The sequence below is a fragment of the Zalophus californianus genome, chromosome 3 (genome assembly GCF_009762305.2).
Source record: "Zalophus californianus isolate mZalCal1 chromosome 3, mZalCal1.pri.v2, whole genome shotgun sequence".
In the NCBI taxonomy this organism is placed as follows: Eukaryota; Metazoa; Chordata; class Mammalia; order Carnivora; family Otariidae; genus Zalophus; species Zalophus californianus.
Window position 1 is genome coordinate 78,918,306 of NC_045597.1, and position 144,179 is coordinate 79,062,484.

The window sequence follows — 144,179 nt, forward strand, 5'->3', positions numbered from 1 at the left end:
GCCCCCCTTCTCTGGTATCCAGATTACATTTATTTTATCTATTGAGTTTTTAATTTGAGAAGAATATTTTGTTATTTTGAAGATTCCTAGATGGGTATTTTTCAAATCCATCTGCTCTTTTTCCACTTTTGTTTATTATTTTGTGTATTTCACAATTTCTCATTTTATTTAGATAGAAGTTGGGCATGCCATATACTGTTTGAGAAGTTTTTTTAAGACCACTTCATAAAACTAATTTTATTTTGAGTGAATTCAAGTTGATTGTTTTTGTTTGTGTTCTTTCTAAGTATTAGATTTCTTTGTGTTTTGGCATTGTTGATTCTGAATTTGTGAGTTTACGTTTTTTTCTTCTTCACTCTTTCCATATCTACCTGGTTTCCATAAACTGTCCGATGGTTTCATAGATGCTTAAAGCTGCCTTTATTCTTCTCCAGCTTTTAGTTCAAAACTAAAATTTAAAATGACATTTTGCGGGGCACCTGGGTGGCTCAGTCATTAAGCACCTGCCTTCGGCTCAGGTCATGATCCCAGGGTCCTGGGATCAAGCCCTGCATCTGGCTCTTTGCTCAGCAGGGAGCCTGCTTCTCCCTCTGTTTACTGCTCCCCCTGCTTGTGCTCTCTTTCTCTCTCTCTCTGTTAAATAAACAAAATCTTTTTTTTAATTTTTTAAAGATTTTATTTATTTAAGAGAGAGGATGAGAGAGAGAGCATGGGAGGGGGAGGGTCAGAGGGAGAAGCAGACTCTCCGCTGAGCAGGGAGCCCAATGCGGGACTTGATCCCAGGACTCCAGGATCACAACCTGAGCCGAAGGCCGTTGCCTAACCAACTGAGCCACCCAGGCACCCCAAATAAATAAAATCTTAAAAAAATAAATAATTTAAAAATGAAAAATGAAATGGCATTTTGATGTTCCTGGCTGGTGGTAATAATAGAGACAGCATATATTGAGTCACAAGGCCAGTTGGCTGTTTGGTCTACTTTCTGGTCAGGGAGTGGCAGTGTGGCCTCCAGTCTCTGTTAAAAGCCATGATCCTAGGGGCTGAGCACTTTATTCTGCTTCCTTTGTTGAGGGCTAGGGAGGGTAGAAGTTGGGAATGGAGGTTTGAGTCTCAGTTTGTCTAATTGGTTTTCTATTTTTGGATTTATATCTCTTATTGCTCTGTTTCTGGAGCAGAGTTGGGTGTGTCAAAGTTGATCAGAAGACCTAAATAGCTTTTTTATCACTTTCTTCACTGCCACACCCAAGTTCAGGCCACCATACCTCTTGCTTGTATGACTGCAACAGCATCCTAATTGGTTTCTCTGCCTCTAGTCTTTCTTTCCTCCAATCCATTCTTCCCACTAAGGCCAGGGGGGTTGTTATAAAATGTAATTCCACTCACAACACTACCCTGCTTAAAGTCTTTAAATGATACTCCGTTGTCACAACCGGTAGTAGAGATGGTGTAAAATCACCAGCCCAACATGGACAAGGAAAGAAGGAATTTAAGTTGCTGCCTCTTATTGATTATAAGCAAAGGAACATTAACTCATGTCTAGTCATTTAAGATAGAATCATTCTCATAAATAAAAAATAAAAATAAAAAAGGACATTAAAAAAAAAGAAACATTCTCAAAAGAATGAAAATGTTACTACCTTCCTGAAAATGTGCATCCTTACTGGATTGATCTCAGGACAAGAAAATTGATCAGAAATATTCTCTAGATCTCATATAGAATTAATACCTTCTTAGAACATGTGACAAATTTTTAGAAATCAAAAACTAATGTGATCTGGTTGGTGACTTCAAAAGTTAGGAAGAATAGCTAGATCACAGCAGAATCCTTCAAATGTCCATTCAAGAAATAATTACTGAATATTTCCGATTTCAAGGCCCTGTAGAGAAAACAGGATGTGTAAAATACCTTCTACTTTCAAGGATCTCACAAGGTAGTAGGCAAGGTGACATTTACAAATACCATAAAAAAATATGTGTGTTGTGGACTGGATTGCATTCCCAAAAGACATGTTGAAGTCCTAACCCCCAGTGCTTTAGAATGGGACCTTATTTGCAAATAGGATGCTTGCAGATGCAATTAGTTTAAGATGAGGTGTATTAATTTCAGATACTGGCGTAGAGTGGACACTTAATCCAATAAAGAAAAGACATAGAGTTACAGACACAGGAAGAGAAAACATCATGTGACAATAGAGGCTGAGATTGGAAAGATCTAGCTGCAAGCCAAGGAATGCTGAGGACTGATGGCTACTACCTGAAGCTAGGAAATGGGCAAGAATTAGCCTCTATAGTTTTCAGAGGGAGTACAGCTCTGCTGTCACCTTAATTTAGGACTTCTAATCTTCGAAACCGTGAGACAATAAATTTCTCTTGTGTTAGCCATCAGTTTGTGGTACTTTGTTATGGCAGCCCTAGGAAACTTATACAGGTATTATAAGCAAAGTGGCACAACAGAAATGAATCATTTCCAGATTAAGAATGGCTTTTGGAAGACATGGCATTTGTGCTGAACTTTAGTAGGATGATTTTTATATACATAGATGGCAGGAAGGGAAAAGGCTTTAAGTTATGGTCTTCATGTCAATCCAAATTCCAGCCTGAAGCCTAACCCTCCTAAGAGCCTCTCTGGAAAACAAGCAGAAATTGATCCACCTTACTGCCTTTAACCTACTGTCAATTTTGCCACTAACATGACTTTGAAGATACAAAATCTGGGAGGACAAAATATTTCACACATCCTTTATTATTTCTAACACTAGTGTGCTGTGGTTAAATATTATTTGCTTTCACTACCTTTGTATCACACTATAAAAGGGGGAAATCTGCTTCATGGAGACCTTAGTGAGCAGTAGCTAACTAAAATCTTTTAGTCTAACCAGAATAGACATGATAGTAACTGGAAATGCGGCTTGGAATTACTTGAAATGCTTCTGATCTTGTATTATGATGTCTTCACAGTGATGCTTCTAGGTTGTTATGACTATGGGCATTATTTAGCAAGATTCCCCATTTGTAAATAAGCTCTCGAAATTTCAGTAGTCGTTTGGGGGACAGGGGGAGGGTTGTTGCTCCCCTTCTGGGTTTCAAATCAAACTGACACCACGTGGCTTCCATCCTAAATCACAGACATCTACTAGTTCCATCTTCAAAAAATGATAGCGTCCTGGGGTCCGCCAGGCGCCTCCTTCCCCTGGGGAGGAACGCTCAGAAAGGGGTTTTCATCTGTCAGTTCCACCTGAAACATGGAGCAAATTACTTCAAAGTACAGGGGTTCGTAACCTGAGATGCACATCGGAAGCACTGGAGGAGCTTATAACAATATACATTCCTTGCCCGCACGTTGGGTGGAGCACGGTCTGGTCCTGTTTGAAAATGGGCCCCAACTGGTTAGAAGCCGAAGGACCCCAGGAGAGCAAGTTCTGTACGGAGAGGCCAAGGCCCACGAATCAAAGAATCGTTTCCAGCAGCTGCCTCCTCTCCTCCCCCAACCTCCTCCTCCCGCTGGGCCATTCTGCCACGCCCCAAGGGCCGTCCCCAACGGAATCCCCGCCCCCACGCTCGGGCCCGGCCCCCGGAGGCGCGGGCGGAGGCGGGCGGAGGCGGGCGGAGGCGGGCGGAGGCGGGCGGAGGCGGGCGGAGGCGGGCGGAGGCGGGCCGGGCGTGGGCGCGGGGAGGGGGGCGAGGGGGGCGGTGGGATGCAGGGCCGGGGCGGGACCTGGCCGGGCGCGGCGAGGGGAGGAGTCGTGAAGGGGACTCCCATCTTCTCTTCGGCGGGCTCTGTCTCGGAGGCGGGGCACCTGGGCTAGGAGCGGCCCGGAGCGCCCGAGTCGCCGCCGCCGCCGCCGCCGCCGGGGGCTTGGCGCTCCGCTCTACAGTGTGGCGCTGGGTGCAGCAGCCGCCAGCGGAACATGGCGCCGTGGACGTTCTGGCGCTGCTGCCAGCGCAGCGTGGGCTGGGTGCCGGTGCTCTTCATCACCTTCGTGGTCGTCTGGTCCTACTACGCGTACGTGGTGGAGCTGTGCGTGTGTGAGTACCAGGCGGGGGCCGGGACCGGGCGGAAGGCCGGGCCTCTGCGCCCCGCGGGCCTGCGCCTGCCCTTGCGGGGCCGCGGGGGTCCGGCCCAGGCCCGGGGGGAAGCAGGCCGCCGCGCTCGTGGCTTTGTCACGGTGGTGCGGTGCGGCGCGGTGCGGCCTTTGGGCGTGCGCGACACTGCGCGCTGAGCCGCACTGCTCCGACCGAGGTCCGGGCAGAGCGAGGCGGTGATAGCGTCCTGGGGTCTGCGGTCCCCCGCGGGGGGTCTCGTTCTCCTGAGGTGGAATGCTCTGAGACGGGTTTTCCTCGAACGGTCGAGCCGAGCTTCGTAGAAGTTTTGTGTGTATGTGTGTGTGTGTGTGTGTGTGTGTGTGTGTGTTGCATTCTTTGCTTTTGTTAATGTTTTAAAATAAAGAAATCTGTTCCTCCTAGATTGCCTTAACAGCGCGAGAAGAAAAGCGTGTTACCTGAAGAGCTGGCTGGTGGGTGGGGGAAGGCAGGTGGTCTTTTCGTTAGCCATAGAAGACAGATGAGCGCCCGCTTCTGATTTTTGGTGGCACTGACCCATTTTCAAGTTTATTTCTTTTACGTCTGAATCCAGTAACTTATACAAAATGTTATGTTAAGGCCGAAAGAATGAGTGAGATGAGATATAGCTCGATTCTCTTTTTTTCTTCACTATTTATTATGGAGGTGTATATTTTTTTCATCCTCAGATTTTAAGGTATTGTTTTATTTTCGTTACTGCCCGTTCAGTTTCTCACCAGGTTCCCTGGGATAAGAAAGGAGTAACACCGCAGTACACTTCAAGGATTTATGACATTGATTTGAATAGGTGGCCGTTAAGACTGAAGGAAATTGGTTGTGTTCAAAACACTGTTTGAGGGCTCCTTCTGTGTTTGTGATAGTGATTGGTTCCTCTGCCTGAAGTTAATTGTTCATAGGCTTTGAGTGTGCAGCTATTTTAGGGTTATCCTAGCCTTCCGCTTCTGTGTGTGTCTGCTCTTTATACCAGTTCTTCGTGACAACTTAGGACCAAATGGTAAGTGGTGTTTGTAAAAGCAATCCCTTGGTATCCCGGAATGATCTAGTTCTAGTCTCCAGGCCACAGCTCTCTAAAGGACCCTTGTTATATACACTTTAAAAAAAGAGCCACATGAGGTAGATTGATACTAATAGTATGAAATGAAAAGAAGTTGTACCACCCACTCACTTGCAAGTGACACAATCCAGACTTCTCCAGTTGTGGGTGGCTCTGGATTTGTACAACTGTCAAATACTTGGTTAAAACCGAGTTCTGCACATGAAAGAGAATGCTTTGGCTCAGAAAGTTAGAAGTAGGTTTTTAAATGAAAATAACCACCTTCAAGAAAATTATATTGTACCTATAGATATTTAATTTTAAGGAAAACTATTCCTGCAAATAGGCCCAGAATAAATTAGTTGTTGAATACATTTCCACATTATAGTGGAGATAATCTGTTGAATATTATTAAATAATGATGTTTGAATCAATGAAAATTGACTAGATTTAGGTATTTCTTGAAGCTACTTCCAAAAAATGACAGTGATCATAGGATTCTCATCAGTTTATTATGGTACTTGATCTTATTTACTCTGAAGTGGGTATTTATTCCAAAAGTTGTACCAGTCTTATTTAATTCTGTCAGAAGATTATTCCTACCCTATCCTAATTACACAGTGGCTTTGAAGTAAAGCTTCTGAAGGAGCACTGAAAATGTGCATTTATGTTGAAATCGCACACCCTAACCTATAGATGGTTTTTGTCAAAAAAAAAAAAATCAAAAGGTGAAGTTAAACATAAGGAAAGGGAAATGAATATGAATTGGGAAGTGCTGTGTGCTAGTGGGGATGGAGGGGACATTTTATTTTTAAACATTTTATTTATTTATTTGAGAGAGAGAGAAGGAGAGACAGTGAGAGGGTACAAGGGGGGAGGAGAGGGAGAAGTGGGCTCCCTGCAGAGCCAGGAGCCCGATGTGGGGCTCAATGCGGGGCTCGATCCCAGGACCCTGGGATCATGACCTGAGCCGAAGGCAGACACTTAACAACTGAGCCACCCAGGCGCCCCTGGAAGGGACATTTTATTCGTTCTTTCCTTTAATCCTCAATATCTCCGATCATAGGTATCTTCTACAGATGTAGGAAATAAGACTCTGAGCAAATAGGTCTTTGGTTAGGTCACACGATTATTGAGTGGCTATTGCACTGTGATCCACATCTTTACACTATACATGTAACTTTTAGTGAGTCACTGGAACTGTAATTGTTCCATGATTGGGGGGGTAGTGGGTGGGGTTAAGTGGTTCCCCTTTTTGGAGGTCATGACTTCAGTTAGGCTTTAGGCCCATCCATTAGAGATCATACCCCAGGATTTCATTAAATTAAAACATTCTGCAACAATTAAGGCCCAAAGCTTGACAATATTTTAAAATATTCAGCAGAAATCGGAGGGGGAGACGAACCATGAGAGACTATGGACTCTGAGAAACAAACCGAGGGTTTTAGAGGCGGGGGGGTTGGGGGCATGAGTTAGCCTGGTGATGGGTATTAAAGAGGGCACGTACTGAATGGAGCACTGGGTGTTACACGCAAACAATGAATCATGGAACACTACATCAAAAACTAATGATGTAATGTATGGTGATTAACAAAACATAATAAAATAAAAAAAGTAAATAAAATATTCAGCAGTGAAAGGTCTTATAGGGCCTCTACTTAATATTTCTAAGTTATCTGAGGTTAACTAGGGAGAATTTGGGAGATCTGCAGTATCACTGGACTGTATGAATCAGCATAAAACCTCATTCACTTTCATAGTAAAACTGTCTTTTAAACTACTTTTATATACCTATGTTTTCATAACATGGCCCCTCCCACTGGAATATGTCAATATATAATTTTGCTGTAAATTGAGTGAAGTATGAGTTTAAGGTGCTGTTTTAGCATTATTTATAATAGCCAAACTATGGAAGTACCCCAAGTGTCCACTGATTGATGAATGGATAAAGAAGAGGTAGTATAGGGCGCCTGGGTGGCTCAGTTGGTTGAGCATCTGCCTTTGGCTCAGGTCATGATCTAGGGTTCTGGGATTGAGCCCCTCGTTGGCCTCTCTGCTGGGCAGGAAGTCTGCTTCTCCCCCCATGCATTCACCCTCCCTGCCACCCCCACCCCCAGCTTGTGCATGCACACATGTGCACATTCTCTCTCCCTCTCTCAAATAAATAACATCTTTAAAAAAAAAAAAGATGGGCGCCTGGGTGGCTCAGTTGGTTAAGCGACTGCCTTCGGCTCAGGTCATGATCCTGGAGTCCCGGGATCGAGTCCCGCATCGGGCTTCCTGCTCAGCAGGGAGTCTGCTTCTCCCTCTGACCCTCTTCCCTCTCGTGCTTTCTATCTCTCATTCTCTCTCTCTCTCAAATAAATAAATAAAATCTTTAAAAAAAAAAAATAAATAAAAAAAAATAAAAAAAGAGGTGGGGTGTGTGTGTGTGCACGCACAATGGAGTATTATTCAGCCATAAAAAGAATGAAATCTTGCCATTTGCAGCAACATGGATGGAGCCAGAGGGTATAAGAGTATAATGCTAAGTGAAATAAGTCAGAGAAAGACAAATACCATATGATTTCACTCATGTGGAATTTAAGAAGTAAAACAAATGGACAAAGTGGGGGGGCGGGAAAGGAGACAAACCAAAAAACTGACTCTTAATTACAGAGAACAGATAGTTACCAGAGGGGAGGTGGGTAGGAGGATGGGTAAAATAGGTGAAGGGGATTAAGAGTACACTTGCGGGGTGATGGGTATTAAGGAGGGCACATGTTGTGATGAGCATTGGGGGTTATATGCGACTAATGAATCGTTGAACACTACATCAAAAACTAATGTGTTGGCTAACAACATTTAAAAAATTTTTAAAAATAAATATACTTTCAATTCTTAAAAAAAAGTGTATACTTGTCTTGATGAGCACTGAGTAATATGTGGAATTAATTGGATCACTATATTTTACACCTGAAATTAATATAACACCAAATACACAAGTTGAAATAAAAAATATAAAGTGCTGTTTTAATAATTTTTATAGAATTTTCTTAGCTTCTGGTATTTTTTTTTTATCAAACTAGATAGGAGAGGATGATTATAATTACATCTTTATTGTGTTTATTTAATGTTCATATAAATGTCCAAAAAGTTAAATAATTTGTCCAAGGTAATACAACTAGTAAACGGCATAATCGTTATTAGAAGTCAAGTAGTTTGGCTCTAGAGCCCATGCTTTTAAAATTAATTACTATGCAAGACTAGTCTACTTGGTTATCCAGGTCTGTACACTCATGGCAGATTTCAGTCTTATCTATGATCTATTTATATAAGGTAATTTTCTCCTAAAAGGTAGCAGCAGAGTGTTCCTAAATAGCTCAGACAATAAAAATGCTGGCCCACAATAGGACATTTGAACAAATAAATTTATAAAAGGCCCTCATTCCTTTTCAGCCTCTATAACTTATATAACTTATGAGCACACACATGCATATAAAATGTGTACTTCTATTACTAGAAGGAGTAATATTGAAGACAAAATTGAGTAAGAAGTAATGAATCTAAGATGGCCATCTCACAGGGGAGAAGTAATGATTAAGTAATTAGTAATATTGGTGCTTGACATTAAATTAAACTGAAATCCTCTTTTGATTTTTCTCCTGAGGTTGATACTTAAACATATGAATTTATGGGTGGATTGACCAACTTTTACGCTTTGGTCAAGATGGTTATTTTCGAGGAAAGTACTAATTCAGGCTCCCAGGGTTTTATCAGGACATCCTGTTCAGGTCATTTAAAATTGTCAATAGTAGATGTGTACCTCTTATTTGACATGTAGAGGATTTTAAAGCCCAAAGAGATTTTAGAGATGATCTAATCCATTTATTTTACTTCTGAGAAAACTGTTGTGTGGAAGAGCTATGTGGTTTGCCCAAGGATGGATATGCCCCTTATTTCTTTTCAGAGAGACATATGTAGAAACGTGACCTCAGACTGTATAGCTAATATTCCTGTGTCTCCTTCATAATTTCTTCAAATTTAGAAAGAGACAAGATAAATAGCTTAAATATCAACATTGAGAACAGTGTCTTGCCAGAGTTAATTCCAGTGTTTTTTATTGGTTTCAAAACAACCAGCTTTTGATTTCATTGATTTTTCTCTATTATTTCATTTTCTTTTTCATTGATTTCTTGTCTGATATGTATTGTTTCTTTCCTTCTTTTACTTTGGATTTAATTTGCTCTTTTTCTAGTTTCTTAATATGGAAACTGAAGTCACTGATTTGAGTCCTTTCTTACGTATTTAGTTCTGTAAATTTACTCCTAAATAATGCTTTATTCACTTCCCATCAATGTTGATATGTTGTACTTTCATTTTCATTCAATTAAAATTATTTTCTAAATTCACTTTGGATTTCATCTTTGACCCATGGGTTATTTTAGGAGTATGCTAATTTGCAGTTATTTGAGGATTTTCCAGATACCTTTTTGTTACTGATTTTGAATTTAATTCCATGTGGTCAGATACCTTGCATGACTTGAGTCCTTTAAAATGTACTCAGGCTTGTTTCATGGCCCGAAATGTGGGCTGTAGTGGAAGCATTTCTTGTGCATTTGAGAAAAATGTATTCTGTTGTGTACAGCAGTGTATTTTGCTGTTTGTTGTTGGGTAAAGTTTTCTATTATGTCATAATGTGCCATAGATGTTAAGGCAAGTTGGTTGACAGTGTTGTTCAAGTTTCCTATGTTCTTGCTGATTTTCTTTTTAAGATTTTATTTATTTATTTATTTATTTATTTGAGAGAGTGACCATGAGCTGGGGGGTGGGTGGGACAGAGAGAGAGGGAGAAGCAGACTCCCCTTGAGCAGGGAGCCCGATGCAGGGCTCAATCCCAGGACTCCAGGATCATGACCTGAGCCAAAGGCAGACACTTAGCCAACTGAGCCACCCAGGCACCCCACTGATTTTCTCTTTGTTCTATCAATTAATTATTAAGAGAGGTATGACTATAATTATGGATTTGTGTCTTTGTCCTTGTAGTTCTGTCAGTTTTTGCTTCCTGCATTTGCAGCTCTGTAATTAGGTACATACAATGTTTAGGATTATAGTGTTCTCTTGATGAATTGACCCTTTGTCATTATGAAATGACTTTCTATCCCTGGTGATATTACTTGCTTTGAAATCTAGTTTGGCAGATATTAACATGTCCACTAATCTTCCTTTTGATTAGTTTTAGCATGGAAGGTCTTTCTCTGTCCTTTTATTTTAACTTGTTTATGTCTTTATATTTAAAATGCACTTCTTGGGCACCTGGGTGGCTCAGTTGGTTAAGCAACTGCCTTTGGCTCAGGTAATGATCCCGGGGTCCTGGGATTGAGTCCCACATCAGGCTTCCCTTGCTCTGCGGGGAGCCTGCTTCTCCCTCTCCCTCTGCCTGCCACTCCCTCTGCTGTGCTCTCTCTCTGTCAAATAAAATCTTAAAAAAAGTAAAATGCATTTCTTGGGGTGCCTGGGTGGCTCAGGTCAATTAAGCATCCAAATCTTGATCTCAGCTCAGGTCTTGATCTCAGGGCTATGAGTTCAAGCCCTGCATTGGGCTCCAAGCTGGGCGTGGAGCCTACTTTAAAAAAAAAATGCATTTCTCATAAGCAGCCTATAGTTAGGTCTTGCTTTTTAAAGTCAATCTGAAAATCTGTGGCTTTTTTTCCTTTTTTGTTGTTGTTTTTGTTTGTTTATTGAGTTATAGTTGATATATAACATTATACTAGTTCAAGTGTACAACACAATAAGTTAATATATAAATATACTTGGTATAATTAAATAAAATGATCACCATAATAAATCTGGTTAACATCCATTAACCACACATAGTTACATATTTTTTCTTCCCTTGTGTTGAGAACTTCTAAGATTTACTCTCAGCATCCTTCAAATATACAACAGTATTATCAATTATAGCACGATCTCTTTTGATTGGTGTGTTTTGACCATTTACATTTAATGTAATTATTAATATAGTCAGGTTTAAGCCTTACCATTTGCTGTTTTTTTCTTTTAATCTGTCCTATTTATGTTCCCTTTTCCTTCTCCTGCCTTCTTTCGAGTTATTTAATGATTTTTGACTTTTGAGTTATTTTTTATGATTCTATTTTCTCACCTTTGTTGGCTTACTAGTTGTAACTCTGTTATTTTAGTGATTTGTTTTAGGGTTTATAGATTACATCTTTAATTTATTATAATCTACCTTCTAGTGATATACTGCTTCACATTTAGTACCTTATAAAAGCACTCTTCCAATTCTTCCCTCTCAGCCTTACATGCCATTATTATGCATTTTTTATATTATAAAACTCACTGTATTGCTATTATTTTGTTTAAACCACTTATTATCTTTTTAAAAGATTTAAATAATATGAAAACAAATCTTATATATTTACCCATGTTGTTACCATTTCTGCTGGTATTTTCTTTTTTTATAGATCCAGATTTCCTTCTCATGTCGTTTCCCTCTCCTGAGGGCTTTCTTTAACATTTATTATAAGGCATGTCAGTTGGTGATGAATTATTTCGGCTTTTGTATGTCTATAAACATTTTTATTTTACCTTTTTTTAAAAAAAACTTTATAACGTATAATTTACATACCATAACATTCACTCATTTGAAATATAAAATGCAATGGTTTTCAGTAAATTTACCAAGTTGTGCTGTTATAAGACCATTCATTTTTAGAACACTGCAGTCACCTTTGTCAGATCCCTCATGCCTAATAATGGTTAATTCCTGTTCCCAGCCCCAGGCAACCTCTAATCTGTGTTCTGTATCTGTATGCCTTTCTTGGACATCTCATGTAAATGGAGTCATACAGTAAGTGGTCTTTTGTGTTTGGTGTCTTTTACATGTTTTTGAGGTTTCTCTGTGTTGTAGCATGCATTGGTATTTCTCCCCTTATTCTCTACTTCATGTCTAATTTGTATTTTTCTGTTTTTAAAATATATTTACAGCTTTATTTAAGAATATTATTTCTTGTAAGCCTCCACAAATCATTTGTGCGTTGAATTAGAATATAAATAAAAAATATATACTATTATATCACATTTAAGTATTTGAAAAATCCTGCTTACAAGATTTCAGTGTGTATGGGTCTTGCTCATCTTTGCATCTACTAGAGAGTCTAATTACTAATAAACATTCAATTAATATGTTTTGGATTGAATAGAATCATAGTCATAAACTCACTTGAGTCATGTTTGAATATATCAGAACAAACATCCACAATAACAATATTAATTAAATTATGATTACCATACATATATTTCAGTAGTCTTCAGGGTTAAAGCCTGGATGATCTTGCTTATTGGTTATGGAGTCTTTGTTTTGGATAATGAAACAATGATTCTTTGAAATTATACTGATATTATTTAGAAAAAAAACTAGCTCCCTATATCTCATCCCCAGTGGTTGACATAATTATAGGAAAAGTTAAGATGTGAATTAGGATATTTTTAAAAATCTTATTGGGGCGCCTGGGTGGCTCAGTCATTAAGCATCTGCCTTCAGCTCAGGTCATGATCTCAGGGTCCTGGGATCGAGCCCCGCATCGGGCTCCCTGCTCGGCGGGAGGCCTGCTTCTCCCTCTCCCACTCCCACTCCCCCTGCTTGTAGTCCCTCTCTGACTGTGTCTCTCTCTGTCAAATAAATAAAATCTTTAAATAAAAAAGAAATAAAAACCTTATTTTGTTATTTCCTATCTGCTTTCAGATGCTGGAGTATAGTAATTTTCTATATAACTTGCCTTTGAAAGCTATAGTGCCCTGTGAACCTTTTTATTTGCATTCTGTAATTATCCCAGTCTTCTTTCCGTCTTTTTTTTTTCTTTTTCTAAAGAACAGATTTTTTTCTTTTGACTGCTAGTGAATTAATTTGTTCTTATGTTATTTTCTGTTGATACCAGAAAGCAAACTGGTCTGAGAGAGCTCTATAAATACATATCCAAAAAACCCAACCCAAATGAACAAGAAGAGCTTTTATATTTTCTTCCATATTAACTGAACCTTCTTTGGGTCGTCCCTGTTTCTGATAAGACAAGATACATGAAGGAAAAGGTGCCGGACAACTTAGAAACCATGGCAGACTATTTGGAAGAAGACCATTATGCCCTAGTGATACAAATAAAACTTTCCTTCCCCCCTGGCCTCTTCTAGTTTGTGGCAAAGATATAGCATGCTAAACTCCAGACTAACCATCTACTTGATATCTCTACTTGGATATCTAATAGGCCTCTCAGACTTACCACATCTAAAACAAAAGCTCCTGAGTTATTTCTCTCCCCTCACCCCGCCCCAACTCCTCCTCCCCTAGTTCAGTAAATGAGTTTCATCCTTCCAGTTTCTTGGTTGAAAATCTTCCCATATCCAATTAATTAAGAAATCCTGGCATTAAATCCAGCTGCTTACCACCACCATGGAACTATATTCATTCAAGCCACTATAATCTCTGTCTTGTGGAGCAGATTGAATAACATGACCACAATAATTTGTACCTCCTCCCATCAAGACAGGGAGTCTTTTTGCCCACCCAGTGAATCTGGGTTGGCCTTGTACTTGCTTTGATCAGTAGAATGTGGTAGAAGTGATATGTGAGATCTAGAGCCTAGGCCTCAAGATAGCATGGATCTTCTGCCTTGACTCTTTTGAAACTAGCTGCCATGTAAGGGAGTCCAGGCTAGACTGTATGGAGAGAGAGGCCCAGCCAAGATGAGCTAAGTGCCAAAGCCCCTGATGTATGAATGAGGGCATCTTATAGTCTCCTGCCCCAGTTGAGCTGCCAGTTGACTATAACTGGTAGAAAAGCAGTCCGGCTGATCATAGCCTGAACTGCTGACCCACACAATTACAGGAAATAATACTTGGTGGTTGTTGAAGTCACTAAGTTGTGGGTGGTTATCACATTATCTATATCATTGTAGTACTATACTCTTATATTTTGTCTCTCCCTCCTCACTCCACCCCCATCCTCACCCTGTACTTTGTCCATTCTCCACAGAGCAGCCAGAATAGTCCCTTTAAAGTCAATACCAGATTGGTCACTCCTCTTCTGAAAACCTTGGCTGGTTCCTCTCTTGTTCAGTGGAACACCTAAAGTGCTTACCATGGCCTCCTCCCCTCATTACTTCTCTGACATAATTTCCTCTCTGCTCTTCCTTTGTTTCTACAGCTGTCACACTGGCCTCCTGGCTGTACTTTAATACTTGTTGAATGATCTTCATAAATCATTTAACCTCTCTGAACTTGTTCCTATGCTATAAAATGGAACTTACAAAATAACGTAAAGTTATTAGCAGAGTAGGCTTTCAGATATTACTGGAGATGGGGAGAAGATTTAAGTAGCCACTAGCATATTTTTTCTTGCCTTCCTTTTTTTGTCCTTTTTTGGTAGTTTTCTTTGTTTCTTTATTTTTAATTCTAGGTTTTTTTTAAAGATTTTTATTTATTTATTTGATAGAGACACAGCGAGAGAGGGAACACAAGCAGGGGGAGTGGGAGAGGGAGAAGCAGGCTTCCTGCGGAGCAGGGAGCCTGATGTGGGGCCCAGGACCCCGGGATCATGACCTGAGCCAAAGGCAGATGCTTAATGACTGAGCCACCCAGGTGCCCCTCTTAGTTTGTTTTTTAACCTCCTCTCCCCATCTTTAGTGAGTGAAAGCATATTCTCACAGTCTTTTTTTCAGTATTCTCTTCTTATTGGCTGTATTTGAAGATCATATTGCAAAAGCATGTACCCGTTTTGTATGAGCTGCTGGTTGTGTCCAGAGTATGTGTGTGGGAGAATATGTTGTTTAAGGGAGGAAGGCTTTCACATAATGTGGGACTTTAAGAAGATTAATACCTGACACTATTCTTATAAGCATATAAGCTACACAGATTTAGGTATTGCTGAAATATGCAGCGTATCTTAAGCAGATGGGCACCTACACTTAACTGAAATAGTAGGTCACAAATAATGGTTATGGTTTTATGGGGAATAGATTTCTCTAAAATAGAGATCCATATTCCTTGATGATAAAGATTGTTTAAAATTGTTTTTAAAACATTTCTATGTGTTTTCTCACTCTTTCCAATGTTTCATTATACTTATTAATGTGGACTTTGGCCCACCCAGTTGGAATCATAGGAGTAGTTTTTATTAACATACTAAGTGAACAACATAAAAATAAATATGAACTTATTAAATGTGAAGTCTTCAAGGAAGCTTTTTAAACTAATTGCATGAAAAGGATTCATCAGCACCTGATGGAAATAATAACACCAAAATGTTATTGTGTATGTTGATTGCATATATCACTAGTGTGAATTTATACTGGTTTTCTTCTTCTTGTGTGGTTCTTATTTTTCTGTGGATAACTGGTATACTTTTTACAAATATTTAAAAAGGAGAAGTGGGGGGTCGTGGCTATGGCAAATACCGTGTACACATATGCAGTAGCTTTCTAACGGTATATTGTGTTCCCCCAAAATGCCAGCATGAATCTTTTAAAATCCAAGGCAAGTTTATTACTCCTCTGTTCAGCGCCCTCCAGTGGCTTTCCTCTTTGCTCATAATGAAATCCAAAGTTCTTTCTCTAGTCTCTAAGGCCCTAAATGCTCTGATCTGCCACTAATTTTGACTCATCTCTTCCTTTGCCAACTCTGCTTCAGCGAAACAGGCCTCCTGACTTTTCGTCTATCAGGCCATGCATGGTCCCACTTGAGGACCTTTGTACTTCCTTCTCTTTCTGTTTGGGATGATTTCCCCCCAGATTCCATATGGCTAGTTCTCTCCATTTAGATTTCTTTTAAAATACTCAACTGTCAGGGAGGCTTTTCTGACTACGCCATGTAAAATAAGTACTTCCTCTTTCACTTTCTCCCTACCTTGCTTTGTGCTTACAGTATTCTAGGTGCTGTATTTGGCACTAGGAATACAAAAATGTATAAATGTCCATGGTCAAATGCATTTAGACTTCATATAGTAGCCCCTATCTTTAATATTATAATGCTCATTTGCATATTATGTTTTATTTTTAAATTCCAGTGTAACTAACATATAGTGTTATATTAGTTTCAGGTGTACGATATAGTGATTCAGCAGTTCCATTGCTCATCAAGATAAGTGTACTCTTAATCCCCTTTGCCAATTTCACCCATCCCTCCCACTCACCTCACCTCTGGTAACCATCAGTTTGTTCTCTGTAGTTAAGAGCCAGTTTTTTGGTTTGTGTCTCCCCCCGACTTTGTTCATTTGTTTTGTTTCTTAAATTCCACATGTGAGTGAAGCCATATGGTATTTGTCTTTCTCTGACTGGCTTATTTCACTTAGCATTATACTCTCTAGATCCATTCTTGTTGCAAATGGCAAGATTTCATTCTTCTTTATTGCTGAATAATATTCTGTTGTAAATATTTATCACATCTTCTTTATCCATTCATCTCTTGACACTTGGGCTGCTTCTATACTTAGGCTATTGTAAATAATGCTGCAGTAAACATAGGAGTGCATATATCCCTTCAAATTAGTGTTTTCATGTTCTTTGAGTAAATACCCAGCAATGTGATTCCTGGATCATAGAGTAGTTCTATTTTTAATTTTTTGAGGAACCTCCATAGTGTCTTCCATGGTGACTGCACCAGTTTGCATTCCCACCAACAGTGCACAAAGGTTCCTTTTTCTCCACATCCTCACCAACACTTGTTGTTTCTTATTTTATTTTAGCCACTCTGACAGGTGCAAGGTGATATCTCATTGTGGTTTTGATTTGCATTTCCTTGATGATGAATGATGTTGAGCATATTTTCATGTGTCTATTGGCCATCTGTATGTCTTCTTTGGAGAAATGTCTGTGTCTTCCCATTTTTAATTGCATTTTTTGTTGTTTTTTTTTTGGTGTTGTATAAGTTCTTTATATATTTTGGATACTAACTTGTTATTAGATATGTCATTTGCAAACATCTCCTCCCGTTCAGTAGGTTATCTTTTAGTTTTGTTGTTTCCTTTGCTGTGCAGAAGCTTTTTATTTTGATGAAGTCCAGTAGTTTATTTTTGCTTTTGTTTCCCTTGCCTCATGAGACATATCTAGTAAGAAGTTGCTATGGCCAATGTCAAAGAGGTTTACTGCCTGTGCTCTTTTCTAGGATTTCTATGGTTTCAGGTCTCAATATTTATGTCTTTAATCCAGTTTGAGTTTATTTCTGTGTATGGTGAAAGTAAGTGGTCCAGTTTCATTCTTTTGTATGTGGCTGTCCAGTTTTTCCAACACCATTTGTTGAATAGACTATTTCTCGTTGGATATTCTGTCCTGCTTTGTTGAAAATTAATTGGCCATAGAATTATGAATTTATTTCTGGGATCTCTATTCGTTTCCATTGATCTATGTGTCTATTTTTATGCCAGTACTATCCTGTTTTGATCACTGCAGCTTTATAATGTAACTTGAAGTCTGGAATTGTGATAATTCCAGACTTCAGTTTTGTTTTTCTTTTTCAAGATTGTTTTGGCTATTTGGGATCTTTGTGGTTCCATACAAATTTTAGGATTGTTTGTTCTAGTTGTGTGAAAAATGCCCTTGGTGTTTTGATAGGGATTGCATTAAATATGTAGATTGCTTTAGGTAATAAAGACATCTTAACAATATTTGTTCTTTTGACCCATGAGCATGGTATGTCTTTCCATTTCTCTGTGTTGTCTTCAATTTCTCTCATCAGTTTTATAGTTTTCAGAGTACAAGTCTATCACCTCTTTGGTTAAGTTTATTCCTAAGTATTTTATGCATATTACAAATTTTAAGAAGCCCTGCTATAATTATCTAAATCTGTTTAACCCAGTATTTTTCTAACTTTTTTTGCCATAATTTTTTTTTTCGTGAAACACCTACTTAAATCCTTTTAGACTTAGACAGTTGTTGATCTTGGGGAACAAAGCTCCGAATAGTGGTGTTGGGGGGAATGGGGAGCAGATCAGTACTGAAGGGACTGTGCCTCTGAAAAAAGTGGTATTACCAGTAGATATGAGGGGTAATAGCTAATTTCTTCTACTTACCTTTTGTTACTAAATTCATTATTTAGGAAGAAAAATCATTATTTCTATAGAGGACAAGAACGTACTTGAAAAATCCCAACATCTATGCCTAATTTTTAAAAAGGCTAAATAAAATTGGAATAAGTGGTTTTTGAACAAAATTGCACACACACAAAATACTTGATCAGTTTCCACTAAAACCAGAAACAAAAGATGCTTATTACCATGGCTGTTGCTGTGTAGCATTGTACTGTATTAACAAAATCAATTACCGTATTCAATCAAGAGAAAATAATTAGAAGCATAAGAAGGAAAGGAAGGGGGAAAGCTATTTCTGTGTATAGATGATGTGATAGTGTATGTTGAAAAGCCAAGAGGATCAATACAACAGCATACCCAAACAAAAAGAATTGAGTAAAATTACCAAACAAAAACCAGGTTACAAAATTAGCAAACAAAAACCAATACTTTCTGTATATACATAATAATTTGTTTGAAAACATAGTGGAAGAAAAGTCTCTGTTTCCACTAACATCAAAAAGATAAAATACTTAAGAATAAACTTAAGAAATATGCCAGATCTGGAAGAGGAAAACATTCTTGAAAAACAAAAACGTAGGCTTGAACAAGTGGAAAGACATTGCATATTTCATGTTCATGGATAGAATAACTCAACATTAGAAAGATTTCTGTTCTCCCCAAGTTCATGTGTAAATGAATTCTATTCCCAGTAAGTTTTCTTTTTTCTGGCACTAGACAAGCTGATCCTAAAAGTCATGGGGAAAAATAAACAGAAAAGAATCAGGAAACCTCTGAAAAAGAAGAGTTAAAAAGGGGGCAAACCCTACTCTACCACGTTTTAAACCACAAAGCCTGTATAATTAAAACTGTTGGGGTAGGGGGCTTATGAGAACTCTCTACTTCCTGTTCAGTTTTGCTCCAAACCTAAAACTGCTCTAAAAAATAAAGTCTTTTATAAGAACAATTGTATGTTGTGGTATATGGACAGACATATGGCCAATGGAACAGAACAGAATGTCCAGAAATAGTAACTATAGAAATTTAGAACGTGATAAAAGTAGCATCTCAAATCTCAGAGGAACAGATGGGACAACTGAATAGATACTTGGTGAGAGGTAAAATCAGGTCCATACCTCATACGATATTCCAAGATAAAATTCCAAGATTCCAAACTGATAAAATCTTATTTTTTCTTATATTTTAAACTTTTAATTTTAAAATAATTTCAGACTTGTGAAAAGTAGTACAAAGAATTTTCTTATACCCTTCACCCTGATTCCCTAAATGTTATTATTTGCTACACGTTCTTTGTTATTCATTCTCTGAAACAGAGAATGAATTGCAGATATAATGTCCCTTTACCAATAAATACCTCAGTAATATTTCCCGAGAACAAGAATGTCTGTCGGTTCAAGCTTCTATAACAGAATATCACAGACCAGGTGGCTTATAAGCACCAGAAATTTCTTTCTTCTCATCCTGGAATCTGGAAGTCCCACATGAGGGCAGCAGCATATTTGTTGTGTGGCACGGGCCTACTCCTAGTTCCTAGATGGCCGTCTGCTCACTGAGTCATCACATGGCAGAAGGGACTTGGGAGCTCTCTGAGGTCTCCTAAAAGGGCACTAATCCCATTCATGAAGGCTTCACCTTCATGATCTAATCACCACCCAAGGGCCCCGTCTTCAATACCATCACATTGGGCATTAGGATTTAACACAGGAATTTGTGGGGGGTAGCACAAACATTCAGTCTAAAACAAAGAACATTTTCTTATATAATCAGAGTACAATTATCAAAATCAGGAAATTAGCATTGATAAAATACTGAATAAGGCTTATAGATTACAGTAGCATTTTATCAATGCTTTTGGAAGAACTATTAGTTGCCCCACTAATCCCTTCTGCTCCACAGTCCAGCCTATGCTCACACACTGCAGTTAGTTATCATGCTCTTTAGTGTCCTTTAATCTGGAAGAGTTCCTCAGTGTTGCCTTCTCTTTCATGACCATAACAATTTTGAAGAGTACAGGCTTCTTTTGTAGAATGTCCCTCAAATTAGGTTCGTCTGATGTTTCCTTGTGATTAGATTCTCAAAGTAACATTTTTAGCAAGAATACCACAAAAGTGATGTTCCATCATTGAATGTACCATTTCTAGGACTGTTAACTTTAGTCACCACTTCAGGTGGTATCTGTCAAGTTTCTCCATTCTGTAAGGGTAAAGTTTTTCTTTGTAATTAATAAGTATTTTGGTAGACTCAGATGCACCACACAGATCCTTCGAGGAAGGACTTTGCTGCTCAGTTGTGAAAGGTGTGGTCTGCGGACAGCTTCTAGCTGTTAGCTCTTTCTTGACTAACTTCACCCAAGGTCACACCCTTCCTGTGCCAGCCTGCATTCAGTGCCTGAGTGAGAAGGGGCCTGGCTGCTTTAGAGCTCTCTGCTAGTTGGCCAAGATTTTGATAAGCCTGCACTGCAGTTAGATTTCTCCTTAGAACATAGCCTGTACCCCAAACTCTCTCTCAGCATCTGATTCCAGAGAACACAACCTGAGACAAGTATCTTTGTGGGGAAATACCTTGAGACTCTGTAAATCTGTTCCTGATTATTTGCATTACTCTTTTTAGCATCTGTTGAGGATTCTTGCTTGAAACGGTTATTATTATGTTGGTTGCCAAATGGTGATTTTTCTAATTCTATGATTTCGTCTACATTTTCTAGTTAGAATTCTGTAAGAAAGAGCTTTCCCTCCTCCCCAGTTAATTCATTTACATCTGCACGCTGTCGTGGATTCTTTTTTTATGGATTATGATCTATCATTTATTTTATTGCTCAAATTGTCCCAGATTTGGCCAGTAGGTACTTCAATTCGGTTTCTCTATCCTTTTGACATGTCCCCATCATTTGTTCCTTCCTTACTTTCTGGTACCACAAGATTTCTCAGGCTTATCTGACACTTTTCCCATGCTGGAATCTGCCATTTCAAAATGGACCACATTTGAATGTAAAAAATAAAAGCATTCAAATACTAGAAAGAAACATGGGTGGATGATCTTATAACCAGGGAGTGAGGAAAGCCCAACAGAAAAAAATGGATAAGTGTCATAAACAGTTCACAACAACAGCAAAAAAGAATGGCTCGTAAAACACATGAAAATATACTTATTCTCTTGTATAAGAAAATGCAAAGTAAAATTACCCTGTGATACAAAATGTTTGGAAACACTTTATTGGGTACACGATGGAGAAACAGGCAGTCTGATGCAATGCCTGTAGGAGTATAAAATGGTACAACTTCTATAAACAAGGGATTTGGGAAAACCAGGCAGATTAACTTTTGGTCCAGTAATTTCAAATTAGGAATCTACACTGAGAGTAAACTTCCACAAATAAACAACACATGCATAAGGTTATTCATTGCCACATTGTTTGTAGCAGTAGAGATTGGAGACAACCCAAATGTCTATCAATAGAGGCCTGATTATATAACTGGAACACCCACACAATGGAGTACTGTTGCAGTGCTTTAAAACACAATGATTGTCTCTATGTACTGATGTGCAGTGATTTCTAGGGTGTGGTAAGAAAAGCAAGGTGCGGAATAGGTATATAAAGGAAGAAATTAGAAATATTTAATTTAATACATTTATTTACTTCTCAGAAAGAAATAGGATAAAGCAAACTAATAAAAATGATTATCTGGGGTGAGAAGATAAGAAAGGAAAGCCAGGCCTTTCTGAGTATGTTTTTATATAGTTTTAACTTTTAAACCATTTATATTTTTTACATATCCAAAAAAATTAAACAGGAGGAAAAGCAAATTGTAAAATTTGGAATCATGAAACAAATGAACTTAATTTTATGTGAAGTTGGTACCATACACAAGAGGAAAGAATGATTTCAAGTGGCTTTTGAATATCATACTCCTTAGTGGGATACAGTTTAAAGCCAAAACGAAACAGAATTTTAAAACTGCAAAGAAAACTTAAACTAGTATGTAGTGTTTAAACTATTTTAGATATACTTTAGGATGAACTGAATCAGTAAATCAATTAGGAGCTAAGATTTTCATAGTATATAAACATAAAAAGATACAAATATAATGCCTAAGAAATTAAGGAGAAACTTTGTAATGTTCTATTTGAATTGGAAGTATCAATGTGAATATAATTAGGTATATAATACTACTTCTGTCATCCCAAAGGGCCTTAAAAGCAGTGAAACTCCGGTAGCTATGAGCACCCCTGGTATTCAAAGGTTGGTTTCTAAATATCATTAAAAGGAATCAGATGCAGGGCACCTGGTTGGCTCAGCCCATAGAGTATGTGACTTGATTTTGGGGTCATGAGTTCAAGCCCCACACTGGGGGTAGAGCCTACTTAAAACAAACAAACAAACAAACAAACAAACAAACAAACAAAACCAATGCCCCTTGGAGAAATGGCTAATTTCAGGGCTGGAGGTGGGAAAAAATATAAAGTGAGCCTGGGATATCTTGTGCTAGACAGCAAGGAAGTGCTCCAAGACTAATGGGGATGATTCAAGAGGATACAGGAGTCAGTTGGAAGAGCAGTGGCCGAAGATGAGACAATTTGAACATAAGAAAGAATGAGTGTAGTTGATAATGGCACATTAGATAAAGAAAAATCCATGTTTCCCTATTGATATTCAAAACAAGAACATTAAAATTTATTTGCTAACAGTGGAGTTGAATGTCATACCAGCATCCTATTCTGAAAATGGGTAATTAAAGGGAAATAATTAAGTTTTTGTGCTGCCTTTTTAGGAAGCTCTAGTTCATCCCCAGTTGAAAGCTCTTTACAGAAGAATGCCAGCTTGAAACTATGGAAATAAATAATAGAGGGTTTTTCATGGTGATTTTCAAATTCTACAAAATAATTGATTTAGGCAGATTATCGGTGGATGCTAACACCATTGGGTGAAAAGTTTTGGGGGAAGAAGATATTCACATACTGCTAACATTTTAGCCCACAAAAACCTCCATGATTGTTAAAGTGGGAAATGTACTTTTACAAAGGAGAGACCTGGTGGTCACCACCATGTTAAGTGACCCAAACATAGCATCACTGATAGTGACAAACCTAAGTAATGTACCTGATGTGCTGAACACAGTACCCAGAATACTTCATACCTGAGTGTTCTTGTCCCTTCTCCCCCTCCCACCCTCAGATTACATTCACACCTTCAGACTTGGAGTGGAATATTAGGAAGCGGAGTTTGGGGTAGGGGTCGGAGGATGAAATCAGCCACCAAAAAGAAACAGACAAATCCAGAATGTGGTACATTTCACAAGACATCTGGCCTGTTCTTTTCAAAAAGTGACTGTCATATGAGATTCTAGGAAGGTGATGGTAATGGTGCATTATTTTTGAGTCTCCCCAAATTACTGCATAAAAATGTTCAACAACTTGAATATCTACAACAAAACCAGTTTGCTAGAGAATGGGAATGAGTTTTAGACAACCGGAATGACTACTGGATATTAACTCTGATATGAACATTAAATATGTATTTATTACCTTATTACCTATGAGCAAAAGTAATAAGGAAGAGAGGCTATAGTTTGTAATGGATATATGATCTAACAGAGTAGATATAGTACAGCTATTAGAAAATGGACAACAGTGTAAAAAACTAATATTTTCAGTAATCATATTGGTCTCATTATCGAGGCTGTTGGGTGGGCAATATGGGATAAAGAAAATGAATAAAATCTGTTACATTTATATACACCAGTAATGAAGCAGTAAAAACAAAACAAAAAAAATGAATGTGACATTCTAATTCTTCATCCTTTCTGTCCTTGAGAACCAGGATTCTCAGTGGTTAAAAAAAGAAAAAAAGGAGATACAATTAAAAGATGAATGATAAAAACTTTACAAACTTGAATTTGAATTATTAGGATGAACTCATAAGGTGTTTTATCTTTAAAAAAAAGTATGTGTATGGACATACATAGATATAGTAATGGAGGTAAAACTGTTTATTAACAGACAAATCATTTATGTAGAAAATCCCAAAGAATATATAAAAACACTACTAAAAACTAGTAAGTCAATTTATTAGCAAGTTCACAGGATACAGGATCAATAAAACTGGGTTATATTTCTACCAAGAATTACAAATTGAAATTTTTAAAACACTATAATCACATGAAAAACATGAAATACGGGGTGCCTGGGTGGCTCAGTTAAGCATCTGCCTTCAGCTCAGGTTATGGGTTATGATCCCAGGGTTCTGGGATCGAGCCCTGCATCAGGTTCCCTGCCCAGTAGGGAGTCTGCTTCTCCCTCTTCCTCTGCCCCTCCCTCTGCTTGTGTTCTCTCTCTCGCTGTCTCTCTCTCTCTGTCAAATAAATAAATAAAATCTTAAAAAAAATTAAATACTTTAGGATAAATCTAACAAAAGACCTACAAGTTTTAGTGTGTTGATGAGATAAAATCTAAAGTGAAGAGATACACACTGTGTTCATAGAATGGAAGGCTGATTATTGTTAAGATGTCAGTTCTTTCCATACTGATCTAGGGAGTCAACACAATGCCAAACAGAATCCCGGCAGGCATTTTTTTTTTTTTTTAAGAAATCAGTAAGATAAGCTTAGGATTTATATGGAAATGTAAAGGACCTAAAATAGCCAAAACACTTTTGAAAAAGAACAAGTTGGAGGACTCACACTATCTTGTTTCAAGATTTACTATGAGCTACATGTAATCAAGTCATGTGGTATTGGGCTAAGAATGGACATATACAGCAATAGGACAGAATAGAGTTCAGAAATAAACCCTTACACATATAAGTTTAATTTTTAATCAATTTTTGTCAAAAATTCCGAGGCAATTCAGTAGAGAAAGGAGTTTCAGCTAACAATATTGGAACTACTGGCCATCTATGTACAATAAAATTAATCCCAACCCTTACTTTATACCATATTTTTAAAAATCAGCTTTTAAAATAGATCACAGACCTCAATGTGAAACCTCCAAAACTTCTAGAAGGAAACTTATGAGCAAATCTTTGTGTCTTTTGGTTGCCAAAGATTTCTTAAGGACACGAAGCATGAACCATAACAGAAAAAATTGATAAATTGGACTTCATTAAAATTAAATTTTTTTGTTCTTCAAAGAAAACAAAATATGGACTAGAAGGAAATATTTGCAGAATATATTTGTTAAAGGACTATATCCAGAGTATATAAAGAACCCACAGTTCAATAATAAGGGAGATAATGATCAAAAAGTAGCCAACAATTTCAACACACAACTTCACAAAGAAGAGGTGTAGGGATGGCCAGTAAGCATGTGAAACGATACTCAACATTGTTAGTCATTAAGGAAATACAAAATCGCAATGAGATATCACTATATATTTTTTAGAATAGCTAAAAATTTTTAAAGATTAACCATTCCAAATGTTGATGGAACAACTTGTAACTCATACATTTTTCGTGGGGAATGTAAAACAATACAACCACTTTTGAAAACAGTTTGGCTGTTTCTGATAAAGTTAAACATAGATCCAGCAATCTTATATCTAGATATTTACCCCAATAATGAAAATATATGTCCACCCACGGCTTGCACAGGAGTATTCATAATAGCCAAAAACCGAAAGCAAATGCCATATCAGTTGGTGAATGGATAAGCAAGTTGTGCTGCCTCCATACAGTAGAATACTACTCAGCAGTAAAAAGAAACAATTTGTTAATTAGAATTTCCGGTTCCAGAACAAGTGAATACATACTCTTCCTATTTTTCCTGCTAAGTACAACTAAAACCCCTAGATACTATGCATAAAGCAAACATAAGACAATTCTGAAACATGGATAGAGGAAGGCAGATCAGCTGGGGACCTTGGTACCTGAGAAATGATATGGTGGTAAATTCCCTGGGTTTTCTTTTTGCCTCATATATCCTATCCTGTGTGCTAGAGAAGCTGGCAACCTGGAAACACCAATGAGCACCGATGAAAAGCCCCAAGAAAAGCTGGTTTTTTTTTTTTAGTCAAACAGAAAAGGGGCAACCTATAGCAAGACAAAACTAGGCAGTAACTGTCCTACTTCAGCCGAAAATGATGGGAAAACTGCACTCTGTCCCCACTTTCTCCAGCAGAGGCTGAGTATGAGCTTATACTTCCCCCTTGCTCAGCTATAACAAGGCACACCTCTTGTATCTCCCCACTTTCCTACTGGGGTGGCGTCAGAGAAGGTGAAGGCCTGGGCAGTCGGTAGACAGACTTCCATCCTCCCTGGGCAGTGATAATGCACCTCTCCCCATATGGTATCAGTGGAGGCCTTGGGTGGAGCACTTGTGTAGATCTTGCTCAATTATGTCTGTCCCTGGAATTGTATCTTTTTAGGTGGCTTTATAAATAAAACTTTTCTTTAGTTATAATTTCGATATAGTGATTGCATGTTTACTGGATTGGAGATTGAAGTAGATAGATATATTTTAGTTTATTAAGGAAGAGTCCAGGTACTCCTCTGTTTTATCAACAGATTTTAGTCAAAAATGGTTATTGATTAACAAACATTGCTGAAGCATTACTGCTGTATGCCAGGCTTTAGAACTAAAACAATGAATAAGGTGAGAGACACTATAGGAAATAATACAAGTCAAAGTAGACTTGAGCTCAGATATCTGTCTACACTACATGTACTAGTTCCGTGATCTTAGCTAAGTCATTTAATTATTTTGAGCCTTAGCTTACTTCTCTGTAAAATAGAGCTAATAATAACTTTTAGAGTTGTTATTCTAAGACATGATTCCACACTTGTGCAGTCCAGTAGGGTGAGATAGACATATTACCAAGTAATTGCAAAAAAAAAAAAAATGAGGTGGCATGGTGGAGATGGAAAAATGAGCAGTGGTGATATAAAGGAGTATCTGCTCTGCCTAAAGAGGGACTCAGGACAGCTTTACAGAGGTGACAGTATTTAAACTGGGCCTTGGAGGATGAATAGGGGAAGGCACAACACCTGTGAAACTGCTTGATGTATTTAGGAAACTGCTATTTGTTCAGGATAATTAGACCACAGGTATGGGCAAATGACAGACTGGAGAGGTAGGCAGATTGTCGATCACAGAGGGACTATAGTTGTTACCCTGAATATTTTGGACTTTATTATGTAAGTGATTGGGAGGTGTTGAAGACTGTTCAGCCATCGGATTTGCTGGTGGTGAGGTGTGTTAAGCCAATAGTTGAAAGTCTCTTTAAGCTATTATGTTTGAGGAGGGCCTGAAATAACGCAATGGGACAAATTGAGAGTAGATGACAGATTTGAAGAGTCATAGCTAGTAGAATTAACAGGACCTAGAGGCCACTGGACTATCTCTAGAGAAAGAATAAATAGCAATTCCCAGGGTCTTAGGCTAGGAATCAGAAGCACTCTAAAATTAACAAGGATAAGTTCCTGTACTTTTTTCCTATAGAAGAACACAAGTTGTCTTGAGTATAGCTTGTAAGTTTGGTTAGGTACATCACAGACTGATGACCTGAGCACCATAGAGGAGGGTCCTATTCTTTCTGTAGGTGGCAATAAAGTAAGAGCTAAAGGAAACCTAACTATAACCATATTAATAGACTTAAAATTAACAAAAGTCTGAAAAAAGTTTTAATGCGATTGCAGTGTTGATGAAGAAAAATTTTGTGTTTAACATTTTAGTGTTTTTAGCGTTTTCTAAGTGCAATCCTGAATTTGCATTAGTGTTTACATTTTAAAACTAAATTTTATTTTTGTGAAAATGATGTTAAGATGAGTAGTCAATCTGAAATAAAATGTATGTACAAAATGTTTAAAGTGTATTATTTATTCACTATTTTTCTTCTATTCTAGTTACTCTCTCTGGAAATGGAGAAAACGGTAAGGCATCTTAAGTCTCAATTTAAGTAGAATACTTATGGTATCCTAATTGTGACCCACATAGTTTTTATTTAGTGATGACTATATGTGTTTTGTTTTCAGAAAGAAAATACATGTTTTTATAGTTTAAGTAATTGAAAGGAGATACAGTATTGTGTTTATTCCTATTCAATATATTTTCATTTGTGTTATTTATATAAATTGAAGTAGCTGTTATTTTGTAAGGCATCTAGTACCCAAACTTCTTTGATATATTTATGTATGTATTTATGCCTTGTATATTCTTCAGAATGCTTGATAGTAGTGACTCAAAGATTTTTAATACCAGTTCTAGCTAGGGTTGAGCAGATTTTGTTTCATGATGTCTAAATTTTATTTATGGTCCTCTTGTTTATATATTTGTTAAAAATAGTACTTTACTACTCACAGACATTTAACAAAATAACCAGACTGTAAATTTGTAAATTGTGTTACTAGTTAATTTTGAAAGGGAATTCTACTTTTTATAATGACTAGTTAATGAGATAATGCCTAGAGGGAAAAATTCATTGCTCAGAATTTCACCAAGCTTTAGCTTGGTGAAATATTAAGAAAATATTAAGTCTACTGAGATCAAATTTCAAAATGAAATTTGATTTGAAATGTGAAAATTCAGAGGATTTCCAAAACAGTTAGTTAGAAATTATTAATAAATATTTATTCTTATTGGAAATAATTAGGCATTAAGCATGTAAATCTCAAGTTGCCTTTGAATCTGATTTCTCAATTCTAGCCAGGGTTGAGGAGGAATAAATATAGACTCAATCTTGGTAGGCTTGATTTTCTTCCTTTAAATCAAAACTGTTTTCTATATGTGAAAGCAGATAGAGAAAGCAGAGAACTTCTGAAGTACTTATGAGAGAACATCCAACTTGTCTCATTATTTCTTGGAACTATTTTCCCCATGTCTTTCAAAGAGTCTTTTGATGAGGTTGTTTGCCTTTTTGTTTTTTTAAATTCATTTACAGGTGATTTTTGAATCAGACTTTTTGATTTATAGATTCAGATTTTGGGGTTGCTTTTTTTTTTGCTTTGATTTAATTTGCTTAGTTAACTAAGCTTTTACTTTATTACTTTTTTTAAGATTTATTTACTTATTTTTGAGAGAGAGAGAAAGCACGAGTGGGAGAGGCAGAGGGAGAGGAAGAGAGAATCTCATGCAGACTCTGTGCACAGGACCTAACACAAGGCTTGATTCCAGGACCCTGAGATAACAACCCAAGCTGAAACCAAGAGTCGGCCTACCAGCTGACTGTGCCAGCCAGGCACCCCGTTTATCTATTACTTCTAACTAATGGTTTATAGCATGTATATGTGCTCAGAAGTTTTCTTATTAACAATCACATTATTTCAAATTTATATAAAAGCAGTATTTCCTGTTATCCTTTACATTATAGTTTGCTGTTTTCCATTTGTTAAGTACTTATTACATTCCAGGCATGATGCTAAGAGATTTATCAGTTTGTTTGTTTTTTTTAACTGAGGGTTAAGATTTTTTAAAGCAGACACCATTTTGTTCTTACACCTATGGAGAGCAGAAATACTCTAAAAATATTTTAAATGTCTTTAAAAATATTTTGGGAGTATATTTTATATGCTAACCTTAGTTGTAAGTAACTAAATGATTAAGAAGTTTAAAGTACCTCAAGGTTACCATTTATCTCAAAGCTATACAGTAGAATACAGATGAGGATTGACAAACTTGATTGAATATAGGGGTCAGGCAAAAATTTTAAAAAGTGAAATGAGCTAGGTGAAGATAATATCGCAAACTCGGTAAAAGCCTCAGTGTTCATGTAACAGTAGGAGACTGAGCTCCAGTATACTTTTCCAAAGGAAAATCAAATGAAGGAATGATATTGAATCCATTAGGTAGACCATGAGGTTCAACCTGGAGGGAATGGAGATGGTAGAGAACGCAGATTTTGAGAAGCCAAAATTCAATGAGGATGATAATCAGTTTTAGTGCACATGAAAAGAAAGCAAATTTGAAGATAGAAGGAAGTTGTGGTAAGGATTTTGTCTTGGCATCAGATGTTGGCTCTGAAATAGAATGTGACTACTAAGATGATGGGTAAAGTGGAGGAAAATAGACTTCTAGGTATGACATAATGAAAAGAACCTTGGATTTTTATTGAGCAGATATGGGTTTAAATCCTGGCTTTATCATTTACTAAGTGACATTGGGCAGGATATTAAATTCTCTGCACCTTGGTTTTCACATTTGTAAACTGAAAATACATTCCAGGACTACAGTGAGGCTTAGAAATAGGGTACACATTATATACCTTCTAATAGGCTTTCAGTAGGTGGAAGTAGTGATTTGAGTAGCTGTGGTCAAATATGGTTAGCAGGAAGTCCCAGTGTTTTATAATGCATTCATCAGTCATGAGTCATGCACATGGAGCTATTTCCCAGGAACATCACAGCCAAGGTGGAGTAGAAACTCTGAACAACACATTTACACTGACCATTGAGATGGACTGGAGGGACTTTTGCAGTGATCCCAATGATTTAAGCAACAGTTTATGAGCTGTTACACTGGCAGTGAAAATAATGAAAGAGAGGAACTAGAATTTGAGGTGCTCTGTGCTGATTACCTGTGCAATGTGAGGAGTTACTGGGCCCTGGCTTCCTGTGGGACTCATGGTTCTGTTCTCTTAGACCATATGTGCCCCAGTATAATTGCAAACGAAAAGGCTGGGTCCAACGAGTTGTTAATTTTTTTTATCATTATTTTATTTAAAAAGAACATTTTTTAAAACCAAAAGTGAAAGGAGAAATAACCTCAGACAAAAGGAAGAATAGTACTTTGAATTGTTCTTTGCAGACCAGTGAAACTTCTATCATTCCTTAAACTTGGGAAACATGGAAATAGGGAACATGCAAAAAGAACCAGATTTTGAGAGGAAAGATTCTTGGATAGTAATAATAATAATAGCCAGTACTGGGGTGCCTGGCTGGCTCAGTCAGTAAAGCGTGTGACTCTTGATCTCAGGATTGTGAGTATGAACCCCAGATGGGTGTAGAGATTACTTTTTTTAAAATGGCCAGTATTTATTAAGGATTTATTATGTGCCAGATGCTGTTTTAAATGTTTCTCATGTATTAGGTCATCAATATTAAGCAACTAGCTTTAATAAAACAAATTAAGTGCTTTAATTAAAGACTGAGCAGATCAGAGGGGGAGTATAGTATGAAGAGGTAATGAATTCTAATAATAAAGGAAAAGGCTTATGTGGAAGAAGTAATATTTGATCTGAACTTTAAAAATGAGTAGAATTTCAAACTTTGAAGCTTGTGTCTGCTTTGTTTTCTTCAGTGGATTTGTGGTGCCTCATTCCAAACAGAAAAAGTTTAAGCACCTGGTACATAGTTCTTGCTTCCTATGGAAACCAGTCCTACTTCTTTCAAAAAGAAAAACTAGAATATAACAAAAAGCCCTAAATTATATCAGTGATAAGTTAATATTTGGAGATAAAGATGTTAGAATGTTTACACTAATCCACTTGTGAAACAGTTATTGCAGAAACTTTAAATGGCTAAAAATTTTTCGTTAGCCTATGTTGGAGGAGAATGAAATTTAGTGTAATGTTTTTGGTTAATCCAGGAACTGAGTTTTTCAGATTACTCGTTATCCACAATGGTGGGAACTTCCTTTATTACTTTGTAATTCCTTGAATTTAATGTTCATAGTGATGGAAGCTGTCTTAAATAACTTTTAAGTAATTTAAAATGTAATTTTTAGGAAGAGCTTGAAATTCAGTGAGTGAAGAGGGTGTTTCAACGTAAGTGTTCAGCAGTTTAATAAAATCAAATCTCATCTCAGGCTACAAGTCTTTATTTATAAACCAGGCTGATAACCCTTAAATGCAGGAACTGAATGTTTCTTCATATCTGTAATGGTAGGTCATTCAGATAAAGGAGTTTATAAATTTGATGTCTTCAGTAGGTTTGGATTAAGATATTTATTGGATTAAGCCTCCTGACCCTAAATATTGTGTTTTAATGTAATGCTTTTTCCTGTTTTCACCTGGATTCAATGAAATGTTATTTGTTTTTATTTACCAGGAAAGGCCGTTGTTTACCTTGTGGCTTTCCATCTGTTCTTTGTTATGTTTGTATGGTCCTATTGGATGACAATTTTCACATCTCCCGCTTCCCCCTCCAAAGAGGTAAATTTAATGTTGGTAAATTACCAAATGCTGTAGCTAATTATGGAATTATTTTCCCTGTGTTACCTTTGTTAAAACTTTATTACATAATGCATTTGTTCTGTTTCCGTTCATGAACTTGCTTGGTGACTCCACATTGTGAATGTGAGTCGTCAGCCTGGTCTCAGATACAGCCCACTGACTTAGCATACTAAAAGACTGATCATAGTTTACTTAATACTGGTGTTTTTCTGCCATGCTATATAGTCTTAAAGACATACATTTTTTTACTGGACTAAAAAATCTTAGGGGACAGAATTGAGTTAGAAAAGTAGAGTGTATTTTTGGACACCTTAACATATTTTCTCAGGCCTGAACAAATATGCTGCAACTAAAGAAAGTTTTAATTGTGGGAAACAAATTGTCTAGGCTGTTGTTTGTTATACTTTAATATGGCTAGTGTTTCTTCTAATTTGAGGTTCCACTGGGAAAATAATGTGAATAAATATTTATGTAGAGTAAATTTTAAGACCAGTATGTTTCTCTTGCCTTGACATAGCTGACTGAAATCTGGTATAACTAGATGGCTAAGAATGTACCCTCTGGTGTTAGGATTATCTGAGTTTGATTTTCTGCTCTAACACATTACTTAATGTCTCTGAGCCTCCGTTTTCTTATTGGAAAATGGAGCTAACCGTAGTGCCTGTTTCTGTAAGATGTTTGTGAGGATTAAGTGAGATTCATTCACATAAAGCTTTTAACACAGTACCTGCCCCATGGTTGGCAATCAAATATTAGGTGATGATGATAATTATTTCCACTCATAAAATTCATCAAAATTTGTTAAAAATTATAGACCACATGTTTAAAATAATACCAACTTCCCTTTAACTTTTTATAAAACATATATACATAAAAGTATATATAAGTGTATACCTGATGGATTTTCACAAACCGAACCTTGAGCAACCACCACCAAGTTGAAGAAACGGAACATTACCAGCGTCTCATAAGCGTCCTCATGCTCCCTTCCAGCCACGAAACCCACTGTCCTGCCCCCTAGTGGCATCAGTTTGTTTTGCCTGGTTTTGCACTTTACATAAATGGAATCATATACTCTTGTGTTTGTGTCTCTGGCTTCTTTCATTAACATTCTGTTTGCATATTCATCCATGTTGTTGCATATACTTGTGGAGCATTCATTCTCATTATTGTTTAGTATTCAGCTGTGGTAAATAATAGTTTATTTAACTGCTCTGTTGTTGATGGGCAGGGGCATTTGGGTGGCTTCCAGTGTAAGGCTCTTATAAAGAGGGCTTCTGTAAACATTCTGTTGCATATACCTATGTATATACTTACATATATAGAGAGAGAATTCTTTTGGGTAGGTGCCTCAGATTGGAATTGCTGGATCATATGTTGTGTGTACATTCAGCATTAAGTAGAAAATGCCAAACAGTCTTTTGCACATTTTTTTTCTATTGGATGCTTTTGTTTTAAGGGGTAGTGAAATCAGTCAAACGTAGTGTTTCTTAAAATATATTCGTCAGACATTTGGTAATAATTAGTCAACTCTTAAAGTTATGTTACAAACTGCCATCCATATCTTTTTTTTTTATTTTTAAGATTGATTTATTTTTAGAGAGCACATGTGTGCAAGTGGGAGAAGCAGACTCCCACTAAACACTGAGCCCGACACAGGGGCTTAGTCTCATGACCCTGAGATCATGACCTGAGCCAAAACCAAGAATCAGTTGCTTAACCGACTGAGCCACCCAGGCGCCCCACAAACTGCCATCTATATCTTAAGCTCCGAGTTGAACAGGAGCTAATTTTATTTAATCATTTACTACTAGTGATGGCTATTGAAAACATAGCATGTATAGAAGTAAATAGTTCTTGTTATAGGAAATAAAAAATAGAAAAAGAGGGGTGCCTGGCTGACTCAGTCATAAGAGAATGTGATTCTTGATCTTGGGGTCATGGATTCATGCCCCATGTTGGGTGTAGAGATTACTTAAATAAATAAACTTAAAAAAAATAGGATAAAAACAATTGGTAATACTTTTGAGAAGCAGTATAGTATAGAGTTGTGAAGGACTCAGACTCTGGCTCCACACTGCCCAGGTTCAACTCCTGCCTCTGCTACTTGCTAGCTAGGTGGCCTTGGAGACTTGTCTTAGCTGTCTGTACCTCAGATCTCTCCTGTAGAATGAGGGTGATAGTAGTACATACCTTACAGGATTGTTATAAGTATTGAATAAATTAATAATATATGTAGTTAGTAATGTAATAATAATGTATACTAAATAGTATATGTAAAGTGCTCAGAAGGATACATAGCACTTAATAAGTGCCATTTAAATGTTATTTATTTTGGTGGTGGTTTGTCATATTGCATCCATTTAGCATTCAGCCAAGGGCTTAAGCCTTTACATCCACTCCATCCTTCATGCTCCCTTATTCCTAGAAGTACAGCTGAATACCCAGGCCTGTGTCCATTGGCCCTGCTATGGCATGCTGTGCCTTCCCTGTCATAGAACTTACCCATCTAGTTTCATAATTGCCTATTGACTTGTATGCATCACCTTATTATCAGTTTTTGAGGGCAGGGATCATTTTTATGGTGTCCTGCACTACATCCCTCTCCCCACTATTTAGCACATAGTGGGTGTTCACTATTGAATGAGTTAATTATTAAATCATCAAGGGCCAGCTAAGTTAAGATGCAGTGACAACCAAGAAAGAGCAGGAGTTTATGGTTCTCTTTCTAAATAAGCTTCCAGTGTGCTGACTGAGATAGCTCCTTACAGTGATTACAGAGCCGTGAGGTCGCTCGTAAAGTAACTACTAAAAGGACTCTGTGAGCTGAGAGGTTAGAACAACACTTGGGAATCAGACCCAGGGAAATTGGTTGAGTCTGAATAGCAAAAACACTACATTTTTAGGAAAGTTAAATTATAAATATGGGTATTTTTTTTATCCTATGTCAGCAAGTACTTGGCACCTACTGTTTGTCAGACTGTGCTAGGGTCTGAGAATAAAAAGAACAAGAAAGACATGGTCCTTACATTTTAAAAGGAGAGACACATGGTAGATAAGTAAACAAACAAAATAATTATAGATTGTGATAAATTTAGATAACTTTAGAATAAGAACATGATATATTAAAGCATAACAATGAAAGATACTAGAGGAAAAAGCTACCTTAAGTAATATGGTCAAAGAAATCTTCTCTGAGGAAGTGGCACTTAACCAAGACTTTTGTAAGTATCTCTTTCACTAAAGTGTTAGCTTTTTGAAGGAAGAATCTTTGTTGCTTATTGCCGTATCCCCATTGCCTAAATTCAGACCTCGTATGTGACAGGGAGATTGCTAAATATGTGAATGAGTGAATGGTAAGGAGGGGGCAGCATATGAAGAGCTGGCAGGCATCTTCCATCACTAAGTGTCATCTCTAAAAAGAAAATATGGCCCCATCACTTCTCTGGTAATCCTACAGAGGTTGCCAGTCAGCTACAAGATAAAAGGTCATGCTCATTTGCATGGTACTTAGTTCATGAACTAAAATCTTACTAACTTCATCTCCATTGCTTCTTCCTGGAACTCGATAGTCAAGTAATGTTTTGCCCTGACTATACCATGCTATATTCACATCTTTTTGCTTTCTGTATGCTGCTCCCTTTTACAAGATTTTCTTTCCCTCCTTGTTTTCCTGGAAGATTCCTGTTTATCTCTCAAAACCCAGCATAGGTACCACTTCTTCCAAGAGTCTTTCATTGACAGTCCCCACCCCCTCCTAAGGGAATTTTTATCATACCTGGTAACATATTGTACTATGCTGATTTGTAAGTTATATTTCCTTTTGACATGGCCAGCATTCCTACTGGACTGTAGAAATGCACTTTTGAAGACAAGGGCTGTATTATTCATCTATGGATTCCTATTACCTGAGCAGTGCCAAGTTCTTAATTGGTACCTAATATATATTTAAATTGAACCATCTGAACACTGAATTTAAGATGATGGCATTTCATAGTTTGAATTCTGTTTTGTAGTTTTTAATGAAAACTAGATGTACAGTAATAATTTCCAAAGTCTAATCCATTTTAAATTTTGTTCCATTCCTCATCTAAAATTCTGTTGTCTCTTGAGATTTTCATTTTAAGTTTTTCATAATTTATAACATTAGTCCTTAAGGAAAAGTAATGATGTTGAGGCCTGGAATAGTACCACAGGCTAGAAATATGATAGCCTAGGGAAATCTGTTCAGATTTTACAAGGGAACTGTAAAATTTGATTGGAGCATCTCCTATCCAAATATATATTTATCGTCATACCAAATGATTCTTACACTCTACTGTGAATGCTTCAGAGACACATCATGTCAGGGAAGAACTTTTAATTCAAACAAGTTACAAGTTACAATTCTCTTAAAAGAGAATGCGCCATTTTGCAAAGTAGGGAAGTATTTCAGTACTTGGAAGTATTCACGAGGGAGTGGATCTCAGAAACATTGGCTGAAGATTCCTACCTCCCTGGGAAGTTAGATAAGTGACCTCCAAAGTCTCAGTTTAAGATTATGGGAAACTTTTCTGACCTCTTTCTGTTTGTCTGTGTTACTTCTCATGCTTTAGAAGTAAATTTGGGGATTTCTTATGCCATCGAGATTTGGTTGTGGGAAGCAGTCAAGGTAATCTAAATAGACTCTTCTACATCCTAAACTGTGGTGTTTGGTCAGGTTAGAGTAACAGTCTGTAAAAAGCAAGAGCAGTTATTTTACATTAGCAATATGGAGGGAAGCATGCTAGAGTAGAACTCAAAAGACTTGTATTTTAATATCAGCTCTGCCAATAATTGTGCAATCTTAGAAAATTCCCTGAGCCTCTTGGTATCACAGTTTCCTCAGCCCAGAGTTCTTTCTACTACGATGCCAAACTGTTGCCTTGTTTGTAACAGGATAGGCTGCTGATAAGCTAATACTATTATTACTGATGATGAGGTATCAAGAGTATGGAAAGTTTTGGTAGTGAGTTAGCAGGCAGATCAAAATACTTGAGTATAAAAACTCCATTCATGACTCTTTAGGCCTTTTCAAGCAAAACCTTGCTTTTGCTTGAAAAAATTGAGAAACAGTACAGTTAAAATACAAGACATGATCAAGAGCAAGTCTCAAGCCATTTTTAGTTTAAAAGGAAATTCTGTGAAATAAAGACTGATAGAAACTGAAAGCTTTTGTTTACATGAAATTAGAGGCATAAAACTGAGGGTCCTTGAGATGCTGGGATGACATGATAAGAGGAGCAACTATAAACAAGTCCTTTGTAGGGAAAATGCTATTTAAGAAATGAACTGGAGGCTGGCCACACTATGGGAATAAAAACTTAAATGGAAACTAGAAATAACATAAAGGAATTAACTCTTTGAGAAAAGGAGACTATGCTTGCTTTGACAATCCTTAATAATTTTGCAGAAAGTACTCCTATTGGTTAGCTCTTTAAAAGCTAAAACAAAGTAGTAAAAGAATGACTTGTTGACCTCACTGAAATATTTGGCCAGAAAATGGCTGGACCATGTGTCTATGATTTAACCTCCTAACCCAAAGCAAGTGAATCTTGGACATCCTTCCAAAAATTAAAATTTTCTTGACACTAATTTTCAAACATCAAAATTTTTGCTAAGAGAAAATATATATATTAAGCCCTTTTTGGTTGGTGGGTATTTAATTTTTTCAGTAAAAAAGATGCAAAATTTTCTAATATTTTTCCCATCATTAGTATAGAGGGCAAATATTTTTTAATCTGTCAAAGGTATGTAGTTTTGTTAAAATATACTTGATTTAGCTTCTTTAATTTGAAAAGTTTTGCCTTCATAGAAGAAAAAAAATTTTTTTTTTCTGTTTAGGATGAAACTTTGTTTTTCTGAGCATGATAGTTTATGGGATTAAAAAGAATTAATAGTTATTTCTCCTTTTATAGTTCTACTTGTCCAGTTCTGAAAAGGAACGTTATGAAAAGGAATTCAGCCAAGAAAGACAACAAGAAATTTTGAGAAGAGCAGCAAGGGACTTACCTATCTACACCACATCAGCTTCAAGGAGTAAGAAAAACCAGTCTTAAGCTTTCCTTGCCAAGGAATTTTTAAAATATGGTTAATCCTGCCAAGATATATCTGCATGATTTGACAGTTACATGGATATTGTGATTGCTACAGTTAACATCTGCAAGAACAAGATTTTCCTGTGTTCTGTATCTTCTGTGGCATTTCAGATGTACATACTTTTGTACATATATTGATACAGATTTTTTAAGGGGCTCACTATGAGCCTCTTTTCTCTGCATTTTTTTTTTCTAATTCAACCTCATGGCTAAAAATGTCACCTGTTATTCTTAGCAAACCATCATTTAGAAAGTCTGGTTTGAATTTGGATATTGTGTGTCATCATTTTTTAAAAAATCAAGAACGTGCTAACTTAGAATGGAGAGGAGTAAAAGACACAAAGGGGAAGAGTCCTGTCAAGTTTTAAAACCTATACTCAAAGAGCCAAAATTTGAACTCAGGTTTATCTGGTTACAAAGATGTTGGTATTTCTACTCTCCCACTGCCTACATTGACATAGGTGACCCCTGCAGCACCTTCCTTTTCTCAAGGTGACAGTCTTACAATACGAATGAATTTATGAGTGGCCAGTGTAGTCACTTAAGTATAGGAAATGGTTTTTTTTTTTTTTTTAAAGATTTTATTTTTATTTATTCGAGAGAGAGAGAGAATGAAAGAGAGCACGAGAGGGAAGAGGGTCAGAGGGAGAAGCAGACTCCCTGCTGAGCAGGGAGCCCGATGTGGGACTCGATCCCGGGACTCCAGGATCATGACCTGAGCCGAAGGCAGTCGCTTAACCAACTGAGCCACCCAGGCGCCCAAGTATAGGAAATGGTTTTAAGTTATATATTATATGCCTCGTGAGTTTTGTTCAAATATAGGATAATATAATAGCTAACAATTATTCTGTACTTTACACATACTCATTTAAAATTCACAACAACCCTTTGAGGTAGATACTATTGTCTTCATTTTACAGATGAGGAAACTGGGACACAGAGAGGTTTATAACTTGTTCAAAGCCATATGTAGAAAAATGGATTTAAATCTGGGTGCTCTGGCTCTAGAACCCACTATGCTGCTCAGCTCCGAGGGGAAATAAGAGGAGCTTTACCTTTGTATAGTTATGTGCAAGTCGTGGCTAAGGAATGTGACTAAGTTTGTACAAGATTTTAGGAGGGGATATTTGACTGACTTAAATTTTTCATGCATTTAATACTATTCTTTTTGCATGACTAATATATTGCTGTATATAACGAAAACATGAATTTCAAACCAGACCCAAGCTTTTCCAGTACTAGTGTAGTGAGAGTAATTAACTTTCTAAGTTCTTGTTTCCTTATTTTATTTTTTATTTTATTGGTTTTTTTGGTTTTGTTTTGTTTTGTTTTTTGAGAGAGAGAGTGCAAGTGTGGGGGGCAGAGGGAGAGCAAGAGAGAGAATCTTAAGCAGTCTCCATGCCTGGCGTGGAGCCCAGTGTGGGCTCAATCTCACAACCCTGAGATCATGACCTAAGCCAAAATCAAGAGTCAGATGCCTAACCGACTGAGGCCCCCAGGTGCCCCTTTGTTTCCTTATTTTAAAATGAAGGTAAGAATATCTACGTCTTTGGGTTAGTGGCAATATTAAATGAGATATATACATTTAGTATAGATCTTGGTATTAATAATAAATTTTCAGTAAATGATTAGCTGATATAAAATAATCCTTTTTTATATTCAGTTATGAAAAGTCTGATTTATAATAATTATTTCTACTTATAGTTCTGTAGATTAGATGTTCTTAACTCAAAGTCCAAGACTTCAGAGAATTTATGAATCCTGAGATGATATGCAAAGTTGTGGGTACATGTAGTGTTCAAAAGTACCCCATTCATACCAAGATAATCTGATTTTCAGAGCAGTATGTGTGCCCTGAAGAGTTAATAGCCACTGATGTAAAATCTTTACACTAAGACTTTCCTCTACTCAGAATAATACCCTTATTCTATTCAATATTATACCAGAATTATGCTAAACACTTTACTGGTGATTATTTAATCCTCAGAACAACTCTGAGGGAGGTGCTGCACTTGTCTTCCTTTTAGAAATGAAGAAATGAGGCACAAAGTAGGTGTCCAAAGTCCCCGAGTGATAAGATCTGGGATTTATAACTTACCTTCTGACTACAGGGAGAGTCCCTGCTCTTGAGCACCATTTTATACTGTGTTTGTATTGCTTAGAATTCTAAACTTTGGGAGTTTTTATCTTTTTTCTTATTATAGAAATGATAAGCATTCATTCTTTAAAAAACAAAATTACGGGGCGCCTGGGTGGCTCAGTCGTTAAGCGTCTGCCTTCGGCTCAGGTCATGATCCCAGCATCCTGGGATCGAGTCCCACGTCGGGCTCCCTGCTCGGCAGGAAGCCTGCTTCTCCCTCTCCCACTCCCCCTGCTTGTGTTCCCTCTCTCACTGTCAAATAAATAAATAAAAATCTTTAAAAAAAAAAAAATTACGGAAATACATATTGTAGAAAGTAGCCTTTTAATAGAGCAGAGACGAGTGAAAGTGATGGAGCTGCCTCCACACGGAAGAGGGGTGGGGGGCTTTTCACCCAGTTCCTTTTTGGGCTTTTTTGAACCATGTGGACAAATTATTAGCTATTCAGGAAACAAAATGAGTCTTTCTAGACCTTCTCCCTCCACAGTGTGGATCCAACCGACATCTCTCTCTAGCTTTGTCCCACACTGTTTCCTTGCATCACCTCTGTGCTAAAAGCACTCTTGTCTTTCCCCACCTTTTTTATTCTTTTTCTCTGCTTAGAACAATTATTTTTTCCTCTCTAAATCCAGTTTAAAGGTTTAATTCAATGTCTGCTTCTTTTTACTCATTTCTATTCACTTGAGCAAGAAGTGATTTTTATTTTTTTAAAGATTTATTTATTTATTTGAGAGAGAGCGCACGGGAGCATGTGCATGCGTGCATGTGGTGGGGGGAGGGGCAGAGGGAGAGGGAGACCAGCAGACTCCCCGCTGAGTGGGGAGCCCGACATGAGGCTCCATCCCAGGACCCTGAGCTCATGACCTGAGCCAAAATCAGGAGTCAGTCACTTTAACTGACCAAGCCACCCAGGCGCCCCAAGGAGTGATTTTTAAAGTCTGCTCTGAACTTCTCAAATTCTTACCTTGTAGGTCACAAATCACTGCCTCATAGTTACTTCTGTTTATGTCACTTACTCGACCTTATTCTAAGACTCTGGCAGTCAGGAATTTTTCCCATGGTCTCTAACAAAGTGTCTCGATTAAATAGGCCCTCAGTAGGTATTTGTTGAATGAACCTCTTCCTGGGTATTCTTATTGGCTGTTTATTCACTTTTTGAATGTCATTCTCATGCAGAGGCCATGGTAATCTTATCTGTATTGTGCCAGTTTTAGTATATGTACTGTCAAAGCAAGCACTGTTTATGCACTTTTAAATGTCCCTAGTTTTCTCTCCTTCACTGATTTTCCCCATCATAGTCTGACTTTGTATTTTGTCAGAAATACTTTTTTAAAGGTTTTATTTATTTATTTGACAGAGAGAGAGAGCACAAGCAGGGGAGTGGCAGGCAGAGGGAGAAGCAGGCTTCCCACCCAGCAGGGAGCCTGATGCGGGACTCGATCCTAGGACCCTGGGATCATGACCTGAGCCGAAGGCAGACACTTAACCAACTGAGCCACCCACGAAATAGTAATTATTATTATCATCCTCGTAACACCTGCTTTATTGAGAATCTCATATGTTCCAGGAGATTTATATTTAATCTGCACAATAGTCCTTTACACTTGGTATTATTTGCACTTACAGAAGAGGCAGTTGAGGCTCATGGAAAGTTAAGTTACTGACCCAAGGTCACAAGCTAGTAAGTGGGAGAGCTAGCATCCAACCTAACTGGTGACAGAGTACCTGCTGCCAGTGCACCTTTACAAACTGGCTTTTCTAGAGCATATCAGTTTCCTCTCGGTATCTGTGTTCTTGTCCTTTTTTTTTTCTTAATGTTTATTTATTTGAGAGAGAAAGAGTGCAGGCTTGGGGGTTAGAGGGAGAGAGAGACTTTAACAGACTGAGCTGAGCGTGGAGCCCGACACAGGGTTCGATCCCACAACCCTGAGATCAGGACCTGAGCTGAAACCAAGAATCTGCAGCTTACCTGACTGTGCCACCCAGGCACCCCTTGTCCTTTGTTATATTTGCATAGAGATTACTGACCTTTTTCTTCTCTTCTCCCCCAATTTGCTCCTATAACACTTGCGTCTCCACTTAATAAATCACAACCAGTTTCTTCCCTCTGTTCCCAGGTATATGTCAAATTATATCTCTCCTAAAAACAAGTTTGTTCGGATTCTCTTCTAACCGCCATTGTATTTTCTCTTCCCTTTGAGTTAGATCCTCTTATAAGTTGTCTGCACTCAAGTCCTCTTTTCCTTCCTAGCTAATACCAGGCAACTGGCTTCCATTATCCCTACCCAAGTTCAGTGACTTTTGTCATTCTGGCTTCTTGAAAAGCTTTCTTCTTTGTGCTTTTCTATTCTAGTTCTGTTTCTTAATCCTTGAATGATTATTCTTCCTCCTAAATTTTTTTTTAAAGATTTTATTTATTTGAGAGAGAGAGAGAATGAGAGAGAGAGAGAGAGCACATGAGAAGGGGGAGGGTCAGAGGGAGAAGCAGACTCCCTGCTGAGCAGGGAGCCCGATTGCAGGACTCGATCCCGGGACTCCAAGATCATGACCTGAGCCGAAGGCAGTCGCTTAACCAACTGAGCCACCCCGGCGCCCACCTCCTAAATTTTTTTTAATTTTTCTGTTTCTTAACCTCACAAGGGTGCCTTGCCCTTATTCTTTTCATACCGTTCTTCGGCTTTTGTTTTCACCTCTGGAATTCTGACACTGGGATATTGTGATTATTAGTTTATTGTGTCTCAGTTTGTTTTCTTTAGTAGTTTTCAGAAATGAGTTCACTTTTCTGAATATGAATTAAAACAGATTCAAGGATATTGTCACACTAGTGCTCATTTGCATTCCAGACCCTTTCTTGTATGTGAGGCAAAGGGGTGGAGTTGCAGCTGCACACCAGGATCACTTGTCTACCAAGAAGCCTACAGTCTAGCTGCACAAGGCTGCAGCATTCTTCCTGAGGTTTCAGAGGGAAGAATCTGCGGACCTCTCCCCCAGAGCACCCTGTAGCCATTACTCAAGGCTTCATCCCTCTTGGTGTGTATCTACCCATTCAGCATCTCCAGCTTGGTTCATTTTCTAGGTTAGTTGCACTGACATGTCTGTTTTCTACGTGTATCCATGGGACTGGGTGAGCTTACAATCCTCCTACTCCATCACCTTCCTGGCTCCCACCAGAATAGCTGTCCTTGAGTGACCTATTATCCAAACCTACAAACCCAAATAAAACTGGATTCATCAATTCAAAATTTAATACCATCAAACAATATTTGTCACATGGTAGAAACTGTCTAAATATTTGTTGAATGAATGAGAGAATGAATAAATGAAAAACATCCTGCCCCACTCTCCCTGCTTCCCCCAGACTGAGCTTATTTCTGCCGTGGGCAGCCTTGTTCATCTCAGCACCCGATACTAGAAACTGAAGTTTACTGATTGCTCCTTTTTCCTCCGTTCTTCTATCTACTCCATCATCAGGATCCTTCAAAAGTCTTCCTCAAAGGTCTGTTCGGTTTTGTCTCATCTCAGGGCAAAATTCTCATCTCAGAATTTTGAGTGGAAGTATAGAGGAAAAAGAAAATAAGATACTCCTGATCCTCATCTTACCACTAATTCAGCTATATATAGCTTTGGGCAAATTACATTCTCTTGATATTGGGGTGTTTTTCATCTGTAGAATGGAGATATCAACTAAGAGATTTCTGTGGTCCTTTATAGCTTTACTTTTTCTACGTTGTATGGTTTTATCTCCCTCGTGTCCAACCGAGGTGAGGCGTTATAGAACACACCCTCAGTAAACTATAGCTTATTCTTTTAAGTGGATATTTATATACATTTCATCCATCTTAAAGATATTTTTGTTGAAATAACAGAAGTAATACATGCCATGATTTAAAAAAAAATTTTTTTTTAGGGCACCAGATGAAAAGTGAGGGGCGCCTGGGTGGCTCAGTTAAGCATCCAACTCTTGATCTCAGGGTCTGACTCTTGATCTCAGCTCAGGTCTTAATCTCAGGGTCATCAGTTCAAGCCCTGCTTTGCACTCCATGCTGGGCATGGAGCCTACTAGAAAAAAAGAAAGAAACGTGAGTTTACCCTTCACCCTAGCACTACTCTCCAGGGGCACCCTGTATATCTTTGCAGGAATTTTTTATACTTGGCAGAGTATTGCATAATTTATGTACAACTAATTAATATATTTTAACAACTAGAATAAATAGATCTTAACCAATACAAATTTGGTTACCTGGATAGTGCCTTTTAGCAGGTATAACTTATAACATTACTTCAGAATAACACTTTGTCTCTCTTATATGTTAATTCACATCTGGAAGGTGGGTGCATTTTATTGGGATATGTAAAGAAAAAAATATGTGTTCTTATTCCCCTTAGAGATGTGAAACATGCTACATATCCATACTGTTCAACAATTTGCTTTTTTTCCATGTGATATATTTGCATTTTTCCAACTTAGAGTACATGTGTATTTTGTATGGAAAATTCTTGTTAAAGTCTTCATAGTATTCCACTGTATGGGTATATCAAAATGCTTTGCCATTTGGATAATTCAAGTTATTCATAGTATTTTGTTATTAAAAACAATGCTATAGTGAACATGTCTATAGAGTTTTCTAGAAGTAGAAATCCTGAGTCAGAGAACATATACATCTTAAATTTTCATTGATACTGCCAAATTTCCTTCCAAATAGATTGTAATACATGACATGATTCATGCACTTTTTAGAGGGTATACTTAATTTAAATTTTTATTTGAACCTATTTTCTATGCTATTACTATGTTTGTTAGGATCACAAGTAACAGGCAACAGCTTCAGCTTTTTAACTCCTTTCACCCCAAAAAGCTACCAAAAAATATGAGATGGTGTCAAATTGGTGGGTATTTCCTGTATTTGAAGGGCAGGACAACAAGAAAGAACTGGAACCCATAATTGGAAAGCCAAAACTGGAACTCTGTGCAGCTTATTTCATCTTGTTTCTGTGTATCTGTTTCATTTTTAACAATATCTCCCTGCAAACAAGTTTTTATTTTTTATCCAGTTCACATGGCAAAATATCACCATTACATGTTACCCAGTTGCAGCAGCACGCAGCCGTAACTCATTCTCAGTCCCAGTGCTGAATCCATAGGAGAGAGAGCATGAACTAGAAGCAGGGAGGGTGGTCTGAACTCATTTTCCAGAGAAGAGAGAGTGGCTTATAGATCAAGCAGATACCTCCAAAGAAGCCATTTACAATATCAAGTAGAGTATTTGCCATTTAAGTGCTCTAAATCTATAAATGTTTCAACTATTTGTGAAAGATCAATAGTAATTTGCCTTGTTGCCAAGTCAGTACAGTTTGTTTGCTTTACAGGCCATCATACAGAGAACAATTAGCGTCTAACTATAATGTTATTATTCTCTTATTCATCCATAATAATGGTTTTTAAGGTACTTTTTGATTTGTGAAGTCTTGGGACATTTCCCTCGTGAATCTCAAAGATCTATTTGTCACTTATTTAAATTTCAAAAACCGAAACTTAAGGTTCTGTACGATGTACAGACTCTGATGGAACTCTTATTCCAGTGGACTTCTCTTGAAAATTTTTTTTTAATCACAGTATTTGAGCTGAATTGGGAAAACAAGTCTCACTTGATCGGATTTCTTACTAATCTCTGACGTCATCTCTGACCTCCTTTTCACCCCGTTCCAGGCACACCACACCCTTCCCTGTTCTTCAAACTAAGCACGCTGCCACCTCAAGGCCTGTCCTCTGCTTGGAATCCTCTCTTTCCCAATGTGACTTAGTAACCACCTTCCTTCAATTTCAGTTTTCTCAAATGTCTCTGAAATTACAGTATACAATATCCCAATTCCCTTTCCCTGCTTTATTTTTCCTATTAGCACCTATCACTAATATACTGTTTATTTTCTTAACTTATTTAGTACTCCCCATCTTCTCCAAAAGAATATAAGTTCCGTGAAGGCAGGGATTTAAGCCTAGAAGAGTATCTGGCACCTAATAGGTGCTCATGTTTTAAATGAATGAACATATAAATTGGGCAGCAGTAACATATGTTAGAATTGAGTGGGAAGAAGTTCGGGGTTGTTTGTTTTTAAAAAATGTCATCTCGATTTTGCTATTTGGGATAGGGATGGGAGATAAAAGGTTGTGTTTTTCTTGAAAAAGCTATTTTATAATGTTAAAAACAAAATCCCACAGGGTGCCTTAAAAAGTTTAAACACATTCATTTTGATATTTTAGTATAGACAATGTATTTTGGTAGGAAAAAAAGCTTGAATCGGGACTTCATAAATCTGAGTTATGCTACCTAACTAGGTGTTTGACCTTGTGCAAGTCACTTATGTGCTATAGATCTCCTTTTTCATCTGAAAATTGCTGGGCGCTGTTCTATTTCTGAGGTTTCCTTCTACCTCTTGACATTTTGATTTCAGAAGCTCTCTAATGCATTTTGGTATTATTTTAAAATTATTAGTTATCAATTTCACAGAATTATTTGTAAAAGAAATGAAAGCAAATTTTATAGTCAAATTAACTAAGCTTATATTCTTAAATGTAGCCATCAGATATTGTGAAAGATGTCAGTTGATTAAACCTGACCGGGCACATCACTGCTCAGCATGTGACATGTGAGTATTACTTGTTTGTTTCTTTTTAACCCTAGCACTGGAAATTGGTGACAGGAGAATGGAAGGGGGAGGAATATTTCATATGCTTTATACTTAGCAAGAACACTGTATCCTCTCCCTTTATTTGCTATGTATGCTGGGCTAACAAAAATATTTATGTAAGCTAGAATATACTTTGAAGTAATCTTGATTAACAGTTCCTATACTAGTTGATAGAATATACTTCCTATGCTTATGCTTAATTTAATATTGATGAGCAAGTAAGTAATAACCCCCTTGAGAAAGATAACTTTATTTCCTGGATTGAAAAGACTCATTGAAAAAAAAAAGACTATCATGACAATTTTCTTATTTTTATTGTTAATATTAAAACCTAACAAACCACAAAAATATTGTTTTCAATTACCATCTGTGACATTGTTCCCAGAAAAATTTGATTTTTTTTTTTTGTGCCCTTGTGAGAACGTAGTGTGTTGAAGGAAACATCCATAGTTTGGGAATCTCTACTAGTCCTTGAACTTTAGTTAGACAGGCTGTTTAACATTCTGGGTATTAGTTTATTCATTTCCAATATTGCAGCAGTCGCCTCTTATCTGCCTGGGGATCTATTCCAAGACCCCCAGTGGATGCCCGAAACTGGGTAATACCAAACCCTACATATACTATACATACATACCTATGATAAAGTTTAATTTATAAATTAGGCACAGTAAGAGATTAATAACAATAGCTAATAATAAAATGGAACAATTATAGCAATATACTGTAATAAAAGTATGTGAATGTGGTCTCTCTCTCAAAATGCCTTCTACTATACTCACCCTTATTGTGATGAGATGAAGGGAGGTGAATGACATAGGCACTGTGACATAGCATTAGGCTACCATTGACCTTCTGAAGTGTCGGAAGGAGGATCATCTGCTTCTAGACCTTGGTGACTGTGGGTAGCTGAAACCAGGGGAAGCTGGATATGGGAGTGACTATGGATAAGGGGGACTGCTTGTATTTGAGATGTTCTGTAGTCTAACTTTATACAAATCTAGATTGCATGTATTGGTGATGAGGCAAATTTGGAGGGTTTTTTAAATTATAAAAGTACAGTAGTGCTTATCCATGGAATACAATTTTGTAAATTGTATGGAAAAAATAACCATCTATAAGCCTATCATTGTTAATATTTTAACGTATTTGCTCCTAAAGTTTTATTTTTATGTGTTGCATGTGGCTAAAATAGCACAGGGATTTCTGTATTTCATTTTATCTCCCTCAGTAATTTGTAAGCTGGACCTATCTAATTTACCCAGTGCTATATGTACTATATCATATTAAAATGTCATTTGGTATGGTTCAAGGCATTTGGCTATGCTCAGCTAAATTCCCAGTATTAAAAATCATCTCTTAACTATAAAAGGCCTTGTGGAAATACCAGAACTTTTCTCTAACCTAATGTTTACTGGGTTCATTTTTCTTTTCTTTTTTTTTTTTCGAGAGGGAGCTGGGGAGAGAGAGAGAGAGAGAGGCAGAGGGGAAGGGAGAGAGAGAGAAGCTTAAGCAGACTCCACCCCCAGCATGGAACCCAATGCAGGGCTCAGTCTCACAACCCTGAGATCATGACCTGAACTGAAATCAAGAGTCAGACACTTAACCCACTGAGCTACCCAGGCACCCCTCGGTTGGTTTTTCTAAGATATTATTTGTAAAGGTAAAAATTTAAGCCAAAGAAAGAGAAAAGTATCAGAAATTAAAATTAGGGGAATTTTTATGCAAGGATTTTCTTATGTTTGTTTTTTAGATGTATTCTTAAGATGGATCATCATTGTCCTTGGTATGTATAAAAAAGAGGAAATCACATTGTGGGTAGAGAGGTGGGAAGGAGAGAATTGAAAGTAATTTACCTCAGCATTCCTAAATTTTGAAGGTCAGTTCAATTACTCGATTACTCAAGGTTGAATTAGTCCTACTTATATGCATATTTATGTATGTACATGTTTATATTAAGTGTATTCCTTTAAATATATACTCTGATGTTAGTAACCCAAGTAAGTATATATTAAGAATTAACATTAAAATTCCAAATTCCTCATAGAATTTATTAAAAACACACATCCACAATTAAGACATTGCTCCCTACTTCCCAAATGGCCCATTTCCAAGTAATAATAGTTGTTTTTTATCTGCCATATGTATTGTTATTGTTTTTATTATAGTTAAAAAATAACATTAAAACTTACCATCTTAACCATTTCTAAGTGTACAGTTCAGTAGTATTAAATATGTTCATATTGTGTAACCAATCTTCAGAACTTTTTCATCTTGTAAAACTAAAATTCTATACCCATCACCACCCCCCTAACCCCTGGCAAACACCATTCTGTTTTTTGTTTCTGAGAGTTTGTGATTTGTCTTATTTTTACAGTGTGACTTTCTTTATTCTTCTAGGGTGAATAACTGTGTGGGATTTTCTAATTACAAATTCTTCCTGCTGTTTTTATTGTATTCCTTGTTATATTGCCTTTTCGTGGCTACAACAGTTTTACAGTACTTTATAAAATTTTGGACGGTAAGTCTGTTTTCTATCTTAAAACATATACTTAAAACTTTTTAAGATGCTATATTCGTAAAGAATTCCTTCATTCTTTATTATAAGTAGATGTACTTTATTTCAATTTTACTAGGTAGAATTTGATCAGAAAGCAGATGGGATTACAGTTTACCTTCATATGTTTATTTGCAAATAAATGGATATTAAATAGAATAGTGAACTTTTTTTTAGTGAGCCAAACTATTTTCAGCAATATTCTAACAATAGACCTATCAATTTTAGGGAAGTAATTGCTTTTCCTTGAGTTGAAGAGACTTACTGCAGTTTACAGTGATAAAAGTGAAATTGCCAACACCCCAAATAACCACTAATCTGGTTCCTGCCTCTGTAGATGTTAATCCTTTTTCTGTCATAAGTTGTTAATGTTTTTTTCCACATTTTCAATTTATATCTTATAACCCTGTTTTCTTTCATTTTTATCAAATCCAAGTTTTTTATTTTTAAAGCAGTATTTTTATGATTTTTTTTTAAGATTTTATTTATTTATTGTAGAGAGAGTGTGTGCGTTGCATGCACAGGAGCGGGGGCGGGGGGAGGGAAAGGGACAAGGAGACTCTTCGCTGAGCGCGAGCCCTACAGCAGGCTCAAATTCATGACCCCGGGACCCTAAGATCATGACCCCAGCCAAAATCAAGAGTCAGATGCCCAACCAACTGAGCCACCCAGGTGCCCCTAAAGCACTGCTTTTAAATAAATAATCAGAAAATCAGAAATAATAGGAGCGCCTGGGTGGCTCCGTGGATTAACTGTCTGCCTTTGGCTCAGGTCATGATCCCAGGGTCCTGAGATAAAGCCCTGCATCTAGCTCCCTGCTCGATGGGGAACGTGCTACTCCCTCTTCCTCTGCCCCTCCCCCCCTGATGTGCACTCTCTCTTTCTGCACTCTCTCAAATTAATAAATAAAATCTTTTAAAAAATAAAAGTAGTACTTTTCATTTATGATTTCTGGCTTTAGTCTATTCACTGTATATTTACACAATATTCACCCAGGTTTTCCTTTGGTATTTTAGTTGTTTTTGTCTTCACATTTATTTTTTAACTTTTTTTTTAAAGATTTTATTTATTTGAGAGAGAGAGAGCATGAGGGGGGGGAGGGTCAGAGGGAGAAGCAGACTCCCTGCTGAGCAGGGAGCCCGATGCGGGACTCGATCCTGGGACTCCAGGATCATGACCTGAGCCAACTGAGCCACCCAGGAGCCCTTGTCTTCACATTTAAATCTTTGATTTTGAAGAAGGCATTATTGTAGTCAAAAAGTACATTGTATTTACTCTTCCTAAAAATCCTGTTAAGAAGTTTTAAAATGTAGGTTTTATAATTGAACCGTTCAGGTGTGGTGAAGCCAGCAGATCAGGAGATGATTTCTATTGAAAAGATAGTTTGTTGCTCACAGTTTCTGAGGGAAGGGGCATACCACGCCATGCAGGGCCACACAGGGGAGCACCAAGCAGGGTAACCAGATTTAGGTTAGCCAGTTTGCATAATATCTGTGGTCTCTGGGCATAACGGTTGTTCCTTGGTTATCTGTATGTATCCTTGGAATGGTTATGGCAGGGAAATTTTGCCTCCCAGAGTGTAATAGTCCAATAGAGGAAGTGATATGGAGTATGAACTCTGGATTGGTTAGTTTGTGTATGAGAGGTTTATTCCTTGCTATCACTTAAGAACTGGTTAGCTGTGAGAGAGGCAGTCTCTCTTCAGTCAGCAAGGCCTCAGATGCCAAAGCATCAAGAATACAGAAAATAAGGGGGGCCTGGGTGGCTCAATCAGTTAAGCATCCAACTTTTGATTTTGGCTCAGGTCATGATCTCAGCATTGTGAGATCAAGCCCCATGTTGGGCTCCACACTGGGCATGGAGCCTGCTTAAGATTCTCTCTCCCTCTCCCTGTGCCTCTTCCCCCCGCCCCACACACACACTCACTCTCTATCTCTCTCTCAAAAATAAAAATAAAAAAGAATACAAAAAATAAGAAAATATAGTTATTGCAGAAGGAGCTATTATTTTCAATAATTTTCAACATTGAAAACTGAGGTTAGAGGAGTTAGGAAACTAGCCAGAATTTGACCATAGATATCTTTGTTTCAGCATCCAAATACTTTTCACTGTGAGTTGCTATTCCTAGTCATACTTGAGAATTACATAATTAAAGCCTCAAGTCATCAAGCACAATTATTTTTCCAAGAAATATCTAATACATTTTAGAAGGACTTCCACTAAAACATTGTTGAATTTTTAAACTTGGGTATTTAAAACCCAGGGTATGTATACTAGTACTTACAGTTCCTTTGTGTGTTCCTTTATTAGAAAAGAGCACCCCAGTTCTATGTGGTCTCAGCCCAATGAATTTTGGGTTCTGTTGTTCCCCTACTTCTAAGCATCTTTGTTCAGTTTACAGCCTATGTAATCCTACTCAGTGGGCCTATTTAAATGAAGAGGATTCAGTGCCAGATGAATAAAGTCTAAATTACAGAATTTCACATTTCTTTACCAGAAACTTCAGCAGTGTTTGCATATATTAATTAAAGAATAAATATTTTGGGGGGTGACTGGGTGGCTCAGTCAGTTAAGTATCTGACTCTTGATTTCAGCTCAAATCATGATCTCACGGTCATCAGATTAAGCCCTGATTTGGGCTCCATGCTGAACATTTCCGCAACCTGCTTGGGATTCTTTCTCCCTTTCCCTCTACCCCTCCCCCACTCGTGTGCATGCTTTCTATCTCTAAAAAAAAAAAAGAATAAATATTTTTAAAACTTTTTTCAAACTTGTCATGAGTCAGGAAAGACTAGTAAACTTAAATCTTTTTCTTCATCTAACAAATATTTATTTAGTACCTACTATGTGCCAGGCAGTGTTCTAGGCACTTTGGATATATCAGTGAACAAAACAGAGTCCTGTTTTTATAGAACTTACTTTTAAGAAGAGGACAGCATATAAACGTAATAAATAAGTAAATCCTACTGTATATTAGAAAGTAAACACTATGAAAAAAAGCAAAAGTAGAGCAGGGTAAGGGATGTGGCAAGTGTGTGTGGGGTGAGTATGACAGGGGACAGATAGAAGTGTTAAGAGAGTGATCGGGATAGACCTGCTCGGTAAGACAATCAGATTTGAGCAAAGACTTGAAGGAAGTTAGTGGACACATGGGAGCACCTAGATATATAGAGCAAATATTAACAGACCTAAAGAGAGAAGTAGAGAGCAATACAATAATAGTAGAGACTTTAATACCCCACTTTCATCAACGGATAGGTCATCCAGACAGAAAATCAAAAAGGAAGAATTGGCATTAAAATGACACATTAGACCAGGTAGACTTACCAGACATAAAGAACACTCCATTCAAAAGAAACAGAAAACACAATGATATAAAACCAGAAATCAATTACAAAAAAGAAAACTGGAAAACTCACTAATAAGAATGATCTAAAGTAACCTAACTTCACATCTCAAGGAACTAGAAAAAGAACATACAAGGCAAAGTTAGTACAGGGGGGAAAATAACAAATCAGAGTGGAAATAGAGACTAAAAAGACAATAGAAAAGATCAATGAAAGAGCTGGGTTTTTTTTTAAAGATAAACAAAATAGTCAAACCTTTACCTAGACTCACCAAGAAAGAAAGAGGACTCAAATAAAATCAGAAATGAAAGAGAAAACATATCTGATACCACAGAAATACAAAGGATCATAAGAGATTACTGTGAACAATGATACACCAGCAAATTGGACAACTTAGCAGAAATGGATACTTTCCTAGAAAATACAACCTACAAGACTGAATCATGATGGAATAGAAAAATCTGAAGAGATTAATTGCTAGGAAGGAGATTAAATCAGTAATCAGTAACTTCCCAATAAATGAAAGTCCAGGACCAGATGGTTTGGTAGTGAATTCCAGTCCTCAAAATCTTCCAAGAAAACAGAAGAGGGAACACTTCCAAATTCATTTTATGAGGCCAGTATTACCCTGATACCAAAAATGGACAAGGGCACTGCAAGAAAAGAAAATTATGGGCCAATATCCATGTTGAACAAAGATGTAAAAATATTCAAAAAAATATTAGCAAGTTGCATTCAGCAATACATTAAAAATTAAAAGGATCATACACTATGATCATGTGGGATTTATTCCAGGGATGCAGGTATGGTTCAGCATCTTTAAATCAATCAGCATGACATACCACATTAACAAAATGAAGGAAAAAATCATATCATCTCAATAGATGCAGAAAAAGCATTTGATAAAATTCAGCATCCATTTTTGGTAAAAAATTCTTTAAGTATAGAGGGAACATCTCAACACAGTAAGACCATATATGACAGTCCCACAGCTAACATCATACTCAGTGATGAAAAGCTTAAAGCTTTCCCCCTAAGATTAAGAACAAGACCAGGATTCCCACTCTTGCTGTTTATTCAACACAATATGTATTGGAAATCCTAGCCACAGCAATTAGACAAGAAAAAGAATTCAAATAAGAAAGAAGTAAAGCTGTCTCTATTTGCATAATACATAATATTATATTTGGAATACCCTGAATTCTCCACCAAAAACTGTTAGAACTAAGAAACCAATTCAGAAAAGTTAGAGGGTTCAAAATCAGTTGCGTTTCTATACACTAGTAACAGACTATCAGAAGAGAAATTAAGAAAACAATCCCATTTATACTTGCATCAAAAATGTCAAAATACTTAGGGAATAACTTTAACCAAGGAGGTGAGAGACGTGTACATTGAGAACTATAAGAGATTGATGAAAGCAATTGAAGGCACAAATTCATGGAAAGTTAATCTGTGCTCATGGACTGGAAGAATTAATATTGTTAAAATGTGAAGAATTAATGTTAAAATGTCCATACTACCAAAAGCCATCTACATAATCAGTGTAATCCCTAAGTTCCAATGACATTTTTCACAGAAATAGAACAAACAGTTCTAAAATTTCTAAAACCACAAAAGACCCCAAATAGCCAAGGTAGTCTTGAAAAAGAAGAACAAAGCTGGAAGTATCACACTTCCTGATTTCAAACCATATTACAAAGTTATAGTAATCAGAACAGTATGGTATTGGCATGAAAACAGACACATAAATCAATGGAACAAAATAGGCCAGAAATAAACCCATGAATCTTTGGTCAGTTAATTTACAACAGAGGAGCCAAGAGTCTACAGTGGGTAAGGACAGTCTCTGTAATAAATAATATTGGGAAAAATGCACAGCCACATGCAAAAGAGTGAAACTGGATCCCTGTCTTACATCATACAAAAATTCCAAATGGATTAAAGACTTGAACATAAGACCTAAAACCGTAAGTCTCTTAGATGTTGAAAACATTGGCAGTAAGCTCCTTCACATTGGTCCTGGTGATGATTTTTTAGATTTGGCACCAAAAGCAAAATAACAAAAGCAAAAATAAACAAGTGGGACTACATCAGACTAAGAAGCTTCTATGCAGCAAAAAAAAAAAACCAACAAAACAAAAAGGCAGGTTAGTGAATGGGAGAAGATACTTGCAAATCATATATTGGATAAGGGCTTAATAGACAAAATATATAAAGAACTCCTACAACTCAATAGCCAAAAAAAAATTTTAAATGGGCAGAGGATCTGAATAGACATTTTTCCAAAGACATATGGATGGCCAACAGGTACATGAAAAAGTGCTCAATGTCTCTAATCAGGGAAATGCAAATCAAAACCACAGTGAGATATCAACTCATACCTGTTAGAACGGCTATTATCAAAAGATAAGAAGTAACTAGTGTTGGCGAGGATGTGGAGAAAAGGGAACCCATGTACTGTTGGTGGGGATGTAGATTGGTTAGCCACTATGGAAACAGTATGAAGATTCCTCCAAACATTAGAACTACCATATGATCCAGCAATTCTACTTCTGGATATTTATCCAAAGGATATGAAAACACTAACTTGAAAAGATAGGTGTAAACCCCATGTACATTGCAGCTTATTTATAATAGCCAAGACATGAAAACAACCTAAGTGTCCCATCAGTAGATGAATGGATGAAGAAAATTGTGTTTGTGTGTGTGTACACAATGGAATATTACTTGGCCATAAAAACTTAGGAAATCCTGCCATTTGTGACCACATGGGTGGGCTTGGAAGACATTACACTAAGTGAAATAAGTCAGAGAAAGACAAATACTGTTTTTGTCACTTATATGTAGAATCTAAAAAAAATATTTTTTGGACTCATAACAGATTGGTGATTGTCGGGGCAGTGTCAGGGGATGGGTAAAGTGAGTGAAGGTGCTCGGAATAACATTAATAAGTCCTGGGCATATAATGCACAACGTGGTGACTACAGTTAAGTATATTTGATGCTAAGTTAGTACATCTTAAAAGATCTCATCACTAGAAAAAAAGTTTTATAACTGTGGTATGGGAGTTAACTAGACTTACTGTGGTGATCATTTTGCAATGTGTACATATATTGAGTCATGTTTTACACCTGAAACTAATAGAATGTTATATGTCAATTATATCTCAATTTTTTTAAACAGTGTGATCAGGGTAGATTTCAGAAGGTAAGATTTGAGCAAAGACTTGAAAGGAGTTAGTGGACATTTGAGAGAAGAACATTTTTGAGGAAACATCTCGACTTTAGAGCAAAGGCCCAAAAGTAGGAGTGTCCCGCCATGTTTGTGTAACAGCAAGGAGGCTAGGTGGCTGGCGTAGAATGAGAGAGAATGGGACTAATGAGAAGTCCAGGCAGTGGGCCTTGGAGAGTGTTGGAGGACTGTGTCTTTCATGCCAAATGAAACAGGAGCAGAGGAGTAACATGGTCTTATTGTAATGGATCACTCTGATTGCAGAGCTGAAACTACACTGGAGGTCAATGATAGCACCTCTTAGAAGGCTTTTGCAGTAGTAGTGACTGAAGGTAGTAAGAAATTCTCAGATACAGTTTTGAGAAACTACTAATCAGAAGCTTTTTAATAAAAGCTATTTGCTGGGGCGCCTGGGTGGCTCAGTCATTAAGCGTCTGCCTTCGGCTCAGGTCATGATCCCAGGATCCAGGGATCGAGTCCCACATCGGGCTCCCTGCTCCGCGGGAAGCCTGCTTCTCCCTCTACCACTCCCCCCTGCTTCTGTTCCCTCTCTCGCTGTGTCTGTCCAATCAATCAATCAATAAAATCTTAAAAAAAAAAAAAAAAGCTATTTGCTAAAAAAATTAATTTTATTCTTTCCTAGATATAAATCTCTTTAAAAATAGTGGGAAAGTATATATTTAAAGTGTACCTTGAATGTGCTTAAGGAGCTAAATATTCTTGTCTGTTTTCTCTTTTGTATTTTTGGAGAAAATGTTGTCAATGACCTGTAGAGAACAACATCTTAGGGTTCCTTCAAAACAAAAGATTTATAAAACTAGCGTTCAGCATAATTTTGTATAAAATTTGGTTTCTTAATACATTATCTCTATTTGTACAAACTTTGCCGCAGGAAATCTACAGAGAGTTGTCCAAAGGTAAAATAACATTATTGCCATGCCATTCTTGTGACAATTTATAGTAAATATATAGCAAATATGACATTTGCTTCACAAGATGGGAAATTAAAAGAATTGCTTGATATGTTTAAAAGGTACTGTGGTTACTCTGGGAGAGAAGAGTAAAAAATGAATGTCAGAATAATCTAACGCTAAAAACCTTCATTTTATCATGTAAACAGTGTTTAAATCAAGCCAGGACCACCTCATGTTCTAGTGGAGTCTGTGATTTGCCCATGTGGTTTTATTTTAAGAGCTAACACTTAAAGGCTTCCTCTTTCTCCTATTAATAGATACTAATTTCGGGTGCTTGGGTGGCTCAGTTGGTTAAGCGACTGCCTTCGGCTCAGGTCATGATCTTGGAGTCCCGGGATCGAGTCCTGCATCGGGCTCCCTGCTCAGCAGGGAGTCTGCTTCTCCCTCTGACCCTCCCCCCTCTCATGTGCTCTCTCTCTCAAATAAATAAATAAAATCTTAAAAAAAAAAAAGATACTAATTTCTTCTAGATTAAGATTTTGCTTCTGTTAAAATGAATTTAGCCAGGGCACCTGGGTGGCTCAGTTAGTTAAGCAACTGCCTTCGGCTCAGGTCATGATCCTGGAGTCCCAGGATTGAGTCCCACATCGGGCTCCCTGCTCAGCGGGGAGTCTGCTTCTCCCTCTGACCCTCGTGCTCTCTGTCTCTCATTCTCTCTCTCTCAAATAAATAAATAAAATCTTTAAAAAAAAATGAATATAGCCATAAGAATGGGTAACAGCAAAGCTGTTTTCATTCACTAATACCTTGTGGTAAATGTATTTACCAAAACTGCTAATTACCTAAAAAAAAAAAAAACAGAAATTGAGGATGAAAAAGGTAGGAATTAAACAGCTGAGGGCATGGGGATATATGCTGGGGTGTTCCAAAAATAGAAATTAAAGAAGTACACAAATTTATCACAATTAGTGTTTGGTTAGCAGCATGTATACTTAAAATAAGCAAATATTTTAGCATAGATAAGGAAAAACCCTTGTCTATCCTGGATATCAGGGGCTTAGGAATATATGCATAAAGTACAAAAGAAAAATGTTGAGTAAAAAATGCTTCTTTTTATTTTATTACTGAATATATTACTAAAATTTTTAAATGTTTAAGAGTAATTTTTTAAATGACCCTTTCAACCTTTTATATAAGCAAGCTCCTTTGATAATGCCAATTTTCTGTTTTGGGAGATGTTGCTTTTGGATTTATTATCTGATTTTATTTTATATTTTTCATATCTGGCAAGATTTTTGGTAAATTCAACAGTCTTTAGGAAGAATCAAATAATATATTTTAGGGGCTGACTATTCTAAAGTTAACTCTTCTTCCTTTCTCAGAATGAACTCTCTGATACACGTGCAAAGTTCCACGTACTTTTCCTTTTCTTTGTGTCTACAATGTTCTTCATCAGCGTCCTATCACTTTTCAGCTACCACTGCTGGCTAGTTGGAAAAAACAGAACAACAATAGGTAAGGAGATTAAAAGAAATATAAATGACTATGAAATCATGAGGACAATAGTCAGATAAAAAAGTGTAAAATCTGTATTAAGGTTAACTATGACTAGATAAGAACAATGGGTACATAATGTAAAGTTTCAATATTTTGAAGGTTGAGGATGTGAGATTGGCATTTATATGCATTTTCAGTTGTGCATTGTATATAAAAGAACTATATAAATATTATACTTAAAAAATTATTTATTTATTTTAGAGAGCAAGAGCATGAGCAAGCAGGGGGGAGGGGCAGAGGGAGAGGGGGAAGGAGAGAAGCAGACCCCCTGCAGAGCATGGAGCCTGATGCAGGGCTCAATCTCATGACCCTGAGATCATGACCTGACCTGAAACCAAGAGTCAGTCACTTAACAGACTGAGCCACCCAGGCACCTCAATATGAATTTTAATAAATAAGAGCTGTTCTCTGCATTTATACAGTGCCTTTTCAAAAATCATCTATAGGGGTGCCTGGGTGGCTCAGATGGTTAGGCATCTGCCTTCAGCTCAGGTCATGATCCCAGGGTTCTGGGATCGAGCCCCACGTCAGGCTCCTGGCTCACCAGGGAGCCTGCTTCTCCCTCTCACTCTGCCTCTCTCCCTGCTCATGCTCTCTCTCTCTGTATCTCTGTGTCTCAAGTGAATAAATAAAACCTTAAAAAAAAAAATCATCCTATAGTGGCGCCTGGGTGGCTCAGTCGTTAAGCATATGCCTTCAGCTCAGGTCATGATCCCAGGGTCCTGGGATTGAGCCCCACATAGGGCTCCCTGCTCTGTGGGAAGCCTGTTTCTCCCTTTCCCACTCCCCCTGCTTGTGTTCCCTCTCTCGCTGTGTGTCTCTCTGTCAAATAAATAAATAAAATCTTTAAAAAAATAAAATCATCCTATAAAGGTGTAGACAGTAGGTTTACATGTTATATGGAGGTTCATTCTCAGAACGCAAAAAAAAAAATTTAAATCATTACAGCTTATCTTTTATTTTTTCTAAAGATTTTATTTATTTGAGGGGCGCCTGGGTGGCTCAGTCGTTAAGCGTCTGCCTTTGACTCAGGTTATGATCCCAGGGTCCTGAGATCGAGCCCTGCATCGGACTCCCTGCTCGGCAGGAAACCTGCTTCTCCCTCTCCCACCCCCCTGCTTGTGTTCCTGCTCTCACTGTCTCTCTCTCTCTGTCAAATAAATAAAATCTTAATAAAAAAAAGATTTTATTTATTTGAGAGAGGGAGAGCACACCCGCATGCAAGCAAAGGGGAGGGGCAGAAGGAGAGGGAATCTCAAGCTGACTCTGCACTAAGTGCAGAGCCCACTGCCAGGCTCAGTCTCACAACCCTGATATCATGACCTGAGCTGAAATCAAGAGTTGGACACTCAATCGACTGGGTCACCCAGGTGCCCTTACAGCTTATCTTTTAGCTAAAATATGTTCTTTACTTTTTTCCCCACCTTTGATTACACACTGGTGTGTTCCATGATTGAGGCTAAGGAGTAGTGTTTTTAACATGGTTAATCATTTCCATCTTTATGTCAACTATATCACTAATATCAGCATTTATTTCCATATTTTGCTGCTTTTTTAAAGTGAAATATAGGGGAAGAATTCAGTAAAGTATTAAAATAATTGAACAAATATTTCCTAAATAAGAGTGGTGTGTCATTGGCTCAAACTAAGCTATTAGCCTGTAAGCAGCCACTGTGCTATAATTGAAATATTTAGGCACTGGCTAATGTAGCAGGATACGAAATATCGATTTGTCACATTGTTTCACAGGAAAGTCAAAGACTCCTTTCCATCTAAAGCCATGTGTCTGCCAGGAGAATTGGAGGCAGATTATAATACATAAAGATGAAGACATTTTAGGGAGACTTTTAGATATGTATATTTGTATTATTTTAACTTGGTGTCTTACTGTGTCATGAAAAAGCTTGATGGGCTCCAGGGTAAGAATTTCTAAGCCCTTTCTTCTGCAGCTCACTCTCCATTGTGGAGCTCTCCTCCAGTTCCATCATGCCTTCATCCCTTTTCTGTGTAAATAAACTTTCTTGTATCTAGTAATTAATTTGTTATCCTTGTCACAGAGTATCCTGCCGTCCATCCTCTTACCTTTACTCATCAATGATGAGTAAGCTTACTTACATCATAAAAGGCAGCTTACATGCAAAGTCTAGCCCTTACGAACTATGCCAATTAAAAAGGAAGAGATTTCACATAGAAAAGCTGATTTCTTTTCAAAAATTGATAAATCTGGTAACAGTGGGCCCATTTTCCTCTCTGGCATCCTTCAGTTGGAACTGAGTAGTAGTCAACTGCTTTAGATGGGAGCTTGAACGCTTTAATTTGCCACAGTTCCAAGCCTGCTTCATTTCTTGCCCAGCCCCTTAGTTATGAGAGAGGAGTACTTCATGGGAAACCCATTGTTCTCTTTAAGCAGTGTTCTTCAGCTTTTTTTGCCGGTGACTACAGTGAGAAAGGCGTCATTTGTATTGTGACCTAGTGCATGCACACGTTTATAAAATTATATAAATAAAATAAGCAAAAATTTTACAAAACATCATTAATCTCTTCTATGTGCGATGTACTCTAATATTTTCTGTTCTAGTCCGTTAAAAAGAAATGCTGGTCGCAAAAAAAAAAAAAAAAAAGATGTGAAAAACACCTATTAAGGTATTTTAACCCTTATTTTGAAAAAACTACTCTGGCACACCACTTCCTTTACAGCTCACCTTCCACACCCCTGGCCCTAGGCTGTTTCTCCACTGCTCCTTCCAGAGTTATGTTCTTCTGTCCTTTGAGGTGTCACTTCTACCCTTCTCCGTAACTGTCCCCTACCTACCTTGAGACCATTTCCCCAATTAAAGAGTTTCTGTATTCAAACAAATGCAATCATCCCAAACAAGCAAGCTGGTCCCTTTGACGCTCATGGCCAATCATTCCCATAAACTAAACATTGAACCTTTTAATCTCTTGGAACTGAAGAGCCCCTGAAATTGTCAACTTGAACTTTCCATTCTCTGACCACTCATCATCCTGGCAGCTCTCCTTTTCTGTACTCAACTGTCCCAACCATTCCTTTCCCTTCCGGTCTCATTTCTCCCCTTTTCGATTCTAGATCCTGTAACAAATGACTTTAACAACTCTTGACAACACTCTCACACTATACCTGTCCTGGCTTTCTCCTGTAATTCAGTTGCTGATCCATGACCTGGGTTATTCCAGCTCTCCATTTTCTCCACAAGTACATCGGGGCTGTAGAAAGCTGGGGAAGGCAGTCTCACTCCCACAGCGATTGGTGCACCTACACGTTTAAAGTCTCAGACCTCACTTGGGTCCTCTGCTCTATTTGGCAGTCATGTCATGTGGTTCTGAAAAAACTAGAAGTTGTCACAAGTAAATTCTTATCTTCTCCCCTTTAAAACCTCACACAGACATTTCTCCTTTCAAACCCATCACTGTCACTCTGCCTCTAACTTCTGAGGACAAATGTCTTTTCTGGTATCTAAGGTTAATCTTCAGAACTCTTCTAGAGGCTGTCTCATTTCTTCTGCCCTTACAGCTTATCTTTTAGCTAAAATGTGTTCTTTACTTTTTTTACTTTACTTTTCTATATCATCAACCTTTCCCAATTCCTCTCTCCCTGGCTTTTTATCCTTAGCTTATAAAACATGCTAAAATAAATTGTATTTTTACATAAAGAAAAAAAACTTTTTCTTGTGAAATGTGTATCTTTCTCTAGCCTCCACTCTACATCACTTAACAGCCAAACTTGAAATAATCGTCTCTGATCACCATCTGCTTCTTTATCTGTTATTTGTTGTTCAAGATCATGCTCACATACCATCACCCCCATTCACACATGTATATCACAGTGCAGTTTTGTTAGACTTTGTTAGACTGTGGATTCTTTGGTAAGAATTTCATCTAATTTACCTTTGGATCTCAAACACCTGGTACTGTGCCATTAGGCACATAGTAAGAATTTCATAAGTAATAAATGAGTGAAGTTGCAAGAGTTAGCATATCTTTTTAAAAAGGTGAGATATAGTGAACACACTTTAGTAGATTTTTAGTAATATTAGATAATTGTTTTCACATTTTCATTTTATAAAGGTGATGAAATACTCAGAGGTGTTATTTTTTTCCCAAATAAGTTTCAGGAATTTATCTTTTAATTATTACAAATATCTTATTTATTTTAAATTGTATTTATATAATTTTGATATCAAAGATATAAAGCAAGAAAATTGCTTTATCTTTATCTTCCATCGTATAATTTTTTAAATAGATTAACTCTTTTTTTATATATATGTACATATAACAGAATCATTCCGCTCACCCACATTTTCATATGGACCTGATGGAAATGGTTTTTCTCTTGGATGCAGTAAAAATTGGAGACAAGTCTTTGGTGATGAAAAGAAATACTGGCTGCTTCCAATATTTTCAAGGTAATGTACAAAATGCAGGTCTTGGAAATTACAGAATCTGTGATATTCTGTCTCTCTGGTTAAATGTCTTAAGATTCAGAGAATACAGTATATAATGACATCCTTATGAGCCTTGAGAATGAAAACTCAGAACATCTTGATTATATAAAATACTTTATTTTTCATGTTTTTTATTAAATTCTCCCAAAAGAGAGTTTGGGCATATATTTGAATGGAAAGTAGAAAAAAAATTATTCATAAAAATAACAATCACTCTTTTTCCTTCAAGATGAAAATAAGTTGTTTGAAGTAGAGAATCATAAGAATTTGTACTTATTAGCTATATCTTCAAAGATTCTATCACAGATATGTATTCTGTTGTGTCTTAAAAGAAGACCCAACATATAATGCAATTTTTAACTTCAAATGTAAATGAAAGTATATGCTTGAGATGATTCATAGTTTCCTTTTCTCCCAAATTCCCAGCCATCTTAGGCCATCTATATATCAAAGTCATTACAGAAAAGTAAAAAATATTTGAAATTCAAGTGACATATTTATAAATGTTACGGGTTTTTTCCCATTGTTTAGCTGTATTTCCTATATTTTTGTCTGAAAATAACATTTTGCTTTCACTTTTGAAAGACATTTTTGCTTGGCATATAATTCTAGATATTGCTTCACCATCTTCTGTGTTACATTTTTTCTGACAAGAAGTTTGCACTCATTCTTTTTTTTACTCTATATGTAATGTGTCTTTTTTTCACTGGGTGCTTTTAAGATATGCTTTTTTTAAAATTTTTTATTGTTATGTTAATCATATATTACATCATTTGTTTTTGATGTAAGATATGCTTTTTTAGCACTAGTTTCATGAAGTTTGATTATGATGTGCCTTGGTATATAGTTTTCTTCATGTTTCTTATGCTTGGAATTGGTTGAACTTCTTGGAACTGTGATTTTATAACTTTCATCAAATTTGAAGAGTATTTTAACCATTATTTCTTTAAATACTTATTCTGTCATCCCCACCCCCCTTCCCCATTACTATAGACTCCAGTTACATGTATATTAGTACACTTGAAGTTGTACCACAGCTCCCTGATGCACTGTCCATTTTTTTGTTCAGTCTTTTTTCTGTGTTTCATTTGATAGATCCTATTGCTGTACCTTTAAGTGCATCAATCTCTTCTGTGTACTTTATCATCTCCTGTATTACAAGGTTTTTCCACTCTGTCTGGATAGAAAACAGACTAGTATTTTTCAAGATTATTTTCTCTATACTGAGATTTCAGTGTTGATGGTTTTGTTTTGTCTTGTTTTTTCCTCTTTCTTTAAAGATGTTGTTCCATTAACTTCTGGCTTGCCTTTTTTTTTTTTTTTTTTGACAAGAAATCAGCCTCACTCTTATCTTTATTCCACTGTTTGTAAATTACTGTGTCTTTTTTTGACCGTTGGCTACTTTTAAGATTTTATCTTAAAAGCCATTTGATGATTTATTTATTTATTTATTTATTTGGTGGTTTCTTTGTGTTTATCCTCTCTAGGGTTCATTAGGATTCTTGGATCTGTGAATTTATAGTTTTCATCACATTTGAATAATTTTTGTTATGTCTTCGCATGCTTTCCCTCCACTGGTTTTGGGGGCACTCTTAAATATATGTATGTTAAATTGCTTGATTGTGACCCACAGGTCATTGCTGTTCTTTGCTCCGCAGGCCCTATCTTTTTTCTCTGTCTGCTAAGGTTTGGATAGTTTCTGTTGCTGTCTGTAAGTTCATTGATCTTTTCTTTTATGATGTCTGCTCTGCTGTCAAGCTCATCTAGTGAATTTTCATTTCAGATACTGTATTTTTTAGCTCTAGAAGTTCAGTTTGGTTCTTTTTTTATATCTTAAGTTTCTTTTCTCATATCCATTTTTTTCCTGTTAATTCACAGACATATTTATAATCACTATTTTAAAGTATTTGTTTCAAATTTTCATAGTCATTTCTAATTCTTTTCTATTAACAATTTTTTTCTTAGTTGTGGATCGCATTTTCCTGCTACTTTTCATGCTAGTAATTTTTGATTGGATGGTAGACATTTTGAATTCTGTGTATTAAATTTTGCTCTCTCCCTTTGGCAGTTACTTGTGTTTTAGCTTGGTCCTTTTGAGGCTTTTTAAGCCTAGATTCACATGTGTAGCTTCACATTCATCAAAACACTCCAGTAAAATGCTGTGCACATTGTTGTTACCCTTTCTTGCATATATCTCCCTCTTCCTCAGCTCTATCCGGTAGATTCAAGCTACCTCAACTTCTTGAAACGCCCATCTCTGTCACCTCAATTCATTGAGACTACCTTGCTCTACTTTTTTCCCCTGGTGGTGCTCAGGTCCTGGCAGAAAGCTGGGACTCACTTGGTTGGTTTCTCTTTTTTCAGAGACCACAGTTCTGTGTTTGCCTATTTGGAAAACAGTTATTGTATATACTGTTCGGTTTTCTGATTGTTCATGATGAAAGGTCACATTTATCAGTTAATCCATCTTGGCTGGAAATGAAAGTCCCTGTTTTCATGATTTTGGTATTTTTAAAATGTGAAATTAAGGTATGTCTGTACTTTTTTTTAGATTGTAAACGTCTTGAGGGCAGAAGTTTTCTTCTGTTTTGTTCACTGCTATATCCCTAGTCCTAATAATAGTACCCAGGGCATCCCATAGGCATTTAATAAATATTTGTCAAATGAATAAATATTTGGAACTTACACCTTGAATTTCAGTTTGAGCCTTTATGATGTCTTAAATGATTGTGATGAGTAGGTCAGTTACCAAATATTTGCTTACCTGTATTTGAGGTATCATAATCTTAATGGGCATTATAATCTTTTTTTAAGAGTTTTATTTATTCATTTGAGAGAGAGAAAGAGAGAGCATAAGCAGGGGGCATGGCAGAGGAAGAGGGAGAAGCAGGCTACCCACCAAGCAGGGAGCCTGATACCGGTCTCAATCCCAGGACTCTGGGATCATGACCTGAGCCAAAGGCAGACACTTAACTGACTGAGCCACCCAGGCACCCCAGACATTATAATCTTAATAGTCCTGAAAGATGCTGTTTTTAAATATATGTAAATTATAAGAGAAGACAGTTTATTTCTTCAGTGAGGCTAGTAACCCTCTAAATTAGAAAATTTTAAGAATTATTTTCTGAAATGACAAGTTATAATAATTTCTTTATACTATGTTTTTGAAGAATGGTTGTTGAATTTGACCACCTTGATTTAAGTTAATATGATTTAAATTATTACTGATATTTTTCATTATGCAGCTTGGGTGATGGTTGCAGTTTTCCAACTCGCCTTGTGGGGATGGATCCAGAACAAGCTTCTGTTACAAATCAAAATGAATATGCTAGAAGGTGTGCTTCTTATCATTAAGTTTTTCATTATTCATTATAAAGCAAACTGTGTGTGTGTCATACATACATATCTGATAAATACAGTAATAATTTATAGGTCAACATAGATAAGGAAAGAAATTCTATGTAAATTTTTTTTTAACAGAGAGCTAATATGTATATGTACCTAACATGCTTAGGATAACCATATTTTTTTATCATCCAAACCAGAACACTTGGAGAATAAGAAAGAGAATGCTTGCTATTAATAGTTGAACCAGGACAATCACATATAACTGGAAATGTCTGGGCAAACCAGGAAACATGGCTTTCCTAAATACGCTACATCTTTCTAGAAACTAAGACATTCTTTCAGGATTTGATTCTTGGTTTATATCCACTATATTTTTTTCAAAGAAATTAGTCATACTATCCACCATTATATTTTGATAAACAGATTTAAACTGTAGTGTAAAAATAATATTAATGAGGATTTCAAAAATACAATATAAAATTTTTTCTCATTCATTCATCTTAGAAGATACTTTTTCAGTATTTGCATGGCAAGCAAACCAATTCATAAATTAAAAGAAATAGTTCATTTTAAATGAAATTTTAAAGAAGACAGAGATACTTCTGTCAAACAGTCGAAATTTGTTTAGGACAGAAATAAATTGTGGGGGAGGAGGGGTTATAAATTCCAAGCCATCTATTAGTATCAGAACATAGACCTTCAAACCTACAGCCTTAGGACCTTAGAACTCTTAACACTTATTGTGAGTCTGAACAAGTCATTTAAACTGTGTGAGACTCAGTTTCCAGCTCTGTAAAATGAAGATAACCATACTTACCTCCAAGGGTTATTGTGAAGGTTGACATAATGTGTATAAAGCACCTAGCACAGTGTCTGGCCCATAGTAAGTACACAAGAAATACTAGTTCCCTTTTCCTTCTTTTGTTCCTCCATTCCCTCCTTCCCTGGATCTCTTAGCAAGAAAAGTAAGTCTACGCTAAATCACTAAATCATTTTTTCCCCTTAGATCTAAACTGCAGAGGTAGAAAGCAGAAAACTTGGGAAATGACAGGTAATTTTTTTGTCCTGGCCACAGACATAGATCCTCACCTTGTGCTACTTTACAGCTCTTGATTAACACGTTTTAAAAGTTTCACACCAGCCTCTGAAGCTTTTTTCTTTTGTCTAATTGTTTTCATTGGCACTGCTGGAATATAGATTCTTGGGTTTAGAGAGCCATTCAGTTGGGGGTCGGGGGCATATTTTTCTTTTGAAGATAGAGTTTTTTTAGAGTGCTGAGATCTCATGAGTTGCCCTCACATATTTAGGAGAAGGAATACTAATTTGCTGCTTATTAATTAAGTATCCTTAACTGAGCGTTAAACTATTTACTGAATTATTTCTTCCTCTTTTCAGTATTGGCTCAAATCAACCCTTTCCTATCAAACCGCTTAGTGAATCAAAAAACCGATTGTTGGACAGTGAATCTCAATGGATAGAGAATGGATCTGAAGAAGGCACTGTCAGATCAGGTAATACTTGTCATTTGAAAACAGTGCTTTTTCTGGTTAAAATGAAGATCAACCAGATTTAACAAATACGTAAAAATCAAAACAACATGATATTTTAAAATACTAAGATATGTGAGACTTTTTAATAAAATATCTTACAAATAGGGTGTCAGTGTTTATTGGTAGTTTTTATGGAGAAAGAGGTTTGAGAAGTGTAGTGGCTACTACTGTGTTTTGTTCTGTTCAGAGTTGGGATTTCCTTTTGTTACCCAGCCACATATTTCTTTACCTCAGATATAGAAAGTTCTTTGGGCATTCACTATTCTGAATAACATTTAAACAAGGTTATTCTTTAGCATCTTAACTTTTGCTTATTTGAAAATAATTTTTGAAATGCATTGTAGTCTTTGCTACCTTAGTATAAAAAGAATGCACCAAATACATTTTAACCTTTTCTTGGTGACTCAATCATTCCATGAATTGTGAATGCGTTATAGAACAGTTGATAAGACAGAAATGGTCTTTCAAACAGATCGGGTTAATAACATAGCCTGGCCACCTAACAAGCATTATAGCCTAAAATATATGCATGGCAGTTTTCAACAGCACTAGCCATAACATTGTCATCATCTTGCACTGTGAGAAAATGGTTTGGACATTCAGATCAATTGGTACCAACTTGAGGAAATACCCTAAAACTTGAAAACTTCCTGTCGGAATTTCTGATTTTTTTTTTATTCTCTTGAATTGGTATCATTAGGATCTTCATTAGGATCATTAGACCCCGTGTAGGTCAAGGGAAAAATTCATTTCATGGGCTTTGTAATTATTGCTGCTGAACATCTTTAAAAGCCAATGGACATTTTTACAAATATAAGCATAAAAGCAGACTTTTTAGCTCTTAGCACTCCTTTACTTCTGGGTTCTCCAAGTGGATATTGGTTGACACTATAAGCCTATTTAGTGTTTACATAAGAGTTGCTTTTACTGTAATCATCAATTTTACCAATTAGCCAGAAACTTAATACTTCTTTTTTTTTGTCCTGTCATATATAATTATGTGCTTACAGGGACAAATAACCATGTTACAGTGGCAATAGAAAATTGAGTACCACTTGTTCATAACTAACCATTTGAATAAGAGCAAGGTAAGACAGTATAAAGGTAATTTCCTTGAACAAATGCAGTTATTTGCATATTTTATAATTTCAAAACAATTTGCAAGTCAATTTTTTTTACTCTTAATTATATCAGCAAAATCAGGTAGTTCAGAAGAGATTGAAAGGTAACAGCTGCTTAAATCCCATTTTTTCTTACCACTCCTAGTGCAATCTTTATAAATACGTGTTGGTAGATTAATGAAGAAACTAAAAAACGGTTTGGGTTGATACGTGGACAACTAATCTTTTCAGTAAACAGTGTCATGTTAATTAGTTTAAGAAAGAAGAGTGACTAATTAGGGTGCAGAAAAGACTGAAGAGGTTCACCAGTATGATTTAGTTGGAAAAGATAAAACAAAAGAGCAGTTTACTGTAGCCAGCCAGCCACACTTATCTGCTATTCTCAATCTGGCCAGCCCCGAGGCAGTAGCCAGAGGAAATTAATTTAAATAGCAATCAAGGAAGTTCCAAACAGATTAAACATAAACTGTAGTATCAGCAGTGAGTAATGTAACTAAGTTGAATTTTGAGGGATATAGTGAATTCTCTGTCTCTCCTGATACTTCAAAACACTGTCTGTTTAACTTAGGAGCTAGCTCAGTGACTCTTTAGCATTTTAGGCAGCTCTTAGATTTTTTGAAGTCTTCCTTATAATGTGTATTGGTTGTCTTTTGCTTCACAACAAATTACCACAAACTTAGCAATTTCAGACAACGTCCATTTATTACCTCAGTTTTTCTGTGTCAGGAGAGTTCATTTTTTTCAAAGAGTTCTCATCTGGAGTCTCAATTAGGGGAACGTCTGCTTCCTTGCTCAGCATTTTCCATTAGCTTTCAGTTCCCTACAAAGGACCCAGAGCCCATGTCCAAAGTAACAGCCAGAGCCTAAGACCTAGACTGAATTGGAACAGCGCTCTCAGTGGGGGCTTGTGTGAGGCTGGACTCCGAAGATGAGTGGTGATTTTATCGTGTGATGATCATGTCGCCAGAACTGTAGCTGTGGTATAGTCCTGGTTTTAGGATTCTTAATGTGGGCAGGATAATGTCTGATGTGTGGTTGTTGAAAATCTCAGTGACCTATAAGTGTTGCTCTGGGTATTTCCCCATCTCCTGTAGCAGTCTTATGAAGGGGTAGATAAGATATCTCTTCAGATTATGTCCAAATTAACAGTAAGGGAGAACTGTAAGAATCTACCTCTTAAGCTCTCTTGATTGCTTCAGAGGAAGAAAGTCAGAGATATCACTGATTTACTGTTTATAAAAATCTTTGTTATTATTACAATATTAGTAGTAGTAAAATATTTATTCTCTGTCTTTTTATTTTAGCAGCTTTATACCTTAGCCCACAGAACCATTTAATAAATCTTTATTTTCAGAAATATAAAATCAAGTTTTAACCAATAACTTCAGTTGTTTCTGATTTTGTAGGTTTATAAAAACATATTATGGACTGATATTTTCAGCTTTATTTACAAGAAAATGGTCAATGGAATGAAATAATTGAAGTATAACAGAAGATATATTTTTTAAAAAGGAAGCCTTTGTACAGATTGCCAGATCCACAGAAGAAGCATTACTCCAGAGCAGAAAGATGCCTTAATCTTAAATACACCCATTTGTGCTACATCAACTTACTGCTACAAAAGTGACTTAATTTTACTTTGGAAATAATACTTACCTGTTATGAGATGCTGTACTATGAGCTATCAAGTCACATGTTAACATGGCATATGTATTTTTTTGACACCTGAGTTACATAATTAGAGTGTTTCTTAGTATCCATATAAAGTTTCGTTCTGAAACACAAGCTGAAAAGTTGTCTTAACTGAAGTACATGTAGGGCAGTATGATGGCTTAAGGTGAATAATAATATCCATTTACTGTTGCTTGTACTGTGTAAGGAAGAGAAAATAACTTTTTTTTATTGGGTGTTTGCTAATTTATAATTACTGTTTTATACTTTTCAACATTTATAATAAAGTTTTTTATTGTTGGCTATAAAATAACACTCAGAAAGATTCAGATATCTAAATATAATTATTTAAAACATGGAGCACATTTGTATAATTCATTGATGGCTTAGTTCTAAGCGTTAATACAACCATGAAATGTAGTGTTGTGCCTGAGGCTTAAAGGAAACTTGGCAGTATAGGAAATAGGTTCTCTCTGCTTTTAAATTACTTTTTTGTTGAACTTTCATGGGTATTTTTATGGGCAGGGAGACACAAAGGCAAATGTGCTATAGAAATATTGGACACAGTCAGAATAGTGGCAGTGGCTAGAAGAAAAGTAAAGAGGAAGATGGGCAGGTATTGTAAGCTGTTAAAAGTTATTTCTGGTCCCAAGGTATTTAGAATGCAACATGCTATTGACTTTCAAATGTCAATTTAGGCGATTACTAGAAATTACTTTGAAACTTTTTCCGGTATTCCTATAACAGCTTAAACAGTGACTTGAAAGGCAGTTTGAACTAGGGTAAAACTGCTTAGTGTAATTCCGCTTTCTGGAAAGAAATTCTAACCTAAGTGGTCATTTAAGACTTCTTGTCTGTGAGCAGTGAATTCCACTTTTACATGAAAAATTTTAAATCTGACTTCCTAAACACCAACCCCTTTCTGCCTGGTAGACCTACATCTCCTTTTCCTTTTGAAATGCAATCTAAGTGACAGGAATTGTTGCATTAATTCTAAGGGAAAATACTGTATCCTGTAAAGGAGAAACAAGGTAGAAATGTTACTCCTCACTTATCCTGTTTAGTCAAATATACACACACAAACCAAAATGATTGATTGCTTCCAGTATTGGGTAGAGATAAATCTTAACCAGCATCTGTAAGTATCAACCATTACAGTTTCCCTATCTGTAAAATGGAATTGGGAGGAAAGGGTGTTATGTATGAGTTGGACTGGATGACCTCACATTCTTTGATTCCTAATTTTGCAAAATTAACCTTACATTTCATTCATCCAACAAATATTTTCAGAGTACCTTCTGTATGCCAAACATATGGTAGGGATAGCTCTATAATTTCCTAGTGTAGCATAAATTTTATAGTCCGCTCTTCCAGATCTTCAGTTCATAGGACTTGTCTAATTCCGTTGGCTATACTAATATTAGATTTTAAAAGGAAGTTATGTTTTTTTTCCCCCTTTGAGCCAAAGGAATGAGTTAGCTTTGAAAATATAGTTTGGAATACTATTATTATGATTCTTCTGTCTTTATTTCAACTTTGTAGTCCTAATAATCTTGACTCTAGAAAACTGAGAGTTAAGGGATAACAAAATATCACTTCATTTTGGCATTTTGTGTATTATAAGGAAATTGTGAATGTTTAAACCTACTTGACTACTTTCAGAATTGTTCTCCTGGTACTTTTTGTGAGTATTTCTACATTTAGATCAAAGGATTTGCATGCACCTGATTAACAGTTGAGGAAACATAAATTTCCCCTTTAACCTATCCAGGCACTTTTGTGGTGGTGTATCTTTCTCTTTTAATTTGTATTTCACTGTCATCTTTAATAGCATAGCAAACACCTTTTCAGAAATTTTCACTTAAAGCCTTTGCTTTAATTTATGGCCAACATTTTGCCACATTCTAAATACTTGGCTGATTTATTCATACATATTAATGGTCATTCAACAAGGGCCTACAAACTGCATGGGAGTCAGGGCAAGGCTGCCTCTTTGGTATTTCAACTGGTATTGATTAGCTCTATCAACTCTTTGTGGGGGAAAGGTCAAAATGAAGGCCTTCAAAATGTATTAGTACTATCTTTGGTCTGTCAAACACTTTGAAGAGTTGTGGTGTGATATTTAATGAAAAGTTGAATTTCAGGGCTTGCCATTGCCATTAAAGACAAAGTCGACAGGAGTCTTGGTTTTACCTGGGTACAGATTTACTTGAATATTCAGTACCTGAGGCATCTGACCAATATCACTTTGCCAAACCAAAGAGCAGCTGCAGTACAGTAGTTATTGAACATGAACACGTTTACAGAGTTTAGTTCCATGATTTTTAAAAACCTTTTTACATATGGAATGGTTTTGATCCAATGTGTCTTAGGTGAATTTAACTGTAAGATTAGTTTAAATCAAATATGCAATGTTTACTTGAATTTTATTTCTTTTAGAAAGATTTTGACTATGTTTACAGGATTGTTCAAATTAAAGATTATCAGACACATGAGATGTCCATTCAGTAATCTTTAAAGCAAATGTATATTAAGGGCTTAGTGTTAGGATCTGTATATTTGGGGCACCGAATAGACAGTGACTTACAAATATGTTTTGCTTACATTTTGTTCTAGGACTAGCACTGCTATCAGTGGAAACTATTTTTAAAATAACTAATCTGTTATTAAGAAATTAATCATATTTTTGCATTTCAGCCAAAATAAAGAACCATATCTGATAATTTGTAAGACATAGGTAATATGTAAGCCTGAAATCCATGTGTTTCATATGATCTGAACTGTATTTTCCAATCTAAATTAAAAATGCAATATAGATTCAGAAAGTTCCATATTTTTCTAATGACTTCACTTTATATTGTTTTGTTGGGTTGCATAAAGAGGCAAGGAATTGTATTTGTATTAAAAGATTAAGAAAACTATTAGTCAAGTTTATTATATTTGTACATGATTGCAGATGAGGCTATGCCCATTTAAAAGAAAAGATGGACACTATTTTAAAGTGATCTTTAATAATGTTTTTATAGAAACAAATTTGAAATACAGTTTATTTTGGTTGTCTTTACTTATCAAGTACTGTAAGTCCTGTATTTGTTTCTCATAAGTATAATCCTGGACCATGACTTAATGTTAACTCTTTGCTTTGTCTTTTGGATGGCCTAACCTACATTAACATGAAGGCTGAACATTTTTAAACTTTTTTTTCAAAAATCATAATAATGATTTACTTTATTAATAAACAAAATCAAGTCCTGAAAGAACAGTTTTTTTGTTGTTGTTGTTATAAAGTGGTATTTACCAAATGAGAGAATAACTATTATTTTGGTCATCTTGAAAATTTGGTAAAATAGTGTTGAGAGAATTAGCTAATAATTTGGGAGTAACCACATCTAAGACAGGTACTATTTGGGTTCAGCAGTGTTTTAGTTTATGTAGGCCCGAGGTATGGATTGCTTTATTGAAATAGGATTTAAAGTTGCTTTCGCTGAACATAAGTTGATTTTCAATTCAAAAGTCACTTTAGGATTTTAAGTACCTTTGAAACATTGTAAGAGTTGTTGAATTATGGCTGTCAAAATGCTGAATAATGGGTTTTATCTTGTGTAGAATTCTTTTCGACATTTGTGTTCTAATTCCCTTCCAAGTCAACGAAGTTTTGATATTTGAAGCTGCTGGATAAAACAGGAAGGCTGTGAGAGCTGGGACTCCCAGCGTTTAGACTAGGAGAATTTCAGAACATTCGCAGGAACCAGTAGAGGCCAGTAGAGATGAAGCAACCTTTATGTTTTGTTTTTTTGGAAAGCAGAGGGTAGTTTAGAGCACTGTGTTTGGGGTAGGAAGGAAGATAGACTACAAACTGGCCAAAAGGCCATTTTGACACCCAAAGCACTAATGACATCACGTTGGCTTTACTTTTCTCACTTCTCATAAGCTAACTTTTCGGAACCGTTCTGGAAAAGTTGAGTGATGTTGGCCTCTTTTACATGTCTTACACTCATGCACCCCAGAATCTAGAGGGATGAAAACTAACATTCAGTTTTTCTTCTATGTAACATGTTTTTATGGATGTTTTAACACTCCCATGAAGTTAACCTCATTTTCTTTAACCCTCCATATCAGTGCCTTCCATCTGATATAGAGGATTTAAGTGCTGTTTCCACTCCTTGATTTACCAGCTGTTGTTCTTCAAGCAAGAATGTCACCTCTCAGCCCATTCTCCAGTAAGGTAATTCTCTTTATCCAGGATTTCCAATCCAGAGGCATGCTTTCATCACACTTCCCCGTGACTCCAAACCAGGGTAGGGCTCTGTGCTGCCCAAAGGGCCACACTATTATTACTAATTTAATTTAGCCATATATTGGTCACACATACTTTCAAGTCAACTCCCTAGATTATAAATTCTTGAGGACTTTTTTTGGTACTAACTACCCACAAAATGAACACTGAAGTTCAGAAAAGAATTGTAAGGAATTTTATGTTCATTACTCTGTCATGTCCCAAGTTCTCAAAGAAAAGTGAGCATCATAGCCTATAAAATTATCCCAAACTTGAAAAAGATTTGTCAAACAATCCTTGACACATTTTAGTGGAAGTTTAGATTTATGCTGCAGTATCATTGCAGAGCAGTTTGGCAATATCAAGTTTTCAAATGCCCATATTCTCTGACCTACTTTGGGGAATTTCATAGATTTACTTCTACACTATGAGCAGTACATAAAGACACTAGTTGCAGAGCTGTTTAAAACAACAGAAGACTGGAAACAGCATGTCCTACCGCCGTTTATGGTGGCAGAATGCAAGAGAATATCTGAAGGGGTACACGAACTATTAGTAGGGTTGCCTCCAGAGGAAATGAGGGGTCAGGAATAGGTTACATTTCACTGTTTGCCCTTTCATACTATTTTATTTTTATGTTGTGTGTACATGTTACTTTTGGGAAAAAGAAAAATGGGTTAGGCATTCTATAGATCAGTGAGGGAGAAATAGGTTGGTTGAGATGTGATGCTGGACCTGTGTGCCAGCCATCTGGGAAAAAATGAAGTTGCTGTATCCTTCACACCCTACATCAGGACAAATTCCAGTTGGCTCATGAACTTAACAGAAAATGAAAACAAATACTGCAGAAAAAGAATGGGTAACAAGTTCTATAATGGGCTAGGAAAGGTATTTCTCAGTGGGCACAATACTGGTGGTCATGAAGAAAAACAGATTTGAGTACATGCAAATTTAAGAGGAAAACTAGCACTAATAGGAAAAAAGGGAGGTAGAACAAGAAGAAATTCACAAAAGAAATAGGGATCAATAATAGGATATAAAAAGATGCTTGGCTTCATTAATTAAGGAAACACAAGTGAAAACACTGATGAGATTATTTTTGCCTAAGATGGGCAGTAGCCAGTGTTGCTGAGGATATGGGCAGAGAGGCATTTTGGTGGGAATGTAAAATGGCCTAACTTCACTACAAAAGTAATTTGGCAATATATGTCCAAGTTTCACTGTGCATAATCTTGGTACTGGCCACTGTACTCAGGAGTTTATATAGAGATATGCACATAGGCTGGGTGTTTGAGAGGCTTTTGGAAAAGCAGCACATGTTCCTTTATAGGGAATCAGCTAAATTATGTTACTCTTTTCCAGAGACTACAATGAAGCCATTTAAAGAAGGTTTTGTATAGCTATATACATAAAAACTGAAGTATCTCCATGGGAAAGATCTCGAAGACATTACATATATAGTATGATCCCAACTAGAGCTTTCAAAGTACATGTTGTGTACCTGTGTGTTCAAACTCAGCCTATTTTTGAGCACCTGCTCCAGAGGATGGGTGAGTGCTGGGACCAGAGGGAGCATAGAGCCACAGCCTGCCCTGCCTTCCAGGGCTAACTGGGTGGGGGGGGGGGGGGCAGCTGCTCCTACCTCCTGGCTGGTAGGGGAATATGGGCACCCAGGACCTCTACACTGAGATGGTAAGGGAAGCTCCTAGGCCAGAATCCCAGAGCCCAAGCATGCAGAGTGAGGGCCCAGGACATCAGCAGGCCTCTGGGCATTCTTGGTACAGGGGACGAAAAATACCAGCTTATAAGGTGCCTCGTTTGGCTGCTCGGAAGTGATGACCACCTGTTTGGAAGATTTACCAACCATAAACATGTGCATATAGTGTAGATAAGGAGCCGTAAACCTTTCCCTCAGCCTTTTAAACTTCAAGCCCTTGTTGGCAACATGTGGCCTTTCTAGATGCAGAGAAGCTGTCAACATATGCTAAAAGTACAATTAGAGAAACGACTTGTTTGTGATCATCTTTTTGTTAAAATTCACTCAAGAGACACATTATCTGGAAATGACTTTTGGAAATGCAATCTCTACATCGTGTCTTGGATTCACGTCCCCATTTGTGTCCAGAGTTGGAGGAAAGGAGAGAAGACAATGAGAGACAGGGAAGGGTTTCCCCAGAACGTGTGTGCTGGAGCCATTTTCCAGATGTGTGCTGTCACTCAGCACTCCTGTACGTAGTGTATATAGTGATTAAACTTCAGTCCTTAATTCAAGTATGTAGCTTTTCTAGATATTTAGATGTGCTCATTATATTTAACAGTAGATATAGAAAGATAGGGTTAATATTTCACTCTTCTTAGATTTTCTTTCTAATAGAAACACTGAACCACTCTGAAAAATAATTTATCTATACTTTTCACTGAGTAGATGGAGGAGACTGAGAAGGGAAAATGCACATTTCCTGCAATGTTGCTGTATATGTGGTGTATACAATAGAAAAGGGTGTGCTCTGATTTCATATGACAGAGGGTAAATATTTATACTTTCTTGGTTAAATTCATAAGAAAGACTTTTGAACAATACTTTTAAGAAGTGATATTCTTAATCTACCTCTGGAGTACAACATGCCTGTATTTTGTCCTTTAGTTAGGTTGGGAACAAAAAAGGAAAGATTTTGCCAAAATGTCATATTTTGGAGACACTTTCAGATTATAACCATTCCTCCCCATGTGCATTTTATTCCAAACAGCTCTGCATAGAGTGAACCTTGTAGGTCCATATTTTAACATCTAGTCTTTCTAGACACTTTGAAGTGAAGATGTTTGTTACACATAGTAAAATAATGTGTTTTTTATACCTTTTTTTTTTTTTTTGGTTGTTAAATTCAAAACCTAATGTCCTGTGATGGAGTTTATTTAAAAAAAAAAAGGACTATCTTCTGGAACTGATGTTGTTAATCCATCTCTGAGCTGTATCACATTTATGAACTGGAAAAGTTACAAAAGAATGTATGAAAGGAAAGGTCCCATGCCATCTTCATTTTTAGAAAATGCTCCAAATTATACTTCATTCCATATGTGTGGGGGTTTTGGGGGTTTTTGTTTTGTTTTGTTTTCGGTTGTTAAATGATCCTTTATTGAAATGCTTTCCTTTGTAGTTCTTAACCAGCAGGGCATTCCACAGCGCTGCTGTTGACCTCATCTATGATGTCATGAGGGTGGTGGCCATCCACACTGCAGCCCACAGACCGGGCAGTCCCCAGGATCTCTTTAATGGTTCCAGACAGTTCTCTGGCTAAAGATTGGTGCCACATCTGTCGGGCATTGCTGACAATCTCATCAAAAGTGATATTTCCACTGTGCTTCATGTTTTCCTGCTTCTTTCTGTCTCTTGGCAGTTCCTTGAAGGCTTTGATAATCAGGGCGGAGGCAGAAGGTACCCCTTCAATCTGGGCCTGTCTGTTCTAACTACTCAATCTCACCGTCATCCTCAGACCCTTCCAATCACCAGTTGCCTTGATAATGTCATCACCAACCTTTTTTTTGGAGACAGAGCCAGGGGGCTGATCTTAGGAGCCAGGGCAGATGTGACACCAACTTCTCCACCAGTGCACCTCAGGTACACAAGTTTGATCTCACTGGGGTCAAACTTAGGGGTCATGATGGAGGTGGCTGGTGTTGGATGAACCCGAATTCAGGATGACTGAAGAGTGGCACCATGGCCTCCTCAGAGCCAAAAACCAAAAGGTCCATATGTGTTTGTAGTGGATGAAATTAAGTTTCTTGGGGCACCTGGCAGGCTCAGTCGATGAAGCATCTGCCTTCAGCCCAGGTCATGGACTCAGGATCCTGGGATCAAGCCCCGCATTGGGCTCCCTGCTCAGTGGGGAGCCTGCTTCTCCCTCTCCCTCTGCCGCTCCCTGTGCTTGTGCCCGTGGCTCAGTTGGTTGGGCAACTGCCTTCGGCCTGGGTCATGATCCCGGAGTCCTGGGATCGAGTTCCACATCGGGCTCCTTGCTCAGCAGGGAGCCTGCTTCTCCCTCTCTCTCCCTCTGCTTGTGCTCTCTCTGTCAAATAAATTTTTAAAAAAATTAAGTTTCTTGTTTTGAAACACACTAGATGTCTTGGGTGATGACACATGATATAGAGCTAGTGGAATAACATTTTATAAATATCTGTTTAATTTTATGTAAAATTGGAGAAATATTTATAGGTAGAATTGTTAAACCACTTGGAGAAGTACACATTCGGTACTTGTTCATTGGTTTGTGAGTGAGATAAAAGGTAGTACAAAGTTGAGGCTCTACAAATGTATTTCTATGTAGATTACAGCTGCAGATTGATCTGTATCAGTCAGCATTTTATATAGCCATAGTTTATAGATATGCTGTTAAACAGTTAACTGGAAAACATGCTTTCTTGCTAATACTCTAGTAGTATAGGTCAAATAATGATTAGTCTTAGAAGCATTCAGTTACATATTCTGTGCTTTATTGCTTAATGTCTTATTTTATACTGATTATTAAAAGAGAAGGGACTCTTCTAATTGAAATATTTACAGGGGCCTGATGTTCTGTCCTGCTTCTTAGATGAAACATTTTATCCTCCTACCAAAGACTAGACTTCCTTTCTTTATTAACTGAGTTGGTGATGTTCACTCATACTGATAAAAATGCTGGTGCTTCCAAACTTTGACACAGGACATTATTCATGACAAATGAAAAAGTGAGATATAAAACCATGTGTATGATCCTCAGTCATGTAAAAAATGTATATGCCTGTGTACTGTGCTCCGATATTGTGGGTTATAAGTGATTTTGTTTTGGGATGCCTGGGTGGTTCAGTAGGTTGAGTGTCCGACCCTTGGTTTCAGCTCAGGTCATGATCTCATAGGTGGTGGGATTGAGCCCCAAGTCAGGCTCCGGGCTCAGTGGGGAGTCTGCTTGAAGATTCTCTCTCCCTCTGCCCCACCCCCTGCTCATGCACTCTCCCTCTCTCTCTTTCTCTAAGAAAATATAAATCTTAAAAAAAAAGTGAATTTATTTTCAGTTTTCTATGATGAGCACATATTGCTTTTAAATTTGCAGAGAAAAACATATACAAAAGCATTGAAGGAGACTGGAAGGAAGCACCCAAACAGTTGGGAAAGAGGGAGGAGTCAGCAGAGCAGTAGTGAGGGGATCTTCTGTGTTTTGCTTTGTATGTTATATACTACATGAATCTTTCTTTTTGAAAGATTTGTTTAATTAAGAGATAGCGGGGGAATATCTTATTTGCCATTATACCTCCCATGCCTAAAAATAGTGCCAGTCACACAGTAGGCACTCAGTAGTTTCTCAGTGTGATTCTCTACATAGAAAACAATAACTGTGCAGACATGTCCAGATGGAAGGATATTATTTTTGTAACCAGGAAAAAAAAGTTCAGTCGTACCTTCTTATGACTGGAAGGTTATTTTCCAGTACCAATGCCAGGCATTGATGGCAGGAGTTCCACTTGGTAGGAACTGTGCCTGAGAAGTATGCAGCTGTGTGAGTACGTCTGTACACAGATACACATGACAGCATCATTTGTGATTGGAAACAATTAGAAACAACTAATTATCCATAATAAAAGATATTAAATACTTAATGGATATATCCACTCTCTGCAATACTGTGTATTTTTTTTTAAGTAAAAAGAAGTATCTATATAGACTGACAGAGAAGGTCCATGATACATTGTTGAGTGAAAAAAAGCAAGTTCAGACTATCAATACATGCAACAACTCCAGTAGATCTCAAGGAATTACTCTGAGTGAAACAAGCCAACATAATTCCATTTATATAACACTCTTGAAATAACAAACTTAGAGAAGTGAAGAATAGATGAGTAAGGTTGTCGGGGGTTGGGAAATAGAGAATGGAATTATAAAGGGAGAGCATGAGAGAGCCCTGTGGTGATGGCACAGTTCTGTGCCTTGATTGTGGTGGTTACACAATTCCACATGTGACAAAATTGCATAGGAAACTATACACACTCACGAGTGAGTGTGTGTAAAACCATGAAATTGGAGTAAGCTCTAGGTTGTACCAATGTTGCTTTCCTGGTTTGATAATGTACTATAGTTATGTAAGATACTACCACTAGGGGAAACAGAGTGAAGGATACACAGGGCCCCTTAGTACTTTTTTTTTTTTGCAACTTTCTGTGAATCTCTAATTCCAAATAATAAGTTGGAAAAAGCAAGTTGCAGAACAAAGTGTGTAGTGTGATTCCTTTTTTTTTTTTTTTTTTTAAGTATGTTATGGGTGGCTCGGTCGGTTAAGCATCCAACTCTTGACTTCAGCTCAGGCCATGATCTCAGGGTCGTGGGATTGAGCCCTAGGTCAGTCTCCACACTGAGCAGGGAGTCTGCTTGAGGATCTTGTCTCCCTCTGCTCCCCCCAGGTTGCTCTCTCTCTCTCTCTCTCTCTCTCTCAAAACTAAATAAATATATCTATAAAAAATGTTATACACAACATGCATGTGTGTTTGTATGTCTGTAAGTTTTATATGCATAGGAAAACACCTAAAGGGTAGACAGCAAATTGTTCCTACTACTTAGCCTTGGAGACGAGGAGGGTAAGTGGGAGTGGGCTGACACAGGAGGGAAGATTTTTACTGCATGTTTGCACACTGTTGAGACTTTTTTCTCAATGGACTTTTATACTTTGATATTATTTTAGTAACCAATAAGAAATTTTGTGAGTGGTGCTTTTAAAACAGGAGGAAGAGAGGCTGTAAGAATGGTCAAGAAGTTATCACCTCCCTTTTTAAATAATGAAATCTAAACATCACAGGAATCATCTCAGTAAAATTCCTGTGGCATCAAAATAAATACAAAGTAACATCTGCTTCTTGGAAATTTCAACAAACCTTAGTTGTCAACATAAAGAGCACGGTCAACAGAAATATCCTTGACTATGGAAGTAAAGCTACCTGGCTAGAATCAGATTCGTGTGCCCTAAGGCTTTCAGGATTTGCACTGACACCACAAATAATGCTCTTGATTTCAGTTAGGGACAATTTATTGTACATAGTATAAGAGGAATTTAAGATTGTGGCTAGATATAAAGTTAATGTGAAACAATAATATATATGGTCTTTATCATGCTGCTCATACAGATCACTCACATGGGCAAATTATTCATGTTCAAGTTAAGGTATAAGGAAGGAAGAAAAACGGAATAGAAAGTCTTCCTTTTTAACAACACCCTTTTTAAAGAAAAACAAAAAGGACAGCAAGTAAGAAAAATATGAGGAATCAATGCTTTGGAGTTTTCTGGCTTCTGATATGAGAAAATGTGAGTTTCCACAATAGAGAAGGCTAGTGAGAAAATAGATGCTTTTAGGTGGAATAGAAAGTTTGGTTTTGAATATCTTAGCTTTGGGATAACATCTAGATAAAGATGTCAAATAATGGAATGTTTCAATCTGGAGCTTTTAAGAGATACTACAAATTTTGTGCATCGTATCTATAGACTGGAAATGATCACCATTAATGGCAAATGTGTAGATAAGTATGTAAAATTCTATTTTATTATCTTAATTTCTCTAAAAGCTGTGCTTGTTTAAGACAAAAATTATAATGCTATATTGTGAGATTTGTAACATTAAAAGCACAAAAAAATGGGTTGGTAAATGGAACTATACAGTTGTAATGAAAGTAGTATAATATTAACTCTAAGTAGACTGATAAAGGTGTATTTCATAATTCTTGGAGAAACCACTAAAAATACTGCAGAGCGGTATAACCTAAAAGTGAACAGAGGAGCCAAAATGGAATAATAAGAAATGTTAACCCAAGAGAAATCGAGAGGAACTGAGACACAAAAATCAAATGAGATTAATAGAAAACAAATAGCAAAAAGCAGATCTTAATCATAACTTAAGTGTAAATATACTAAATACTACAAAGATAATTGTCAAATTGGATTTTTTTTTTTTTAAAGCAAGACCATAGAGGCATCTGGGTGGCTCAGTCACTTGGGTGTCTGACTCTTGATTTCAGCTCAGGTCATGATCTCAGGGTCGTGAGATCCAGTCTGGCATCGAGCTCCGTGCTGGGCATGGAGCCTGCTTAAGATTCTCTTTCTCCCTCTCCCTCTGCCCCTCGCCCCACACTCAAGCATGCACTCTCCCTCTCTTTCTAAGAAAAAAAAAAAGACCCTATTATATGATTATATCCTGTCTCTAAGAAATGTATTTTAAACACAAAAAAACTTCAAAGTAAAAGGATGAAAAAAATATATACGTCATGCAAACAGTCGTCAGATAAAATACACTTTCATAATGATAAAAGATCAATACTTCAGGAAGGCGTAATATTTAAGGATTTATATGTGCCTAATTACAAAGCTTCAAAATAAAGTAAAAACAACTAACGGGCGAAATAGACAAACCTAGAGGCATAGTTGCAATATTTTAAATCTCTTTATAATTGATAAAATGCCTATACCAAAAGTCAGAATATAGAGTTGAGTGACACTATCACCCACCTTGACCTAACAGACATTTACAGAACAGTACACCCATTATCCTTAGAATGAACTTATCTCTGGGGCACCTGGGTGGCTCAGTCATTAAGCGTCTGCCTTCGGCTCAGGTCATGATCCCAGAGTCCTGGGATCAAGCCCCACATCAGGCTCCCTGCTCAGCGGGAAGCCTGATTCTCCCTTTCCCACTCCCCCTGCTTGTGTTCCCTCTCTCGCTGTGTCTCTCTCTGTCAAATAAATAAATAAAATCTTAAAAAAAAAAAAAAGAATGCACTTATCTCCATTAACACATGGGTTGTTCACTAAGACCACATGGTGAGCCATAAAAAAATTTCAAAGATTTTGAAAGACTAGGGGCACCTGGGTGGCTCAGTTGGTTAAGCGTCTGCCTTCAGCTCAGGTCATGATCCCAGGGTCCTGGGATTGAGTCCCACATCGGACTTCCCTGCTCAGCGGGGAGCCTGCTTCTCCCTCCCCAATCCCGCTCATGCTCTCTCTCGCTATCTCTGTTGCTATCTCGGTCTCTCAAATAAATAAAATCTTTCAAAAAGATTTTTTTGAAAGATTGAAATATTTTTCAATGTCTTATTACCATGACAGAATAAAATTAGAAATTAATAGCAATAAAACATCTAAAGAATTGTTACCCTTCTTGCATGGTTACATATTTATATAGATATTAGCAGAAACACTAGTCTCCCCATGCCTAACACCTTGCCAACAATGCAGGTCAGATGGTGTAAACCTACATATGTGGTGGAACAATTGTACCATCAAACAGGAATCCTGAAATATGAATTTCTCCACCTCCATAGAATTTCTGTGCTCCTAAGAGAGAAGACAGGATCCTGGGTCCTCACCCCTTGGAATGCAACAATATTTCCCTGGATGGGAGACTAATAGGAAGATAATGCTCAACATCACTCCTGAGACTCCTGAGGTCTGGGTTATTCAATCACCCTTTCCATTAGTCTCGCCCCCTACTCTGGAATGTAACCATTTGGCTCCCAAAAAGATAAGAGAAGATTTATTATCTTCTGGGTGGCAACAATTAGTTCTACCTTTCAGGCACAAATGACTGCAGAGTGATAAAAGTAAACATCTTAAAATCAATTTTATAGCTCAAGAGGTCAAGACTTTGCAAGAACACTGAAAAACTCAGGAACAATTTGTCTTTTAATAGCATAAATATATCAATGGGTGACAAAAGAAATCACAAAGGAAATTAGAAAATATTTTGAACTGAATGATAATGAAAATACAAAATATCAAAATCTGTCTTGTGCAACTAATGCAGTGCATACAGGAAATTTACAGATTTAAATGCTTACATTTAAAAGAGAGCCTTCAAAGTTGATCTGTCTAAATTAAGGGGCCAGAAGAAGAAAAGCAAATTAAACTCGAATGAAAAAAAGGTAAAAATAAAGAGCAGAGAATAATGATGTAGAATATAGAATATAGAAAAACAGTACAAAAACTAACAAAACCAAAAGTTCTCTGGAAGAATTTCTAAAGTTGATCAGTAAGGTCTTGATCAATACACAAATTACTAATATCAGTAATGAAGAGGATACTCACTACAGGTCCTACTGATGTCAAGATGAAACAATCTGAGTAACAAAGAGTGAATATGTAATCAAAAACTTCTACACAACTTCCAGTTCCAGAACAAGAGTGAATAAAGGTATTACTTCCACTACGTGCAACCAAAATTTCTGGATATTATGTAGAAGTAGTGTCCGAAAAGTGAAGAGAAGGCAGACCATTTGGGAACCTCAGGACCCAAGAAACAACATGGCAGTTCCCTAGGTTTTCTTTTTGCCTCATATATCCGATACTGGGTGTTGGAGAAGCTGCCAGTGTGGAAACCCCAGTGGGAGCAGACACAAAAAAGCCTGTTCTCTAGCCAAAAGAGCAAGAAGGAGCAACCTACCAAGACAAAACATTTAGACAGTAACTCCCTTACTAAGTCCAACAGCACACTTACACACACACAAAACCATAAAAGTGCAGCCCTCCACTTACCCTATCAGCAAAGCCCAGTGAGGAGCCTAGATTTCTATTCTCAATCGGCTGTCATGAGGTGTCCCCCCTTTCCTGCTGGGATGGCTTAAGAGGAAGCCAGGTGGCAAACTGGTGCTTTCACCACCATCCAATAATAATGAAACCTCACCTCTTACACAGTGACATTAGAGACTACAGGGGGAGGGGGCAATAAGGAGGGACCTCTTCAACAACCAGAGGTGGTGTCAGTGAAAGCCTCCTGGGGATCCCAAATACGGCCTCTACCCAACAATAATGAGGCTCTCCAATGGAGTGTCAAATGGAAAACCTGGACTTTCACACCCATTTGGCAGAAATGAGACAGTACCTATTTCCTTAGGGGGCACGGTGTCAGAGGAGGCCTGCTAAAACAGAAGATTTAAGTAAGACCCATGGTCACATAATACCTAAAATGTCCAAGATACAATAAAAAATCGATCATACCAAGAACCAGAAAAACGTCATCTTGAGAGAAAATACAACAGGCGCCAACACTGACATGTTGGAGTTACCCGACAAGAATTTTAAAGCAGCCGTCATAAAAATATTTCAGGGAACAATTACATATATTCTTGAAACAAATGAAAAATAGAAAGTCTCAGCAAAGAAACAGAAGATATAAAGAAGAAACAAATGGAAGTTATACAACTGAAAAATACAATAACCAAAGTAGAAAACATAATGGATGGGCTCAACAGTAGAATGGAGGGAACAGAAGAAAGATTTAGGGAAGGTGAAAATAGAATAATAGAAATTACCAATCTGAACAACAGAAAATGAACTCAGGGTCAGGGGTGGAAGGGGGAGAACAGAGCCTCAAGGACCTGTGGGACTGTGTCAAAAAAATCTAACATTCCCATTATTGGAGTTCAAGAAGAGGAAAAAGAGTGTGGGGCAGAAAAAGTATTTGTAAAAGTATGATTGAAAATTCTCCCAAATTTGACAAAATACATAAACTTGCAGATTTAGGAAGTTGAGTGAACCCCAAACAATAAAACATCCAAGCCAACACCGATCATAATCAAACTTCTGAAAACTAAAAGGAAACAATTCTCAAAAGCAGTGAGAGAAATGACACCTTACCTATAGGGAAAAACAAGTTGAATGGCAGTGGATTTGGATTTCTCATCTGAAAATAAGAAGCAAGAAGAAAGTGACACATTTTCCAAGTGCTGAGAGAAAGAACCATCAATGCGGAATCCTATATCTGGTGAAAATATTGTTCAGGAATAAAAGGGAAATCAAGACTTTCTCAGACAAATGAAAACTAAGTGAATTCATGGTGACAGATCATAGCTACACTTGTGGTGAGAGCAGCATAAGGTTTAGACTAGACGTTGAATCACTGTGTTGTATACCTGAAACTAATGTAACATTATGTGTCAACTATACTTCAATTTAAAAAAGTAAGTGAGAGGTGCCTGGGTGGCTCAGTCGTTAAGCTTCTGCCTTTGAGTCCTGATCGAGGGTCCCCGGGTCCTGGGATTGAGCCCCGCATCAGGCTCCCTGCTACGCAGGAAGCCTGCTTCTCCCTCTCCCACTCCCCCTGCTTGTGTCCCCTCTCTCGCTGTCTCTCTCTGTGTGAAACAAATAAAATCTTAAAAAAATAAATAAATAACATAAGTGAATTCATTGCCAGCAGACCTACCTGGAAAGAATGCCTAAACAGTAAAGAAATGATAAAATAAGGATTCTTGCAACATCAGAAAGAAAGAAAGAAAGAAAGAAAGAAAGAAAGAAAGAAAGAAAGAAAGAAAGAAAGAAAGAAAGAAAGAAAGAAAGAAAGAAAGAAAGAAAGAAAGAAAGAAAGAAAAGAAAGGAGAAAGAAAGAAAAGGAAGGAAGGAAGGAAAGGAGGAAGGAAGAAAGAAAAAGATGGAAAAAGCAATAACTTAGAGTTGGCTCCATGTTACATGTGATTGAAAAACTGGCTTCAGCGGCCATAACTACTAACATTTGGAGGTTCATATCCAATAGGAATATGAAGTCTCTCTAACCCAGCACTCCAAGAAAATCATCATTGCACCCCATGGACTCTCAGTGGATCACATAACATTCGCTGAACCAACCTCAACTACAGGTGTGCGATGTGCTCACTGGCTCCATTCTTGAGATGGAGGAAGAGCCCCACCTGCAGCAAAAGACTGAAAAAGGAGGGATAATTTCCTGGAGGAAAATCAGAGACTTATTAGCGGAAAAAAACTGTGTTCTGAAAAGCAATTAATAGATGTTTCACTATAATGAATAAATAATGATGAATAGCAAAATGGGAAAAAAACCCTTCACCACAAAGAAAACTCCAAACTCAGATTGTTTATTGGTGAATTCTATCAAACATCTAAAGAAGTAATAATATCAATGTTACATAAATCTTTCAGAAGATAAAGGAGGAGGCTCCCAACTTATTTTACATATGGCATAACTCAAATACCAAAACGAACAAAGGCATTACAAAAAATAGATTAAGTTCCCATATAAAATAGGCAAAATAATCCTTAACCAAACAAAGCAAATCAAATCCAGCAATATATAAAAAGAATAATATATATCATGACCAAGTGGGTTTTATCTCAGAAACACAAGATTGGTTAGAGATCTTAAAATCAACCCCTATAATCTAACATATTACCTGAATAATGGAGAAAAACCAAATGATTCTATCAGTGGATGCAGGAAAAGCATTTTATAAAATTCGGTATCATAAATGGTAAAAACGCTCAGGAAGCCAGGAATTCAAGGGAACAAGGCAAAATATCCACTCTCATCACTTCTATTCACTGTAATCCTGGAGGTTCCTATCCTATTATGGAGGTTCTGTCCTATTTTGTAAGGCAAGAGGAATAAATGAAATGCATGAGGAACAGAAAATAAGCAAAACTGTCCCTATTTGGAGATGACAATTCCTTTAAAAATTCCAAGGAATTGGTAACAATGAAAAAAACTGCTATAACAAATAAGATTAGCAAGGGCTCAGGATACAAGGTCAATATAAAAAATCAATTGTATTCTTATATGAGTATCAAAGGCATATAATAGTTATAATAAATTAAGGGAAATGAAAGTTTTCTACACTGAAAACTGTAAAACATTGCTGAAACAAAGAAGATTAAATAAATGGGGAGAGAGAACACATTCATGGAGTGGAAGACTCAATATTTTCAAGGTGTCAGTTCTCCTCCAGATTTATTTGTAGATTCAATACAATCCTAACTGTGATCACAACAGGCTTCTTTTATGTTTAAGAAACTGAGAAGCTGATTCTAAAATGTATATGGAAACACAAAGGACCTAAAAGAACCAAAACAACTTTGAAAAAGAAGAACAAAATTGTAGGAGTTACACTTCAAAATTTACCCTGAAGCAAAAATAATTGAGACAGTGTGATATGGGCATAATCACAAAACAAATGGATGGAACAGAATAGAGTCCAGAAATATATGTACATTCATATAGTTTATGTATTTTCAGTAAAAATGCAATACAAATTTAATGGGGAAGTATTTTTGAATAAACAATACTGAACCAACAGAGTATCCAAATGTGAAACAAAAGTGAACTTTGATTCCTATCTGATACCATACACAAAATAATAGGAGAGATAGAGCATCAAGCTAAATATACAAGGTAAAACTAAAACGCTTTTAGAGGGAAAAATAGAAGAAAATCTTCATTATTTGGGTACAGGGAAAGATTTAGAACCCAAGGGGTGCCTGGCTGGCTCAGTCGGTAAAGCATGTGACTCTTGATCTCAGGGTCATGAGTTCAAGCCCCATGTTGGGTGTTGAGCTTACGTAAAAAAAAAAGAGAGAGAGAGAGAGAGAGAAAACGCAAAGCAATAACCAAAAAATTGATAAATTAGACTGACAAAATTGACAAATTCTAACTGAAAAACTGTTAAGAAAATGAATTAGACAAGTCTCAGACTGTGAAGAAATAGTCACAAGACATTTCTGACACAGGACTTGTATCAAATATATATTAAGAAAACAACTACAATTCATTAATAAAAATCTAAACATGTGCAAAAGACTTGAATAGGGTCTTCAGAAAAGAAGCTACACAGATAGCCAAGGTATATGTTAAAATATGCCAAACATTATTAGTCATCACACAAGTACAAATTAAAACCACTCTGATACATTGCTGGTAGGAATGTAAACTGCTTTAAAACCACTTTGGGAAATATTTGACAATTTTTAAAATAGCTTTGTTAAAGAATAATTAACATAGAATAAAATACACATACATAAAATGTGCATTTTGATAAGATTTTACATATATAGCTATGAAATCATCACCACAATCAAGATAAAAATATCCACCACGCACAAAAGTTCCTTATGCCAGTTTGTAATCCCTTCCTCCTGCTTCTCCTTGCCTACCCATCTCTAAACCCAGGCAAACACTGATCCTTGCATTTCCTAGAATTTTATATAAATGGAATGTACTTTATGGGGTCATCTAACTTTTTTCACTCAGCCTAATTATTTTGAGATTCACTCATATTATTGTGTTTATCAGATCATTCATTCGTATTCATTTGTACAAGGATATACCACAAATTGTTTATCCATTCATCAATTGAAAGTTACTTAATTAGGGGTGCCTGGGTGGCTCAGATGGTTAAGCGTCTGCCTTCGGCTCGGGTCATGATCCCAGGGTCCTGGGATCGAGCCCTGCATCGGGCTCCCTGCTTTGCTGGGAGCCTGCTTCTCCCTCTCCCTTTGCTGTTCCCCCTGCTTGTGCTCTCTTGCTGTGTCTGTCAAATAAATAAAATCTTTAAAAAAAAAAAAGAAGAAAGTTACTTGTTTCTAGTTTTTTATTAAAACAATAGAGCTGATATGAACATTTAGGTACAGGCCTTTCTATGAACACATGCTTTCATTTGTCTTCGGTAAATACCCAGAAGTAGAGTGGCTAAGTCATGATAATTGTACGTTTAACTTTTTAAGGAACTTCTAAACTGTTTCCAAAGTGGCTGCAACATTTTACATTCTTACCAGTATGTAAGTATTCCAGGTGCTCCATACCCTTGATGACACTTGGTATTGTCAGTCTTTTATTTATTTTTTTTAAAGATTTTATTTATTTATTTGAGAGAGAGAGAATGAGAGACAGCATGAGAGGGAGGAGAGTCAGAGGGAGAAGCAGACTCCCCGCTGAGCAGGGAGCCCGATGTGGGACTTGATCCCGGGACTCCAGGATCATGACCTGAGCCGAAGGCAGTCGCTCAACCAACTGAGCCACCCAGGCGCCAGTCTTTTAAATCTTACACATTCTAATGGATATGTAGTGGTATATCAGGGTGGTTTTAATTTGCATTTCCCTAATGACTAATGATATTGAGCATTTGCTCATGGGTTTTTTGTTTTTTGGGTTTTTTTGCAATCCATTTATTTTCTTTGATGAAGTGTTTGTCCAAATACTTTGCCCATTCAAAAAAATTAGGTTGTTTTCTTGTTATTGAATTTTAAGAATGATTTACATATTCTGGATATGAGTCCTTCATCAGATATTTTTCTTCCAGTCTTTGGTTTTTCTTTTCATTCTTTTAAGAGAGTGTCTTTCAAAGAAGAGAAGTTCTTAATTTTGATGAATTCTAGTTTATCAAATTTGGATTTTATAAATCATGATCTTCATACACATTTAAGAAATCTTTGCCTAATCCGAGGTCCCAAAGAGTTTTCCCCTATGTTTTCTATGGGAAGTTTTATACAAATTTTAGGTTTTATATTTAGTCCATGATCCATTTTGAAGTAATTTTTGGATATGACATGAGAGACAGATGGAGATCATTTTTTGCATAAGAATATTCATTTGTTCCAGCGCCATGTTTTGGAAAAGATTATCCTTTCTTCAGTGAGTTTCCTTTGTCTGTCTGTTAAAAATTAATAGACTATATACATGTGGTGTGTTTATGGACCTTCCATTTTATGTATCTGTGTGTTTTTTTTTTTTTTAAGTAGGCTCCACACCCAGCATGGAACCCAATGCAGGGCTTGAACTCACAACCCTGAGATCAAGACCTGAGCTGAGATCAAGAGTCAGAGGCTTAACCAACTGAGCCACCCAGGCGCCCCTATTTGTTTATCTTTATGTCAACACTACACTCCCTTAATTACTGAAGCTCTACATTAAGACTTGAAACTGGTAGTATTAAGTCCTCCAACTTTGTTTTTCTATTTCAAAATTGTTTTGGCTATTCTAGGTCCTCTGAATTTCCATATGAATTTTAGAATTAGCTAGTCGATTTCTAAAAATAAGAAAAAAATCCTATCGGGACTTGAAATAGAATTGTATTGATACTGTAGTTTTGGTAAAATTGGCATAGTTACCTTATTGGCTCTTCTGAACAATGTGCATAGAATATCTCTTCATTTCTTTAGGATTTCTTTGATTTCCCTCAAACACTTTATAATTTTCACTGTATGGTGTTGTACATTTTTTCAGACTTATTCTAAGTATTTCATATATTTTTAAAAGATTTTATTTATTTATTTGAGAGAGAACGAGAGAGCACAAGTGGGGGAAGGGGCAGAGGGAGAAGCAGGCTGCCTGCTGAGCAGGGAGCTCAATGGCAGACACTTAACCAACTGAGTCACTCATTATTTAATATACTTTAAAGAAGACTCTATACCCAATGTAGGGCTTGAATTGTCAACCCTGAGATCAAGAGTCACGCGACTGAGCCAGCCAGGCACCCCGTATTTCATATTTTTAGTACTACTGGAAATGGCACTTTAAAGATTTATTTATTTATTTTAGAGAGAGAGGGAGTGAGCATAAGTGGGAAGGACAGGAGGAGAGGGAGAAAGAATCTCAAGCAGAGTCTGCACTGAGCATGGAGCCCAGTGTGGGCTCCATCTCATAATAGTGAGATTACAACCTGAGCTGAAACCAAGAGTTGGATGCTAAACCCACTGCACCACACAGGCACCCCTGGAAATGGCATTTAAAATTTTAATTTGTTCATTGATAGTATATAAAAATACAGTTGATTTTTGAGTATTGATCTCGTTCCTGCAACCTTACTAAATTCACTTGGTTTTGGTAGCATTTTTGTCATTTTCTATATAGACAAACGTCATTTGTTAAGGACTGTTTTATTTCTTACTTTCAATCTGGATGGGTTTTATTTCCTAGTGCTTTATTACACTGACTATATAATCTAGTACAATACTGGTGAGAAGAGTCATCCTAACATTGTTCCTGATCTTAGGGGGAAACAATTAGTTCATTCACAAGTAAGTATGATGTTAGCAATAGGTTTTCTATACATTTTTAGAAATCCTTTGTTAGGTTAGGAAGTTTCCTTCTAATCATACTTTTCTGAGTGTTTTTATCAGGATTGGATGTTGATTTTGTCAAATGCTTTTGTCTAGATCTAAAGATATGATAATGTGTGTGTTAATATGGTAAATTAGAGTGATTAGCAAATGCTAAACTAACCTCCCATTCAAGGGCTAACTTCACTTGGTCATGATGTTTTGACACCTTATAGGGTTTGATTTATTAAAATTTTACTTAGAGGGTTTTTTAATCTATGTATATGGGGCTATTTCTGTCGATTTCTTAACTTATAAAGTCTTTATGGTTTTGATATCAGGGTAATACTGGCTTCATACAATGAGTCAGGAAGTACTCCCTCCTCTTCAATTTCTTTACAAGTTTGTGTAGAATTGTTATTTCTTCCAGAGATATTTGGTAAAATTTACCAATGAAATTATCTGGGTCTGGATTTTTCTTTGTGGGAAAGTTTTTACCTACAAATTCAATTATCTAACAGATAAAAGGCCATTAATGTTATCTTTTTCTTCATAAAAGAGCTTGATAGTTTGCATGTTTTAAAAGATTTGTACATTTCATCTACTAGCCCAGTTTGTTGGCATAAAGTTGTTCATAATTATTTCCTTATTATCTTTTTAAAATCTGTAGAAACTCTACTGATGTCATCTTACTAATTTCTGACGATAGTAATTTGTATCTTCTCTCTTTTTTCCTGATCAGCCTGGACAGAGTTTTATCGATTTTATTGATTTTTTATAAGCGATCCATATTCTCCATTGTTTTTGCTTTCTATAGCATTGGTTTTTGCTTACTTTAGGGCTGACAGCTTTTTATTTTTTTAAGTTTCAGTACATTAAAAGTGACATTCCACTGTTTTCTAGATTACATTGCTTCCAATGAGAAATCTGCTAGTTTTTTTTTGTTTTTGTTTTTGTTTTTAAAGGAGATATATGTTTATTGAATACATTGCAAGGGAGCAGCGGGCGGGACAGCAAAGGAGAAACTGTCTGTCCAGGTCTCCCGTATTCTTTAATTCTACACACGTTTTCCTTTTTTCTGGATCCTTTTCAGATTTCCTCTTTGTGATTGATTTAACCAATTTTTTTTAAGATTTTATTATTTATTTGAGAGAGTGAGAATGAGAGAGAGAGAGCATGAGGGGGGAGGGGCAGAGAGAGAAGCTGACTCCCCACCGAGCAGGGAGCCTGAGCAGGGGCTTCATCCCAGGACCCCAGGATCATGATCTGAGCCGAAGGCAGACGCTTAGCTGACTGAGCCACCCAGGGGCCCCTGATTTTAACCAATTTCATTATGATGTGTTTAGTGTAGTTTTCTTCATTTTTCTTGAGTTTGTTGGATGTGTAGTTTTATAGAATTCATTACATTTTTATTTATTTTTTGCCATTATTTCTACAAATGTTTTTTGTGTACCCTCCTCTCTCTCTCTTCCTCTGGAATCTCCAATTAAATGTATAATAGGTCACTTGAAATTGTCCCACAGATCACTTTATTCAGTGTATTCATTTTCTAGTCTTTCTTTTTTCATTGTTTCACTTTTCACCTTGGTTAGTTTCTGATCCTGTGTCTTCAAGTTCACTAATCTTTTCTTCTACTATTGATCTCATGTAGTGTATTTTTCAACTCACATCTCACACATTATCATTTTCATTTATAAGCATTCAACAAATATTTGACAAAAGACTTGTAACCATAACATATAAAAAACTTTTATCACTCAAAAACAAAAAGACAAATGATCTATATACAGTGGGTAAAAGATTTTGACACTTAAGAAAATTTATAGAAATGGGCAATAAACACCTGAAAACATGCTCAACATAATAGTTATCGGGGAAATGCAAATTAAAACCACAATCAAATACCATAACACAATCTTTTGAATGGCTCATCTTTAGGAAACTGACAAAATCAAGTATTGGAGAAGATTGAAATTCTTTATATATTCTGGATACATTTCTGGTAGGAGTGTAAAAGGATAATACTTCTTTGGAAAGCAGTTTGGCAATTTCTTAAAAAGTCAAATATCCACTTACTTTACAACCCAGAGATTGAACTGCTGGGTTTTTACCAGAAAAAAAAATGAAACAAAACAAAACAAAAAACCAAATGCCATATGTCCATATAAAGACTTGTAAAGGAATGTTCATAACAGCTTTATTCATAATAACAAAAAAGTGAAAGCAATCCAAATGTCCATCAATAGGACATTGTTAGATTGTGGCTTATCCGTACATTGGACAACTTCTTGGAAAAAAGAAAAAAAAAAAAACTACTATTACACCAAAGCATGGGTGAATCTCAAAAATATTATGCTGCGAGAAGCCAGATACGAAAATACACATATCTTCTATCCAATTTATATGAAAATCCCAAAATGACTATCTGGCTATGTATAGTTCCAGAAGACAAATCAACGGTTGTTCAGGACTAAGACCAAGGGTTTTGTGTGTGTGTGTGTGTGTGTGTGTGTGTGTGTGTGTGTGTGTGTGTGTGTGTGTATTTTCTAAGAGTGGAATGGTGAGGTTGGTGAGAGATTGACTAAAAAAAGGAAAAAAGAATCTTTTTTTTAAAAGATTTTATTTATTTATTCATGAGAGACAGAGAGAGAGAGAGAGAGAGGCAGAGGGAGAAGCCCGATGCGGGACTCGACCCCAGGACCCCAGGATCACGACCCGAGCCGAAGGCAGACACTCAACCATCTGAGCCACCCAGGCGCCCCAAAAAAAGAATCTTCTTAAGTAATGGATATATTCTATACCTGGATTGTGGTGATGGTTACATATAATGTCATTAAACTACAATATTATAAGTAGAGCTGATGATATATAAATTATAGGTCAATAAAAAAGATTGATTTAAAAAATCAATAGATTTTTACTTGTTTTCAGTGAGTAGGCATTGTCACAATTTCAGAAATGGAGTATCAATTTTTTTTCATTTCTTTTACTATGTATGATACTATTTCCCGATTTAGCTATTTCAAACCTTATTTATGAATCTTACACCATGGTAAATTCTCCCAAACAGCCACTCCCTTTATTCCCCTTATCTCAACAGAACTACAATTTTAAAAATGAAATGAACAGCATTTACACTATTTATGACCATGCAAGTATTGTTCAATGCTACAAAATAGTGTATTATAATCACCATTTCTTTCTTACACAGTGTGTTTTTCCTCCTGTTAATTGCCTTTCACTTTCATTAGCCTGGTTTTCCATGCCTCTAAGAATTATTTTTCCCTAAAAGCTCTATTATTTCTGCCACAGATCTATCAATGATACTCTGCATAAAGTCAAACACATCATTCCTTTTACTTTCCTGGAGACTCTCCTTCCTGAGTCTTCCAACCTCCTGCTCCAATCTGGACCTATTGACTTCTAGACAACTTCGAAACAGTTATGTTGGAACTTTCCCTCCCTGCTCTCCTGTATAAATTCCATGCCTTTTTCATTCTTGTTTTACTCACTAGTTCTGCTGGAGTTCATCATCCAGCTGCCTCCCTCTTGAGCTTCTTGGCTCTTTTCCTCTTCTACAGATGTTTATAGATTACAACTTTCTTCCCTTTGTTGTGTCAACATCCCAGACATCCTTATTTCTTACAAAATATTCATTGAAATACCTTGTCTATTGTTTTCTCTCCCTTTCTTCTCAAGGGTTAATAATTTTAAAAATGTTTTCACTGTCACCTCACCAAGGTTTTGGGAGAGAAGAGAGAAACCTATGTGTTTAATTAATCATCATAAACTCTGGCATTGCATTGGAAACAAAGGACATACCCTTGATTTTAACAAAGGAGAGAAAATTAGTACATGTAGTCGATTTGGTGCTGTGAAGATGAAGGGATTCAAATCCATGGGCTTTAGTTTTATCAGTAAAATATGAGCCTAGGTCCTCAGCTGAGAGTGATGATGGAGGAAGGCCTGTAGGTAGGCTTTTGGAGAGAAGAAAATTTATCACACTGAATAGGAATTACAGCAATCAGAGAAACATGTTATGGGCTTATTTGTGACCCCCAAATACATATGTTGGAGTCCTAACCCCCAGTACCGCAAAATGTTATTGTATTTGGAGTTAAGGTCTTTAAAGAGGTGATTAAAATGAGGCTATGAAGGTGGGCCCTAATCTAATATGGCTGGTGTCCTTATATGAAGAGGAAATTTAGACACACAGATTGATACCAGACACGTGTAAGCACAGCATGATAAATGTGAAGACACAGCAAGGCAGCCATTTGCAAGCAAAGGAAAAAGGGCTGGAACAGATCCTTCCTATGGCCCTCAGAGAAAACCAACTTGCCAACACCTTGATCTCAAAACACCCAGCTTCCAAGTACTGTGAAAAAATAAATGTTCACGCCACTGTGAATTTTGTTCTGGCAGCTCTAGCAAACTAATTCACTTGGTAAGGTTGCTGGGCAGTGTTGAGTTCCAATATGGGGTTTGTGGTCATTTAAGCAGAACTTAGAGAGCTTTAAACAGAAACTAATAATCCTAATTAAGTGATTTTCTCCAGCAATATTCAGCAGTTAAGTTGGTTCTCAACAAAAGGCAAATGGTCGGGTTCATCCAGGAGATTTTCCAGGGAATACACTGGAAAGGCAAAGCACTGAAGGTGTATGTATAATCCTGATTAAATCATAAAGTACCCTTCACTTAGGGACCCAAAGCAGAAAATTAGGGGTTATACAAATGGTCACAAACTTCTGTTAATTCTCTTAACCTCCTTCTACCCCCACCATCCAAATTTCAGTACATAACTGATTATTTTAATAGCCACCACGTCTTTCTATTCCTAGTCATTTCTTCTTTCAAGCCATTCTCCACGATGCTTCCCATTATTTAACCAAACATTTTTGACAGCTCCCCATTACTTATAGGATAAAAAACTACTTAAAGTGTCATACAAGAACTTCGCAATCTGGTCACTGCCTCCACCTTGCCTCATTGTCTATCATTTCTCTTCCCCACTCACAAATACCCTATATGGCAACTAAACTACTGGCAATTCCATGACTAATCATTAGACTGTTACTTCTACCTTTACTTCCTACCAGGCAAACTAAGAATTTGTTCAAAGATCACCTCTTCTGAAGTTAGTTTCCTGACTCTTCAGGTAAGGTTGACAAATGACCATTTCCCTGGATTCTTATTATATCTTATACTTATATCCATGAAGTCGATCTCATGCTGTACTACTTACACTGTGCCTTTTATCCAGTAAGACAGTAAACTCCTTGAGCTTAATGATCAATAGCATCAGGATGTCATGACAGATCTTCCATAAATATTTGCAAAGTGAACAACTGGATGATACACAGAGCTGTAGCTGTTATTACAGATAGAAAGGAGTGACTGTTCATAATGTACAGGTTGGCACATATTTTATTACAATATAATCAGCTGGCTGGCAATGAACTCTGTTGTTGATAAAAAAAGATTATGATGGCTATGGTGGTAACAGTTGTAGAGTTTCAAGGAGAAAAGTCAACTGTTTCAACAGTATTGCTTTGGCCAAGAAGTGATTTAAATCAAAGCTATAGCAGCTAGTGTACTACATTAAAATGAATATGGTCTTTAGATAAACCTAGTCCTGAATTCTACCTTTATTGTTTGTTAGCTGTGTGAACATGGGAATGTTGCTGACATTTCTGAGCTTCAGTTTCTAACCTGTACAGTGGGGATAAAATACCTCTCTTCTCATGAACTGCCTTCTATTTCTTCAGACTCAAGATTTTAGAATCTTTTTCCTTCTCTAAGATTCAAGTTAACCATTGCATTTTCAAACTCCAAAGTCAGTTTCTGAGTCACATGAGTATCAAAGCAACATAGTTACAGTTTTAAGCAGGTCCCCTGAGCCCCCTTCCCTCACCTTTCTCCTAAACAGCATCAGCTGTCACCATTTCCAGATATGAAAATAAAAGGTCAAACTAAATTGCTCATATGAATCAGACATTTCTGTAAACGACAAAAAGCATTCAACAAGTATTTATACACCACTAAGAATGACATATTAATAACAGTTCAGCTTGGTTAAGCATTCAACTATCATGTGGCAGGTACTTTTCAGGTGCAATCAATCAAAAAAGAAAAAAAAAACTAGTATGTCCACCAAAGCCTATACATCCCAACGGCAGATATTTAAATGTAAATCACGAATCATTCATATTAATGAAGGTAACAGTCAATGTTGGCAAATGAGATTGGCACTCTCATACATTGATCTTTTCTATAATCTTTTTGGAAAGCCACTAGCAATATGCATCACGATCTTTAAATGTTAAGTTTCTAGCTCTAAATTCTATTTATCCATATAGACTCAATATATGTTTCATCTCTGGGTAATGGGATTGAGTTATTTTTCTTCTATGTGTTTTGAAAATGTTCTATTAAATATATACATAGCAGTTACGATTTCTAGATTATACAGAAACTGAAATCCAAGTCTCATTCATTATTGGGTATGATTTTGGACAAGTTTCTTAAATATTTCCTCACATGTAAAATAGCCCCAGGTGATAGGATTACTATTTTTGGTAACACCTGTAAAGTGCTTGACTATTACATTCTGAAAAAGGTTTGAAAAAACAAACATCTTCAACTGGTGGACTGTAAGGTTATTACATCCCAGAAAGGTTTTTAAAAATTTTTATTTTTAAAGATTTATTTATTTGAGGTGGGGGTAGGGGCAGAGGGAGAGAGAATCTTAAGCAGATTCCCCCCAGAGTATGGAGCCCTATGCAGGGCTAGATCTCACCACCCTGAGATCACCATCTCAGGGGAAACCAAGAGTTAGACTGGCTTAACCGATTGCGCCACCCAGGTACCTCAAAAGAGGTTTTTAAAATACAACTTCATGTGGCAGTTCCGATGAGTACCTTTTACTTTATTTAAATGTCTTTTAGTAGCAATCCCAGAAGAAAATGCTATTTGTAGGTGTATGCGTAACTGAAAAAAAAATTTTTTTTAAATTATGTTTAGGCAATTATTCTTTTGAAGAAAGGTAAGCCCCCATCAAGTATCTCATACTTAAGCACAGATTCAAAACCACAGTTTATAGCTTTTTTGGAAGTTTTCATCCAAAATACATTTTATAACCTCTGTGACCTAGGAAATCTCTTGTATCTTCCCATCAGGGTAACGGAAAAGGAAACAACATGACAGACTGGACTAGACAGGACTATGAAGTATTAAAGAGTTTGGAGCCCCAGATATTCTATACGCAGACTACACTCATGCCTGCTGTTCAATAAGGCTGGTCGAAATGCTCATTTTATGTCTCCCCAGAGGTTACAGTTTTTCGGTTCCAGAATCGGGTCAAGAGGTGGCAGCCCTGTAATCCGTCCAACTGAAAGGTGGTGGTTACGGGTTAGGACCACTTCTTGGTGACATTGAGATGGTCGAGCTGGTCTACCACAAATCTGTTGGGGGGGAACTTGGACATGCTGGCCGCCTTGATGGCCTCGAAGGCCGCCGCCCTGCGCTCCGCGGCGTGGCCGTACTCCTGCTCCGCGGTAAGATAGGGCATGCTCAGCCAGTAATGGTTCTCCGCCTCTATCTCCAGGCGACGGATCATACTCTGCTTCGCGTGGAAAGACACGGTCCGCGGCCGCCGGTGCTTCCCAATCCACTGTCTGCCAGAAAGGCGACTGCGGCGGAGGAGGGCGGTCAGGAACATGGTACCTGCTGAGACAGGGCAGAAGTCGCTCAAGAACTGTTCGGCCGCGGGAAGAAGCAAACGCGAGCACGAGCAACACGGTTCTCTTGCCACTCGGCCATCCCCAAGGACGCACACCGCACCCCAAATGAAGCGGGGAGCCCAACCAGGCACGACAGGGAAAAGAAGAGGACTCGTGAAACAACGAAATATGCCCACCAACTCACCGACTGGGTTCCTCAGGACACCCCACACACTCCGCACGCCAGCGAACACGACCCCGGAAGTGCGCGCGTCCCTCGGAACCTCCCTGCCTCTTCCCGCGAGACTTCAGTTCTCGCGAGAGAGGACTTGTGCGACGCCGCTTCTGGCGCAGAGATTCAAACTAGTGGCGGGCGTAGCTGGAGCAGTGGAATCTCCTTGCGTCTAGTGTACTGCGGAGGAGCCCTTACCCATGGATCTGATCCGAAGCTTCCACGCAAAGCTACGGTCTCTGGCCATCACCCTAGACAGCGAGACGGCTCGGCTGCAGCTAGCGCTGGACGGAGAGGAGAGCGGTGAGTGAAGCGGGCGGGCGTTGTGGCGGATCACGGCCGCTACGACCCGCCCGGCCGCCCTCAGCCAGCCAGGAGTGAGGCTTGTCAGAAGCTTGTTTTACTTGTTTTAACAAGTAAAAACCACACACTTGAAAGGTTATTTGTCTACAGTGGTGAGGAGTGCTTCGAGATACGGAATGGGGGTGGTACACCTATCAAAGTGCTGGCTGTTTGTCGTTAGCAGTCCCGAAGTGACAAGTGCCACCTATTTCATTATTCGTATGACCCCTCAAGTATGTTGTGGCTGTTTTCAGTTCTATGTACGACCACATTTGCTCTCTTCAAATAATGAAATAGCTCTATTACTGTGTTGCAAAGAGAAACAGCATAGAATAAGAATGTAAATTGACAGATTGAACTCATAATGCATACAATAATTTATACATAATATGCTTTCAAGTCACATATAATGGGTATTTATCAATAAAAATACAATATAATTAAAATTAAACAAAATGCAGCAGGGTTGGGGCGCCTGGGTGGCTCAGTCGTTAAGCGTCTGCCTTCGGCTCGGGTCATGATCCCAGGGTCCTGGGATCGAGCCCCGCATCGGGCTCCCTGCTCTGCGGGAACCCTGCTTCTCCCTCTCCCACTCTCCCTGCTTGTGTTCCCTCTCTCGCTGTGTCTCTCTCTGTCAAATAAATAAATAAAATCTTAAAAAAAAAATGCAGCAGGGTTCTTTACATGCATAGTGACTTTGTCTCACCCAAATGGTCCACAGTTGCAGGAAATGCCTGATTTTCCCAGCAAACAGTATTGCCAACACAAACACTGGTACTCAATACTGCTTGCTTGCTTACTTGCTTTTTTCTTTCTTTCTTCTTCTTTTTTTTTTTTTAAGTAATCTCTATACCCAATGTGGGGCTCGAACTCACAACACAGAGACCGAGAGTTGCCTGCTCTTGCGACTGAGCCAGCCAGGCACCCCTGAATACTGCTCTTTAAAAAAATAAATATAGCAGAATTCGTCACCACTAATCTTTATATTAGAAATTTTTTAAAAAATTGTTTCAAGGGGCGCCTGGGTGGCTCAGATGGTTGAGCGTCTGCCTTCGGCTCAGGTCATGATCCCAGGGTCCTGGGATCAAGCCCCACATCGGGCTCCTGGCTCAGAGGGGAGCCTGCTTCTCCCTCTCCCTCTGCCTCTCTCCCTGCTCGTGCTCTCTCTCTCTCTGTATCTCTGTGTCTCAGATGAATAGATAAAATCTTTAAAAAAAAATTGTTTCAAGAGTAGTTCAAATTTTGAGATTATTTTGTGTCATAATTGTAATTTGCCTTAAAATATGGTGCCCCGTAGACACAGCCTCCTTTAGTTTAGTTATATTATGAATAGTGTTCCAGCTATTTAAAAATGTTTATTCTTTTCATTGTAAAACAATACATGTACATGGCAAAAAATCTGAGGTACGAAAAAGTAGAAAGAGGAAAACAAATATTTCCTATAACTCAACCATTCAAAGACACCACTATTAGTATTTTATTATTTTGTGTTTGTCTTCTCTCTCTCTTTTTTTTCTTTTTTTGTGAGCTCTAGGCCTAATGTGGGGCTTGAACTCATGACCCTGAGATCAAGAGTCATATAGTCAAGAGACTGAGCCAACTAGGTGCCTCTTTGGGTTCTTGATGTATAGCTGAATTGCTTTCCATGAAGCTTGTGCTAATTTACCTTCTTACCAGCATATTAACTGTTTACACAAATTTTTCATTTTCTTCATTTGCAGCCAATATGTATTACAGAAAATATGGAATTGTGATAGAGAAAATGATCACCAAAAAATCTCACCTTTTATGATTACAGTGATGAATCAGCAGGGAGTCTGCTGGGGATTCTCTCTCTCCCTCTGCTCCTTGCCCCTGTGTGTGCATGCTCTCTCTCAAATAAATAAATAAATCTTTAAAGGAATAAAGGCTACAATTCAATGGTTTTTGATAAATTCACAGAGTTGTGCAACCATTATAGTAAGTTTAGGTTTTCATCACCCTCAAAAGAAACCCTCGTGACTGTTAACATCCACTCCCCATAATCCCACCCCCAACTACCACACTAGCCTTATGCAGCCACTAATGTATTTTCATCTGTATAAATTTGCCTATTCTGGATATTTCAGATAAAACGAATCATACAATTTGTAGGCTTTTGTGATCGACTTATTTTAGCATAATGTTGCAAGGTTCATTCATATCATAAGCATGTATCAGTACTTCATTCCATTTTATTGCTGAATAATATTCCACTGTATGGATATACCACATTGTGTTTATTCATCAGTTGATGAACATTTGGGTTGTTTCCACTTTTTAGTCATTATGAATGTATGTAAACATCTGTGGGTGAGTTTTTGGATGAACATAATGTTTTCAGTTCTCTTTGGTATGCTCTTAGAATTTCTGGGTCATATGATAACCCTATTTTTAACTTTTTGAAGAGCTGCCAAATTGTTTTCCAAAGTGGATGCACCATTGTACATTTCTACCAGCAATGAATGAAGGTTGTAGTTTCTCCACATCTTCATCATTTATTATTTGTCTTTTTGAATATAGTCATTCTAGTGGGTATGAACTATCACTTTTGTTGACTTGCACCTCCCAAATGAAAATTGGTCAGCTTTTAACAAGTGAAAGGAGATCTTCAAAGGAGGCATGTTTTAGAAAGAAAAATATTATTTAAAAAACTGCTTTTACATGATGTATATTATACATATTGCAACTGATAGTAAGGAAAGTGACAGTACGATGAGTGAAGGTCATGTGAAGGTTCAATAAATGGTGCCAGGTCAATTGGACACTCGTATGGAAAATAAGAATGGATCTTGATCCTTACCTCTTGCCATATAAAAAAATCAATTCCAGGTAGATTGTAGCTCTAAATGCACAAGGCAAACAGTAAAGCACTTAGAAGAAAATGTAAGTGTTGTCATTGGCAAAGATTTTAAAACTAGGAACCAGAAGGTGCTTACCATAAAAAAATTGTTAAGTCAGATTACATTTTCTCCTTCTCCCTCCCTTCCCTTCTTTCCTTCTTGATCTGAGTATTGATCATGTAGGGTATGTTCACTTTCAAAGTGCAAGAAGCTATATACTTATGACTTTTGTACTTTTCTGTATGTATGTTATAATTTCATAAATTTTTTTTGTAATTGACAAGAAATAAATTCTGAATAAATATCGACAAGGATTTTATAATTCTAAGAAACAACACTAAATTATATGTTCTGTTCTTTTTCCTCCTTCTCCTTATTGCACTTTTTCCTTTCTCTATTCATATTGAAGACTGGGAAGATTACCCAATGAGAATTTTATATGACCTTCATTCAGAAGTCCAGACTCTAAAGGTATCACTTCTACAATATTAATATATCATCTTTGTGTCATAATTTTTAAAATCTAAATAGATTTAGTCAAAAGATATATTATAATGTACTTTTTTTCCTTATAAAAGGATGATGTCAGTATTCTTCTTGATCAAGCAAGTTTGGAAAGTCAAGAAAGCATTGGTTTCATAAAGGCAACAAAATTACTGATGAAAAAAAATTCAGTGGATATCATGAAAATAAGAGAGTTTTTCCAGAAGTATGGATATAATCCACGTGCCAAGAAAGATTCAGGTGTGAACAACTTGTATTTTACAGTATTTGTTTTAGTATTAAAAAAGGAAGGCAGCATGATTAAATATGACTACTCTGGGCTTGGCCATGGTTTCTGGTCTGGCTCTGCCATTATGTGACTGTCATGCGTGATCATCATTTATTCATCAAACACTGTGCTAGATGCGGTGCTGATTGGTGGTGTAAAACAAAGACAGTCCTTGCTCTCCACAAGATCTAAATCTACATGATTTTAGGATAGTTGGTTTCTAGTCTGCTCTGCCACTAAATAGCTGAGAGATTAATCTTAAAGCATGCTATTTCCTTTTTCTTCTTCTCAATTTTCTCTTACTGTAGAATGAGAAATTTGGGGCATTATAAATTGATAAAGGCCTTTTTAAGTTCTACAGTTTTAATGAAGGTTAGTATAGCATGGTGGTTTAGAATTTAGAGCCAGACTATCTGAATGCAAATCTCTAATTACACCATTTATTAGCTGTATTATCTTTGACCAGTTACTTAACATTGTACTTCAATGTCTCATCTGTAAAGTGGAGATGTTTGTATCTACCTCTGAGGTGATAGAAGGATTGAATGAGATAAAATTTGTTTAGAACAGTACCTGGCTTAATCACCCAGTGTTAACTATAGTTAGGCCCATACCTGTGAGTGACTAATTTCAGTATGCTTCATTGTCTTTGTTTCTGTGAAGAGAATGATCTTTGTACATAAGTAAACCATTAATTAAATTCAGCAAATGTATATTGAGGATATGTGTGGAGGGTAAATTAAACAGTCTGCATGGTACTATGGAAAGAATTCAGTTGACTTTATTGTGAACAAGCTATGGATTCAAGTACTGGCTCCACCAGTTACTACATGTGCATGACTTTGGATAATTTCTCTGAATTGCTTTTTCCTCACTTGCAAAATGGGAATGATAATACCTCCCTATGAGGCGGTGATATGGTGATGATTTTATTAATCTCATCAGTGACAGCCTTGTGATAAATACAAGAATAGATTTTTGGTAGCCTTTATAACATTTCTCCAAATTAACAGAAAGCACAATGCCTAAACAGAACGATGTTTTGTTTCTCAATGAATCAGCAGCTCTTCCAAGGGCCAAAAGCCATGAAACCAAAGTCTGTACCTTTTTTTTTTTCTTTGTATGGTACATACTCCATATTTAACACGTCCTGGTTTATCATGTATGCAAAAATAGTACCCTATCCTAATTCATTTCCTGTTGCCAGTCAAAACAAAGAAAATACTACGTTTAAAGAAAACATATGCTCCTCTTCACTTCCTCCAATCTGTTGGAGCTCTTAGCTGGCCCAGGAAATGTACAGCCTAAATTTATCCCTTTCCTATTCCTTTGGATCCAGAAGATTTTGGCAGGGATCTGTACCAATGTCTGATAGCCCCATTTTAACTATAGACCTTCCTTTAAAAGATGAAGCGAAGAGAAACAAAAAAGGTCTTTATCAGACTTACAAAAATATATTCCAGTTCATAACAAGAGAAGTACAAATATTTCTTCTTAAAAAGAATGCAACAAACAAATTTTGGAGAAACTTTTTCCCATTTCTTTCAATATGTGCAATTGTTACAATTCGTATTTCCAATTTGGCAACCAAATGGTATCTATTCAAGGTCATCTAAAACAGATCTTTGTATTAACTCCCTCCCTCCTTATTCTTAAACAAATGGTAGTGTTTGGAATCAAAGGATGTGGGTTCCCAAGTCCTGGCTCTTTAAATTTTAATCAGCTGAGTGTTTTCCAAAATGTTGTTTGGTACCTTTATCTATAAAAACAAGGGAAAAATATCTTAAGATATATCATGCTTGAAACAGTTAATACGAAAATTAAATGGAGAAACATTCAAATGCTTGTTCCAAGGGGAAGTTCTAAACACATTTTCATTTGTCTTCCTTCATCTGACCCTTTCCATTTTCTCTTCCTTTCTGGTACCCTTTCTAATTACTGGTTCATTTTTCTTCTCCACTGCATGCTACACATTTTACATCTGTCCTTCTGCATTTTCTTACACCCATTCCATTCTCCATACCTTTTATAAAGATTTTATTTATTTATTTGACAGATAATAGCGAGAGAGGGAACACAAACGGAGTAGGAGAGGGAGAAGTAGGCTTCCTGCTGAGCAGGGAACCCGATGCAGGGCCCAGGACCCTGGGATCATGACCTGAGCTGAAGGCAGACGCTTAACAACTGAGCCACCCAGGCACCCCTCCATTCTCCATACCTTGTTATCTCACTGAAGCCCTGTCATTTATTAAGCTAATCTCTGCCCAGATCCTGGCCAAATCCAAATGTCTTCTTTCTGGTTATCCTCTTTGACTTTCTGTTGTCTCGCACTAAAAGCTAGTATTTCTCCTTCTTAAACTCTTTGTTGGCATCATAGTGCTGTCCCGGACCTTTTAACTGCAACTTGGGTCCCACACCAAATTCATTAACCATTAATGTATGCAGGAAATGGCAAAAGATTGTGGGGAAAAGCATAGTTGTTATTCAATTATTTAGTCTGAAATGCTCAGTGTGGTGGTTAGGCATATGGGATCTGGAGCCAGATATAACCTACTCAGGGTTGAGAAACTATAGGTCTTTCTAATGCCCTCCTGTTATTTTCCTCAACCAGGCTTTTGATACAGGTGTTCCAGACTGAGGATAAGAATTTATCTTGGTGTAACAGTCTTTCCTTTTTAACTTAGGCATCTGCAAATGAAAAATCTAAAATAATATTATACTTTGTGTTAAGTCTAGATCATAGTTAATTCCACCCTGTGCTTAATGTCATAAAAGGGTAAAATCATTCTACAATCTATTAAGAGAGATGGGTAAATCACAGTAACTGAGGAAGTAAGGATATTTGACTTTTATTTGCATTGATTTTTCATCTTTTAACATTTAAGTTCTTAAATGTGTCATCAAAATGGGATATGGCTACACAAGAGGTACATGTCAGGAATTTTGTAAAGGGACAATTGAAATAAAACTTTAGAGACTGAGGAGGGAATCAGGACTTTTGCTGATTTGGGACATTTCAGATGGAGCTGTTTTGTATGGTTTTAGTACATGAGATTTTGTGGTTTGATGTTTGACCAAAATATGACCTCCTTGGTTCTTCCTCACAGTGGATGAACAAGAAATCGTTGACTCTGAATCAGAGTCCACTAAGCATGAAAATTTTCAAATGCCTGATATGAAGGACAGTCTGTCTGATCCTGCTGTTCCGAGCAGTTCTGGTTCTGAGAAGTCTCCACGGAGTCCACAACTTTCCGATTTTGGACTTGAGCGATACATGGTATCCCAAGTTCCAGCAAACCCTCCACAGGCAGTAAACAACCATGAAGAAGAGCCAAAAAATTTAACTCCATCTTCTAAACAGTCACTAGTTAAAGTACTAAAAACTCCAAAATGTGCTCTAAAGATGGATGATTTTGAGTGTGTAACTCCTAAATTAGAACACTTCGGTATCTCTGACTATACTGCATGTTTAAATGAAGATTACACAATGGGACTTAAAAATATGAAGGAGAATAAATGGTAAGCCACTTTCATAAAAGGCACATTTTATCTAACTTTCTAAATGTTTTGTATGTATTGATTTTTCCTAGAAGAGATAAGACATTTCAGACCGTAACTTTCCTTCGAATGGTTTTCAGATACTTCACATTTCAAACTTCCCTGAATCAGCAATTCCGTGAATAAAGTGTGAGCTCTTGGATTTCTGGTTAGATGCTGTAGGAGTAAGACAGGCCTGATAGAGTTTGGTGTTTGGTGGGATAGAGAAAGGGTAGAGTCGGTAAGAACCTGTGAATGATTTTGCATGGAGATGTGGGGAGACAAGACTTGGGGATCCAGGATAAATCAAAGACTTCTGTTTTGTTACCTGTAATGATGCATGGGAAAACAATGAAGACAGGAAAACCTGCAGCTTGGGTTAAAGGTGAATGCGCTTCCATGTTGATTTAGAGGTCCCAGTAGAGGTGTTCTTGGGTGTAGGTATATTAATATGAATTGGGAGCTCAGTGACCAGTTTTTGTGCAGTGAATAGTGTGGAAGTGATACTTAAAGAGTTATAATGAAAATGAAAATACCCTATATTAAAGCAGCCAAGCAAGAGCTAAAGATAAATCCATATCTTTAAGAACTGTAATTATTAAAGAAGGCAAATAAACATTCAACTTAAGGAGTCAAGTAAAAACCCACAATTGTGGGACAAAGAGAAGGGAGTAAACACCAAAGATAAAATAAAATGTCATTATAAAAGATTTTTAGGAGAGTAGAGTTGATAAATCTAAGAACTGGTTCTTACTTAAATGTAAATGCAAATGACAAAATTAAGAACAAAAGGCTATATTTATTATTTTTAAAGCTATTAGAAATACGATAGGGCATAGTATTGGGAAATTTGGGAAGTTCAGATAAATGAAAATTTTTTGAAAATAATACACAAAGTTATTAAAATCAGCTTGAAGTAGAAAACCTGTATAGACAATTGTATTGTGGGTCCCAGCACCTCACGTGGACTCTTCAGATTCATAAAACCTCTTTTCCATTTCCTCACTAGTAAAATGTGTATAATCATACCATCCGGCTTACCACACAGAGTCAATGGAGGATAATGGATAACAAAGTTATAAATTGCCTTAAGAATGAGATGCTATGAAAATAATGACCTTTAAAAAGAACTGTCATTATCAGGGGTCTATAAACTACTGCCATAGGCCAAATCCAGCCTGCTGCCTATTTTTGGTAAATAAAGTTTTATTGGAGCATAGACTAAAAAAAGTTCTTTTTCTAATAGTAGAATAAGACAGAAAAACGCTGTAGTTTAGTTTATGAGATTGACATACCCTTGATACAAACATTGACAGTACACAGAAGGAAACTACAGCCGATCTAATTTATGAACATGGATGTAAAATCCCAGTTAAAATACAAAATTGAATTTAACAGAATATTAAAAGTACGGTGGACAACTTTCAAGTTAAGCTTATCCTAGGAATGCAAAGATGGTTTAATACTTGGAGACTCATAAAATACATTCTTTTAATGACTTTATAAAAGAAAGGATAATCTCAATAGATACCAGTAAGGAATTTGATAAAATTTGACACTCGTTCATCATTTAAAATGCTTGGTCAAACTCGAAATAGACTACTTCATTAACATGATAAACTATGGATATCTCACTTAATAATGAAGCTATCTTGATGGTTTTGAAACCATGAGCTATATAATTCCTATATTTGAACTAATGAGTTAAGCGTATGGCTTACCCTTAAGTCAGAGTTTCTTAACCTGCTTCTAAGTCACACCTGTCAATACAAAGTAGTGTATAACCTTTTTTGAGCCATGGATATACATTAATTAAAAAAAAAAGATTAGTTCCATGGGACTTCTGTTCCATAAAACAGAACTGAATGTTTGTCCAGACTTGATGATATATAGTAAGATTGAATTTTTTCCCTAGAGGTTCAATATTAACTTTTTTAATCTTATAATTTCCCTATGAATTACACCAGTGAAGAGGCCATAGAACCAGAACCAATGACCAGTGATAATTTCTTTACCACTCCTGGCCTCCAGCAGTTGAAAAAAAATGGTAAGTGTAAAAATCACATTACTTCTCAGCTATTCTCTTTCTAGATTATCTTTGTACAAAAATGGTTCTGTCATCTTAGACATTCTCATAGCCCCCCTGCATCTTTTCAGTTCATAACATTGGATTATAGAAAGTACCATCCCATCCAGGTGCAGCATGATTTCATACTAGAGAAAGATATAACTCTGGTATGTTTTTCATATTTTTTCTGATTATAGTCAATATCTGTCAGCTTGTTGTTTTTAGCATTTTAACGTAAAACATAAATATTCAGTCACCAAACTTGATACAGAGCCAATAAGTACCTTTTTTTTTTTTAAAGATTTATTTATTTTAGAGGGGGAGGGGCAATGGAAGAGGGAGAAAGAAACTTTCTTTCTTTCTTAAGTAGACTCTGAGCAGCAGAGTTCAGAGCCAGATTCGGGGCTTGATCTCACAACCCTGAGATCACGATCCCAAGATTATGACTGGAGCCAAAACCAAGAGTCTGATGCTTAAGTGACTCTGCCATCCAGGTGCCCCCAGTAGTACCTTTTTAAAATATAGCATCAGCTATTGATTAGAATTCGACATTATTTTTCTTACATAAACCATACTCAGAATACATTAGCTACCATTTCAAATTCTGTTTTTTTTAAATACTACAAGAACTTAAAGAAAATTTTCATGTAGTATTTTTATATTTGTCCCACCAAACATGAAAATATTAGTTTTCACAAAAATATAAAATATTCTAGAGATTGTGATTTTTTTAAAATATTTTTTTAAAGATTTTATTTATTTATTCATGAGAGACAGAGAGAGAGAGGCAGAGGGAGAAGCAGGCTCCCAAGGAGCAGGGAGCCTGATGCGGGACCCAACCCCAGGACTCTGGGATCATGACCTGAGCCGAAGGCAGACGCTTCACCATCTGAGCCACCCAGGCGCCCTGTGATTTTTTTTGATTAATTATTTACAGTTGTCTAATCTATATCAAATTTATTGGCATATTTTTTGAAGTAACTTGTCTTTATCAGGTCTTTCCAAGTGTATGAACATATTTTCAAAAAAATTCTCTTTTTGTACTAATTTCACTGACATATACTATTAAATTATGTTCCTAAATTATCAAGTACTTTTTTTTTTTTAAAGATTTTATTTATTCATGAGAGACAGAGGGAGAGAGAGAGAGAGAAGCAGAGGGAGAAGCAGGCTCCCAAGGAGCAGGGAGCCCGATGAGGGACCCGATCCCAGGACCCTGGGATCATGACCCGAGCTGAAGGCAGACGCTTAACCATCTGAGCCACCCAGGCGCCCATAAACAGAAGTGAAAAAATACAAATGACTTCTAGTAAACTTAGAGCTCAGCTTGTAGGAAAGAAAGAGCCTGTCTGTACCAAAGAGAGGGAGAGAGTGGACCATCACCTCGTATATACCCAGAGTTAATTCCCAAGGGAGCATAAACTTTTTAGAAAATGATGAAGGAGGAGAATATCTGTATAACTTCTAAAGTGGGATGGATTTTTTAAAGAATAGCTTCCTGACTGAAAGCCTTCAGTGTACCACAGGCAGTGTATCTTATGGAGGGAGTGGCAAGCTCAGGCTTATCCACTAGTACTTTGGTTAAGTGGAGGCTTGTTAAGAGAGTTTCTGTTGTATTTTAGCTTGACCCTATTCTTGCACCACAAAAGTACCATTATTGCAGTCCATACTTGGGAAAATTTAGTAACTTGTTTACCATTTTCTTTATTTACTGTTGCTTCTTATATCCCACTCATTCTTTCTGGGTTTAGTTTTCTTCTTGTTAAAGCACATCCTTCAGCAGTTCTTTCAGAGATGTTATTTCTAGTCTGTGAGAAGTCATCTCTGGTTTTGTGTCTGAAGACATCTTTTTTTCCTTCTCATTCATTTTTGAACAATAATTTAACTGGATATAGACAATAGATTGACAGTTGACTTTCTTCCGTATTTTATAAAGAAATTATTTCATTGTCATCTGGTGTCCATTGCTGATAAGCAGAGTGCTGTGGGTCTAATTCGATTTAGTTTGTAGATTTTTGGTCTTTTCTTCCCGGTAGTCAGTAAGGGGTTTTTTTTGTTTGTTTGTTTTAATTTAATTTTATTATGTTATGTTAGTCACCATACAATACATCATTAGTTTTTGATGTGGTGATCTACGATTTATTGTTTCATATAATACCCAGTGCTGCATGCAGTATGCGCTCTCCTTAATACCCATCACTGGACTAACCCATCTCCCCGCCCCCCAAGATTTTTGTCATTGTCTTTGATATTTTACATTTCTCTGTAATTTTAAAATATGTTTATTTGTTTTTATTTATTATGTTTAGAATTTGATATGATTTTCTTTCTTTCTTTCTTTCTTTTTTTTAAAGATTTTATTTATTTATTTGACACACACAGAGAGAGAGAGAGAGAGGGAGAGAGCACAAGCAGGGGGAGCGGCAGGCAGAGGGAGAAGCAGGCTTCCTGCATGAGCAGGGAGCCCGATGTGGGGCTCGATCCCAGGACCCTGGGATCATGACCTGAGCTGAAGGCAGCGGTTTAACCAACTGAGCCACCCAGGCGCCCCAAGAATTTGGTATGATTTTCAAACTAAGGACCCATGTCATCAATTTTGGAAAATACTCTGAGATTATTTCTTTAACAAAATTACGTCTTCCCTAATTCTTCAATTTTTTTCTCCTGGAGTTCCTGTATTTTAGAATGTTATCCTTCAGTCTCCTTGGTTTGTTAAATTCCTTTTGATATTTCCCTTCCTTTTCTCTATGCTACCTCATGCTTTAGTTAGAACTTTTTTCTACTTTGCTATTTTTCTCTTACCCTGAGTCTAAATTACTATTTTAATCTATTGAAGTTTTACTCTGGTGACTACATTTTTCTTTCAAATGTGACTGTTCTTTTTTCTTCCATAATACTGTTCCCTTGCCTCATGATTTCTGTGCCTTCCTTTATCTCTTTGAACATTTTAAACATACGTATCTGGAAGACCGTTTAAGGTGTGGATACTTTTGTTTATTGCTCTGATTCTTTTTCTTGGAGGTGCATTTCCTCACAGGCTTTCGATTTTTAACTGTGAACTCCTCTCCAGATGACACTGTTTTCAGTGGAAGTTCTGGGAGCCATGGGTTGTCCTATGGAGCTGTTTCATGCTCACCCCAGCCAAGGCCCCACGGTTTACCAGTTGCACAGAGGTTTTTAGGTGAACTGCTTGACTCAGGAGGCCTGCAGCTGGACTCATAGGGTGAACTCAGAACCCACAACGCTGTGCTGCGTGGGGTTGATACTCTGATTATCAGTTTTTTCCGAAGACTTAACCCTTAACCCTTAACCTAGCTGACTTCATTCTGTTCGCCTGGAGCCGGCGCCAGTGGGCAGGTGTTTTCCAGTTTCTGCTTCACACACCTCACTGCTCTTGCAGGCTCTCGGCTTGCTGCAGAGTGCTCCATTCAGCGCCCTGCGGCTGGGGCCTGTGCCCCTAACTCCATCTGTTCTAGTCCTGGAACCCCAGGTGTTTGGGCGCCTACGTGGGAGTTTCAGATTAAGTAGATGTTAGCATCTGACTGAATCTGCTCCAGCTCCTTCTCTTCCTGTTATACCAAAGCTGAATCCCCACTCTGTTGTTCTCCTTCCCTTCCTCCCCTAAAGTGATGATGATTCTAGACTTGTGTTGTTTGAAAATTTCATTTAAGTTGCAACATCCAATTTGTATTCTTCTGCCACTTGCTTTTTTCATTCAATTCGTGTAAATCCAGTTCGTCCATTTTAATTGTTAAGCATTGTATGAATAAGCCATATTTTATTTATTTACTTGCTTATTAAGGAGTAGTTGTTTTTTACTATTACAGGCAGTGCTCTGATGAAATTGTTCCTTGTACACGTGTTACTCACATCTAGGAGTGGAGTTACTAGATCAGAGGGGATGCACATCTTCCTGTATTCTAGAAAATGCTGACTTGTCACTTGAGGGTTGTTGTCCTGATTCTCACCAGCAGTGTTTACATTTCTGTTTCTCCATTTTTTTTTTTAAGATTTTATTTATTTATTTGAGAGAGAGAATGAGAGAGAGCACGAGAAGGGGGAGGGTCAGAGGGAGAAGCAGACTCCCCACTGAGCAGGGAGCCCGATGCGGGACTCGATCCCGGGACTCCAGGATCATGACCTGAGCTGAAGGCAGTTGCTTAACCCACTGAGCCACCCAGGCGCCCCATCTTTTTTTTTTTAAGATTTTATTTATTTATGTGACAGAGACACAGCGAGAGAGAGAACACAAGCAGGGGGAGTGGGAGAGGGAGAAGCAGGCTTCCCACCGAGCAGGGAGCCCGATGCGGGGTTCAATCCCAGGACTCCGGGATCATGACCTGAGCTGAAGGCAGACGCCCAACGACAGCCCCCCCCGGCACCCTCTGTTACTCCATCTTTACCAGCACTTGATTTTTAGACTTCATAAAATTTTGCTAGTCTTCTCATTTTTCTAACACTTTTTCTCTTTGATTTTTTTAAAGGTTTATTCATTTATTTTAGAGAGAGAGTGTGTGAGCAGGGGGGAGGGGCAGGGGGAGAGACTCTCAAGCTGACTCCCCACTGAGTGCAGAGCCCGATATGGGGCTTGATCTCACGACCCATGAGATCATGACCTGAGCCAAAACCAAGGGTCAGCAGCTTAACCGACTGAGCCACCCAGGCACCCCTCTTTGATTTTTTTTTAAGATTGCTTTCATGATACTATGTGTTAGAGGTATTAAATGTCTGTATAGCCATGATTCTGTTTCTGGGATCTGATAGTCAATTACGGCTTTAGAATAAATGCTAATGTCTTAGAAAGTAGGTGACCTCCTTGCCCTCTTCCTCCTCCTGTTTCTTCTTCAGAAATTTTATTTTCTCCATAAAGATCTTACGGATTTTAATAGATTTACATGTAGGTGTCTTTTTGTCTTTGTTGCTGTTGTAAAAATGTATCTTTTTTTTTTTAAAGATTTTATTTATTTGAGAGAGAGTGGGAGTGAGCATACAAGCAGGGGGGAGGAACAGAGGGAGAGAGAGAAGCAAGCTCTCCACTGAGCAGGGAGCCTAATGCGGGGCTTGATCCCAGGACCCCAGGAATCCTGGGATCATGACCTGAATTGAACGCAGATGCTTAACTGACTGAACCACCCAGGTGCCCCCAAAAATATCTTTTCTCAAATTATGTTTTTAATTGTTTGTTGCTCTTTTGCTAGAACTATTTATATTTTATTTATATTTATATTTATTTTATATATTGCCCTTATACCTTGCAGCCTTGCTGAGCTTTTATTAGTGCCAATGATAACTAGATAAGCAAATACAGTTTTTTTTCTTCCTGTCAAGCACACATGTCAAGCACACATGATAGCTATTTCTTAAGTTATTAAAAATAAAGTGCACAAATTATATTGACTATGATTATAACCTAAAAGTTGAAATAAGTTGCTTATTTCAACTTGATTTTCAAATGTGTATTTTCATGCCATTGCTTGTGTCTTTTAGATGCTGACTATACGGATTCTCCCTTGGCACCTACATTCTGCACTCCTGGTTTGAAAATTCCTTCTACAAAGAACAGTACAGCTTTGGTATGTTTCCATAACATTGAAAGCTCTAATCTTTTTCCTGATGACTCGTATACCTACTATTTCTAGCCTGAATCTGTTTTAAAAACTTAGACTATTGTATGTCAACTACACATCAGTTAAAAAACCCACTTAGATTAATGCAGGCTTTAAAAGTATTTTTACATATTTCTGGAGGGGAATTTAGCAGCGTATAGCAAAAGCTTTAAAATTTTTTCATACCCTTTAACCATATCTCAGAATTTATTTTAAGGCACATTGGCACAAAGAATTATAACAAGGAAGTCATAGAAGAAGGAACAGCATTATTTATAAGAGCAAAGAATGGGAAAAATCTGAATGTCAAAGTGGTAGCGGAGAAGTGAAATACACTAAAGTATATGTTTTAAAGAACAGATAAGAACATAAAAAGAATGTTTTTCAAGAAACATTTAATGATGGAAAATGACATGCATGTGTATGGATATACCAACACACACAATATACTTTATTTCAAGGAAAAAGAATAAAAGAATGGATAGAAACACACCAAAATGTGATTATCTCCAGGTGATAGATTTAAGGATGAGTTTTAGGCTTTTTCCAAATATTTCTCAATGAACAAATTCACTATAAGCATACCTCATCCCTTTTTTGAAGTCGCTATGAACACTTAAGACAACCAATGCAGAAGACTGGGCTGTCATAAAATGTGACAATACATCTGTGGAGCTAATTTTTTACTTTCAAATATTTGATGAATTTAGAATTAAATAGCCCCATGTGGCTTGTTGCTGCTGTATTGGACAATGTAGCTCTAGACCAACAAAATGCAATTGGTATCAGTTGCAGTATCTCTCAGGTTATTGCCTGCTAGTACTTGCCTCTTACACTTAATCCACTCCTTGTGATCCAGTGTGGCAGGCCCTGTACTGGTGTGACTCCCTCTTTATTAACTCTGACCCTAGGGAGATGAGGGGATTTACTGGATTGGTGAGTTTAGCATGAATTGCCTGCTAAGCTTACTTAGGTCAGATGGGCTTTCTTGGTCTCCAGGGTGAGGGCGTGTGGTAACACTTGTGCTCATCCATGCTGTTACTCTCACCTGGCCCAGCTTAGTGCTGCCTGAAACTGGGTGGGTAAAATCCATCTAAATCGGGTTCAGTCAGGCCCGTTTAGTTTTCATATTAAGCTGTAGCTCAGCCATTATCAGTAATAAAGGATGGTATCTTGTCCTCCCTATGCCATTTCTTTGTTTTCTCAATTTTCTTTAGTAATCGGTTGAAGAAGAACAGGTCATTTTTGTGCTTACTTCTGTGTCACTTTTGTACAACAGAACTAAAATTGACTAATAATTTTTGTTCACTGTATTTTATGCCATCATAACTTAATGATTTCTTTTTATTCAATAGGGGTCCACAGATTACCCATTATCAAAAACAAATAGTTCATCAAGTGATTTGGAAATGAAAGACTGTACGTCATTAGTTTTAAATTCAGACAAGTGTTTTGAGAGTTTTGCAGATCCCTCTTCTCCTGTAATTTCTTCTTATGAGAATCTGTTGAGAACACCTACACCTCCAGAAGTGACTACCATTCCAGAAGATATTCTCCAGGTTGTTTTTCCAGGCTGTTTCTTTCTCTGATACATTCTTTTCAAAGTTAGATATTTACATTAAAGACCTGATAAAACTATATAAACTGTCTTATTTCTCATTGGGCTAATGGGCTGGTTCATGTACTGAGAAAATCTAAATTCTGTGCCCTTCTGAGAGTACCTGGCTGAGGCTCTTCTGAGCTGAGTACAAGCTCATGACTTCATCATACTTTTATGTCCTCATGCTGCATTACCTTTAACTACACGTTCTGAAATGTATTCTTAGAATATTTTGTAATAATTGTTCAACTGCAATTGCCATGTTGACCATTGTTTTCATTGGAGGTATGGCTGGCAAAATCAGAAATGTCATTTACCCTACATTGCCCAGTGTACAGTATCATGAATAGCTTAGATCAGTGTTTCTTGAACCCAAGACATCTTGGACCTCAGTTTGAGAAACATTGATTTAAATGTTAGCATATCTGATTCTTTAGTATATCATCATTTACCTCTAGTCTACTCCTGATCTATATACCGACTGCCAGATCTACTAAATAACCACCAGTCATGCCCCCCACCCTTATTGGAAGTTAGAGTACTCGGCAGAATGGCTTAGGCAAGTGGAATTGTTAAGAACCGTTCTAGCAACTGACCCAGCTTGTGGAGAGCTGTGGGAAGGATGAAACTACTTGGAAGAATACCTAAATGCCATTAGAGCAGACTCATCCTGTGATAATCAAGAAAGTAGTTGTTACCCTTTTTTCTTTGTCTTCTGTTTTCCTGGGCATTATAAGAAGTGGAGTGAGCATATTCTGTCTTTATAGGAGTTATCTAGAGTTTCCACTTTGCTGTGGTTGATGCTTCTCTTTTTATTTCTATATGAAAGAGGGGAAACCTTGTATTTAATGTATCACCTATGTATGAAAAAAATCACAGCTGATATTTCAGAGTCTTATAATCTTTAATAGCTGATGATCTTTCTTTTGAGCATGTTATCTTGCCTCCTTCCTATATACATTTTCCCTAACAACTTTGTAAAGGCTTAATTTGCTCTCAGGGATGCATTGCTGCTTACTCCTATTAATCTTAGAGTACCTTTTAGAAGGCTTTAGAAATCAAGCCTCCAAACTCAATTTCTAATAACTCCATCTTTTCTTTGCTGTTGAACATCTGTCTGTGCTGCTGAAAAATAATTACTGTTTCAAATAATCCCTATCTTTAAATTTTCCTTGGCTTTTCTTGAATGTTTTATAAGACCTTCCAAATTTGCATTGTTCCAATGACTTGATAAAAAGGAATGTTTTGTTTCAGATTTTATCAAAATATAACTCAAACCTAGCAACTCCAGTAGCAGTGAAAGCCATGCCACCCAGCAAAGGGTTCCTCACTAGATATGAAGGACCGAACATCCGAGGTGTTGGCAACAAAGAAAATTGGTGAAGGTATGTTACCATTGTAAATAAATTATTTGTGTTATTTAAGGAGAACATTTAAAAATTAACATTCGTATGGTAGTAAAAAAAAATTTTAATTTTTTGGGGGGGCGGGTAGTAAAACATTTTTTAATTGACATTTGCCAGCTTAGGTTAACAGCCTCTCTTGATATGGAGCTTGTTATCCCTGGAATTCAGACTCCCACACGAGCACATGGGATGACATCATTGGGAATCTATAGCCAATTATTTTATGATTGTAAAAATATATAGCCATAATATTCTGTCATTTGTTTTGTTGATGTCTATTAATTATGCTTGATTAAATTTTTTTAAAAAATTGTATCTTTTTGCAGAAATTCTAGTGGATCCACCCATTGTAGAAACTTAACAGAAAGATGAAAGCAGAGCTGGACTTACTTTGTTATTCACATTGCCCTAATCTTCCCCTTTTATAAAAACCAACCCATATTAAAGATGAACATGGAAACTGGTGTCATAACATGGTTTGTTGTTTTTGTTTTTGTTTTTAAGTAGGCTCCATGCCCAGTGTGGTGCTTGAACTCACCACCCTGAGAACAAGAGTGGCCTGCTCTACTGACTGAGCCAGCTGGCGCCCTTGTTATATGCTTTTTATTGAGATTTGATTTAGTTTAACCTCGGTCTTAGAGTTTTCAGAGATCATTACTATTTCATTGATTTCACATTGACCCTGCCTAATCTGACAGAATGGCTGAGTAATATTAGGAAGCAGGGCAAATAATATAAAATTTTTAAATGTTACTCAGGCAAGGCCACCCTGATCTTCTCATGGCGAGGTGGCATTGCTGTCAGCTGGAGCTGGGCTTCTCCCCTGATTCTGGCTCTGCCCGGGTCCTGTCTCCTCTCACAACTGTCCCAGAGCCTTTCACACCATTTATTTCAGCAGTGCTTTTAAGACTGTTGTCTACAAATGGCAGCTTAAATAACTTGAGGAAAAGGAAGGAATCTGCAGGTCTGGGTAGCTGTATACTGCAGGTCTCAGTGGGAAACAGGGACTCACCTGTCAGGCTGTGGGTTTTTCTTGTTTTTACTCCCAGCTTTTTACTTCGTGTCAGTTTTATCCTCTCAGATCATCTCTTTCCATCACATGGCTGCTGACCTCTCCAAGCGCCCTCTCCAGCTTGACCACCCAGCAGACCCTGAGCTTCCACCTGGAAGGTTCTGATGACTCTTCCTGGGCCGGGTGCCCTTCTATGGATTGTCACCTGAGAGCCCAGGAGGCAGGAGACCCTTACCTCTTGAGCCCTCTGAAAACTTCAGGCTGCCCTGTCCATTGAGTCCAGGATTCCTCCCATTTAAGTATAAGCGGAAAGTTGTTCATGCAAGTATTGTTGGCAAACTCCAGATTACAGCCAAAGGGAAAATAAGGACCTAGCCTATTGCGGAGACCAATTAAAAATTTGCAAAGAAACAGTTTCCAAGTATCATGACAAGGTGCTTCAAAGGCTTAGGTTTGGGAAATTTGATGCAGTAAAGACTACCCTCTCTTGGGATGCCTGGGTGGCTCAGTTAAGTGTCTGCCTTTAGCTCAGGTCAGGATCTCAGGGTCCTAGGATCTAGCCGTGCATCAGGCTCCTTGCTCAGCAGGGAGTCTGCTTCTCCCTCTGCCTGCTGTTCCCCCTGCTTGTGCTCTAACAAATGAATAAATACAATCTTAAAAAAAAAAAAAAACTACCCTCTTTTATGATGGTACCTTGAAAGTTCAGTGTGAAGACCTGTCACATTGTGCTCATCTTGTCAGAAAATCATCACTAAAACAAAACTTTGTTCTAGGAATTACTGTGTGGTTATATTTGTTAAGTATAGTGTAAAATAAATTATTTTCAAGGTAAAGCTCTGGTCAACTTTATATGTGAGGACTCCCAAACTGCTGTCAAACTCTTGTTCACTGTTTTCCATAGCTACATGCATGGAGATCCACAGAGCGAATGAAACAGCTCGAGGAGGGAGGGGCAGATTCAAAGCAAATTCAGGACTGAACCCTGGAGTTCTCCTAGCTTTGGAAGACAGACAGATGCAGAGCAGTCTAGCAAAGGAGGTTGAGGAGGCTAGTGAAGCAGTAGAAATATTTCACTGAGAGTGATCGATTCTGTCAAACTGATGGTATTGACAGCACTGATTAATTTTGAAGGGGACCTAGGAACTGCAGTGGACTGAAGAGAAGGGGGGTGGGGTGAGCAGCAAAGGGTGTTTTAAGATGGGAAATCAAGAATGTTGTAGTAAACATTTCTGGTTGGCTGCTAGTATCCCCAACTTGTTTTGATGACCCCCCCAAAATTCCATTTGTCTAAAACTTTTCTTTCTCTGACCCTGCTTTTCTACTATGATCCTAGTTTGTTAGAACGATGATGCTTCCAGCTTATCAAGCTTCAAGTGTTAGGATCTTGCAAGCCTGTTCCTTGCTTAAAACCCTTGCAGAGTCTCCATATTGCTCTCAAAATGAAATCCAAGATCCTATGTAATCTGACCTTTTAGGTTAATTCTCCCTGTTCTCTTGCAACTTGTGCTCAACCACACAGGCCAACTTTCCTTTCCTTTCCTTCTTTCCTGCTGCAGGGCTTCACACATGCTGCTACTTTTCCCTACCCACTCTGCTTAGCTAACACCCTCTTTTCCATCTGCCCTAGATGCCTGGTTTGTCTGCCCACCCTACTGGCCCTTTAAAGGAAAGCAATATTCTGATTTCCTGGAAGAACTGACAGCCCAGCTCCAGGCTCAACCAAGTAGTATTACAATCCCCAACCCGTGTGGTGATGGGCGTATGACCCGTCAAGTCAGCGAGAGCCCATCCTAGGACTCTGGGAACTGCTGGGAAACACTTCTTTTTTGGGTGTGCAGAGACGCACACCTGGAGCTCCTGGCCACCTTCTCACACGCGACAGGAACGGACCCGAGCAGGAGAGAGCAAGAGTGAGCTGAGGTCTGACAACTTGGAGCCACATCAGCCAGCTGGGCCCGCAGCCAGCTTGCTCTAGCCCGGGACTCTTTGTTAAATGCTTCATGAACTTCTGTGCTGTTAGCTGGAGTTTCCTTGTTATTTGAAAGGAGCTTCGGGTCTCAGGTGAAATGTCATTTTGTTATTTTCCCAAAGGTCCTCCTCCTTAGTTCTGAGCACCCCGTTGTCATCCTTCACAGTACCTGGTAGAATCTGTAAGAAAATACTTCCGTGTAGATTTAATTTTTGTCTCTACTATTGGACCATAAACTCAATAAGGGCAAGGATCTTGTTTGCTTTTGTTCATTACAGAGATACTTAGCAATTTAAGTTCTGAATGAATTCGTGCTAACATCAAACATGAGAGCTCACTGTGCTAGGCATAGTTCTAAATACATTTCCTGAATTTCCTAAATACAATAACTAATTCTTAGATCAACTCTTATGAAGTAGGTACTACGGTCCCGACTCCGGATGAGTGCATTGTGGCTTTAATGACTTGACTTTCAGGGCACCTGGGTGGCTCAGTCGTTAAGCGTCTGCCTTCGGCTCAGGTCATGATCCCAGGGTCCTGGGATCGAGCCCCGCATCGGGCTCCCTGCTCCGCGGGAAGCCTGCTTCTCCCTCTCCCACTCCCACTGCTTGTGTTTCCTCTCTCGCTCTGTCAAATAAATAAAATCTTTATATATATATAAAAAAAAGACTGACTTTCCTTTTCCCTGCCCCATTTCCCACCCCAGATCTGCTTGGCGGCCTAAGATCTCTGGGACTTGGTCCCTCACCTGTCCCTTCTGCCACTGTGGCAATTCTCATCCAGGTAACTGCGGTGGCATCAGACATTACTTTTTATCCTGACCCCCAGTCCAAACAGTTCTTCAGTGCTCCATTGACTCTTCTTCCTTTTTCACATCCCTGCCTTAGTTCATGCTAGAGCCTCTATCTGGAGTACAAATCTAACCCAACCTCTTTTGAGGAGTTGGACAAGCTCAAATGCCATAATCAGTAGCAACTGTCTTTGTCATGACACTTTCCCCTCCACCTTTCATTGCATTTGCACTTCCATGACTAGACTGTGAGACATCCGAGGAGGATCCGTATCTGGGTCAGATTTCTCTCTACTGCCGGGCAGGCCCCTAGTAGCTGCTAGCGGATAGGCACTTTTCAAATACATTTTATCCCGTGGCATCGTACTGGAAAGCGAGAGGAGTTAAAGTCATCAGGAATACTACAAATTCTGACAGTTCCCAATAGTCACTCTACAGATTTTGAAAATGCCTCAGGAGGTTCACCTATTCACAATGGAAACTGCTGTAATCTCATCAACTCCTATCTGAAATTTTCTTAGGAGCTGCTAGCCTGGACAGGGAATTCTGACAGCCGAAGGCACAAAGCAAGGGGGCACCAAATGCATTTTTTCTTCTTTGTAAATAGCTCTTCACTGAATATTCACCATCAGGCACATTCAACACCATTTCATTGGCTCCTCCCAACAAACTTTCGGGGCTGGTAGTTATGAGAACACCTTTCTACAATAAATTCTGCGTAACATTCTCAAGTTCATGATTTTTGCTTAGTAAAATTATTTTTTAGTATTGAGTATTAAAATTGCTTTTTAGACTTTATTCCCTTGCTATAGGGTAAGAAAATCCATGAATAAATATACTTCCTTCAGGCTTGTTCCACAGCAGACTCCCAAGAAATTACAGCTGTTGGCAAAACCACCTGTATCCAAGCAATAGAACACAACTTGGAACACACAGACCGTGTTCGACTGCTCTGACCCTCCAACTGGAAGCCGGGACCATATCATTTAAGACAGGTGTTCTGGTTCGTATAAAAACTGAAACCGGTCCGTACTCAAGACGATGCACCTTGGCAGAATCAGTTGCAGATTAACCTCCCTAAACGAACAGTAACCTGTGGTGTGGGTGGAAGCCAGGGTGTAGAGTTGAGGATAAAGTAAACCGTGAAAGAACACTACTTTTGGAAATGTCTATTTCAACATCTGTTCAGTACCTAGGTTCATGTGACCCACTTGTGACATGCTAGTTAAAGCAGGCTTCAATCTCATCTCTAAATGGGAACTAGTCTCTGCAGCTTGGTTGGGAAGGTTCAATGAGGAGACACACAGTCGAGTTCCTCAGGCCCAGCACAACCCAGCACTAACTGCATTTCTGATGAGCTGTTTCAGGGTGTGGCCTTCTCAAAGTCTGAGGACTCAAGTCTGGAATTTGAATAGCAAGAGGCAGGCTGAGTCCAGCTCTTTACTGAAGAGTTAACAGTTTAAGTTTTAGAATTGTAAACCTAAACTAACAGTGTAATAGTGCTCTCCGCCTCACATGCGCACGCGCCCGCACACACGTGCCCGCACACACACACGTGCCCGCACACACGTGCACCCACCACCACTGCCTCAAACATCACCCGAGCGAGTGATTACTGTGGGTGTAATGTTTCGTAAAATCTAAGTATGAATGTAACAGCAAGACTCCCTATTAAAGATCTGGTAAATAACCTAAAATACCAAGTTCACATACACTGTGAGGAAACTCAAAAGATAGGCAAATTATAGGCAACACATGAGCAAGAACACATACTCCAAAGGGAAAATTTCAACTCCAGAAATACCTTACGAGCAAGAGGCCGTCAGGATACTAAGCACTGAGCACTGTGCTGTCATGGTGACCATTTATTTCTATTTTATATTTGAGGAAACAGCTCAGTTACTTACCCATAAGCCATACTTACCAAAGCCAGAGGCAAATAAGGACTAAGTACAAGTCATCTGATTCTTAGCATTATAGTCAATAATAAACCCATCAGGCAGTCTTTAACTTACTTTTGGTAGAAGACTGAAATTTTTAAAGTAAAAATCCCATGTTGGAACCAAGTAAATAAACTGCTTTAAAACTACTGGGAGGGGCACCTGGGTGGCTCAGTTGTTAAGCGTCTGCCTTCAAGGAAAAAAAAAAAAAAAAAAAGCGTCTGCCTTCAGCTCAGGTCATGATCCCAGGGTCCTGGGATCGAGCCCCGCATTGGGCTCCCTTCTTGGCGGGAAGCCTGCTTCTCCCTCTCCCACTCCCCCTGCTTGTGTTTCTTCTCTGGCTGTGTCTCTCTGTCAAATAAATAAAATCTTTGTAATAACCTGGAGTTAACAAGAGAGCCCTCATTGTAGTTCACACCGTATCAAAAACTGGCTTACGAAGGTCCTGTATTTAGTTCTTGCCTTCTTCTTCTGCATAGTAAATCGGTGTCTTCCCCCAAATAGGAGGGTAACCATGGCTCTTCTCAAAAATCAAAATCAAAATCGGTTTAAATTACTTTATGACTGACAGAACTCAAGTCTATCTAGTCTGAATGAATAAAAAAAATCTAAGGATTTGGGGTAAACTTCAGAGAAGAGGCACCAGATATGGGTTCTGGGCTGATCTCTGCCACCTGGTGATGGGCTTTGCAACAGAGACACCAATTCCACGGAACTATTACATTTAAAAGGCTGCTTCTGTTATGTACAAGATAAAATGACCGCAATCTGACTGAAAATCACTGCTAGCACCTATTTTTTCATTTTGGAATATACGTTTTCCATTTCCTACTGTAACAGACTATGGTAATTTAGACTCACTACACACTGGCCATACTCTAGAAACTTCAAGATGGGAACCTAAGGGAGCCACAAAAGATGTGGCTTCAGCTCTACTTTATAGCTAACAGCTAGTATTTACTGTTTCTTACAGGTCAGGCCTCTGGAAATACTTAATCGCCACAATCCCATGGGCTGTCCTCGCCATTTTACAAATAAAAACAAACAGATTCAAGTAACTTGCCCAAGGCTGCAGAGCTCCTGGTGCAAAAATGTTTAGGCCAGCTGGTCTTAACCACGACGCATACGGACTCTCCAGATACTCAGATACAAGCCAGTCCCCGGCACCAGTAACACCACATATCAATAGCCTCTATTTACTCAACTTCACCATATCCCTGGCTCTGCTCCCAGACCCTAAGATTCCTCTTTCATCCATTTTTAGACCTTCAAGGTAATCCTCTCCACCTTTACCCTAAGTGCTAACCCTTGTTTCCTCTGTACTGGTTCCTATCTTCCAAATGCGCTATTCTCCCTATTTTTCAAACATAAAAAGCCCTCACCGTGGCACCCATTCTTTTTATGTCGCTGTACCTTGCTGTAGGCAGGCCTATTTCTTCGAGCACACACAGCATCTTCAACTTGCCTCAGCTCATGCTATTCCAAAATGCCACCTCACCCTCGTTCTAACCGCAGGCAACAGTCCAGGCCACAAACTTGCCCTCTATTTCATCCCAGGGCTTTCTCACTCTGCCCCATTTGGGTTTAAACATATACCAGCCTCCACTACTCAGCATAAACCCCAAATACTACATTAAACCCTGTTCCCATGCCTTCATAAATTTTCACACTCCAGTTGATTGCACACATGTATTTAACAATACAATTTTACAAAGGATGCTAAGAGCACTTTTCTTCGTATTTTACAGAAAGACCAGAAACATATGGACTTTCTTTAATATCCATATCGTACGTAACACAGCCAAATCTAATTCCTAGATAGACGCATTACAATTTGCTTAGACTTTGAAGGCTTAATGGCAATGATGAGGGGAAGAAAAGGAATTTATTTTACATAACAATGAAAAATAATTCAAGAAATAGTAAATAAAATTTAATATGGTCTCAGGCGCGCTGAAGGAGGTGGTGCCCGATTTGGAGGTGTGATTGCTATATCCAGATAGTCTCCTATTTGGAACTTCTGCGACTGCAGGGTCATGGAGTCATCAGTCCCCTTCCTCCCAGACATGGTGCTGCCAATCTCCTTTACTCTGCAGAAAAGGAGACCCAACTGTTAACGGATCACAAGTCAATGAAACTAAATACGCACTGCAAAGTAAACACGGGACTGGATTTGCTCCATTATGTTATGGCACGGTTAAAAATTAATTACTACATTAAGCTACATCAGATATTAATAAAATTTACATTCCCCCCCACCAAAGAGATTCATTAAAAGGGGAGAGGTTATCCCTATCAATTAAAACATATAAAAACCAAAGTGATTATAGGAATTAAAAATTAAAAGTTACCTACCGATAGCCAGGCCTTTTAGGATCTGTAAAAACAATTGCAAAATTGAAGTGTGTGCCCTTCTTTCTAGCTTCTGGGTAGACTTCTTTTACTAAACTAGTCAACTCTTTCAAAGTTGCATCCATCCTGAATTTTTTAAAAAGAAAACATTACATTTGATTAATCGACAATATAACAATAATATTGACATATAATGAGTTAATTATGTGTGTCTGAATTGTGACCTGTTAGAATTGTGGCTGTCAAGGTCTTATACTTGAGTTAATTTTATTTTTTATTTATCTTTTTAAGAGTTTATTTTTAAGTAATCCGACACAACATGGGGCTCATACTCACAACACTGAGGTCGAGTCGTATGCTCTACCTGAGCCAGCCAGGCGCCCCTATACTTGATTTTAAAGCAGCTAATAATCCTATCTGCCCCCATAAACTCCCCTTACCAGCCTCAATGATTGAAATGATGAATTATAAAGTCAGACTATTAGTGATAAAAGGGACATCAGGGATGGGCGCCAAGTGGGTGCAGCCACTCTGGAAAACAGTATGGAGGTTCCTCAAAAAATTGAAAATAGAGCTACCCTACGACCCAGCAAGTGCACTACTGGGTATTTACCCCAAAGATACAAATGTGGTGATCCGAAGGGGCACCTGCACCCCAATGTTTATAGCAGCAATGTCCATAATAGCCAAACTATGGAAAGAGCCCAGATGTCCATCAACAGATGGATAAAGAAAATGTGGTGTGTGTACACACACACACACACACACACACACACACACACACACAATGGAATATTACACAGCCCTCAAAAAGGGAAATCTTGCCATTTGCAACAACATGGATGAACTAGAGGGTATTATGCTAAGCAAAATAAGTCAATTAAAGGAAGACAATTATTATATGATCTCACAGATATGCGGAATTTAAGAAACGAGGCAGAGGATCATAGGGGAAAAGAGGAAAAAATGAAACAAGATGAAACCAGAGAGGGAGGGAGACAAACCATAAGAAACTCTTAATCTCAGGAAACAAACTGAGGGTTGCTTGAGGGAAGGGGTGTGGGGGGATGGGGTGGCTGGGTGATGGACATTGGGGAGAGTATGTGTTGTGGGGAGCGCTGTGTTATGTAAGACTGATGAATCACAGACCTGTACCCCTGAAACAAATAATACATTATATGTCAATAATAAAAAAAGAAAAAAAGATAAATAAATAAATACACCAATCCAAAAAAAAAAAGAGGAGACTTCAGGGATTACATCTGCTACCTTTTGTTGCTATGTAACATCTTACTGGCCTAGTGATTTACTTCTTTAAGAGTAACTAGTCCAAATTAATCCACACTATTAAAATAATTTTATTTCCATATTTCTAAAGCATGTACTTTTCCACATTTCGTCATGTCTAAAGTTGGAATGCATCTTAGAATCAGTGATAGGAAAACATTTTCATTAAGATGTATTTTTTCTAAAGATGGAATCTTAAGAGTTTTACAGCAGATAGAGCCGCAAGACCAATGAAACATGAAATTTTCTTTAGGACTAAGCATAGGTTCCTTTCACAATACATATTCTTGTCCTGCAAATATTTATTTGAACTCAGAACTTAAAACAGACTTTTGAGTTAACATGGCACAACCTGGAAAAATCTTTCGAAATATGAGCATCTTGGAAATCGTTAACAAACCCTAACTGTAAATTTTATAGTTTTCTTTCATGACAACTGGAAGAATGAAATGGATGATGTGGAACTGAAACAACTTTGCCTATAGGGGGCTATAAAATGAAAACAAAGGACACCAGATACTCTTTGAAGAGCCTTCCCCCCCAAACATGCCCTGGCTCTCTCCTAGTACCATCAGAACTAACACCACTGGGGCATCTAGGTGGCTCAGTGGATTGAGCATCTGACTTGATCTCAGCTTGGGTCTTGTGTTCAAGCCCTGCATTGGGCTCCACACTGGGTGGGAGCCTACTTAAAGAAAAATAACAAAAAAAACCTCCCATCACCCACTTCATTGCTCAGGCCATAAACCCGTAAGCACTGTTAAGTTCCTCCCATCTTTATCCTGTTGTTTCTACCTCCCAAATACAGATCATATCATTTTCTCCATTCCCCACCATCACTGATTTCTACCTCATTATTTAACTGCCTTTGACTCATCTCCATCTCAGTTTTTAAAAAGTTTCTGTATAAAACTTATGTCAAAGTGACACCTGTCCCCACCACCAGGAGAGGAGACCAACCACCTGGAGGATAGCAAACAGCACAACAATGCCTTCCACCAGGAGCAGCAATCCCAATCCCAGGATATCAACCCACTGCATTAGTTTGCAGGTGCTGGGGTTGCCAAGACAGACACAACTCACAGAGACAATGGAGGGAACGATGCTTTACTTGCACTGGGAAAAGACAGCACGAGATCTGCTTCATAAAGAGTGCAGGTCTTACCCTGTAGCTGATGCCCAGATAGTCTGCATGCACCCTTCTTGTGCTGCAGGTAAAAGACCTCTGAGAACAGACACTGCAGGTCAGGTGCCATACAATGGCACACAGGCAGAACAAAGAACACATCAAACCCAGAAAAGGGAAAGATACTCCCAAAGACATCTGCCCAGCACAGGATTTGAGGGCTCTTTATCTCTTTGCAAAAAAAAACCCAAACCAAAAAAACCTTTCCAGGCCACAGGTTGCTCTTATGTGGCCATGCAAGGAAGAAGTGAGAAGCTGTGCATAACTGCCTTTCTTCACTTGACACATTTCCATATTATTTAAAGAGGGGGGAAAGCCACATGCAAAAATGTAATAAATTATATCCCAAATCTCACCAACCAGTAATAACCAGTGATGTTAACATCACTGTAGGTATCTTTTTATGTATACACAATGCTACAGAAAAAAAATCTTAAGATTATCAAGCATTATTATACATACTGAAGTTATAATACAAAACTATAATTCATGTTTCAAATATTATATATTTTTTAAATAAAATTTGCGTTTACTTAAGTTTAACAGAAGAAAAAACAAAATTGAAGGAATTATAAAATTTCAAATAAAGGTTCAGTTACCCCTATCACCTCCTAATTTTGTAACTTTTTATTTACTCTGTCAGAGTTCTATTCTGCAACAATTCCCTGGGCTATTTTTTTTTTTATTTATTTGAGAGAGAGACAGCGAGAGAGGGAACACAAGCAGGGGGAGGGGGAGTGGGAGAGGGAGAAGCAGGCTTCCCGCGGAGCAGGGAGCCTGATGCGGGACTCGATCCCAGGACCCCGGGATCATGACCTGAGCCAAAGGCAGGCACTTCATGGCTGAACCACCCAGGCGCCCCTCCCCGGGCTATTTTAACCTTTGTCCCGATGAAGTCTGAGGCAAGACGGATTTTTTTTTTTTTTTATTTAACCTGATCTTCTGATGTTAATTATTCCACATCAGTTATCCCCTGGTCCACCTACATATTTACGATGTATACCAGAAAGCGTTCTTTCTTCCTTTCTAAAAATACTTTCCATATTGTCATCTTGTTCCTAACAAACTTGGGGAATTTGGTTTACATCTGCTACCAGCTTGACAGTGAAATCTCCTACAAGCTTCCAACCTGAAGTCCATCTCCCTAGACCAACAGGTGGGGGTGCCAGTGCTGCTTTCTGACCACTAGTCCAAAGCTAGAGGACATGGATGAGGAACGCAAGCGCTCTCCTGGGACTGAAGTCTTTGCTGTGAGGCTTAGTTTTGTGTGTCAGTTTGGCAAAGCTACAACCTGTTATTCAATCACACTAACGAAGGTGTTACTAGAAGGTATTTTGTGTATGTGGTCAAAGTCTATAACCAGTTGGCTTTAAATACAAATTATCCTAGACAATCTGAGTCAGCCTCATTCAATCAATCTGAGTAGGCCTGATTCAATTAGTTGAAAAGGACTTACGAGCAGAGCAGAGGCTTCCCTGAACAAATTCAGGCTGCTGTGGGCAGTCTTAGCTCTTGCTTAAGAGTTCCAGCCTGGCCCTCCCTTAGAGCTCGCCCCATAGATTGGGGACTTAGGTGTCTAGACAGCCCTCAGAATTATGTAAGCCAATTCTCTGTAATAAATCTCTTCATATAGATCTCCTACTGATTCCATTTTTCTAGCTGAACCCTGATACAGCTACCTAGGTAATTCTCTTTCAATAACCTGTTCAATGACCACCCAAGCATAGGAGACTGACCACTCCTGTGGTGTCTGGCTTGTTCCCCCAACTTCATACCGTGCCTTGAACTTTGGCAAACTCAACTCACTTCTGCTAGGCTCCTCCGGACTCCATTCCTTTTTCTCTGACTTATTTCCTGCCTACTTAGTCCCTCAATCTACTTCTACAAATGGAGAATTCCCAAGATTTGTTGACTATCTTCCTTCAGTACTGCTTCTGGAAAAGGGGGCAGGGCTCTGTGCTGTCACACCAACCACTCAGTCTTTTAGAATCTTTGTCTTTTGCCATCATTTTGAGATAAAACATAAGGCTATCTTTCTTTATTTGGTTGCAGTTCAGGGATAGGACAATTTAGGGCAGAATTTTTCTGCAATTTTCTTCTGGATTAGGAGTAGAGGATCTCTGGAACAATCTCACTCTGCCATCTTCACCCTAAAGTCTTAATTATAATTAGTATGTATTCATCTGCTTTCTCCATTAGACTGAGCCTACTGCAGGGAGGGGCGGTACCTTCTTTACTTCATACCCTCAGATTCTAAGCACAGCACCTGGCAAATAGGAACTCTTACTGCTGGAAGAAGTATATAATTTAATCTCTGAACAGAGGTTTTCATCAATACATTAGTAACAGTTCTTCCTCATAAGTTACATCAAACTTCCTGGAACTTTATCCTGGAATGATGCACTAAAATCATACTACATAAATTTAACAAGTACCTACAAAAGACAAATAAGGTCTCAATCTTTAAAGAATCGAGTTCTACTATGCTGGACTCGCAGTTTAAATTTACACACCCTTCTGGGACTATAAGATGGTGCAGCTGTTGTGAAAACCAGTTTGGCAGTTCCTCAAAAAGTTAAAACATATAATAACGACATGATCCAGCAATCCCATCTTTAGGTATATACCCAAAAGAACTGAAATCAAGGACTCAAAACAGATACTTGTATACCCAGGTTCATAGCAGTGTCACAAAGCCAAAAAATGGAAACTCAAGTACCTACCAACAGAAAAGTAGACAGACAAAATGTGGTATATTGATACACTGAATATTCAGCCATAAAAAAGAATGAAGTTGTGTTACATGCAACAAGATGGATGAACCTTGTAAATATTATACTGAGTGAAATAAGCCAGACACAACAAATACGTATGAGTCCACTATACAAGTAGACACAAATATCTAGAATAGGCAAATCCATATAAACTAGATTAGAGTCTATCAGGAATGGGGAGTTATTGCTTGAGTACAGAACTTCTGCGGGGGGGGGGGGCGGGGAGAAAAAGTTTTGGTAATAGGTAATGGTTGCACAATGTGAATATAATTGACGCAACTGAATCACAGACTTAAGAAATCACAATGGCAAATGTAATGTTATATATATATCTTTACCACAAGACTTATTTTTAAAACTATTAACCTTTTACTGCTACTAAACAGTCATTATGATGTCAAACTAAAGAAATACATGCAGCTCTAAAGATATGCTTGCAATATGTAATGGCCCTAGACAGACTTGGGGGTACAGAGGGTACACCTAAGAGATAAACATTCAGGGGCAAGCCATACAGGAAACACACATCAAAAGCTTTTCCATTAAGCACCAGATCAGAAATCAATTGGTTTTTGATTTTTTAATGTTTAGCACCCAAGGCTTAATATTACACAGAAATGCTCTTGAGGATAAATATCCCATGATTTTCATTTATTTGACTATGAGCCCCTTAAGGGCAGCTACTGCATTTTATTTATCTGCATATTATATTTGTACCAATCAGCCACAACAGTGATAGCAATCTTGGGTGAGTCAATTCTTCACAACCCAAAACTTGGAACATTAAACCTAACAGTATTACAAGATGGGCGAATCCCCTTTTACCTAACAGCTAAAACCTCTAACTTTCTGAGAGGTGGGCCCAAAGACCCCGAGCGAGAGAAAGCAAAACCAAGGAGGGTATTTCTTCACTGGCACAGGGCATTACTTAATGTTAATACCTGACCCCCCCCCCCCCCACGCCACGACCCCGCGACCCCCCTTGCTCTCACCAAGTGTAGATCTGCAGCTCGCTGGACGGTACATTTCCGCGGGAAAACTCGTCCATTCGGTGGTGACGGCCGTTATTGGTGGTGAAAACACGCAGCAGCAGCGGGCACGTCTGGGAGCGAGAGGAGGAAAAGGAAGGACAGAAGTTAAAGAAAGCGGCTGCGAGTCCGGAGCTCCTTTCCCCTCTGGAGACGCCGCGGCCTCCGAGTCGCCCGGGGAGCAAAACACCGCCGCCTTCCGCACACAGGCCGCGCTCTCCGCCCCGCCGGGCCCACCTCCACCTCTTTTCGGACCCCATACTTTCTCCCGATCGATCGGTTTCTCCGGCTCCTTCTTAATTTCCTCCTGGGTAACGCGCGACTCCACCGCCATCTTCCTCCTACGGCCCGCGAGACGCTCGCTCTGACCTCCGACCCCTGCAGCGAGCATGAGAACGAATTCTCTCGCGAGGAGAAGCTCGAGGCTTTATAGAAGACCGGAGAGGAGGGGCGGGGCGTTTGTTGGAGCAGGCGCAGTTCATTGTGCGACGCGTGAGCCCGGGCCCGGCCGCGCCGTGGTTTGCGTCCTCAGAAAAAGGCGGGCGTTGGCGTCCGGGGGGCGGAGTTTCTGAGGGATGCTCTCCTTGGTGGGTCTTTGGTGGCCTAGGAACTGATCTTCTGCAATGTTCACAGGCCAAACGAGCTTGAGGTGGCATTTTTTCCGCACGTAATGAATAAGTTAAGCACTCTTAAGAGTAGTACAGGAGGTAAGTGAGTAGGCAAAAACATGACTTTATTAGCAAAGTATCGAACTCTTTAATAAAGGAATAACAAGTTGTGAAATGGACCCTTGTATGTGGACCCCTGAGTGAAAACAGAAGAGGCTCTGCAAAGCTGAGGGGAAGACAGAATGCCTTGTAGTAAGTGCTCACGAAATAATTAGTGATCTGTACTGGGGAAAAGTGAATTGGATTCTTCGCACACCACAGCGGAGCAAAGACCCAAATGAGAACAACAAAACTAGAACTTTGTGGATATAACATCGTAAACTATCTTCATGATCAATGGATTGGAGCACCAAGAAAAAAAATTAATAAATAAAAAGCAAATCCCAGGATTAAAAAGAAAAGGAATACATGATATAAAAAGCACTAACCAGGAATACGTGATATAAAAATTGCTACTTTATACAGTAGAACAGAGATGGAGAGCACTGGGGATGATGAGCAGATATTAAGAGGAGTCCAGAGTTCTCCAGGTGATGGGGAGCCATTTAAGTTTTTAAGTTTTTTATCTTGTTTCTGAGCAGGAAAATGACATGAGAAGAGTTATCCTTCAGGGAAACATTAGATATCTTTGACATTGTGTGTGAAAGACTCAGGATGTAGGCTCTTAGTCTCAGTTCTAACATTAGCCACCCATATGACAGTAAAAGGCACTTATGTTCTCTTTGAATTATTGTCATTTATAATTGTTTATTAAAGTTTCCCAAGTACCAGCAACCAGAAACATGAGCCAGGAACTGTGAAAACCAAGATGAATAGGACACTTTTGCAAGTGGAGGAGGCTGCCCAGTACCTGGAGTCCTAGCAAGAGCACACCTAATTCTAATAATTGAGTTTTAATTTTCACAGTGTGTTTCTGGTACGAGACCAAAGTGCTATGGGAGTTCCAAAACTGGGATGGTTATGTCTGCCTGGGTGAAGGCAGTGGGATGGGGAAGCTGTTTGGTGAAGTTCTTAGGCTTTAAGGGATTGATAGGAAAAGAGGTATTTGGTCATTGTTACAAAGTCACCCCAAAGTCCCGCTGCATGCTAATTAGATGTGGTTTGTATGTGCCCCACCATTTCTGCATACATTTTATATTTTCCCCATCTTCTTTTTCACAGTGACTGCTAGCTTTTTGATTGTTTGGGGTATTTTGTTTGTTTTGTTTTGTTGAATCTTCAACTATTTTTAAGGGGAAATATTGTTAAGCAATAATCAACAGATGATACACTCTCATGTTGAGCCGCTTTGCGGGCAGAGGAAATATTCCTAATAAGGCTATCGGGCCCAATGAGAAACTGAGAGCATCAGATGTAGAAACTCTTTCCAGTAAAGCCAACTTCATTTCTTTCTAAAAATAAATAAATAAATAAATAAAAAGCACTAACCAGAAAAGACTTATAAATTTGACTAGATTTAAATTGAAAAAAAAAACACACACACACAAAACCTGACCTTCAAAATACATCATAAAGTAAGAAACACGTAAACCACAGAGTGGGAAAAAATATCTCTGATTGACAGAAGTCAGTGTCCAGGATATATAAAGAAAAGGACAGACATCCCAATAGAAAATGGGTAAAATAATTGAATAAGTGCTTCTAAAATGAAGAAATCCAAATGGCCAATAAACATATAAGGTGCTCAAACTCATTGCTAACCAGGAAATGCACTAAAACCATAGTGATTGGCTTTAATTGCTTGGTTTGTAACAAACTATACTCACTAGCTTGGCAAAAATTAGAAACTGACAACATTTGTTGGTAGACTAATGAGAATTTTCTAATACTTGTGGTGAATGCACAAACTGGTATACCCACTTTGGAAAGGAGTTTAGGATTATTTAGTAAAGTTGAAGATATGTATACTTTAGATCTAACAATCCCAGTGCTTGGTATATACCCTAGAGAAGATCTTGCTCAAGTGTATCCAGAGACATTACAAGAATATTCTTAGCAGTTTTGTAAGAACAAAAAGCTCGAAACAACCCCAATTCCATCATGAAGACAATAGTTCAATGAATCGTGGTGTACTATACAGAAACAAAAGTACCAAACAGCAACGGAATAAAAACGAACAAACTACAGCTACATGAAATTACAACTATGTGAAACAACGTGAATATACTGTATGAATCCATTTTTATAACATTCAAAAGCAGGCAATACTAAACTATACTGTTCAGGATGCATTCCCAGGTGATAAGACTATAAAAAGAAAAGTGATGAAGTAATTATCACAAAAGTCATAATCGTAATTACCTCTAAGAAAAGAAGACTGATGAGGGTGGGGGAGCGCAAAGGAGGTGTTTCTGGAGTGTTGGCAACATTCTTTTACCTCTGTGGTGGTTATGCGGTTTTTTATTTTAAATCATTCTTTAAACAGTGTATGTTTTACACTCTTCTGTATGAATGCTATATCTTGCTATTTAAAAAAAAGCCCCCCCCCGCAGGAATGCCTATCAATTGATAAAAAAATACAATCCATTAGAAAAGTGGGCAGAAGTCATGATAGGCATTTCATGGAAGAGAAAACACAATTACGTATAAACATATGAAAAGATGCCCAATCTCATGAATAATCATAGAAATGCACATTTAAACCACAACAAGGTAACATTTCACTCAGATTGGCCAAAATGTAAAAATCTAACAAGTATGGGCAAAGATATGGAGAAAATGGAATTCCTATGGACCACTCTCATCCACTGTGGAAATACTGGTGTTATCTAGAGAGACTGGATGTGTGCACACCTTAGGACCCAGTTATTCCACTCATATTTGTACACCCAGAGAAATTGCTACACATGAGCCCCAGGCAACATGTTGAACAATGTTCAAACATTTATTCTTTTTTTTTAAGATTTTATTTATTTATTTGACAGAGAGAGACATGGCGAGAGAGGGAACACAAGCAGGGGGAGTGGGAGAGGGAGAAGCAGACTCCCCGTGGAGCAGGGAGCCCAATGCGGGGCTCGATCCCTTGACCTGAGCCGAAGGCAGACGCTTAACAACTGAGCCACCCAGGCGCCCCAAATATTTATTCTTAATAACTAGAAAAAATCTGAATGTCTACCAAGCGTATATTCATAAAATGAAATTCCGTAAAGATTTGAAAATATGGGGGTGCCTGGGTGGCTCAGTCATTAAGCATCTGCCTTTGGTTCAGGTCATGGTCCCAGGGTCCTGGGATCAAGCCCCACATCGGGCTCCCTGCTCGGCGGGAAGCCTGCTTCTCCTTCCCCCACTCTCCCTGCTTGTGTCCCCTCTCTTGCCGTGTCTCTCTCTGTCAAATAAATAAATAAAATAAAATAAAAAAGATTTGAAATATGAATCAATATGCTTTCATAAAAGGTAGATTAAAAAAAGCAAGTCACAGAAACAATACATACAATAGGATTCAAGTTATGGAAAGTTAAAAAATAGGAACCTTCTTTCTCCCTTCCCCCAAATACTGTTAGGGAAACAAACACTAAGTAGTAAAACTATAAAGAGAAGCAAGGCAATGATTAACACTATATTTAGGATAGTGTTACCTCTGAGAGCAAGCAGGAGTAATGCAATTTATGAATGGCATCCAGGAAGCTTCTAAGGGACTAGTAAGTACTCTTTCTCACTAGAGGAGGTGTGGTTTTTCATTGGCTACCTGGTAGCTATACATTATAAATACTCGTGTGTGTGATTTAGATCTCTGTTAAAAAAGATTGTTTTTAACTGCTTAGAGATGGGTCCTTGCATGTAGTCAAATTTCAGTTTTTAAAAAAGGTATTTAAATTTCCTCCCCAGTTCTATGATTCTATTTTTAAATGAAATTTTATTTTTTAAGTTTTTATTTTAATTCCAGTTAACATACCATGAAATATTAGTTTCAGGTATATAATACAGTGATTCAACACTTCCACACATCACCCGGTGCTCATCACGACCAAGTGCGTGCCTTACTCCCCATCACTTAGTTCCCCTATCCTCCCACCCTCTATGATTCTAGTATCAAATCTCTTTCAGAACTTCCATAGCATAAAAATACAGACACACGAGGGCACTCTAACCAATCAGTTAAAGAGACAACATTGAACCTGGGAAAATGAAGAACCTCACAATGTGTTATTGTTATTATTGGGGAGGTTTTGCTTCTTACACATAAGCTCTTCTTTGGACCTTTCCAAATGACAAGCTTTCATCCAAACAGAATTTCCCAATACCTTGAGGCAGTGGAACTGCAGGTATAGTTAAAGTAGATCTTCAGCATCCCTCAATCCATCTACATGGGCTTCTAGGTCCAACCCTGAACACAAATTATAATATTTAAGTATATGCATCCTTTAGAATTTACACACAAGAGGATTACACTTTTAGGTATATGCCCCCAAAGAATTGAAAGCAGGGACTCTAATAGGTATTTGAACACCAATGTTCATAACAGCATTAGTCACAATAGTCAAAAAGTGAAAACCACCAAATGTCTCTCAACCAGTGAATTGATATACATATAATGAAATATTATTCAGCCTTAAAAAAGAATGAAGTACTGATACATGCCAACGAGGATAAACCTTGAAAACATTATGCCAAGTGAAATAAGCCAGACACAACAGAGCAAACATTGTATGATTCCACTTATATGAGGTACTTGTAATAGGTAAATTCAGAGAGACAGAAAGTACAATGGAGGTTACCTGGGCCTGGGGTGAGAGAGGAATGGGGAATTATTGTTTAATGATACGGAGTTCCTATTTGCACCAGTGAAAAAAATCTGGAAATGAACAATGGTGATGATTGCACAACATTGTGAATATACGTAATGCCACTGAATTGTACACCTAAAAATGGTTAAAATGATAAATGTCATGTTATATATATTTTGCCACAATAAACATTTTTTATTTTTTATTTTCTAAAGATATTTTAAATTTATTTATTTGAGAGAGAGAGAGTCAGAGAGAGCACAAGTGTGGGCAGGGATAAGGAGAAGCAGGCTCCCCACTGAGCAGAGAGCCCAATGCAGGACTTGATCCCAGGACACTGGGATCATGACCTCAGCCAAAGGCAGACGCTTAACTGACTGAGCCACCCAGGCGCCCCCACAATAAACATTTTTTAAATGAATGAACATTTGAAGTATTTGAACTGTGAAAGTCATCAAACTTTCTCCACTTGTGCTTTTCTCTATCTTTCTTTAACATGTTCTGGCATTTTGAATCAATGGGAAAGTAGATTGCCCTAATTAAAAAAATCAGAAATATGTAATGTGAAGTCTTACAGAATATGCCTCAGTCAGTCACTGCAAGTCCATGGTTTTTTCTGCTGAGATTCAGGACATTTTCTGCTGAGATTCAGGACAACTTTCTGATGGCAAGAAAACATATTCATGAACGTGTACGAACTGTGTTTCTGGAAAAGATTTAACGGAATATATTTTTCGTAGAATTTTATGACTCCTTTTACAAAAGTTGTGGGTTGTAAATTTGGATATTTTGGGGGGTTATTAAACCTTTTCAAATTCCTTCAGGTGCATCTGTGGAAGACTAGGTATATGGCATTTATAAGCACAATATTTATGGGTTCTTTTTTCAGAAAGAAGTGTATGTAAATACTCTTAGTAAAGCATCTGCTTATTACCAAGAGTAGAAAAATGTGAATTTCCATAACCATTCCTGGAAAAATTAAGCCTAGAGGCAATATAATTACGACTTAGAAGATACATTGCTATATATTACCCTAAAAACTGTATTTTTACAAATGAGCATACATGCCTGTTTGGCATTAGCACTGAAAGCAACGCTGCTATGAGCCAGACCTGATGCTCCCAACCGGTCTCTTTGTGTTACCCCTTCAGCTGTTCCTCAACTCCAGCCAGAGAAGCAGTGTTTTTAAAGGCTGTTCCCACTAAGATGTGCTCTAAAGTATGGATTTGGGGAATCCACTTTTTAATTAAAGGTTTTTTAAGTAATCTCTACACCCTGTGTGGGGCTCGAATTCACAACCCTGAGATCAAAAGCCGCATGCTCCACCAACTGAGCCAGCGAGGCACCCCAAGAATCCACTTTTTAACCAGCTTCTCAGGTTGTTCTGAGAACCATCTCATTTACAGTATATTTTAAGCCAATGGAACAGAATGACAGCACATTGGCTTTTCAGAGAGTTGAAATATCTCTCACTTTAACCCCTATTTTAAGCATTTGAATGATTAGATTGATAATGGTTTTTAAACAGACCTCCTCTTCCCCTGCAGTGTCAACAACATATTTCCCAGAAGGAAGTTGTAGAGGGCAACTAAAAAGCTTAATTAATGGTTGAAAAATCTTAGGCTTGAATTTAGATAGATCTTAAATTTAAACGTTAGCTTAGTCAGTTGCTAGCTGGTTAATCTTGAATCACTTAACTGTTCTGAGTCACAGATTCTTGATCCATAAATTAGGATACTGAAATACCAAACAGTCCCTTATGAGGAATAAATGCATCTAAAATAGTTGGCACAGTGTCTGCTGTAGATTAACTCAACAAATGTGAGCCATTATAATCATCATCACGTAGACTGCACCTCTTTTTGCGAGGAGACAAGGGGGCAAATTAAGAAGCTAATTCCCTGTCAATTCCCTCTATTGTTGAAGGATAGCTGATTCCATGAAAATTTCAATGAAAAAAATAGCATTGCTGTCATGATTACTTAATTATAAATCTTTGCCAACTCATTATCATGTACATTCAGATAGATATGTACTAATCTTTGATCGCTGCAAAATACTGAGAGCATGTTTATTCACCTGAAAAAAAAAAGCAGCTATGGAAAGTATTTGGCTTAGGTATTAATTATCAAATCTGGAAGGAGTGGTATTTTGGGAGACTTGGGTTGGCTTTTCTGGCCCCAATTCCAAGGTTGCACATGAAGAAGGATCTTCAGTAACTTACTAGTTCTTTGAGATTAGGAAATGCATTTAATAGATGTCTTTGTGGTGTTGATACCATCACAGCATAAATAAAATTTAAAGTCCTCCTTTATACATGTCTAACACTAAAATATGTATTAAAGGAATACATTGTAAAGTGCTTAGATAACTATCTCAGTATCATATTCTCACCTTTTAGATTCAGAAGGTAATAATATCTGTTCATATTTATTGATCACTGTATCAGTTATCTTTTTAGTGCCATGTAACAACAACCCGAAAACAAAGATGCTTAAGACATCAGCCCTTTTATTTGGGCTGGGCTCAGCTGGGCAGTTTCTTGGGTCTCACCTGACTTCCCTGAAGCAACTGTAGTTATCTGATCACTCGACTTGGAGGTAAGGGGTTAAGATGCTCTAAGAGGACTTTGCCTCCTCTGTAGGTGATGGTGCTGGCTGTTGGCTGGGTCATGTGTCTTTATCAGGCTAAAGACCCCTTAGCAAGCTAGATTAGAGGGGAACTTCTGAATTTGATAAAGAATATCTACAAAAAATCTAAAGCTAATGGTGAGAAAATTGAAGCTTTCCTACTAAGATCAGGAACAAGCCAAGACTACCCCTCTCACCACTCTTACTCAATTTCATACTGGAAGTCCTAGCTAATGCAACAAGACAAGAAAAGGAAGTTCTAGAGCTACAGATGGGGATGGAAGAAATAGAACCGTTTCAGTTCATAGATGACATAATTGATTATGCAGATAAATCTAAAATACTGACAACACCAAATGCTGACAAGGATGTGGAGCAATGAGAATTCTCATTCACTGCTGGTGGGAATGCAAAATGGTACAGCCACTTTGAAACGCAGTTTGGAAGTTTCTTACAAAATGAAACATATTCTTTCCATAGGACCCAGCAATCATGTTCATAGCTATTTACCAAAGAAGTTGAGAACTTATGTCCACACAAAAACCCACTCATGGATGTTTATAGCAGTTTTATTCATAATCACCCAAACTTGGAAACAACCATGATGTCCTTCAGTAGATGAATGGGTAAATCCAGACAATGAAATATTATTCAGTGCTAAAAAGAAAAAGAGCTATCAAGCCATGAAAAGTCATGGAGGAAACTTAAATGCATATTACAAAGTGAAAGAAGACAATCTGGAAAAGCTACATATTATATGATTTCACCTATATGAAATTCTAGAAAAGGCAAAACTAAGGAGACAGAAAAAGGTCAGTCATTGTCAGGGGTTGGGAGGAGGAAGTGATGAATAGGCAGATCACGAAGGATATTTAGGGCGTGAGACTATTCTGTACGATGCTATAGTGGCGGATATATTCTATTATAAATTTGTTTGAATCCATAGAATGTGCAACACCGAAGAGTAAACCCTCATGTAACCTTCAGACTTTGGGTGATAATGTTATGTCAATGGGGGTTCATCAGTTGTAACACATGTACCACTTTGGTGGAGGATGTTGACAGCGAAGGAGGTTATGCATAGGTGGGAACCCCAGGAAATATGGAAATTTTATATCTTCTGCTCAATTTTGCAGTGAACCTAAAACTACTCTAAAAAATAAAGTCTATTAAAAAATGTTTAGTGCAATTTTCAAAGTCATGAATCTCATCATTGGGTGAAAAGTTAGTATTTACATTATTCCCTTGAAGTTTTATTTTCATTTATATTGTCATCATCATATATCTGATAATTTTCGTATCTCAATATTTTTCCCATTTTTCAGCATTCTGATGTGGAACATTTCAGATCTTACCCTGATAATTTCACTAACGGTAAAGCAGCCTGCAAATTGGTGAGGGCCACTTGTAGGAAATTATATATTTGGTCACTAATTGTTTCTTAAATTAATATAGCTATTTCATTCAGATAAAGAGTTCTCAATTCCCTGGAAAAAACCAAAATCGATTAACAAAAATTGTAATTATTATTTAAAAAAGTAAATCTCTAATTTTTATAGTTTTATTTTGTTCTACTTTCAAACACCCTAAGTTAACTAAGTCCTACTTGATGTCTGATCTAGATCCTGGTAATTAGTTAGATGTCTAGGCAAACATCTCAATGTTTCAGCCTTACACAGTTTACTAAATGGTTCCTAAATAGTCCCCAAAAGCTTAAAGGAGTCATGGCACTAACGGCCTAATTCACTCATGGAGAACCTCATGCTGGGGGACCTCAAAGTCCGCTAAAGGCAGATTCAATATCATACCTTAAAATCACATGATCAAGCAAACTACGGAGTGATTTTTTCCCAGTAGGCTGACAAACCAAGAGTTACAAAGTTATAAAATTAAGAATTGTGGCCAGAATTTGCAACTGGAATTCACTGATGAGGATTGTCATTTTCTCTATAAAAATACACCTGCTTGAGTGTTGCATCTATTTTTGGGTATTCCATGGACAACTCCGAGATGAAGAGTTGCATGATCTACTGACTGAGCCAGCCAGTGCCCCAAGGGCAGAAAATTTCTTAAGAAATTTTTTATGAAGCATATAAAAAATACTGAAACAGAAACTGCTCATTTTATATCTTTCCAAGCAGTTTCAATCTTATAAGGAGTAAGAAATCATAAACATGCAGGTTTTTCACCAGTATATGTGCTGAATCAAATTTCTTTACTAAATATTACATGAAGCATAATTTGTATTGCGAATTTCATTAAATAATTGTGAAATTTAACTGCTAGTACTTATCACAATTCTGCTTTTGGTTTTCAGGCAAGAATTGTACAGTAAGAAAATTTTGCTTGTTTACTGTGACTTACATGTATTTTTAAAATGTTATAAGTATCTCAAAATTTATTTTCTCTCCTATATAATCATAATGCCAGTATCTGCATTTTACTAAATGACACTCAATTTAAAATGAGGTCAATACTATCACCATCATTACAATCTGAAGTCATCAGGCAAAAATATTCCTTTGCTTTAATATAAAGCCTCCACTTACCTGTTTTTGCAACTAAACATTTGATATGAGATCTCTTACACA

The 144,179-nt window shown here is 37.6% G+C and overlaps 4 protein-coding genes and 1 non-coding gene across 19 annotated transcripts; 2 read left to right on the plus strand and 3 right to left on the minus strand.

The window, feature by feature from the left end:
- Positions 1 to 3,712: 3,712 nt before the first annotated feature.
- On the plus strand, positions 3,713 to 74,245 carry ZDHHC20 (zinc finger DHHC-type palmitoyltransferase 20). Of its 11 annotated transcripts, XR_003519138.2 has the most exons (14): positions 3,713 to 4,026; positions 28,025 to 28,051; positions 32,162 to 32,265; positions 38,223 to 38,343; positions 47,118 to 47,187; positions 48,980 to 49,012; positions 49,627 to 49,747; positions 58,661 to 58,793; positions 63,197 to 63,259; positions 66,544 to 66,633; positions 67,653 to 67,697; positions 68,042 to 68,157; positions 69,207 to 69,284; positions 70,724 to 74,245. XR_003519138.2 is itself a non-coding variant. In XM_027589682.2 (13 exons), exons 1-12 carry the CDS (start codon positions 3,909 to 3,911, stop codon positions 68,122 to 68,124), a joined length of 1,008 nt encoding a protein of 335 aa, XP_027445483.1. In that variant the 5' UTR covers positions 3,714 to 3,908; the 3' UTR covers positions 68,125 to 68,157; positions 70,724 to 74,245. The 11 variants fall into 11 exon arrangements, 9 of the variants coding, with proteins under 9 accessions (XP_027445487.1, XP_027445483.1, XP_027445486.1 ...); XM_027589682.2 differs by lacking the exon at positions 69,207 to 69,284 and having other exon boundaries at positions 3,714 to 4,026; XR_003519139.2 differs by lacking the exon at positions 67,653 to 67,697 and having other exon boundaries at positions 3,715 to 4,026.
- On the minus strand, positions 41,674 to 41,780 carry LOC113921156. Its single transcript, XR_003519555.1, has one exon. It is a non-coding gene; the product is annotated as a U6 spliceosomal RNA (small nuclear RNA).
- Positions 74,246 to 99,097: 24,852 nt separating the features above from the next.
- On the minus strand, positions 99,098 to 101,091 carry MRPL57 (mitochondrial ribosomal protein L57). Of its 2 annotated transcripts, none has more exons than XM_027590489.1 (2): positions 101,010 to 101,091; positions 99,098 to 100,808 (listed from the first exon to the last, which is right to left on the minus strand). In XM_027590489.1, exon 2 carries the CDS (start codon positions 100,801 to 100,803, stop codon positions 100,495 to 100,497), a length of 309 nt encoding a protein of 102 aa, XP_027446290.1. In that variant the 5' UTR covers positions 100,804 to 100,808; positions 101,010 to 101,091; the 3' UTR covers positions 99,098 to 100,494. The 2 variants fall into 2 exon arrangements, with proteins under 2 accessions (XP_027446290.1, XP_027446289.1); XM_027590488.1 differs by having other exon boundaries at positions 99,098 to 100,811; positions 101,010 to 101,090.
- A 56-nt stretch (positions 101,092 to 101,147) lies between these two features.
- SKA3 (spindle and kinetochore associated complex subunit 3) lies at positions 101,148 to 122,425 on the plus strand. 3 transcript variants are annotated; one of them, XM_027590219.2, is made up of 9 exons: positions 101,148 to 101,339; positions 104,649 to 104,710; positions 104,818 to 104,983; positions 108,119 to 108,530; positions 110,516 to 110,595; positions 116,104 to 116,189; positions 117,578 to 117,781; positions 119,077 to 119,207; positions 121,868 to 122,425. In XM_027590219.2, exons 1-8 carry the CDS (start codon positions 101,237 to 101,239, stop codon positions 119,203 to 119,205), a joined length of 1,242 nt encoding a protein of 413 aa, XP_027446020.1. In that variant the 5' UTR covers positions 101,148 to 101,236; the 3' UTR covers positions 119,206 to 119,207; positions 121,868 to 122,425. The 3 variants fall into 3 exon arrangements, with proteins under 3 accessions (XP_027446020.1, XP_027446019.1, XP_027446021.1); XM_027590218.1 differs by lacking the exon at positions 121,868 to 122,425 and adding an exon at positions 119,555 to 119,696; XM_027590220.1 differs by lacking the exons at positions 117,578 to 117,781; positions 121,868 to 122,425 and adding an exon at positions 119,555 to 119,696.
- A 4,189-nt stretch (positions 122,426 to 126,614) lies between these two features.
- SAP18 (Sin3A associated protein 18) lies at positions 126,615 to 134,143 on the minus strand. Of its 2 annotated transcripts, XM_027591424.1 has the most exons (4): positions 133,829 to 134,143; positions 133,531 to 133,640; positions 127,295 to 127,417; positions 126,615 to 127,029 (listed from the first exon to the last, which is right to left on the minus strand). In XM_027591424.1, exons 1-4 carry the CDS (start codon positions 133,955 to 133,957, stop codon positions 126,873 to 126,875), a joined length of 519 nt encoding a protein of 172 aa, XP_027447225.1. In that variant the 5' UTR covers positions 133,958 to 134,143; the 3' UTR covers positions 126,615 to 126,872. The 2 variants fall into 2 exon arrangements, with proteins under 2 accessions (XP_027447225.1, XP_027447224.1); XM_027591423.1 differs by lacking the exon at positions 133,829 to 134,143 and having other exon boundaries at positions 133,531 to 133,826.
- Positions 134,144 to 144,179: the final 10,036 nt, after the last annotated feature.

Coding starts and splice junctions, on each gene's coding strand:
- SAP18 (XM_027591423.1), bottom strand. CDS start 133,826: ATGGGGTCCGAAAAGAGGTGGAGGTGGGCCCGGCGGGGCGGAGAGCGC. Junction 127,418..133,530: donor GAGCTGCAGATCTACACTTG/GTGAGAGCAAGG, acceptor TAAAAAATTCAG/GATGGATGCAACTTTGAAAG. Junction 127,030..127,294: donor CCTAAAAGGCCTGGCTATCG/GTAGGTAACTTT, acceptor CCTTTTCTGCAG/AGTAAAGGAGATTGGCAGCA.
- SKA3 (XM_027590219.2), top strand. CDS start 101,237: ATGGATCTGATCCGAAGCTTCCACGCAAAGCTACGGTCTCTGGCCATC. Junction 104,711..104,817: donor CAGAAGTCCAGACTCTAAAG/GTATCACTTCTA, acceptor TCCTTATAAAAG/GATGATGTCAGTATTCTTCT. Junction 104,984..108,118: donor ACGTGCCAAGAAAGATTCAG/GTGTGAACAACT, acceptor TCTTCCTCACAG/TGGATGAACAAGAAATCGTT.
- ZDHHC20 (XM_027589678.1), top strand. CDS start 3,909: ATGGCGCCGTGGACGTTCTGGCGCTGCTGCCAGCGCAGCGTGGGCTGG. Junction 38,344..47,117: donor CACCACATCAGCTTCAAGGA/GTAAGAAAAACC, acceptor TCTTAAATGTAG/CCATCAGATATTGTGAAAGA. Junction 66,634..68,041: donor CAAAATGAATATGCTAGAAG/GTGTGCTTCTTA, acceptor TCCTCTTTTCAG/TATTGGCTCAAATCAACCCT.
- MRPL57 (XM_027590489.1), bottom strand. CDS start 100,803: ATGTTCCTGACCGCCCTCCTCCGCCGCAGTCGCCTTTCTGGCAGACAG.